At 38.5% G+C, this 144,179-nt stretch overlaps 4 protein-coding genes across 10 annotated transcripts; all 4 read left to right on the top strand.

Moving 5' to 3' along the window:
- Window positions 1–4,739: 4,739 nt before the first annotated feature.
- On the top strand, window positions 4,740–22,756 carry lingo4b (leucine rich repeat and Ig domain containing 4b). Of its 4 annotated transcripts, XM_076890192.1 has the most exons (4): window positions 4,740–5,092; window positions 6,264–6,297; window positions 19,302–19,407; window positions 19,561–22,756. In XM_076890192.1, exon 4 carries the CDS (start codon window positions 19,573–19,575, stop codon window positions 21,385–21,387), a length of 1,815 nt encoding a protein of 604 aa, XP_076746307.1. In that variant the 5' UTR covers window positions 4,740–5,092; window positions 6,264–6,297; window positions 19,302–19,407; window positions 19,561–19,572; the 3' UTR covers window positions 21,388–22,756. The 4 variants fall into 4 exon arrangements, with proteins under 4 accessions (XP_076746307.1, XP_004560201.3, XP_004560203.3 ...); XM_004560144.5 differs by lacking the exon at window positions 6,264–6,297; XM_004560146.5 differs by lacking the exons at window positions 4,740–5,092; window positions 6,264–6,297 and adding an exon at window positions 18,033–18,135.
- Window positions 22,757–28,249: 5,493 nt separating this feature from the next.
- si:ch211-113g11.6 (semaphorin-7A) lies at window positions 28,250–70,188 on the top strand. The gene is made up of 14 exons (XM_004560142.4): window positions 28,250–28,665; window positions 38,682–38,821; window positions 41,465–41,527; window positions 44,881–44,976; window positions 45,321–45,426; window positions 49,356–49,463; window positions 49,721–49,860; window positions 50,609–50,787; window positions 54,227–54,335; window positions 54,517–54,727; window positions 61,808–61,923; window positions 63,607–63,779; window positions 64,211–64,266; window positions 65,633–70,188. Exons 1-14 carry the CDS (start codon window positions 28,587–28,589, stop codon window positions 65,977–65,979), a joined length of 1,923 nt encoding a protein of 640 aa, XP_004560199.1. The 5' UTR covers window positions 28,250–28,586; the 3' UTR covers window positions 65,980–70,188.
- A 5,155-nt stretch (window positions 70,189–75,343) lies between these two features.
- On the top strand, window positions 75,344–98,531 carry tlr18 (toll-like receptor 18). Of its 4 annotated transcripts, none has more exons than XM_076890190.1 (5): window positions 75,344–75,743; window positions 84,258–84,336; window positions 92,717–93,712; window positions 94,750–95,932; window positions 96,412–98,531. In XM_076890190.1, exons 2-5 carry the CDS (start codon window positions 84,278–84,280, stop codon window positions 96,856–96,858), a joined length of 2,685 nt encoding a protein of 894 aa, XP_076746305.1. In that variant the 5' UTR covers window positions 75,344–75,743; window positions 84,258–84,277; the 3' UTR covers window positions 96,859–98,531. The 4 variants fall into 4 exon arrangements, with proteins under 4 accessions (XP_076746305.1, XP_076746306.1, XP_076746304.1 ...); XM_076890189.1 differs by lacking the exon at window positions 75,344–75,743 and adding an exon at window positions 78,190–78,312; XM_076890191.1 differs by lacking the exon at window positions 84,258–84,336.
- An 846-nt stretch (window positions 98,532–99,377) lies between these two features.
- Window positions 99,378–101,629, top strand: LOC101484270 (protein S100-A1). Its single transcript, XM_014409469.4, has 3 exons — window positions 99,378–99,535; window positions 100,817–100,966; window positions 101,309–101,629. The coding sequence occupies exons 2-3, from the start codon at window positions 100,826–100,828 to the stop codon at window positions 101,453–101,455; spliced, it is 288 nt and encodes a 95-aa protein (XP_014264955.1). The 5' UTR covers window positions 99,378–99,535; window positions 100,817–100,825; the 3' UTR covers window positions 101,456–101,629.
- Window positions 101,630–144,179: the final 42,550 nt, after the last annotated feature.

Genomic DNA, 144,179 nt, shown 5'->3' with positions numbered 1-144,179 from the left:
AAAACTTTGATACAGCTGTTCTATTGCTAATAATCTGCTACATAAATTGGTCAGATTATTTCTTGATATGTCTTAATCAGTATGATAAAGTGTCTACACAATGACACCAAGTATACCTTAAAAGTTAAAGGCATCTGTTTCTGTATTTTTGTTTTTTTATGCTTACATAAAAGCAACGTTTATGGCACTAAATTAAAAGCCCAAAGACTATTAAATCAAACTTCAGCTGTTTGTCTTGTGTTCTTTACTGTCAACAAATGAAAGTCTACTGTTATAAATAAGAAAAAGTGTAAAATGTACAGTTTATAGTGGCCTTTAAATGACTTTATAATGAAAAATCAAATAAAAGTTATATTGAGTTCATAAAGTATATGAGCTAACTGTATTTTTTTATTTAGGTACACACACACACACACACACACACACACACACAGACACACACACACACACACACACACACACACACACACACACACACACACACACACACACACACACACACAAGAGTGATTAGTTGCAGAATTACTACATTTACTACATTTCACACAAAAGTTTAACTGCCCAGATGACCTTATGGTTGCATATCATATCAGTGAAAATTAGCTCCCCACTCCCAGTTTCATTCCTGGTCAGTCTTCTCCTGGCAATGTTTACTTTAGAAAAATCGAGTGTTTCAAAGCGAAACTTTTTAAAAATGAAATCTTTTATAAATTCTGTCCATTTCTGAAGACAGTCTCAGCTCTATTGGTCTCTCTTGGATTCCATTTGCTTTTAGTGGGTTTCCTCGTCTGTTTCTATTGCTCCCGAAGGGAGCTCTGACAGGCACACATGGTAAAATCCAGAGGGAAGGTCTCTTTGGATGGGTGACTTTCCATTTCAGCCTGGGATGCATTAACTGTGAAAAATTTTCTGCACCTGTTTGCAACAGCTGAATGCTTGAATAGTTTAGCAACGGCCTTTGAGAAATGTTTGCTCCCATTTGATGGGTGCTTTGAGACTGAAAACCACTGCAGCTGCGACAAACACCCAAAGAATCAGTCATGTTTGAAAACACAGTGTACCAAATGAAAATGAAACATTTAAACAGTTTTATTGAAAATTGATTTAAATGTTCAATTATTATCTTCTTCTTTTTTTTCTTTTTTTTGCAAGAGGGCAAACACATGTGTATCTATTCTGTAGAAACCACTTCAGTCTGTCAAAGTTTATGTCACACTTACAAAATCACTGAAATGTTTCCATATTTGAGCTTGACTTGGAGTTGGTACTTTAGCATTATGAAAGAATAAAGAATAAAAAGAATTTAAAAAAATGCCTTCTGGCTATGGTTGAGCCAAAAAAATTCTCAAACACAGCATTAGATCTTTCATGTCTATCATCTGACAATGCTGTTATTTGAATAGTAAACTACACGGAGACTATGATGGACTGTAGTCATAGACTAAGAAGTTGAAATAGCCACTGCAATATCACCCACTGCTTTTTATCTCCTTTTTGAAGCCTCAGTGTTAACATTTTGTTTTCTTTCCTTTTTTTTGGAACCAGAGGAGACCGCATCTGTTGACCTGGTCTCATGGCAGTTTGTGATACAGTCATGATCTGAGTTCATGAACTGCCATGAGTCTGGCTTAGAGTTTAGTGTGCACCTGGCACAATTACACAGTGGAATAAAGCACTATGTGAGGGTGAGGATGTAGCATTAAAGGCCAAAACAGCTTCATGTCACAAACAAAAACTCAGGCGTAAGGCTGTTAAACAGAATCTGCAATCCAGTGATGTTCAAGTGCTGTTCACCTGCTATATGATTTTTTTAGGAACTCTTAAAACTGTGCGAAAGGATGCTACAGCTTGAAACCATCAGCCCCTGACTAGGTGCTCATGGTCAGTCTGCAACACAGCGGAGAGGTTGTTCCATGAAATACACATTTAGAATGAATGAATTTTTCATTAAATCTTAAAGAAGTTTAATTAGCTTTTCACTGTTCATTGGTAACTCGATAGTTAAACCCAGATCTGTCCTTTTATCTTTAGCATTTCATGTGCTATTCTTCCGTTCATCAGTTCTGATCCTGGTAACATCTGGTCACATCTTTATTTAATGCTTTCTTGTTCCTGTTGTATATAGATCCTTGCAAATAAATCCATTTAGAAGAAGCTCTCAGTCCTGCATGTTCCTTTTATGCAAAGTATCACAGATACTGAAGTGACCAAAACCGTACCCCTGAGTACTCACTATAAGGGGGTGGCATATTAAGTTATCATCTAAGATTAGCAAGCTTGATTATAAAGATGTATCCATGAATTGTAGAGATATATGTGCACTGCACTGTTGCAGATACCTGCTTATGAGTACTGAGTAACATCAAAGTAAAAAATTTGAATTTCGCTGCACATTTTATCGTGGCAGTCTTTGGAACTGGTTTGTATTTGAAGGTTGGCCACTTGAGAAAATTCTCGTCTTCATTTTTCAGCACCAAATTTCTTAATAATTATTAGGTAATTTATAGACGAAACTTAATTGAAGATGTATTTTGATAAGATTTCCAACCTACCGCGTTATTATTGTGTGTTTCTCTATATCTTACAATTGAAAAAATAATTCTTGGCTTTTAATTTGACGTCTGTTTCCCAGTGGGAAATTTGTTACACATGGGAAATATGTGTGTATGTGTATGCATATGTGTGCATTTGTGGGGAGTGGGGAATCCATTAACTTTATTTTGTACAGTCCTTTTATGTTGTATCTCTTTATGACAGAAGGCTTCCATTAAGAACAGCTATAAATACTTGCTCCTTGAATTGGTTGCATACCACCAGGTCTCACAGTAAGTATAAGTGTGTGTGAGTGCATGATGTGTGTGTATGTGTTTAGAATGTGAGGTCCATATTAAACAGGTTTTTAGCCTGCGGTATGGAGCATCTCTGTTCTGAACGGAGAGGGAAGGTCAGTCTGCCTCATGCTAATAAACAAGAACTGCACACAGTCAGTCCACTGACTTCTCTGTGTGAGCTTGAAAAATACATCTGTATAATTATGATAATCTAGGTTTTGAAAGATTATGACCTCACAGGAAAACTGAACCGAGGTGAACTGAAGTGAGAAGTTAAAAGGATGTCATTAAGGCCATTAAAACCTTTTTTTTTCTCAGATTACACTTGAAAACATCATTAATAAGTGTTTATGGTGGCTGTCATGTATACTGGTGTTTGTGGGAGAGACAGTAGGGGCTTTCCTTGTCTTTAATATCCAGCTGTTTCTTTAATCTGAAGATTTAGCTGTCCCATACATATCTGCACATTTCTCCCTACAAGCTTTGATAGTAATGTACTGTCCTGGAAGCGTGCCAGGCCTCACTCAGAGTAGAGGATAAAAAAAAGGAAAAAAAAATCACAAATCCCCTCAGAGCTGACAGCTTGGGGATTTTTCCACCCATATTATTATTATTTGCACATCTCTATCACGCTGGATGTGTTCTAACAGTTACTTTTGTGACAGAAAGCTAGTTTTATTCACATCAACCTGTTGTGAGTACAGCTGTGGTCTTAGTAAAGCACTGTATTGTTTTTTTCTTTTTTTAATTTCAATGAAAGTAAGAAGTCTTAAATTGTATTTCCATGTATTTTAACTGGTTAAAAGCAGAAACACCAAATAAATGAATAACTAATACTGTTGAGCTGTCAAGGTCCCAGGTTCTGATGCAAAGAGAGTCAGGCAGGTATTTTAATAGGCTCCACTCCCCACTTGAAACCCTACAGAGGATAAAGTAGGTATAACTAATTGTATGGTGCATAAAAACTTAATACATTGCAACACTGTTAGTGAAGAGCCTGACAGGACTGGAGACAAGAACTGTCAGATGATCAAATAGACCATAAAACTTTCCTTGACCACTTTTTCAAATAACTGAACCTAAACAAATCTCCTTGAAATGAAAAGTGTTTACATTAGCCAAAATTCCAAATCCAATTTGTCCTCCAAGCCAACAATAAATACAGATATAGGTTAAACTGTACAGAGAGAGGTATATGCTTATATAGGTAATGTGCATCAATATCCATGTACCATGGTAGCACTGAAATATAGATATCAGCTTTGCATTGTGTTACACCCAAATTATTTAATTAAGAAAACACTTTGAAGTAGTTCAGTATGCATGCATAGTAACTTCACTCTGCCAGGTCCTCGGGGATATTTTGTTGATTTGTCTGTAATGTAGAGACTAAAAAGGGTCTAAGTATAACCCAGCAGAACACCCTAACTTAATAAAAACATTCTGATAATCAGTTTTAACCCATGACACTCTCAGAAGGCTAAAATTTCTCTATTACAGAAATGTGACTGCATTTTCGGTTTTCCTATCTTGTTTTTTATGTTCTTTTTAGCACTTCAGACTCATGACAAAACTTTGACCATGTAGATATGAGCAGGTACAAGTTTAGGGTAAATGTAGTACTCTTGGTTTCAAGACTTAACTTATTTCGTCATTACATTGAGTTTCAATCTGAATCAGATGACCTCATATACAAAATATATCATTATAGTGATATATTAATTTCTATTTATAGATGTATTTTTGAGTCGTTGTTATAGACAGGGAGCAGTAGCGCACGTAAAGGTTGAGGACCAATAGACTCATTCTTCGTTACGTGCGGATTTGCAGCTCCGACGCATGGCACCGCTCCAGCCTTAAATCTGTGTGACTTTTGCTCCGTGAGCTGAGCAGAGGGATGGAGATGCGGAGAGCGCAGCATCAGTAGCACCGCGGTTTGAGCGCAGGAGCTTCTCCACAGAATCAACCACTCACAACAACACAGACAGAGACACAGCCGACCTAAATTACTTTAGTAGCGCAATTATTGGAAAACTCCCGGAGGTATTCGGCAGTTGGAAAAGGAAATTAATGAAGAAGGAGGGCGAAGTAAATTGCGCGACTCTAGCGTGACAGATGTTGGAAAAGTCTGGCTGAATGTAGACCAACCGAAAAGGGAGAGGAGGGAGAGGGAAACCGTCCTTAACAGAGATGAGTACGCCTTTCTGTGGGAGATGGGCAGTGAGAGTTTAAGCGCTGAAGGCTTTAATGCGATGATTCAGGTGAGTTTCTTTACTTTCCTACAAACTACTTTGTAGGGTTCCATGAACCAGTCATAACAGAAATAGGCCACACTATATTTATTTAAAGCACGAGTTGAGCTTAGGTTTGGTCTTCATCTTAGGGTAGGTGACTCTAAAACGAGCCAGTGTTTACTTTATATTTTATTTTTATGTGGAATCGCTAAAGTTCGCATTCTTACCACTAGTCGCAGTTCTGTGAGAACTTAAACAAAATTGAAAAAAAAAAAATGAACCAAACATTTATATTATTTATGTATTTGTAGCCTACACCGTGTTTCTATAACATTTAGTCCAAACCAAGTTTGTAGAATTGCAAAACAGATAGTAAAAATATCATAACAGTTATAATGTGAAGAACTTTTGTGCCATTTATTGTGAGTTGTCTGGAGATTGCCAGGGCTGAGTTTAAACACTGACCTATATTTTATTACTTGAAACCACAAAGATAAACATACCTTTAATGTCACTTTAATGTTCAGCCAAGTTTTTTCTAGAGGTCTGCTTGTTTCTTGTTGTTGTTGTTTGTGTTGTGGAGTTAGAGTGTCCATGGGAACAGTAATCCTCAGGATAGTTTGTTCCATAAACCTAAAAAAGGGCCACAGCAGACTTTGTTTTAACAGCGTTTAGGCAGGATTACTGACAGCTGTAACTGCAGCCTCATTTCCCCTGGGGCAGTGCAAGTCCCTCCGTTTGTCTTTATACTCTATACTACTTTGTAGTATACGCCACAGTATTTTCAGTACTGTCGCTGAAAGATATGTTTGTCAGTTTGCTATTATTAAAGATATGATCATCACCTCACCTGTAGTCAGGATCCACATTTCAGTGAAGGTACAGATATGAACTCAGACCAGCAGCCAACTCTTTGTCCCCCCCTCCTGTCATAATGAGGACACACATCATATCGGTTGTGGCTCAGGAGGAGCAGATCACCATCAAGGGAGAACCAAGGATTTGACACTTGGGATTCTGCCAAATGGCAATTTAATCAGAGGGCATTTTATGCACAGGAAGTATGTCAGTCTCCTTGTTAGAAACTGATTTATCTGGACTGTTATATTGGGCAGCCACTCCAGACCTCAGTTGATTGGAGCCTTAGGCAAAGAAGTACAAGACAAGTTTTTAATTGTTTTTCACTTTTATTGCACAGCTTCAGTGGCAGATATATGCAGCTGGGTCTTGAGGTATGTTGGTTAGACAGTGACTTTGCATGCTAATGTTGTGGTGAGTTTATACATTTATCTGTATTATTGCTTGCATGATATCATAAAGAATGAAATTTTTCTCCTTTGTTTTAATGTTAAAAAAACTTTGATGATGAATATTAAGGGCTTTTTTGTACTGCGGGAAACTCAGAACCTTTGAATTTAAATTTCAGATCCCACTTTAGGTCAAAGTAGGTAAAATTAAGTGGAGTATAATCAGCTTTGGTCTGCTTTCTATATGCTCCCAGGTAGAATCCAGACATTCATTTTATACCTGCCAAAGAAATGATCTTGAAGAGCTTGGCCAGATAAATAGTGTAGTTGGCTCTTTGGTGGAAAGAAATATCATCACCCCTTCAGTTATATATATATATATATATATGTGACTCACATGAAGACTGAAATTATTATAAATTTAAATTAAAACATACTTTCTCTTCAACTGTCAACACTGTCAACCATCCCACTTGTTTTCTGAGGTAGAGATTTTAGACAACGTTTTGCTTAATTAGAGTGTGCTGTCTACACGATTAAAAAAACATGTTTAGCTGTTATTTGGCAGCTTGAACCTAAAACATTTGTGGAAATAAATATTCTGTAGAAAGAGAAAAAATCTTTACAAAGAAAAAGCAAGCTGTTGTATAATATTAGGTTTGTATTAATCCTAACACACTGTTTGGGTCAAATTTGACACATTTTGACATAGTCAAAAAATAGTCTAATTGTTTACTGTTGTATTGCTCTTATACATTTTTTCTACATTTTCCTTGTTTTTGAGCAGATTTGACCCATATCTTTTTAGATGGATTTTAGATCTATCAGTGTGGGTCAAATCGAATAAATGATGGTTTTAGGGGATCTTTGAAACTGTAACACTGTATATTGTTATGCGACATTGGTGACAGAGGACAAGAGAGACCTTTACACTGTAACAAGAGCATCACATCACCTATAGCCCTTTATTATTTCCTCACATATCGCACAGAGACAGGCACTGACTGATCATGGGGTAATCTGAAAAACAGTGAAACAGTAAAACAACATATATAGGAACAGAAATCATACAGAGGTCAGAGGGTGATTTGAGACATGGTGCCTTGACATGAGATCTGGAATAGATAGACAGACAGACAGACTATTTACACATTAAAACTAATCTGTAGCTCAAAAACTCTTTTACGCACGTATTATGAGGGAATCCTTGGCTTTACATACTGTAAAGGCACAGATTAAATTGGGCACTTTTATAAATTTTGATTTAATTTATTATATAGCACAACTTTTGCTCATGTATTTATGGAACTTGTGTTTTCCTAACTTGTATGGTTAATTACAAGCAAACTTTTTTGTTCAGCATCCGTGAAGACAGCTTAAAAAGAATACTTTACAATACTTCAAAATGACACACATTTCCATATAAACCCATCACATGAGGAAAAAAAGAGACATGTAGGTGGGAGATTACTTCACTGCAGCTTTGACTTCTTTCCAACAGCAGCTTCTTAATACCAGGCTCCGCCAAAGAGCTGTCTGGGAGAAGGTATATTTTAGCCTGGAACAATGCATCCTCATTTCCCCAGCCGCAGTTTCAATCTTAACAGCTATGAGATTAACATCACAGTTCCATTTAGTACTTCTGCCCCCCCCCCCCCCCCCCCCCCCCTTTCCTTTTTGTGCAAAAGCTAAATCATAAGGCCATGTGCGGTTTGCCTTTTCATCAGTCTTAACTTATCCTGGTTTTGGAGGGATTGCACATGAAAACGACTCGTGTACTGTATCCAGGGCAGAATCTGCACAGCACATTTGAACTCACAGTACACAACACTCACTATTCAGGCCACATAGTCATTTGAAGTCCTTTTGTAGATGAACAGAAACATCAGATGTTTACTGCCACTGGAGGAATGTAGTCAGGGCTTGAGTAAAGACTTGAAAGCCACTGGCCCATTGCTTGTGTTAGCAGCAGTCTTGTGTTGTTTGGCCATGAAAAAGAAAAAAATATGTAATAGAGGATTTCTTTCATGCTACATGTTTTTCTAGGTTGTGTTTCCATTTTCATGATGCATGCGTCCTTTCCGGTTTATTCTATTATTTTATTCATCTGTAAGCCATTAACCCATTTCACATGCGAAGACTAACCCAACGTCCAACAAAGAGTAAAGCATAGGCACTTCCTAAGCTTTTCTATGGTAAGCGTCCCGGATTGTTTCCTTCAGGGTAAGATATTGTGAGGGCAAGGAAAGAGAAAATCAAAAGGGGCATGTTACAGTATGTTACTCTTATTCTGTTTGTGTATTTTTATGACTCTGATGTTTTTTTGATCTACTTAATTCTACTGGTTGTCAGTCAGTGAGTGTGCTTAATTTTATCATCAAGTAGTTGTTGAGTCATACACTGGGGCCATTCAAAGCACCTCACTTCAGAAAAAATAATGTATAGTGTGGTGGTAACACAGTTGCTAGTTTAATTCCAGACAAGGACATAAATCCCCTTTGGGTGTTGCAGCAGGAAGGTCATCCAACCTAAAACTCGGCCAAATCAAACATGCAGAGCTGAAAGTTAGCATGCTTCAAACCATTGTTGTGGTTACTGGAAGCTCGATATGTCATATACAGACACATAACCACAGTAGGTCTCAAGCTTCTCGATCAAGCTGTTTTGTTGTCATTCACACAACTACTTTCATCAGTTTTTGTATGTATAACTGCGTGCAATTTCATGAATGTCTACAAGGACATGCTGTTCAAAAGCACTTCCTCATTTGTATTATTCATTGAATCAAGTCTACAAAGGCACACAGAAAACAGTCTGTGAAGAGATAAAGAGAATCCAGTTTGATGCAGTTAGTATAAATAAGGCTGTGACCTCAGGGCTTTTGCTCCCCCTTTTAGTGCAGACATTGTGAACACGTATAAAGGGTTTAGGCTTTAGAATTTGGGCTACATTAAACATGAACTAGTTTTTCTGAAGCAAACTCAACTTCTTAGTAACCTACCCTATCTTTATTCGCTTTATCCGCTATTGAAAATATCACTTCCTGTCCGCTAGGAAGATTTAAAAAAGCAAACGTCTTCAGGCCATTAACCGGGTCCTTTTTCTGACCCCATTTAGCCATAGTCATAAAGGCTGGACAATATTTGCTCTAGGTCAAAAAATAAACAAATAGAGAACTAGATGGAGTGGCCAATCAGAAATTTTCAAAGAAATAATTAAAAGTAATTAATACAGTATTGTGAACTGGAGTAGTCAAAAGCTTATGTCCTTCTTGTCACATTCATGGCTACTGCTGGGCCTCACATTGTAGTATTTCTTTCCATCTACATGGTGTAATTGATTGCTTCTCAATGTAAAAATACAAAACTATGTATATTAGACCTAAAATTTCCCTCTTTCAGAAAAAGAAAAAGCCGTATTGTTTAATGCTGTTACTCCATCAAGACGTCTTCACTGTGTTTTGGTGGAAGATCTAATGACAGAGCGTGTTGTACGCTGTTCAAATCACCAAGCTCTTTAAAAGAATACTGTCTCGAATTTAGCAGTGCAGTTCTTATCAGAACTTTATCAGACAATTTGGGTCATTCCATCTCAAATCTATGCGGGTCTTCTACTCGACCATCTCCAATTTGCATAAAAATGTTATGGTCCAAAGTTTTTTCTTCTCAGTCAATTTGTATTTTTTCTTACTTTTGTTCTCTTTGGACAGATTTAGGACAAAAATTATGCAGAAGTTGGATGGCAAAATTCTACCATGTTCATAAATATTCATTATGTCCAATTCGTCATTGACGATGACGAAGAGTCCCACTCAAGGCACTGACAATAAACCCCCATTTTATGAAATTAATAAGAAAGGGGACTTGACCAAGTTTTTTTTTCTTTCCCTTTTTTCTGGTGAGATGGGACTAAGTCACTTTCTGAAGAGCATTGATTTGTTTCCGTTTGCTTTTGTGTTGCTAAGACTGTCTAGGCAGGCTTGTGGTAGTAGCCTTGGCTGCTATCAGATTAGCATTAGCATTAGGTCTTCTAAAAAAGAAAAGCTCAACCTGCATAAAAGGGAAGATTATGGAGTTGGTGGATTTCTGTGAAGTAAAAGTTCATTCTGTCTTTGGTGTTTGTAGTGATTTTATAATTTGGCTTATTTTAGATAAAAAAAAAATATATATATCAGGAAATGTGATCAGAAATGTCTTTTTAAGACATTTTTTAAGGACTTTTAAATTTCATTTGTTTTCTAGTTTTCAGTTCTCAATTTTCTCAATTTAGGCCTTTTAGCTATTTTACCTCTTAATTGTTTTCCTTTCCCAGATTCCTCCAGATCATTCTTTTCTCCTACTGTTACTTATTTCTACTATTTTCTCTTCCCTTTGGTTCTTTTCACCGTACTTTTCAGTATTTCTTTATTTCATACTTTATATTTCTTCTTTTTACCTCACACATTAGTTTTCTCTTTAATGTTTAATGTGTTAAAGTGTATTTTTTTTTATAATTTTCTTTGCACGTTACTTTTGCTGGTAATCTTTAATTCATTGGAATTGTGTAGGATCCAGGTAGTTCTCCTGTCTTTTGTCTTTCATCGCTATAGAAACATAATTTATCAATAAGCAGTTTAAGACCCATTCTGCTGTTCTGATTGCAGCTATATTCTGCACTCGGTATGTAAGTTGTCCTGAATTATTGAGTTTTTCATCTATGATCTGTTGCAGGTTAAGAGCCCTCAGCTCCCTATTAATGTGTGACCTCCCATTATCTCTTTGTTGTATAATGATGGATCCAGTGCATCATATCAGTTAGCTGAGATGACCTCATTTGTCACATCACATAGGGTGCTGCGCTGAATCTAATTCCCTTCCCTCATTTATTTGTGCTATTATTAATATTGCAGACGGTGCACTTTGCATGACGTTGCACAGAGTCTTAACTCTCTCCTTGTCGGAATGAGGAATTACAGCAAAGTGCTTTACCCAACACACAGTCTGGAACAAGGCTGATGTGAGTGAATCTGTCACTGTGACCCAGTTCCACCACACATTAAATTGGTAATCACACCAATATTCAATCACACCATACTTAATGTGTCTGTTCTTTGTTCCGTCTTTTTTTCTCTTGGCAAAATCAATGATAGTGACATGCATACACCAAGAGATAATAGAAACAGAAAAAATACACAACTCTTGAAGACAGAGGCACAGAGACACACGCTAATTATTTATAACCAAGAGCTTTTAAAATTTGGACACTGTTATGATGGGCGATAATGGAGTTTGTTCTTGAGAAAAATCTTTACCATGTTAAAATTAGCTTCATAAATCAATCAGTGATCTTTGGCAAACAATTTATACAGTCCTATTTGTCCCAAGCAAAAGCTTATAACCATACTGAGATATTTTCTTCTTTGTCTCAGTTGGATGTGTCAATTTCAAACATGCAACCAGGCAAGAACAATCCTCCTTTGCTATACTCATATATTCACAGGTCTTTGCTTTCCTCCCAGCATTTTAGAAGGTGATCAAATTAGAAATGTCTTGCATGTGCTCCACACAGTTTGTAAAATGTTGGCAATGAATGCAGAGATTGCGTAATGTAGACATGAATTATGTGAAGATTAGATTCTACCATCACAAACTGGATTACGTAACAACACCTGGCACCTGATATGTAACTGCCTATTATTGTTTCATTCATTAAAATTTGCATAACATATCTTAAGTCCCGCAAATTATATATATATATAGATATATATATAGATATAGATATAGATATATAGATAGATAGTAGCTACATGATTGTAGTATTAATCGTAATTTTAAACCTAAAGAACTATGAGAAAATATGAACCATATTTCATTTTGCATCTGTTATGTATATCTTTAACATTTCCGTTGGAGCTGTTTATAAACCCACGTGTTGCTCTTCGACTCTCCGATAGGCTGCTAACTGCAGCCAATAAATAATCGTGTAAGGTTTCTCCTATTTGGACAGTATTCATAAACCAGTTGTGCGGCCAACAGCAACTTTAGTTTCTTTAGAAGATACACAATGCTGTTGAGTTTATATACAATTTACAAAGCTACTGAGCCAAGCTTGCTAATGTTTAGCTGATGTAAAATACATCCATTGGCATATATTTTATGGCCATTATAAGCTTGTTTACGAGCATCATTATAAATACACAAAGACATTAAACAGAATTTTTTTATGGAGCACCAAATTTAAGTCTTTTAATATCAAACATTTTTTAAGCCTTTTTATAACTTTTTGTTTTTAAGACCAAGGAGAAAAAAGTAATAAAATGAAACATGTATGTACTTGAATAATACCGTACAAATTCATAGTATAGCGTGGCCTAGATGCAAGAACTCAGAGCGTTATGCTGGGTTAACATTATGCAATTTTGTGATGTACTCGATGAATGATGACAATGTAAAAGAATAGTGTCAATATTGTGTTTGTGGCTCTGTTATACTGTAAGAAAGTTCAGTATTGGATGGCATAACTGTGTTGTACAGTACACAGTGCTTTACTTTAAATTCAGAACAGTAAGGCATGCTAATCTGTTTGCCCTATTTTAAAATGCATTGTGTTTTCATGTAACCTTTAGATAAAACACAAAGTTAGTGTACCTCAGGTTGTTTCGCAAAATGTTTCACAACATGAAAAAACATAACTTCACATTATATCAGATCCAATATCAATTTTAAAAAATTAGGGCATTACATGTAAGTCCTTTGCTAAGTATAACTGCTCTTCTTTCTCCCCATCTTGCCTTTCTTACATTTTTCTCAACGACGTTATCCTGTACTCTTTTCTGTCCTTGGAAAATGCATTAGTGTGCCTTCAGATAGCAGACACATTGTGTGACAAACTGCACACTGCACAAACAGTTAGTGACATTTTTTGAGCTTATAAAAATATTGCATTTGAAATTGCTTGCCACTTAAAAAATGTTTCTGCCTTTGTGCTAGCTTCTCTTCTGTAGGTGCTGAAGTATTACAACCACAACTTATAAATATCCAAAAAAAAAAAAATCCAAAACCACAGTTCCAGATCATCCCTCTGCATTTTAACCCCTGAGTACAGCACTATAAATGATGCATAAATTATGGTTTTGCTTCTTTCATCTCTTTGTATACAAGTGATCAATTCACCTTGTCTTTTGCCTTTTATGTGTTATATATTTATGTGTTAAAAAATTCTCAGAGATTTCATTGGAGAAGAAAACTGAGTTAAATTTATACAGCACATTTAAAAGTAGAGTGTTTTGTATGCTCCAGTCGTGGGACAGTATACAAACAAATAATGGAGGAACTATATTGTGGGCTGCAATTCATTTCTTATCATCCAACAGTTTGTGTGCACTAAGCTTGATGTCTGGGAGTAGTGTATGACGTCTCACAGTGTCCATTTAATTTATAGGATTGCTAAAATCTCAGAGTGTAGGCGTATTTAGAATACTAAAGAATCCTGTCACCCAGCTAAAAACCTTTTTAATTTCCTCCTTCTCACTAAGAAGCATTAAGAAAAGAACATCCATGTTCCAGAATAGCATCCTGAAACTTTACATCACTGTGAGACACTAAACTCAGTACAGCAGGCTAATCAGCAGGTTTAAACAACTGCACAATAAGGCACACAAAGGACTTCAACAAATGTTAATGCTTTTAAACTAGGCCTTTTTACCAAATTGCCTTTCGTTATATTTTGCAGGATAGATTTTGCAAGTTTATTATTTAAAATTAGCTCAGTTCAGAAGTTTAAAAAAAATATATCTTGAGTTTTTTCACACTTGGGGCCAGTTTTTCCATCAAGTGTGCAACGTGTTTCGGCTACAAGATTCTGCATTTTCTACATCTGAACACCAGATCGATAGATCTCTGCAATATTTTTAGTCCATCATACTCTTTGGCAACCTTGGGATCAAGATTTTTTATAAATTCTAATTATTTTGAATCTTTGTTTTTGTTGGTTTCAACAAGATTTCACTTATTAGCATAAGTTAGTGACCAAATGTGTGACCCTGCTCTCAATGGGGTAAAACTATAGTCGGTACTTTTGCAACTGTAGCTCCTTTTGTGATTCAGTTTTTCTCTGAGCTTTTACACTTGTATTTCAGATATTTTCTTTATAGATGTGCCTCCTGACATGAGCTTGTTTACAAAGACTTCCTCAGATACACCCAAAGGGGAAAGACCAGGAGACTTGTGTTTTCTTTCTATGCACTGAACAGCTGTTCTGCCAGTAAACCCTTTAATATTTGCTGCTTGCATGCAGGTCTCAGGGGCCGTCACATTGTAGCAGGTGCCAGAAACCCTTAAAAAAAAATGGAAACGCACAGCTCCACCATCTCCCCCATCAAACGTGCTTTTAACAACTTGAGTGCACACACCCACACAGAGAAGACACAAATTCATGCTCTGTGATCCCTGCACTGTTGTTCTGTTCCAGTCTTTTTAATTGGGGATTTGAGCCAGGCTCTTGTCTTTCTCACTGTGACAAGCTAAAAATAGCCCTTTGACAAGTGTCAGAAAACTCAACCGGGCTCAGACTGTGCATTCTGTGTCAGATGGGGCTGCTTGGCGCAGGGATTCAAGCTTGGGGCATCCAAATTCAGTGGAGTGGATACTGCCAAACTGTCATCCTGTGGCCCATGTGAGCTCATGTTCCTGTTCCATGCACCTGTTGCTAAAAGAACTTTTCTTTTCATCTCAGTAATTGGATTCTGTCTGTCACAATTCTTCACATTTTGCTTGAAGTCCTTTGGTGACAAAGCGATCGAACATTAAAGAACTCAGCTAAGGTGGAACTTTAAAGGGCTGAGTTTCAGAAAGACGTCCCTCAAAGCTAATGAAACCACAGTGCAGGCTACAAGAGAAGTTCAGGTTAATTGAGAGTCATTGCCTCTTTCTTCCTCGTGGCAGTGTTTTAGCAAAGTAATGATGCAAATTGCTTTTCAGTGAGTAAATACATGGATCATGTTAGGTTTGATGAATAAGAGGAACAGCAAAAATGTCTCATTTAAGCTGTGTTTCACATTTCTGGCATCAGCATAAACAAACAACATCCATACTCATGAAGCCATCTCAGTGACTTTAGTAGTCACAGCAATCATTAATGGTATGCTACTTTTAATTTAAATCATTATAATCTTAATTCCTGTGGAAGAACACAGCAACTTCGGACAGTGAAGAAATGACTGAACCTGCAGCAACACTAGGGCAAAGAAGAAAGTCCAAATGTTAACATGGGTTGGAAACTAACCACAGACTGATGTAAGGTGATAAGAGCCCGAGCTGAGAGGCTTGATGAGTTATGTCTGATGAAAGAACAGAGAAAGGGAAAACTGAACAGAGTATGGAAGGTGAATTATGTCGAACAATTATGCGACAGTTGGAGCCCATCCAAAATACTCTGCCAAAGAATTGTCTGATGAGATGTTACATCACTGATATTGTTTGCATTTTGGCAATGTGAGGGGTTATTAGGTAAGAGCTGGCATCTTCTTGGCTTTAGGCGAGTGGATATTTTTGACTCATGCATAAAAAGGTTTTTGCAGGGTCATCAAATGGCAGCTTCATATTGGTCAATCAGAGTCTGCAGTATCTTGCCAGACTCTGGCAACATAAGCAAATCCCAGGAACTGGATGGAACAAGTTCTCACAGTGATCAAACAGCATTCTTACTAAACAGAATTAAACTGAAATGAACCTGAAGTGACTTCTTAGAAATGACTGCAGGGTATTTCTAAGAAAAATATATAATAAAGAAATACAAATATACATATATAATTGAATTAACCAGAAATAATAAAACACTTAGAAAGACTGAAAAGAAATACAGGAAACGTTTTATTATTAACAACTCATTGTGATTCAAAAATGAAACAAAATATAATAAAAATAAGTTATTTGCAGAGTGTGATTTTCAATAAATGATTTTTTAAATCTATTAATTTAAATTGGTAGCTTGTTTTGGAAAAAAATGTATCCATGAAAATAACTGCAACTATAGTAGGCAAGACTATTAAACCTGTTTTTGTATTCCCAAAGGTAACCACAGATTTGTATTTATTTATTTTATTAAATGGATTAATTTAACCCATAGTCTCCTCATCTTCAGTCTTCTTTTCTAATTCCCCCTGTAGGAGGTCTTCTGCAGTGTGTTGACCCTCGTTTGCCTGCATAACTGCAAACAGTACTGTAGTAAAATATGATGATCTGCTAAACTCTTTTCATCTTCATCTCATTCAGTTAGCTGTGTAGCTTTTGGACTGTAATGACCTATTGTTTCTTAGTGGCATATTGTAAAGCCACACATGGATCAAGGTAGATTTGGAACACAACCAGAATATCCCCCCATGCATGCAGCAGCAGCTGTACTGTCAAAGAAGCCCAGTCACTGACAGGGAAAGTCATTTGCACAAAAAACAAAATTGAAAGTTGCAGCACTAAGAAATGCTGAGGTAATATTTAAAAAAATAGATACCTCTGTATATATTCAAATTTTTAAAAACAGTAAAGCTTTTAGTATTTTTATTTTTGTGTATTTGTGTTTATCTTGACAGCTTAGCGTCTTAAACCAATAAAAACCATGCTGTAGTCAATTACTGTGCATGTGTGAGCAACTACAGAGTAACACATATTTAAATGCAGGGAGTTCTCCTGGAAATACAGATATAATGTCTGATTTATTTTCATTTGTGAAGGTTACAAAATTTAAGGGGGTACTCAGTTTTCCATTTGTGCCAGTCTTTGACAAATGCACTGACAGTGCACTTTTTGTGTATGTTTTTCATTCTAATGAGAAATTGTATTATTAATAGAAACAACAAGTGTTTCAGTATGATAGAAAATAGTTAAAACAATTAACACTGTAACATGACACTCATGTGACCACAATCCACACAGGGTGAGAAATAACAAATTCATTTATTTCCCACTTTCTAATTTGATGGATGGGTCAGTCCTGGGTATAACTCTGGAGTCGTGACCTTTGGCTGGACTGTATCTTTATGGTGTGCAGATAGACACAGGGGAGGTGTGAAACCAATTGCTGATTGGCTGGAAGGTCTCGGCAACTGACAGGGTACAGGCCTGGGATATCTCCCAGCTGTCAGTCTCTGTCTCTCACAACTTAGCTCAGGGGGGGGTATCAGCATATTTAACTTGTGAACCCCATCAATGGACAAAGTAAACCAATGCAGTTTTGTAAAATACTATATTTGCTACTCATGGTCCATTTCTTTAGGTTTTTATTTTTTTATTTTTTTATTTTTTTTACAGTTTTTAAAGAATATAAATTTAATACCATGTTATGTATTTTTTGCCATTTTTAATAGTTGAAGAACTTGAGCTTGAGATCACATATACTACATAAAATTAGCATAACAATTAACCTGCAGAAACAAAATAATAATAATAGTAATAATAACAATAATAATAATAATAGTTCACAAACACCAGTAATAAAACGTAGCATTTTACAGCCGATTTGACTTTAGCTGTGGTCAGTAAAAACTGGGAAATCACCAACTATGCCTGGCTGACGTCCAACATTTATTGGTATCTTTCTTGTGTGACTGCACTCTAATATATTGGTCTAAAAGGAGCCCTGTGAGTCTAAGAGCACAAGTGTTGGGTTTGTGAGTCAGCGCTCCCAGCCTGCCAGTATAAGAGCTGTTTGCATGAAGAACAAGGATGAGACAAAGACTGTAGAGCTCTGGGACTGTTGGCAACTCAGGCACTCAGAGGAGAGGCTGCAGCGAGGGTGGGTCCACACTCTGGAAACTGTTTGATGGTGAAGAGTAAGCTGCAGCTGCTGCAGGTCAGACACAGTTTGGCTTTAGTATTTTGAGGATTATTTTTGTATTGTATCTTTTTTTTTATATGAAAGGAAATATCCTGTGTGAGAGCAGTTCAACTTCTGGACTTGGAGGTTTTCATGCAGCTGTGGAAAAGTGTTAAGAATTAAGATTTGTTTCTTTTAACGTCTGTTAGGTAAGATTTGTTCTTCATATTTTAGCAGGTCTTAGTGGTAGTTGTTGGAGAAGGGATGCATAATTTATATTAGATTCTACATTCATCATTTTCTTAAATTCAACTGGCAAGCCAGACAGCAGCATTATGTAATTTACTGATATTTCACTTTGCAGCATTTTACAGACAGCAGGGCTCTTTTTTGACTCTGTTCCCTAAAGTTTGGAGGTTGCTTTTACTTATCACTCAGTTTCTTCACTGATTATTTTAGAATATGTTCATACAAGATTTATGCTGTTATATTTTCCTACTTAATTTGTACCAACAATGGAGGCTGCTTTGTGTTATCATGTCTTCTAAACATCTATATGAAAATATGTTTATCATTATAGTGCTTTACTCTAAAGCAACACCGTAGAGCAAATTAAGGTACAATTTAAACAAAAGATATTTGTGCACAAGTCTTGATGGATTCAATAGCTCTAACACTGACTGCATTAATATTCTGTTCATAGTTGTGAGTAATTAGAACAGATTGGCTATAAAAATAGGCACTTTCTGTTGTTCACTTCCTTATGTAAAAATGCTGTTGCAATGCACCTACTGACAAGCAGAATTAATTATGCAATATACTGATTGCAGGACTCAAAATTCACACAATCTTGAATTCTTGATTTCTTTCACTTTGGCAGTGATTGGTTTAACACACTGGTCAAATGGTTGTCTTCCCCTCATGTGAGGTGCACACTGGTGCCTCAGACACTATTCTGTGTGTTGCCAGATGCTACAAAATGAATCATTTAACTCACAGGACTGGGTTGCCTTCTGAGAAAGCTGTGTTTGTGGTGGTTTTTAATCCATTTGGTTTGTCCTGCTAGGAACACTAAGCTGATTAAATAGATGGGGTTAATAGATCTTACAACTAATAAATGTTGAAACTTACTCAGCCTGTTGTGGAGTTGCCATTTTTTCACTTAGTTAACCTTGGTTTTTCTGATTTTCTTTTATCCTCAGGTGACACAAAAGGGCATGTTGTTGACAGAAAATCATCAGTGGACTTAAGCTTGACTCCAACTTGACTGCCACTGGTTATGAAAATCTGCACTTCAAAACTAAAACGGTATGTTTTGATTAAAATGTAAGCTTGTGAGGGCAGTGAATTCAATACAAATACATTTTGCTTACACTCTGTCTTAGAAACATTAAGCTCCTATAGAGAAAAACATCTTTATAAATGTTTTTAAAAAAGGTAATTATGTGCATCTCTTTTCAGGCCGGGCGTAAGATGTTTGTGGAGTCAGTCGTCCGATGGGGCTTGTGGAGCATCCTGCTCCAGTTTGGACTGGGCGTATCTGCAGGAGGCTGTACTCCAGGCTGTCTGTGTCGACCTGAGCCCAAAGAAGTGATCTGCTCTGGAAAACACTTAAATTCAGTGCCAGGGGCCTTGCCCAGTGATGCCAGACGTTTGGATTTATCCCGCAACAGGATTAAGACTGTGGGACGCCGTCAATTTTCTGGCCTTGTGAAACTTCAAGAGTTGGACCTCAGTGATAATATAATCTCCATGATTGAGGTAGAGGCTTTCCTGGGCCTACAGAATCTCAGGACACTTCGGCTTAAGAATAACCGCCTCAAGATCATCCCAGTTGGGGTGTTTTCTGGCCTGTCCAGTCTAAAATTTCTGGATTTGAGCCAAAATGAGATTTTGGTCTTTCTGGACTATACCTTTAAAGAAATGGTAAATCTGCAGACACTGGAAGCTAGTGAAAATGACTTGGTCTTCATCTCCCAGCGTGCTTTCTTTGGTCTGCAGAATCTACAGGAGCTCAACTTAGACCGTAGCAACCTGACCTCAATTCCCACTGAGGCATTGTCCCAGCTCCAGAGCCTGACACGTCTACGAATGCTACGCCTCACCATTTCTACACTTCCCAACAATGCTTTCCGTAAACTGCAACACCTGCGCAGCCTCCTGATCACAAACTGGCCAGCACTGGACACTATAGCTGGCAACAGCCTAATTGGTCTAAATTTGACCTCGCTTGTTATCAGTAGCTGTAACCTAAGTGCAGTTCCTTATTCTGCACTTCGTCACCTGGTGTATCTGCGCTTCCTGGACCTGTCCTATAACCCCATCACTGTTATCCAAGGTAACCTGCTTGGGGATCTCTTGAGACTTCAGGAGTTACACTTAGCAGGTGGCAGCCTACTACGAATAGAGCCGGGAGCCTTCAGGGGACTAGCCTATTTTCGCATGCTTAATGTGACATCCAATCAGCTCACTACTTTGGAAGAGAGCGCCTTCCATTCTGTTGGGAACCTTCAGGTGCTGCGGTTAGATGGGAATCCCCTAGCATGTGACTGCCGGCTTCTCTGGGTGTTTCGTCGCAGAGTGCGCTTGAACTTCGATGGACATCAGCCCACTTGCTCCTCTCCTGATACAGTAAGACAGCGTGAATTCAAAGACTTCTTAGAGAAGGAACTTCCAAGGGTTTTTACCTGCCGCCCTGCTCGCATCATGCACCGTAGGCCGCAAGAGGAAAGAGTAGAGGAGGGCACTACTGTTCTCTTTTCCTGCAAGGCTGATGGGGATCCATCACCATCTATCACCTGGATCTCATCCCATAAAAATGTGATTTCTCCAACAGGAAGAATCAGAGTTTTACCAAATGGAACTTTAGAAGTGCGTTTTGCCCAAGTTCAGGATAGTGGCACGTATCAGTGCCTGGCAAGTAATGCAGCTGGCAATGACAGTCTGACTGTCAGCTTGTATGTGAAGGGGCTCCCACGCAACCGAAACATGTCTTTCGTCACAGAGGAGGGCTTGGTAGAACCTTCAAATACCCAAGCTGCAAACTCCTCAGCTCAAATGGCTAAGCCATACCCATTCGATGCAAAGACCTTGATCATTGCAACCACCATGGGCTTCCTGTCGTTCCTTAGCTCAGTTGCCATCTGTTTTGTCTTCATGTTTTTCTGGAGCCAGAGCAAAGGTCAAATTAAACACACTGCAACTATTGACTTTGTTCCTCGGTCTTCCATGGGTGGAGGGGGAGGGGATGGAGGTGATGGTGGCAGATTTACCATGAAACTCATTTAAAGCTGAGTTAGAATTAAAAGGAGCGTTTATATAGAATTTGAGTCCTTCTGTATCACTGGTGATTTCCACTGAGACACTCAAAAACCAACACTACTATTTAAACACCCCCTAAGAAGGCAAATCGGAGCCAGTGTGATGCACTTGTGCCAGTCCTCTTCTAATTTTAGAGTTGAAAGTTCCATCTCAGCACCAACATGGCTGTGTTATCTAACTAATGAATATCTTATGATCCAGGGATGGGATAATGTTAGCAGATTGTAGGTGGAGCTGTCTGCTGGTTGCTGTGCATTTATTTTCAAAGACTTGTACATGGAAAAAGCAATTCCTTTTTTTCTTTTTTGAAGCATGTATTTGCTAAACAGTTATAAATCTCATAGGTTTATGTAGTGACTGAGACCACAGTTAGAATTTCACAACTATCATATTTAAAAAGTACCAGGTGCTTGTTTAATCATCTTTATTGTACTAATGTGCTAACTTTTGTTTTCTTTTGCCAACACAATATAAGCCAAGCTAATTCTGGTTAATTCTGCTTAACAATTGAGGTAAAAGACTGTCAATTCAGCATTGGTTGTAAGACTTTAACATGTACATATATAGCCATAAAGCTTTTGATACATGCAATAAATTATTGGAGTAGAGTAGCCAAATAATTTCTTATTCTTAATTCAATTGTTACATTTTGGACATTAGAACTTTTTAGAACGTTTCAAGGTTGCTGCTTTGGAATTGATAGCTAACCCTAATGTACATAGGACTGTATCCTTTCCCTTTTCAAACAACACATTTTTCAGGTCTGTCAGTCTTTTTACAGATGTAGTTAGCATGTGATTGCATTTGATGAATCTTTGTTCAATCAAAAATTGCATTGATTTTGCTTTTTATATAAATATATACAGCAGGAAAAAATTTAGCTTTTTATATATATATATATATATATATATATATATATATATATATATATATATATATATATATATATTTCTTTTGTAGCCATCCCACCCCACCCTCACCCCTTAAAGACACACACACACACAAGCTAAAAAAACATGTGCCTCAGTAACATTCTCACCATTGACAGAGAGAATGCTCACCTGATCATTTTCATCTTGTAAATATTTAGGTCAAGGGCGTTTGTGTGTGCACTGTTCATTCTGTCATTTTATCTAGTTCTGCGGATTAGTGTCACTCAAATAATGCACTCTTTTTGTGTGTAAACTGAACTGTGTAGATGCACTACGCACAAAGCTTTATTATGCCATGAGAGAAGGATGTAGGTCTAAGGATGCAGCATCCACATGTTTGTCTATTATTTGATATCTTGTAAAAATGACTTTTCAGTGATATGTCATTAAAAGCCTACATTTAATTCTGGTGTGTATCCATGTACGATGATTTATTTGCAATGTTATTGAATTAGAGTGTTTAAAAAGCATCTTATCTCTGCCAGCAGATCTTTACCTGAAATTATTCTATTGTTGAAAAAATTGGCAGCTTTTAGCTTTTTTTACATAACGAAAGCGATAAGTCTATTGTGAGAAATGGGTGTTTCAGTTTGATACAAAACGTAGCCTTGTTGCCTCACTGTAAGACCGCAAAGCTACAGCTGGCACTCAGCCACACAGATGTACATTTGTGTTTTTCTTTTCTGTGAAGTTGAATGATTATGTGTACAGAAGAATGCTGGTATGACTGCCTTTTATTTATTTATTTATTTTACATTTTTTTCCAGAGCCACGTGTACCACATACAAAATTACAAATAATCTATTTAGTTAGACATTTACTGTCTTTTTCCTTCCTCCTTACCTGCATACATAATTTTTAATGCTGACTCTCTGTTCACAACACAATATTGTCCCTGAGTGTGAGATAAATGTTAAATAATGAACCCTCGTTTCACCTTAGCACTCTTCAGAGACTTGCAGTAAATTCACTGGACAGAAAATAATTTTGTTTGTCTAATGCAGTTGCCCAGAATAACCCAGAAAAATGGAGGACAAAAAATGATAATCACGTGTATGAGCAGAGATTTAAACCCTTTTGGATTACCTCTGCATGTCTCAATCTGTTATATAGGTCTGTCTGGTGGGTGCTATCCTCCAGCCCAGCTTGGCCCGTCATATTATCTATTTTAATACAACTATGTGCTCCCATTGGACAGAAAGCCAAAAAGGCAGATTAAAGTGGTGTTTATAAGTCACTCCCCTCATGACTGGCATGCTCACACCACTGAGAACACCGTGGTCTTTGCTCTTAGTTCGTTTCAGACTCCTCTATTTTTAATGTAACTATGGAAACATTTCTTTACAACATAAGGTGCATTTTAAATTTATGACGTTGGTATTTATTTGACACTACCCTTAGTGACACGGGAACAGGCTTAACACCCAGACCATCTAAACTACAACCAACTAACAAAAGTCTCAAAGCAGAGTACTGGTTTTTTATTATTATTGTTCTTTATTTTTATCTTCAAAGAGTGAAAAGTCAAGCTCCATTAATTTAGAAAACACTTTTATCATGATGTTTTGTTGGGGCTGATATTCTTAACTATTTCAGTTTTGATTTAAAATTGGCTTTGTACCCTTAACTGCTGTAATTTTCTCGTTTTATCAGGTGTGACTCAGTTTCAATTGTCCTAGTGTGGACATAAACGGTCTCTGCAGCCCTTTAGATAAAAGACCCTCAGAAAAGAAAAGAAAGAGAAAGAAAGAAAAGACCTCGCTGGCAGTATTACTCTAACTAAATTGAACATGATGCTACATTTTCAAACAGAAAAAGGTGGCTTAAGGCAGATAGCAGGCTTTTTTGATATGAATGAATTTCTAATATGATTACTCCTTATGATGATTGCATACTAGAAAAAATAGTAAAACTACATTGTATAACAAAATGCTGTTATCACAACCAGATATTTTACTGCAAGATTTGCTATTTCATTAGAAAATGAACAACAAAGCTTTATATGTAATACTGACATGCTCAATATGAATATTTTTTCAGGCTTTCTACACACGTTTCTTTAAAGAACTGTTAAAACATTGAGTGAGTAGCAGTCAAAACGCAGGCATCAGCTCTGTTTATTGATGTTTTGTCCATGTAACTCATAGCTTTTTTATGCTGCTGAAGTAAATTACTGTGCTGACTGTTTAGTCACAATTACTAACTCTGTTTGATCACTAAACTCTTAGATGTTCTTTTATTTTATGTTCTATCCTGGTCTTATCCCAGCGCAACACAGTTGAAAAATGTTGGTGGCACTATGAAAATAAAGTCAAGTGAGGGAATCACCAAAGCTTTCAGGCCTAATCCTCTTTAGGGCATCAAGACTTGTACCAAATCTCATCACAATCCATTCAATATTTTAGATTTCTCGCCACACTGGACTGACTGACATTACTGTGCTGTGGTGTGCAGGATTTTTATTTCACCTGCTCAAAGAACTAATGAGCAATGCTATCAGTAATAATACATTACAGAATTTTATGTCACTTTATGACTGTGATATGAAATAACCAAACAAGACTGAAAGTATTCAGTATTGCCTGTTTCCACTGTTATTCTGCAGTTACTCCTACTGCAGAATAGAATAACAAGCATACTGTTATTTACATCACTAATCTTTAAGTGTTTCGTAACACTCTCTAAATAACCATTTTGCATCATTTAGCTTGAGAACCTTTGAACTAAAAGGGAAGAATTAAATTAATTACAAAGAAGACATAGGCACATGCACATACTCACACAAGGTATTTGCTAATTTAATACTAATTTACATGAAACTTTAAGTTTTTCAAATCAAGTTTTAATATGCTTACTTTTAAAGCCCGATCATTATACCTATGTAAACAAGTGCTTAACTAGATTCATTTTAGTTGGTGAGTTTTATTTAATGGAAATAAAATATCTTTCAATAATTTTCATTTTATTTTAATTAAAAAAGATTTTAAATAATTAATAAGTTATTAAAATGTCACAGTCAGAAATCATTGTTTTTTACCACGACTACAAACTGTGTTGTTAACTGGTTGCTTCACACATTAATGGACTGGGACCCTTTGATGCAGATGACAGTGTTTGAAATATCTATGTGACAGTTTTAGGCTTGTTGTCTGTCCAACTATGGAGAAAACAAAATGAGCAAGCAAATTAATCATACTATCTGTTAAAGGTTAATTCATTATCATTAAATATCAGATTTATCTTGCTTCTGTAAATTGTGTTAACTGTAAACTGCAATTTGACAGAAAGACGGTCTTAAAACTGACAGGACAGCCTTGTTGTAATCCTTAGTTTTAAGTAATTCCCAAAAGGTTGATTCTGTTCAGCGTTTTCAATGAGAGAAACGTTTCCTCACTCTTCCAAGTGACTTCTTCAGTATTAGTTTGAATTAATGAAACCAAGACTAAAAACCCTGCTTTTGGCGCCATCTGGAGGTTGAACATTATACACCCAAATAAACGAGTACATGCATTATTTCATTGTTAAGCGAGGAGATTTGTTTAACAAACACATAAGGGTTTATTGTGTTAAATTGCTATTTGATCAGTAAGGAGTGAAAGCATAAAGAGTGGGAAACCAGTTAGCTAACTGTAATCTAGATACAGTGCATTACTGATACCAAAGCGGAACGCATGCCTCAAACAGACATTTTTTTCCCCTCCATGTCATACATGAATTGAGCCTCTGGATTTGCAAATATGTCTAGATTTGAATTGGTTTGTGGCATTTTCATGCAAAGCAAGATGATGTTGCCTAATTTGTATTATCTAGTTAAAGACTTCTTCCATGAATCCAGATCAAGACTGAGATCTGGATCAATTCCATAAAGTAATCACTTTGAGCTTGGGCCAAGCCCTACCTTTAGTAAATATTTCATGCAAATTTAACCTTAACTATTAACCTTAATCTTACAAAAATTGCTGGTGGATCCATTAAGGATAATAATAAGTAAACATACAGACCAAACACAGTACCGTACAATGCAAAATATGTTGCCATTTGATGGTAAGCTGTTGTGGCCTGAGTGTCCTAAGTTACGTATGTTGTGTACAGTCTATCTGAAATCTCCATATGCTTTTAATAACCATAAACATAAAAATAATAAATAAGTAACTAATCCACATATGGATCAGAATATATCCCCCATGTGCCCCTGTGTGAATTCAATAAAAAAGCCAATTATGAATGAGTGTGTAGTTGATCTTCCATTAACAAGTGAGGGTGACTCTCTGACTAAGCTCAAAGGCCTTGATTATAAGGGGTTACACAAGGAGACAGTAAAGGCCTTTGAAAGAAGTTAAAAATGGTAAATTGCCCCCCTAGTGGGCGGGATTTCAGAGGCTTGTTTCTTCCAGGATCCACCTGTGTGCCTCATAACGTGCTTTCTCAGTGAGGGAAACACAGGAATGCCTCTAATTTGTTTCTCAATGTGCTATCCTGCTGATTTCCCTCCAAGGAGCTCACTGCTCATAGAAATTTCTCACAGAAGCCCAGATGAAGGTTTAGATAGTGCCTACAGAGAACGATTTTATGAAAATGGAAGCATCTGTTTAGTTGCCTACACTAAGAGGCATTCACCATTAAGAGTGGTTCAGTTTTTCAAATTTGAGTCAATTAGCTTCCGTAATGCAAGCGCAGCAGAGTAAACCTGCTGATTCATTCTTATTCAGGCACTCAGGCAATTTATGGGGACATATTGATTAGATATTACAGTGAGGAAGTTGCTGAAATATCATCATTGGTTGATGGTAAAACTTGATATTTTTTCTGTTAAACTTCCAATCCCAGACATTTGGGGTCTCTCTGATGGTTGCTATGGGTTTCTGGGTATCTTGGGTAAAATATATCAATAGTGTCAAGGTTCGAGTTTTTGAGGAGGAGACAAACGACTGCATGGTCCTCAGTAGATGTCAAAATAGTGGTTTTTATTATACACATCTACATGTGGGGAAGATGAGCATCATAAACCTTTCAAAGCTGATCTCCCCCGAACAACCATGTCACAAGGCTTTTATTGCAATGATGACGTCAAATCACATGATAAGTATCAGTCAGTTGTCAGAACTCAAGAAGTTCTTCTTATATGGCCTCCAGATGTTTCCACTCAGTCCAGCACTCAGAGAAAACCAGTGTGTGCGGTGTGTATATCTATTCGTTTCGATTGTGAGTGTGTGTATGTCAAACAGGGAGCATGTCCTGAGACGCCCTCACAGTTCTCCATAAGTGTGTGCGTATCCTACATGACTATGTAGGTGCGTGTAGTGTGGACTTAAATGTGTGTACTCTGTGTAAGTGTATTCAATTGTTGTCCAAAACCAAATATGAGGTTGTCTTTAGTCGGCCTCAGTTTTGACAGCATTACATTGGAATGTGTGGGGAGTGTGTAGTGCATGTATCTGCAGACCTCTTATTATTGCTCAGTTTAACATAGATATAAATCAAAGATTATTCTGTCAACTGATTCGACAATGCTAAATGATTGATTAATGATAGTTCTGACTATAAACTGTCACCATAAGAATACAAAATAAAATATCTCTTGTCCACACTAGGCTTTTAAAGAAAACTCATTAAGTGAAAATGCTGACTCTTTTGCAGAATTATCAACCTCAAGGAAATCCTCTGCAGACATGTAATGATCATGTTACAATGCCTATAGGTGCATAATAGACTGGAATTAAAATTAGGTTGCTTATGATTAAGGACGTTTGAATAATTTAGTTTGCCATATATTTAATTGGCATTAGAACATTTTCAAGGCTGTACGATGACACAAATGTGCATTATACCTTTAAGAGATACCGTGTACGATTCAAAATATCTATGAAAATCATTTTTATCAGCAACAGGTATAATGTGTAATGCCTACACGCGCCAGCTGTAAAGCAAAAGCGACGTGTTTGCGCTCGTTTTTGCACTCCGAGTTTTCATTCCAGCGCCCCTGCTGAAAGGCTGCGCTCCCCCCTGTGCCTTTTGTTTCTGAGGTGGAGCCTGATACCCCGACTTTACCAAACTGAATTGCCGGCGAAACAGACGGACAAGACAGGACCGGAACCAGCAGTCGTTCTCACGGCTCTGGGACGTGGCATATCTGGGGGGTCAGGCGGCTGCAAGGAAGAAGAAGGGTTTGGGGGAGCGCTTCGTACGGTTTAGTTAATTTCACAATCGACTTCACGCTACAGAGTGACGGGAAAGATGAATTATTTCGTACTGCTGTCGCTTTTCGCCACGGTTATCGTCGGAAAGTCACCTCGGCTGAAATTTGTTCTGCGTGGTAAGTAACTGCTGTAACCTTCATATATTGTGATGTTCTAATACATGCAGCAAATTATTTTTAGGAGTCAAGAATGTTTTGTGTTCTTATTTTGTGTACGGAATGAATGAGTGAATACTTGCACTGCTGGAGAGATGGACGGATGAGTGGATGGAGGGATGAGCAGATGTGAGTTATGTCATGGGGTAATGCACCCGTTTTTCAGTACTTCCTATTATCTTTTGTTTTCCTTTAATTGAAAAAAAAACCCTGCACACATAAAGCCAATAAAAACAGGGCTACCTCTGGATTAATCTCTGAAAACACCCCCTCCCCCCCGATGTCCAAGTAGTAAATTACGCGCTCCGCCGTTCAGGCCCTGCACACATGTCCCCGGGCTATAATAAGACGAGCACCAAGAAGAAAGCGATTTTTTTTCCTGTATAAATCTCAGTTTTAACAACTGTTAATCTAATGTAGGCCTACTGAAATCAGTTTCTTTGTGTTACCATTTTATCAGGTTTCTCCGTGAGCACGGTCTGTCCAATCTGTATAAATTGGATATAATTTGTGCAACTCGTGCCTTTCTATCCGTCTTTTTGCCAACTTGTGTGTTCCGTTTATCTCAGAGCATTACAAGTTAGCGGTGTGTTCGTGTCTAGTTTGCATAGACTCTTATTGTAGTGGCTGTCCCTCCATATCTTCACATCTTCCGGACGCACAGAGCGGAATAAAACCACAAGTGCTTAAAAGCAATATTTCCTCTGCCAAGAGGGGGAACATGGCGCCTTTCCCCCCCTAACGCACGTCAAGGCTGTACCCTTTAAACACCCGTCTGCCGCCGCCGAAAAACATCATTACTGTGAAATATGACTCTTTGGAGGTTGGCACAGTCACTGTGCCTCCCGCGTCCTTGCGGAGCTGCAATGCGGGACACGGCAGCTGCTTCACACTGCAGAGGAAGGGTCCTATTCAGTGAAAAAGAGAACTGCTTTAGTGTAGCAGACAAAATAAATAAATATATCCTATATGTGTACACATGTACAGAAAAGCCAAGATGAGGACAGGGAGTGTGGAGCAACGAATGGAAAATTCCAACCCGCCTCCTTGTTATCTATTCCACTCACGCCTTTTTACACCTCACACAGTCCTCTAATATATTCAACAATCAATAGAGATGGGTGCTGTGTGTCAAGGTATTGGTATCTCTAACCCTCCCCGCGGATGTACAAAACGCACAAGATGACGGCCTGGACGTGCGTGTCATATCAATCAAATTCATTGTTACGCAATTTCAGGGTTAGCAATGAACGCCTATCCTTAGGACACACAAATCTAGAGACACACACAATTACACATGGAACACTGTCAGAGGAAATCCATCAAAGGCGCAGTCTGAAGCTTCAGCACCTCGGACAGCTCCGAGGTGCTCTAATGGTGAAAATATTCTCATTTTGTAGGCGTTTGCCAAATGAGGACATTAAACAGGGTTTCATACCTTCACAGAGTTGTTTGAAGGTTATAATCTTTCTTTTTCTTCTTTTTTTTATAGATTAAAATAGTAGTGGTTAAGATAGGAGCTGGTGCTTTTGATTACGATATTATAGAAGCAAGGGTTGGAATTACTTTGCATTCATTTGGTATAGACTACACCTTTGTCCAAGTCCATTACAATAAGTGCATTCAAGCTAAGCACAGCAAGCTTTCATCCAAACTGTAAATATCTTCCCCCCCCCCAAATGACAAAGAGGATGCAGGTACAATACATTTGAATTTTATGGTGGTCATAATTTTAAGTTGTGGTTTTTAGAGTCTTGACCCTAATTAATTTAATTTGGCTACACATTTTCGATATCCATATCTCAGTATGAATCAAAGCAATGCTACTGCCCAATAAAATACAGCACCCAGAAGGATCTTTAGGCCGAAGAATGGTAAATAAATGGTAAATGGCCTGCATTTGAATAGCGCTTTTCTAGTCCCTAAGGACCCCAAAGCGCTTCACACTACATTCAGTCATTCACCCATTCACACACACATCCACACACTCTTAAGTAAAGTTAAGAAACACCTCTTTAGAACAGTCACTAAAATCAGTCAGTCGATATGTTCTCCATTGTTCTCTTTCTCTTTTTTGTGTGGATGTGTGGACTACCAAGGATGATACAGAGAATTAAACGACTAATAAATCATCATATCCAGTGCAATTATAGTATAACTTACATGTTTTTTTGCAGAGTGCTGTAAGATGTTAATATGCCAACTGTGTGAAAAATAATTGGATTGCTTTTTTACTTAAGAGTGGTCTTTCTGACTAGCTGATGATTCTAAATTGAGGAGTCACTCTATGTTTTCCTCTGTTTTTAACAACAACTACTAACAAGTTAAAATGATCAAATTAAAGGCCAATTTAACCAAAGCAGCTGGCTGAAATATGCCAAAAAACAAAGCAGAGGGAAATTGCAGAGTAGCATGATAATGCTTTGTGAGCTGTACATAAAAACTACAGTTTATTAGGTAGACCTTGCTCGTACAGGGTTGGACACTGTTTTCTCTAAGCATAGATTCAACAAGGTGTTGGAAACATTCCTGGACATGCAAAGGAACAATAGGAAGGCTGTTGCCTTTAAATGATTCTAAATAGATTGTAAGGGGTCCAAGGTGCACCAAGAACATATGCTCAAGAAAGTGACACCACCATCAGCAGCCTCAAATGTTAATATTAGACAGGATGATGGTGGTTGTGGTGTAATGGTACTTTTAAGGTTTCATGTTGTTTATGCCAAATTCTGACCCTGTCATGGTCCTGCATCATTGCCTATTATTTTGAACTAATTTACTGTGTCATTTCTGTTTATTGATAAATATGTTCTGTTTCATTCTTAGTTTGCTTATTGTTGAAGTTTCCATCTTGTGTATTTCTTTGTTCTTTTGAGCCTCAAACCATTATTTCCAAATTATATTAGAGTTTATTTTTTGTCCTCAGTATTTCTTGTAACATCTTGTCATCTCCCCTAGGTTTGGTTATGGTTCTCACTTTCTGTTTTATTTTGGTTGTTCCTTGTTTCTAGTGTCTTTTGTTGGGTTAATTCCCCTCATGTCTCATTGTCTTTCATTATTAACACCTGCGTCTCATAACCCAGCTGTGTTCACTTTCCTTAACTGCTCTCTTTTTGCTCATTTTTTGTCTGCACTTAACCTGCACTTGTGTGCTCCCTGTAAACTCTGGATTCTATTTTCCCTTGCAGATTTTGTATTTTTTTTGGACTTTTTCAACTACCTTATCAAATGTCACTATTTGGGTCCTAATTCCACACTTCATGATAGCTGTTAGTTTAACTTCCTGTTACCTTCCTGCATTCTGACCATCCTCCTCTGACATTAAAAAGGAATCTTTGTCCAGAGAACTGCAGCTCACTGGATATTTTCTTCTTTTTTGGACCTTTCTCTATAAACCCTAGAGATGGTTGTGTGGGAAAGTCCCAGTAGATCAGAATTTTCTTAGATATTTAGACCAGCGCATCTGGGATAAACAAAAATGCCATGTTCTTCCCAATTATGATGCTCAGCTTCAGCAGGCATCGTGGCCATGTGCATTGAGTCACTGCCATGTGATTGGCTGATTGGATTATGAGCAGTGAACAGGTGTACCCACTCATTAGTGTGTAATGCACTAGTGAGTGTACAGCACATTACACATAGAGATTTAAGCCAGATATTTATGTAGAATAGTCATAACAGCAGCTTTAATATCATATCAGTAAAGCAGAAACCATCAATATTCACCCACTGTTTTGTTTGCACTTTTTTGTTTAATTGGGGAAAAACTGTTCTGTTCTCCTCACTTCCTTAAGGGACTGAAACATAATAAGGATTTGGAATAAGGTTAACAATAGTTGTTGTTTTTTTTTAAAGCAAGCTTAAGCCATGCTTTCCTTTATATTGTGTGTACATACCTAATGAGTGACAGTCACATTTGGCAATTACATAAAATGCATATATTGGCAAAGTAGGACAAACAGAGAAATCAAGAGAGAGGAAGACAGCCAGCAGCAAAAGAGAGTGAACACAGAAAGATAATTTTAAAGAAACACCCTGAGAGAGAGGAACAGCTCCTCCTCTCAAATATAATTTGACATGTACAGCATTTTAAATATCAGACAATTTCCCAGAAGTTCAGCGATCTTTTGTGTTGACCTTTCTCTTGGAGACTTAAACACATCAATACAAAATACTCTTGAACTATGAGTCTTATGGATATTCTCTTGTCATGTTAATAATGTGAGACGTTGAGATCCACCTTTTAAAAAAAACTGAATTAAAAGCTTTTATGCAAGTAAAAACAAACAAACAAACAAACAAAAAGCAGCAAACAGAAAAGCTTCAAAAGATCCCTTACCTTGACTCTGCTGCTATCTGTCTTGCTAATTTTAAGACGCTGTTAAATAAACAACTGTGTTCTACTCTTCTTTAATGTGCACATTTTAGTGCAAATAGAACTTAGCTTCTTTAAAAGTGACTCACTAATATGAAAAAAAAGTATTACATGCTCCTCCAAGAAGTTAAGTCTTCAGCCACTGAGTTTAATGAAGCTTTTTTTAAGCAACCAGCTAAAAAGGTTGTTTTTCTTAGTTCCTGGAAAGCTGACCTTTTGAAAATTCACGACTTCCAACCAGTAGTAATGATTAAGTGTCTGAGTAAAGAAAAAGGAAAGATACACACTGACACAGAACAGCAGAGAACATTTAGGAGCTCAGATTACACCCAGATGTGTCTGGCTCTTTGAAAAATTCTGTGGAGACATGGAAAAAGATGCTGTTAATATGAATGCACAATATGTTCCTACGCTCTGCTTTTGCTCTCGAGGCAGGCCACAGACACTCATATTCAAAAATGTTTTCTAATAAAGGATAGGTGGGGGAGGAGACTACCTGTAGTATAATTATGTTAACCCCTTAATGTCTAGTGTATCGTGTTTAATACATTCGTTTTGGTGGGCTTTTGAGACGTCTGCATCATTAGTGTAATTAAAAAAATTGTACAATACAATTTTATTCAATAAACAGAAAAAAAGAAGCTAAGTGTAGTGAATATGGTGCAAATTCATGTTCTCAATTATTATATACTTTGTATATTTGCCTTCCAAAGAACTTTTTGTGTGACAATATCTCCATCAAATGTTATAACACAACCAACGAATAAGGTGCAAGTACCCTGTACTTACATGCATTTTCCAGGCAAAAACTCAGGTTTTTGCAGGAAACAGTGAAACAATTACACTGTAAAACCTACAATAAAGGCGCAAATACCCTACTTGCATGCAATTTGCGAGCAACAAGGTGCAAGTAACCTGTACTTATGTGCGATTTGCAGGCCACAAATCAGGTTTTTGCAAGACACAATGAAACAAGTACACTGTAAGTACCCTGTTCTTTCTGGGGTGTGGGACGTGTTCGAGAGCGACTAAGGTGCATGAAATTTGCAGGCAACAAGGCGCTAGTACAACGTACTTATGTGTAATTTGCAGGCAACAATTGAGGTTTTTGCAGGATACAATTACGCTGTAAGTAACATGCATTTTCTGGGGTTCAGGCCTTACTACGGAGTCACTTAATCTTGTCTAATTTCCAGGTATTTTACAGGGAAAGAGTGTGAGGTTGAGCATTTTTATAAATCTTACTTTATGTGCATTTTTTGTGATTTTGCCTGCAGCTTGGTTGGCAGTGATGAAGCCCAAATTGGGCAGGCCGCTGTTACCGTTGCTCTTAGTTTAATTCTGCAAGTACACAGTTAGATTTCACACCTACATCTCTGAGGGCCATGCATCTTTAGACTGTCTAGATTAGGAGAAAAAAAAAGATGAAGGTCAGATTGAGTGCAGAGATGTAGACACGTAACCAGGGTAAAAGTCATTATACAGAAATAGGAGAGGGATGTTAGTATCCCAGATGCGACCTCGTCTGACCATGGGAAGTGGAATGACAAGAGGTTGTGACCAGCCCGTCCACCAACAAGGGAAGGCCAAGTCTTAACCACGGCCTCTCCCCAAAGTTTTTACCAATTAGATGAACCCACAATTCAATATATAATCCTGTGTAATGATAAGTTAGGTTTTCACTTTCAGGAAGTCGGCTACAGCTAACTGCTTGTAGACTGTGGTTTTCTGCCAGAGGGGGAATCCATGTACATGTTTAAGTATTTATCTGCTTGAGGCAAATAAATACTTAAAGACTGAATTGAGACTACCTCCCACTTTTATCTCAGAAAAAAAAAGAATCCTCAACAAGAGATGCAAATTGTACTTTAAATTATTTTAAATATCATAGCAGCCTAAGTAACTACTGCTTAAGTAATTTTCTGCATAATTTCACTATTCAACTGACTTCATATATTACCTATAAAACAGTAATAATCACTTTTCTCCATTTACTATTGGAAATTATACTTTGTTACGTACAGTCAAACTTTGGAGAGCATAGGCATCATCTGAGCATATAAACAATACTTACACTCAGAACAACCATGGAATTCACAAGTATTTTTCTTTTCAACTTGGAAAATGTCTTTTACTTTGTGACTAAATGTCCAAATCTTTCCTCTGACTGTCAGCATATTTTTGCAGAATCTCCCCAATTAGTAGAAAAGCAGACCAAAACTTTCTCAAGTGATTCCCAACTGTACGGACAAAAACTTAAGATTAAAAATAAATCTTTTTCATTATCATTTGGAGACCCAAAAAGTACAATGTGCAAGGCTAAATCATATATTTTATTTTGGCTTTTACAAACAAGCCATTACTACTACACTTACTGGCCACTTCATTAGGTTTACCTTGCTAGTACCTTGCTGGGCCCCCTTTTTCCTTCAGAACTGCCTTAATGATTCGTAGTATAGTTTTAACATGGAAACATTCCTCAGATATTTGTTCACCATATTGACATGATGGTATTACACAATTGCTGCAGACTTGTCATCTCCACATCCATGATGCAAATATCCAATTCCACTACATCCAAAAGGTGCTTTATTGGATTGGACTTGGTGGATGTCATTTAAATTCAATTCAATTCAATTTTATTTATACAACACAAATCACAACAACAGTCACCTCAAGGCGCTTTATATTGAAAGATTTAAATATAACACCATAATTCTTAGCGCTTCACATAATATGAACCCAATAAGATAGTGTGGATAGTATGTGGTTTAAACTGGGACTTAAGCCTTGTTATTAGATGGAACATAACATGTAATAATAAATATTGCATATTCTTATGATAATATTTAAAATTTTTGTACATCAATCCAATACAGCAAAGAGAAGATTAACACATTCAGATCTGTGAGGGTCACTGGATTTGTGACTGGTTAAATCCATAAAACAGATCCAGCCGGTGTAAATATTATTTGTCATATGGTATTAAAAAAAACACTTCAAAAACCTTAGAAACACTGCTCTGATGTATTGTAATGCATGATTATATATAAGGTCCAATTACTTATTTATTTTTTTAATCAAGCAAAGACATGCCCACAGTTTTAGCACTGTACTCTCAGGGGAAACATTTTAGACCATTAGCTAAGGAAAACCACACTTAACTGAAAACTGATAAAGCTACTGTTCTGTTTTATGGTATATTCAGATTATGCCACGTAATAATCAGGAGGAAAACAACTCTGAGAGATTAATTATTGTTTTAGATCTTCTACACTCTTTATTCTTGTGGGGTGCAAAGTGACCTTCAACAACAACGGCTACGCTGCTAATAGGAAATGACATCATCTGACTGGTGGCTTTCATAAAAAACAAAATAAAATAATAAAATTGTTGTGCTGAGTAGAGAAAGCTGGGTTTACTGAAACAGTGTCTCAGATGTGGACCAAAGGTTCCTAATTTTACATTTTTGGAAGTCCCCATATTAGAGAAGAGGATTAGGGCCACTGCATGTGGTAAAGCTGTATTTGGGTGAACACCTTTCAATTTTATTCTGATTTTTTTTTTTTAAATGTTTGCTGTTGTCCAATCCAAGAAGCTTAACTGTTTTTTCCTCTTTCGAAAAAAGAGTGAAGTAACATAGCCTTAGGAACCCGTTTTGCTTCTGTTAACTGCTAAAGCAAATATTCATACAAATCTATTGTGTTTATTCAAATCTGCACGCTCTTATGTCTGCCTTAAGACTATCACTGTGAAACTATACTCTAGTTTCTCTATAGCCCACTTCTTTGTATGTTTCTCACTTCCTTGTGAAGTACCAGGCTCATCAAGTAGATTACTGCCAATAAAAGCGGCCGCTGTTTCCATAGAAACTTGCCAGCAACCTGTATTGCTACCACTCACCACTACTGCATCCTGGTTCCTGCTATCAAACTCGATGTCTTTTTCACTTCAGGGATAAAAAGAACATCTAGTCTCTCAGAAGCATTTATGGGGGCATGATAGTTTTTGATGTAAAGCTTTCAGAGGTTTTTCTGAAGTATCTTTTAAGCAAATAAAATGTTGAAATATCTCCTGGAGCAAAGACTAATCAAAATGAAAAAGGATGGCTGCATGAGATGTTTTATACTCTAATATTTTGGTTCCATAGCATTCACTATCAGACACAGCTTTTAAGAACTCCGGAAAATCATTTGGTGCCATTCTTTATTTAAATTTGTCTTTTAACTAGTGGGTGTGGTTTTAATCTATTTCTAAACACAGGCACAGTTGCAGTGTAGGTAAGTGTGAGTCTGATTGGATCTGTGATTCAGAGATGCCCAAATGTACTTTTGATTCAACCAACAATCTGTGATAGGATTTGCCCACATGATTATTCTGGAGATTTCTGTGCTCCCACCAGATGCCCTTTTCCTCTGACACATAAGCAGGGTTGACTCACTGTTTAATGTAAAACCACAAAGGGCAGTACTACTGGATCAAGTGCCTTGATAAATCAAAGCATTCTTAGACAGTACTTTCTAAACTACTTTCTTGAGCTTTTGTTGCTGTTTTTGACCTTACAATAATACATTTTTCTATTGATTTCTTATGAATTGGAAACAGCTTTTAAAGTATGATTTGAAAAATCTACATCTCCTTACTTCTCTTTTTTATTCTTAATTATTTTGTAGTAGCTGTGGTATTTTAATAGTTCACAGGTAAAAAGACACACATAAGGAGGAAGGTCCAGAATTAAAAGTTGAATGTTTTCACACAAAAATCCAAGAAAAACATGAAATCAACCTTATAAGAGTTCTGCAAAGAAAACAGAAAGGGGAAGAAACTTTGAATGTGGCGTGGGTGTTTGTGCCAGATGGGTTGGTTTGACTTTTTCAGAAACTGCTGATACAGTTGAACCTTATTTCTCTAGGGGTTTACAGAGAATGGTGTGAGGGAGAAAATACCCAGTGAGCAGCAGTTTTATGGTGTTGTCTTGCTGTTGTCAGAGGAGAATGGTTAGACTGCTCAAAGCTGAAAGGAAGGTAACATTAACTCAAGTAACCACTCGTTACAGCCAAGGTATACAGACGAACATAGTTAAATACACAATAAAGCAGAGTGACACTGGGTTCCCTGTTCTCAGCTAAACCCAAAAACTGAGGCAACAAATTTGACAGGCTCAGTAGAATTAGATGTTATTTCAAATTTGCCTATTACCCGACTATTGTCTATCCCTTTATGACCACAGTGTGCCCATATACGCTATGATGAATTAAGGCCTTCCTTTGAAGGTAAAAGGAAATACAACGGGTAAACAAGAGGTGCACAAAACTGTACTACTGAATAATAACCAAGCATTAACCAAGCAAGAAAGGAGAGGAAATGATGGACAGCAGTAATAAGAATTCAAAAGCTTGACAAATATGTTTATAGCAGTAGGAACGGATTTTATTAAAAACTGAAATGTTTGCTGCTGTCATTGTTTGTTTGTTTTTTTAATCTTTTACCACAGGGAGCATTTTAATTGTACATGTTAAAACATAAATTTTCATAACAAAAACAACAATGTACTCTGACAAAGCTCTCATTTGTTGGCTCATCCCTTTTATTTGTCCCTCAGAGCCCTCCAGGTTCCATTTCAACAGACCAGAGAACTATATCAGCATGTACCACCAGGAAGGGAGTGACACCCTTTATGTAGGCGGCAAGGCAATGCTCTACATGTTGACGTTCACATACAGAGGGGTTCGCGACCTGCAGGTACTGTTTGCTTTTAGCTGATTTTTCTGACTTATACCCAGGTGATTAAATAAAGTGGTTCTTTTAGGATGGTGTATTATTATGTATATTTTATTTATCTATTTTATTTTAGATATGGAACTGTAAAGTAAATATAAATGATAAGACAAACTGCCACATAAATACTTCCAAACCTTGACCCTGTCCACCACCTTCATAAGCAACTTCAGCAACTGAGTTTGGATGTGATGTCATTAAAAGTTGTATGACTCACAGCAGAATATTGATCTAAGTAGAGATTTAATTAGGGAGACTGATTCTAAATACCTCTATCCAGACCTTTAAGCCAAATGAAGAATCATTTTTTTTCCACAGCCAAAAATTAGAGACATTCTGCACCAGTTAGTGGGCAGCCTCCAGGTGTGAACAGGGAAGTCAATGTTAGCACAGACCTGCCAGTCTACTCTGGATAGAATAGGAGTGAGCTATTAAAATTTGTTTAGTCACTTTGGAACATTTTCTTTACACATCTACTCTAGCAGATAGTGAGCTTAACTTTGCATAAAGACTCAAGAAGTGGAAAACAGGGGTGTCTGACCTTTTTTATGATAAATTCTTAATGGACAACTGTGTATTTATTCTTAAAATCCCTGGTTTCAATTTTTTGGAATGAATGAAGATCTAATTAATGAACTGCTTTACCAAAGTTGTCAGGAGGTGGACATTATTGCATGGTATTATTTTATAAGGTAGCATATGAGATTTGTTGAAGAAATCTGTTTGTGGTACTAGTAAGCATTACATGATGTGTTTATTGTGTTTCTTGGAAAATGAACTGTATTTGGCACTGGGAATTAAATGTAACCAGAATTCCTATACCTGCTGAAAATAGACACCCTGTAAATGCATTTTAATTCACAAAAGTCTCTTGCTTTTGAAAGTATGGCTAACCCTCTTACTGTTTGATATGAGCTGTGGGATGAAAACAAATATAGCTGCTATCCTGCTGTGAGGACGACACAGAGAGCCAAAGAGGGCAGAGAGAGAGAGAGATCACTAGTCTGCTGCTGGCCCATTAAAGCAAATCTAGTCAAGACCAAGGCAGTTAGGTCAGGCATACATTCATTTCTTTCTATGAGGATAGAAAACATAATTCACTGAGCTAATAAGGTGAGGATACTGTAGGCACGAGATTACACTGTGTGCACTACAGCATAAACACTGACTAGCCAAGCAAATTGAAATTGACTGTAAACTCAAATAGTTTGCTAAAAATAAATATGTCCTACTTTTTGGAATGATCGAAGGCTTATTTGGTGGTTGTGACTCAGAGAGAGGTGATGTATTTGGCAATTAGGAGATGCTTTCAAGTGAAATGGTGTGTTTCTACGTTTATTTTCACAGTAAGTGACAGTTTGACAGGATGAGTTACATGCAGTGCAGCTTAGAGGAGTTGTCATGTCAGTGTGTGGAGAGAGAGAAGAGAGGACCCAAATGCAGGCTGGTGAAGGATGCGGACGGTGTTTATTACAAACACGAGAAAAACAGAACATAAGACACTGAGTGAGTGAGTGAGTGAGTGGTGAGTGAGTGAGTGAGTGAGATGAGCTGACCTGGAAGCACGCAAGAGATTGACGATGACAAGACAATGAACAGAGGGAAACTGAGGGCTTAAATACACTGATGATAAAAAACAGGTGAGAACACAGCTGAACTAAGTCTGACTAATAACACAGGAAGCAGAAATGAACATAATGCACACAGACAAAAACCTAACACAATAAAACAGGAAACAGGGATGGAAAACTAAATGGTGACAAAGAGTATAGACAGAAGAAAATAAATGCCTAAGAGCATTATACATCAAATCTTAATATCACTGACACAGAATGAAACAGTGAGGGATTGTTTATTGAGATTCAACACTTGTAGAGTCAGACATTTGTGGTAAAAGGTCAAAAAACCCAGTTATTTACTTTGCAATGAAGAACCAAAGCTTGTTTGACAGATACAATGCACAAGCATTTTTTTCAAAAGGATAATTTTGCTATGCAACTTAACACTGCTCATTCGTGGAAGGACTGTCCCAGGTAAGAGTGGAGGAATTACACTACACAGTCGACCTCCGCACTATTCCTGGATTCTTCTGTAGAGCGTAACTCCAAATTAGTCAGGGAATATTCAACAATCACCATGCATACCGGGAGTTGACTGTTGGTCATTTGTCCAATAAGGTTAGTATGACTTACAATGTACAGTAAGTGTAGCGATTGTAAATTGTTTAAATTAATGCATATAAAATATGCACTGGTATCGTTTTAGATGGTCCACAACTTGCCAATTCAAAGCAGAGAATTGAGCTAAAACATTTTCATTGTTGTAAAACAGTGTACTTTACCCTGAGAATGTTCCTTTCAAATTCATGGCCATTTCTGTAGGGCTGTTGAAGGATATTCTGTGAAAATGTGGAAGCAAGGTAAGGAAGACGAGGACTCCAAAGTGAAGCTGTCAAGTAATAAAGTGACTCTTGAAGGCACTGAAAAGCCGTAGTGTCATATAATATTGTGTGTATTGTATTTTAGAAGCTCCAGCCAGCTCAGTGCATGCTGAAACAGAGAATATTGAAGTAAGTTGGCACAAACTAAACAATCACTCCTCCCACAGATCCCAGCGGTATCGGATCAGACTGCAATTGATACCTGCAAGGCAAAGGCTGCACCACTCGAGGTAGAAAGTCCTCTTCACCGTCAGCACCTCCATCACTTCAGCAACACCCCTCATCCATAATTGATATCATCCTCTTTCTTATACCATCATCATTATTATCATCCGCAGCAAGGTTTGTGTCCAATGTCAGAATGTTCACGTCTGACTTTTCAATTCAATTATTCACATAAAGCTTATGTTAAATCTTAAGAACTTAAGACACCAAATAATTCAAATGAGCATTGTAAAAACATGCACTAACAAACAACAGCATAGAAAATGATAATCCATGCAGATGAGATAAAATTACACAGGAGACACTGTCACCTCGATAAACAAACACTGTGCAGCTGAGTGAGCAGTGGATAATTACATTGAATAATTTGTGACTCCACAGAGAAAATGAGAGAAAAGCAGTATTAAAACAAAAAAGTGGCAAGATAAATCTTCAATTGAGAGTTTAAATACTCTGAGAATAAGACACAATACGTTCCATTAAATACTGAGGGTCAAAATCTGCATTTGTTAAGTAAAGGAAATAAGGGGATTATAAACCTTAAGTTGAATACTTACACCACCTACACCTACCAGCTTTCATTATGCAGGCAATGTAAAGGTCAACGTATAGTTTTGGGACTATGATGCCACAAGAGTCCATGTGCTGTACAAAGAAATAATTCAATTCCTGCTGCATGGAAGCACTATAATACCAGAGCAGACAGAGGAAGTCTCTCAATTCAATATTTTATGGAACAATAATTAAATAAGTTGTGAATTCAGTTCAATGCAGTTGTGTTTATGAAGTATACATTCACAACACCACTTATGAGCAACCACTTGTGAGTGGTGAGAAGTAAGCTGCCATGCAGTGGTGGTGTGCAAATGTTAAGATGCTGAAAAGGAGGAATAGAAAAGAAATGCTCAGTATTCACTGGAAGTCACCAGAAGCCTGAGCCTACAGTAGCACAACTAAGGCCCCGGTCAAAGAGGTCTAGAGAGAGGCACCCACCAGCTCGGTGAAAACCCATTGCAACTGGTTGCAGGAGGTAACTGGCAGTCTCTGTGAAATCAACTGCTAAAGCCCCATTCACACAGGCCTATAAACCAATCAGTGACCCACTTTAAGCAATCACTAGGGAAAAGCGTGTATTACATAGGTGGTTGGTGATTGGTTGGTAGGGGTTGCTGGCAGTTGCTAGTTTAAAACTTGTCACAACGAGATATAAATTGTTGCACCAAAAATGTCCTTGCACTAGCTTTGTGCAGTAGCAGATTGCTGCAGATGCCCTTACTATAGATGGGAGAAGTTTACATGTCTGCAAACACTGCCAAATTACTCACCAGGTTCCAGTGAAACTGTGAAAAGTGTGACTCAAGCTAGAGATCTACTGGCTTCAAAAAGTTTTTGAAATGTGTTGGTTGCAGTGGCAAGGCACACTGTTAAGTTTGAAGGCAAATGTGCTCCACTTCTGATTTCTGTAGTGAAGCTGTAAGTGAAACTTAAAGAAGCTTCACTATAGCCCAGAAAATAAATGGCCAATATTTACAGACGAGTCAGTGTTTTCCATGCAAACCATTTGTGACCCCAGCAATCTGCTAACAACCAAAGAAATCACAACAAGCGCTTTGGTTCAGCACCTCTTACATTCTTTCCCTAGATGAGATAAATAGAAGGTAAATTACACATTCTATAGTGATTACTCTGTGCAAAAATGCACTTCTGAATGTATCTGATGGTAACATTTAGTCAGCCTAGAATTCTACTAAAGCAAAAAATTACCCTTCATATCACAAGGCAAAAACCGATAACAAAAAGATGTAGCTGAAGTTATGGCACAGAAGAAAGGGCAACCAGAGCTAAAGCTTACAGAAAGTCTGATAATGACAGATGGTGGAGAATGAAATACCCTGAGTCATGCAGCAAAACCTTGTCCCATGAAGGACAAGAGGCCAAATTTTCAGTAATTCACAACCACTGAGTGTGTGAAAAACAAGTGAGATGAAGGTTGAAAGTTATCCGTAGGTAGCAGACTGAGTGTAATTTCACAGACTGATCGCATATCCGAGAAGGTTTTAAAGAGTCTGTCCACTTCAACATCAGTCATCAGCACAGTCATTTTACAAAAGCTATGCACAATAAATACACACAACAACAGAAACAAACCATATTGAACACAACAAGAAGAAACTAAAACTCTTTTTTGACACTGTTCTGAATGGGACAGCTACAAAGAAATTTTCTGCATGTTGAAATGTTCTGATTTTAAACTTGAATCTACCAAACCCAAGGACAGCCACTCATTCCATAAAGTAGTTTAATGATGTGGTTTGTGCCTCTGGAGGAGCTTTGTTAGTTCTGAAGAAATGACTCACTTCCCATCAGTTAGTATAGCATGGCTTGGGGACTCTGATATGTGAAGAATGGTTGGTAGTTTACTCAAAAGTACCTCTTGCTTGCTTCTTGAGGAACAAAAACTTGCTTGTTCCTCCGCCAGATAGCTTATAGCATTTCAGGCATGTAACTTGACATTTAAACTCACTTACTTTGACTTCACTCCTGCATTTTAGCCTGAACAACTGAAAATCACTGCCGAAAGTAGAACAGAAGAATAGAAACTTGCATACGCTCAGTGAAAACCAAACATAAATAAATAAATAAATGTCAGCCCACACTATTGCCTACCCAACCACCTACATATCCACCTACTCACACTCACACAAGCTCTGGCCCCAGTCTTTGGATTTTGCGATGCACCTTCACTGTCTCCAGAGACCCATTTGGATTTGTGATAGATTGCTTACGAAAAAAATACACATCTCATTTTTTATTAAACGCACATTCCAACAAACATCTATTAATTGTGAGGATACTAGGAATATATTTTCATCTTCCATCTAGCAGTGGATTTGGGATAGGAGTCTGTTTTTTGTGCTTAGTAAATAAGTCATGCATATGGAATATTGCAGTGATGTACTGCAGGTTTAAGCCTCCTGAGTGCTGTCTGCCAAAAATGTTTGGCGCATGAATGGCTTCCAATTTTTCTTAAATCTCTTTTGGTAATCCACTCTTTCTCTCATAATCTGCTGTGTGTTGTGCTCTTGCTTTGTCTCTCAAGCCCTCTATTCCACATTGGGCTCTTTCCCTGTTTGCTTTTTCAGTCCCTTGGTGTGTTTTTTTGTTGTCTTTCTCCCTTTGTGCTGTACCTTTCTCTCTAATCTCTTTTTCACATACTCTCCTCTGTTTTCCCTTTCTCATTTTAATCTGTAATCCCTCTACCTATCTGCACTTCTTCCCATTTTCATCTTGCTTCTGAATCATTTTCTGCCTTTGTCTATGTCTGTTTATCTCACTCATGTGCCTTTTTCTCTAACAGCTGGAGTGTGATAATTTCATCACAGTCATTCAGAAAGTAAATGACACATTCATAGTATGTGGGACAAATGCTGGAAACCCCAGGTGCTGGATGCTGGTAAGAGATTTCTTTAAGTACGTGTGCTTCCCTTTGTAGTGATGTGAGTGCTTCACTTAGAGTCTAAGTAATCCATGGATCAATTGTAATTAGAATTTATTTATCTTCTTTCTTATTTCCTTAGTTGGTTAGATAAGGGCTGGGAGTTTTTCTTTCCACAGAGGGCATTTTCACTTCGTGATGAATATGTTACCCCATGGCTAAGTTGAAATGTTCTAAACTCTGTGTTGTAGTAGAAAGATAAGTGGGTGCTGGGTGTAATACATTTAGACACAAAATGAAATGAATAGAGTTTAAAAGCTACACCTCCACTGGGCTTGATTGTCTTTGCCTTCTTTCTGCAGGTTAATGACACAGTGCTGACTGATGTACAGGGTGCTGGGCAGATATCTTCAGCCTCTCACATATCACCGCAATTCCCTTCCCATAGGGCCATCAGCTTGCCTGCAGGTAACACAAAAAAGACCTGCAGTAGTGTAAGTTCATGTGTATATGATAGAAAAGAATACTGTTTTGATACTAGCAAATGAAGGCACTGCAATAAAATATGCCTGACAAAGCAGACTCAGTAGACCCAACAGATCTCAGCTATAGGCAACATACAGCATACTGGCGTCCAATGTGGCTTAAGTGTTCAAACCAAAGGAGAGTTTGTGGTAGTTTTTGATGGTTTGATCTGAAGAGAATGACCCTCATCCACACCAGCAACAAAAAGAATATAATTTACAACTATAAGAATATTAGTACAGTGGTGGTAGCTATTAACTACACTAACAACTAAATCCACAATCCAAACTTAGCCCTCAATTAGGATTTGTTGCTTCATTTCGTTCTGTCTTTTATTTAGTTAAATCACAGTAAAGTCTTGGGATTCACTTAACACAGTTTACTATGATGAGCTTGGTTCAACTGCATCAACATAGAGAATATAGGCAAAGGCTACAGGAAGCACAGGTGTTATATACTCCATGTGTCTTACTATGATACTACAATCCCACCTATATTTTAAAGAGCAAAACTACATGTGACATTTGTGAATTACTGAGCCCATAAGAGCATGTGACTTGAGAATGGTGCAAAGGTAACGAAAATAATTTATATAGCTGTAAAATAAAATACATCTTCAAATTTTGAAGGCAGTCAATCAAATATACTGGCGTTTAGTTTAGTTATGTAAAAAAATCTATCCTGTTCAATTCATTTTACTGTCAGTATTGATGTTAGAACTGGACATCAAACTAGCATCTTATGAAAGCAATCAAAGCTCAAAATTAATTGTGCTACAGCGAAGCCTGTAATCAGAATGAGACTGAATGATGATTACAGGTGTGATGGTTACCAACAGTGAAATACAGAAAAACTCATCTGCAAGCAGCAATAAGAGGGCAGGGGGTTCAACAGGGTTCAGTCACCATGGCAACTCATGTGATCTTGTTAAACGTGTGTCTGCAAGCACGTGATAAGAAAGAAAATGCATTTTTGTGTTCATTGCAGCGCTTCCCAAGAAATCTCGAATGTCAGGGAACAGTGCTGCATCTGTGGACCAAGTTTGGTACCAACAAACAGTTGCTGAAATTTGATCTCACTTTCTGTCTGGTAGTTTTGCTGCCAAATTTCATTGGCAGTAGGAAACAAATGGCTTTGAAAATCTTGAATCCATCTTATAATTTCACTGAGGGTTGGCCTAAAGATAATACAATCCAATTTTAATAAAGATCTGAAGAATAAATGTGACCTGTTAATAATTATTGACATCTGGCAGCTATTCATGAAAATTCGATATAGCTTACATCACAAGTTGACCTTGGGATTAATCATTTGGCCTTTGGGCATCTTGAGGCTTCTGGTTTTGAGAATAGAATAGAATAGAATAGCCCTTTATTGTCATTGTACATGTACAACGAGATTGTGGGTTGTTTTGGGTTTGGTTTTGTTTTTTAAAAGTAGAATAGCCTGGCTGTGGCTGTGGCTGACAACTGATTTTAGAAATGCCTTTAAAACAACCACGACCACTAAGTGCTGTACAGAAGAATAAATGAAAGATGTATTTAAAAAACAAAAAAACAATGACATACCAGCTCACATGAGGTATAAATTCAACTAACAAAATGAATAAAAGGCATAAAACATGAGCAGAACAGCAAAAACCATAATAAAAGGTTAAAACAACTATGGGTGCGCAACTTCACTGCTTATCCCCAGTGATCATTCTTTTGGGATAATAAAAGAAGAAACTGGTAGTAATGATGAATTAATGTTATTGTTTTTTGTTTTTTTTCTCAAATCTCACTCGGTTCATTTTTGTACGAGGGACTCTTACTTTCTATGGCAAAGTGACAGCTTTGCCAAAGATCTTATTTTAGAACAAAGCCACCTTCAAATCTTTATATTAACTTTGCTCATTTGCGACAGGAGCAGCAGTGTGACACTTGTGTGCCTCTGACTCCCAGGAGCCATCTGTCTCTTATTATCAACCTCTATTCATGTAATGCAAATGAGTGAATGCTTTTATCTGAAGTACCTCACAGTGTTTTAAAGAGTCAGTGCTTTACAGGACTGATGTGTTTGCAGATTTTAAAAGCCAATGTGTTACTTTTCTAGAGCACATGGTGTCTGGATTAAATCTGAGTCTTCTGTTCAGTTTGCGCCATCAAAATGACGTAAATGCAAATAGGTTTGAAACTATTATTGTACTTTAAGAATGAATAATTACCATCTGGGCTAATTCCTTATTGTTCAGATTTTAAATAGTTTCTTCAGCATAACACTTTTGAACAAAAATAAATCATGACTCATTTCTAATGACTCCAATCTAACAAGTACAGACCCACTTGTGCAACCACATAATGTATTATATAAAGCTTACTGTGCAATTTATCACTGTCACCATGTGCCAGTCATTAATAAAATGCTATATGTGGACAGGAGCCATAGGCCAGTATATTGGTTTTGAGGTTATAAAAGTAAAACTAATTAGCCAGCCTTAGAATATATGTCATCCATTAATTAAAGAATTAATGATAAATCAATAAAGGAAGTAATGAAAGTAATGATTTATTAATTTAATGCCTCCAGCACTTAAAGCTGTTAAATGTTTTTTGTATGTTTTTATCCATCACAGTTGAGCAACATAAGTCATTTCAATCAATTTTATATAGTTAAAAGTAACGCTTAGTGGAAGGCAGTTGAATGAACATGGCATTCACCACATCAATCACTTAATGAGTTTACTTACACAATAATACCTATAGCATTTAGGTGCACGTAAAAGAGGACACAAACACTAAAGCATTGATGTAAAGTGCTGCATCTGACACCCTGAAAAGCTCATGTCTTCTTGCTACCACCAACTATGCTCAAAAGGTTTCAAAATTGTTTGAAAATGGAGAGTTTAATGTGTATTCCTGTGCCTTAATAGATCATGCACATAATTAAACATCCACAGACCAGTGAGTGTCTGTTATGTGAGTGAATTTATTTATTTATTGTTTTTCTCCAATTATCTCATCTCTGTTCATAGCAGCGATGATGGATTTCTACATACCCTCTTGAGTGGCAATCCCAGTTCATATTTGGTGAAAATGCAGATCTGCTAATGAACTGTAATGCTCTTAATTTGTATTTCTCCTAAATCAAAGGCAAATTTCGGTGATATAATTCACCCGTTTCATGAGACTGATTTACAAGACCTAAATGCCCCGCTTCATTCCCCAACAAATAGAGCTCCTGGTTGTGCGGTTATTTGGGATCACATTAACATAATAGAGATGTTTCTAATTAAACTAACATTTTATTGGTCATACTGCCTGATGAGAGACACTATTTGTTAAACCGCACTCTTCAGAGGGGTTGTTTGAAGAAACACTCAAATCAGTGAGAGGTCGCACTGCAGGATGCTCTTTCAGATTGGGATCGATTGTGGAAGCAACGAGCCGGCCCTTTGCTTGAGCTGAGCAGCATTCAAATAAAGATCAATCCTAATTAAGATGTTAGTGCCATGATTTCAAATGCTCCCCTCTGCATTGCTATGGAGACGGAGCTCTAACTGGGGTTTGGTGATTGGTAGCTGCTCATCAGTGCAGTGAGCTATTCTGGCTTGATGTCTTCTTTGCTCTGGCTTTTCTTTCTCTCCCCTGGTTTTTTTTAAAATTCCGTCTTTGTCCCCTGATCCTCTTTTTTTTCTCGACTCCCCTGCTTTCTGTTTAATGTTCTCTTCTCTGTATCTTTCTCAGTCACTCTTTTTCTTGTGTCACTCCAATCTCTCTTCCTCTCCCCTTGAGCCTTGTACAAATCCATCAAGCTCGCAGTATGCCTTCTATTTTTTTTACCCACTGTTCACCCTCTATTTTCTTGTCCATTTTTCTTCCTCGCCATCTCAGATGGGAGTCTGTATTCTGCTATGTCGTCGGTAGAAGGTCATTCCGGCTCGATACGGCGTACGTTTGGCTCCCAGAAACTCCTGAAGACAGAGAACGTTTGGCTGTTAAGTGAGTAGGAGGAGGGAAGTCACGCAGAAACCGTACAGGTTTAGACTAATGCATATGGAGATGGTGGGTGGTTCTGTCTGTAAATCATCTACTATTATTCCCTTGGGAAAAAACATGTAGGTGTATTCACTCTCAGAAATCTAACTACTGTGATTAACCGTTTACACAGCTACTGATTCTCCCAATTCTTTTTTTTCACTAATAAAATATGTTATTATGTAAAATAATCAAGTGTTGCTTATCTGCCTAATTATCAGATCCACAGTTTGCTGGAGCATCTATAATCCCCTCCTCAGAAAAATACAAGGAGGAAATCTACTTTTTCTTCAGTGAATTCAACAAGACAGCCAGAGTGGACGAGGAGCCATACAGGGCTCGCATAGGCCGAATATGCATGGTAAACATCCTGCTCGTTTTTGGAAATTTTCTGCTCTCCTATGTGATTCCTGACTGACTCACTCAATTGATTGTTAAATGAATTTCAAAATAAATAATCCTTAATGAAATTATTGATGGTTAAAGAAAAACATTGAGGCTTTCATTGATTACCGTTGCAATTAGGAGTTAGGAAAGTGTGTCAAACTAGAACATCATAATAAGTCCTGACCAGTCTCTCTTTACTGAGCAGAAACTTTAACTCAAAGGCTCAAAGACTCCTGCCAAGTGCTTAGTAATTCATAATTAAGTCATATCCTTCCACAGACAGCTTTAGAATATTGTGGAGGTGACTTTTAGGAGAGCTAGTCCACCCTTCTCCATCAGTTGGTGTGCATGTTCAGTTACAATAAACAGCATTAATGTGTTTGCTGACTGCTTGTTCAGTGGCTCTGTCTTGTGTCCCACTTTGCCGAATGCACATAATTCAGTTAAAAGAAATCTGTTAGAGGGCAAGTTTTAAAAAGCTAGATTTGATGTGCCCACCTGTGTACTGTGTACTATAGGTTACAGGACCATCCTGTATATTCAAGCAAAATTACTCTTTCCCAAACTGACAGAGAGAAGAGAAAAGGATTGCTGGTGGCCTGGATTAGAGGACAATATCTTTGCAGAGGACACTTTAATTTTGTTCTGGTTTCAGACCAAAATTCAAAGGAAAAAAATCACCTTCAGGACATTGTTATGACCGTCTTTATTTATATTTCAAGGTTGATGAAGGGGGTGTCAAAAATCTGATGGCAGACTCTTGGACCACCTTCTTGAAGGCACGGGTGATGTGCGGTGCAGGAAACACTCAGCAACAGTACAACAACTTGAAGCAGGCAGTAGTACTGACTGCTCAGGATAAAAGGGCTGGGGTTCTGTATGGCCTCTTTTCCAATGCATGGTAAGTATGAATTACCCGATCCTGCTTTTTTCTGATTCCAGATCTGGCATATCCCTCACTGTGAGGAAGAGATGGGAATTTATCTTTCAAGTGCAAAGAAATATTAAGCTCAATTTTCCCATCTTATAAAATAAAATGTAACAATTGAATCCACTGTAGAATAACATCAAAGGAGATAGCAGAAGTGAAATAGTTACATAACGTGGTGTTGATAAGAACCCTATGTTAGCATATGTAACTTAAAATCTTAACTAACAAGTGTTATATCAAACCAACATCCTTCTAGCTTCTTATATAAGCTCGCTGATTGAACATAGAGTGAAAATGAAAGAGCTCTTGAGAGACAGCACTGGATCTTTTTTATTCTTGCCAGCTCACTTTGACCACAGTTTACAGTTAAGTAATAAATAAATAAATAAATAAACATACAAATAGAAGCTGCTGGTGTAGCAGCATGAAGTAATCCAAACTGCTGTCGCTCTGATGTTAGCTTATGGATCAGCTTATTGTCACCGATATTTGATCCAGCTTTTTTGGTCAGTATCGGACCAGTCATAATCATCATCAGCATCATCATCTCCTTCATCTTTGTGATTGTCTTCATCATCTTCTCCTCCTCCTCTGCCTCCTTCTCCTCACTGCTTTCTTTAGGGTTTGCCACAGCAGATCATCTGCCTCCATCTCACCCATCCCTAGCATCCTCTGTCACACCACTCCTTTGCATGTCCTCCTTTATTACATCCATACATCCATGAAAAGAGGAAGATCGTGTGATCACGTACTGATCAAGCTTTTAGGAAAATAAAAATGAAAATAAAATAAAAATGAAGGGAAAATAAAATGAAGCAGATGTATAACATAACAAAGTAACCTACATTTCTCCACCCACACAGTACACACCACATACCACACATTTGCAAGAAATGTTCTTGCCAGAGAACATTTTCTTTCCTTTTAACTTCAACAGAAAATTTGTGTTGGATTCCAAGTCCGTTAAATAGTTTTCGGTAAATGCATATTCCATTCCAGAGATATCAGTTGCCATACACAAAACAATATCATAAACCGCTGGAGGCATACATTAATTGTTGCTCATATTAAATTTAGTGCAAAGGAAATTCCAAAATAATACACACAAGTTTGCAAACTGTAACGTATATGGATCCATATATCAGCTAAACATGAACAATATATAGTGACTGCCCTTATTTACAGTATTATAGACATTTTACAACCTTAATTATAAAAAGTGTAGTTGTATAGGCTTGCTCAGTGTAAATGTGATAAGCATTTAATCAAATCGTTAATTGACAAATGCCCTGTATTAGATTAAACACTCTAATGAAATACAAAGCTCTTTGTGAGGATTGGGCTATAATACTGAACAACCGATCTATACAGGGAGTGCAGAATTATTAGGCAAATGAGTATTTTGTCCACATCATCCTCTTCATGCATGTTGTCTTACTCCAAGCTGTATAGGCTCGAAAGCCTACTACCAATTAAGCATATTAGGTGATGTGTATCTCTGTAATGAGAAGGGGTGTGGTCTAATGACATCAACACCCTATATTAGGTGTGCATAATTATTAGGCAACTTCCTTTCCTTTGGCAAAATGGGTCAAAAGAAGGACTTGGCAGGCTCAGAAAAGTCAAAAATAGTGAGATAACTTGCAGAGGGATGCAGCAGTCTCAAAATTGCAAATCTTCTGAAGCGTGATCATCGAACAATCAAGCGTTTCATTCAAAATAGTCAACAGGGTCGCAAGAAGCGTGTGGAAAAACCAAGGCGCAAAATAACTGCCCATGAACTGAGAAAAGTCAAGCGTGCAGCTGCCAAGATGCCACTTGCCACCAGTTTGGCCATATTTCAGAGCTGCAACATCACTGGAGTGCCCAAAAGCACAAGGTGTGCAATACTCAGAGACATGGCCAAGGTAAGAAAGGCTGAAAGACGACCACCACTGAACAAGACACACAAGCTGAAATGTCAAGACTGGGCCAAGAAATATCTCAGGACTGGTTTTTCTAAGGTTTTATGGACTGATGAAATGAGAGTGAGTCTTGATGGGCCAGATGGATGGGCCCGTGGCTGGATTGGTAAAGGGCAGAGAGCTCCAGTCCGACTCAGACGCCAGCAAGGTGGAGGTGGAGTACTGGTTTGGGCTGGTATCATCAAAGATGAGCTTGTGGGGCCTTTTCAGGTTGAGGATGGAGTCAAGCTCAACTCCCAGTCCTACTGCCAGTTTCTGGAAGACACCTTCTTCAAGCAGTGGTACAGGAAGAAGTCTGCATCCTTCAAGAAAAACACGATTTCCATGCAGGACAATGCTCCATCACACGCGTCCAAGTACTCCACAGCGTGGCTGGCAAGAAAGGGTATAAAAGAAGAAAAACTAATGACATGGCCACCTTGTTCACCTGATCTGAACCCCATTGAGAACCTGTGGTCCATCATCAAATGTGAGATTTACAAGGAGGGAAAACAGTACACCTCTCTGAACAGTGTCTGGGAGGCTGTGGTTGCTGCTGCACGCAATGTTGATGGTGAACAGATCAAAACACTGACAGAATCCATGGATGGCAGGCTTTTGAGTGTCCTTGCAAAGAAAGGTGGCTATGTTGGTCGCTGATTTGTTTTTGTTTTGTTTTTGAATGTCAGAAATGTATATTTGTGAATGTGGAGATGTTATATTGGTTTCACTGGTAAAAATAAATAATTGAAATGGGTATATATTTGTTTTTTGTTAAGTTGCCTAATAATTATGCACAGTAATAGTCACCTGCACACACAGATATCCCCCTAAAATAGCTAAAACTAAAAACAAACTAAAAACTACTTCCAAAAACATTCAGCTTTGATATTAATGAGTTTTTTGGGTTCATTGTGAACATGGTTGTTGTTCAATAATAAAATTATTCCTCAAAAATACAACTTGCCTAATAATTCTGCACTCCCTGTACAGCCATGAGCTAGGTGCAAACACAAATACCCTCTTTTGTTCCAGGTTTAATTACAACATCAACACAATAATTTGGTAACAAACACAAACTTAAGTTTAAGCTCAACCCAAGTCTGCGCTGAATGTGTGTATATTTGTATAGCCGTGATTAAAGCTCACTTACAGCAATATTTAAAACAAAAGAGTTAGAGTTGGAAGGTATTATAGGGGAGCAGTTACTGACTATGTGGTAGTGACAAATATTATCAAATTCAGTGAATGTGGATTCACTGAAGACAAAGGAGACAAAGGAGAAAAGTCGGAAAACATAAACTGTAGCAATTTTAAGTCTTTGTACAATTAATATAATTACTTGAAATGTTGTATCTATAATACATTGACCTCAGACACAGACTCAAACTTCTTGTCTTCTACTTAAAAGCCATTTTCCATGCCTTTATTGTGGTTGTAATTACTCCTTCCTTGCTTTTGTTCAGGGGCAGAACAGTGATCTGTGCCTACTCCATTGAAGATACTGAACAGGCCTTCTCCACATCTAAGCTGAAGGGCTACAGCGGTCAACTCACTGGCACACGCCCTGGGACTGTAAGTAAAACCTAACAACCATCAATCCTGCTATTTTTTTAATTAAAGCCCAGTGCAAAAAATGTAATGAGTTAATTCATATTTTTAAATATAATTCAGGTGTTATTTATAAAGGAATGACTCAATACAAAATAAATTATTTGGAGTCCATCGGAATAGAGTTCGTCACTTTTTCCCTTAGTGTCTCCGCAAAACCCCCGGAGCAGCGGAGAATCAAAACAATGTGAAAACTCTTGGGGTGATGAGATACCACCCAGAAATTGAGGATGTGATCCGGCCTGTTGGTGTGGCTCCACTTGACCTGCCCTCAGATGACCAAATCACACATACAGTGGCGGACATCGTACGGGCAGTTAACGATGAACACTACAGCGTTCTTTACCTTGGAACAGGTGTGTGTCTGAGTGTGTGTTTATGTACAAGCACATGTGCTTGTGTGTTGTTATGTGTGTTGTTAGCTTACAATGTCTCTTGTCATGCTAAAGGGTTTTGTTAGCTATCTGAAAGCAACTAATGAGTAGCTATTTTCTGTTCTTTAGCTGCACTGTCCCCACATCAGTAGTATTTACATTTACCTCTGCAGTCCTTTCCTTAAGAATTGTTTTTCTTTACAATATAATATTCTGCGCTTCACTTCAAATACTGCTTCTGATGAGCAGCATTTGCATATTAGCCACTCTCTACTGTCCCGGTTCAACATGCAACACTAGATTAGAAACGAAAAACAAACACAGACTAAAATATGATTTAAAAAAAATTACCGCTAAGATATTCTTAAATTCTCAATACAAGCTGTGAATATTAAATGTGAAAAACTGACAAACTGTCAAAATATTTTCTTCTCAAAATCTAGTCAAACAATCCATAGCCTTCACAAGACTATTTCTATTTGATCAAAGCAGCAATTCTGAGCTGCTGCTTCCCATAGCAGTTACTGGAAAAATTGTGTTGTGCCTAAGGGAGATCACTATGGCAACCATCACAAGTCATATGCTCGTGTGTCCATGAGTGTCTCACCACTCAAGTTCACCAAAGATGAGTGAGTGTCATCTTTCAAAGTGCAAATTGTGACTGCTGCAGTGTATATGTGCTTGTCATTCATAAAGCTTTTCTGGTGGTATTAAAAAAGGCAGATTGATTTCCTCTCACTATGAGCTCTACAAACTGTGCCAGTAATAGGAGGGAAAGGATGGTGAGCTATGAGCAGCAATGGGTCTCTATGGTGGCCTAAAAAGAAAGTAGAGCAGTTTGAGTCACACTGGTATCTGAGGCTGTGGGAACACATTGTACTGCTGTTTCCTACTGACAAAATATTTCCTGTTTCTTGTTTTTACTTTCAGGGACAGTAATTGGCATGCAGAACAGAGCTTGTGTTATCCATTACAACACAGGTTATATGTTACAGTTCAGCTTTTACAATTTTCAGATTCCCTTTGTGATCACTTCTGAATTGTCGTTTAAGAGCGTTCATTTTCCCTTCTGTTTAATATTGCATCACCTCCACCTCAGAGTGCTGGATAAATATTCATTCTGTGTATCCCGTCAAGCTCATCAGTCTGCATAAATTATTTCATACATGCTCTTGTATCTGTGTAAATGATGGTGAGAAGCTGCCTTCTTAAAATAATTCAGTCTTTAGTGAGTGAAGAAGACAGGCAGCTCATGCATAGTTGGGTAGTTGCATTGTTACAGTCTTAATTTAATAAAAGGGGTACAAGTGATGAGCGCATGTCCACCTCGAAACCACAGACAATGGAATCATAGAGAGGCATTTTCTTCAGACATTAGTCTTTCTTGGTAAAAACCCTGGTAAGACTTATTTAACTTATTCTGCCTCATTTACCTTGCTTTAATTTAATTATGTGCAAAGTTCTTCTTAAATGAAAAAATCATTTAAATTAAAAATATCTTACAAAGCTGAGCTTAAAAAACAAAAAGAAAAGCAAAGCAATAATTAGTAGGCAGGACAAAAAACACCACGAGTGCTGCAATGTTCAATATAATTACTCTCAGTAAGGAGTGAGCGGAAGACCAGCTGAAGCTGGCATTTACACTTTGTTGTACACTTTGTTAGTTTGCTTTAAATCTGTTATGTTGTATTTGCTATTGTTTGGACAAATTCATTTAGTTTGATAAGAATGCTGCAATTCAAAGTCCAAAGCAGACCAAACAACCACTTTGATTCAATCTAAAATGACATGACTGAGAACACAGACATATGCTAAAGTATTTAGAAAAAGGATCGTCTGATGAAAAGTTTTTGTTTTTTGTTTTTTTTAATTATACAAAGAGAAATTGTACAGAAGCAATCAAAAGAAAACATTGCAACAACAGCAACAAAATAACAACCAGTTAGGTTGTTGGCAATAGGTCAGAAACAAAAATTAGGGTTTAAAAGACCATGGGAATTAAAGTGAAGAGAGGGAGGGATTTAGCACTCCCACTCACACTTAAAGGCTCAAGTAGAACGACAAGACTCTTGTTGCTGTTATGCAAAACACCAATTTGATGGCAGTTTCTATGGAAGTGGAAAACATCACTTACTCAACTTCCTCTCATCTAATTTCTGCACCAACCTCTTGTTTATTCTAGTCACAGCTCTTTGCCAAAGTGATGTATTTGAAGGCTAATTGAACTCCCTTTAACATGTTGACCTAGAACAAGCTGACAGGGTGGTGCCCAACTCCTAATTAGCTAAATAGTGCACTGTATATTTTGCTTTTTAAACCCATGTAACTAGTCTCAGTGGGACTACACTATAAGATATAAACTGACAAAACACAACAGTTTTTGACAGAGTGAGTTTCTTAGTCTTTTGATCTCTAGCCAACAAATATTTCAACAAAATTTATGCATATAATAACTGGCTACTTCAATAACTGTAACAGGATATTTTCTGCAAGCTGCTGCAAATCTGCTTTCATACAGCAGAGTTATTGTAGTGCTAGAGTGGTATAGATAATGTACCCAAATCTCAGCCAGGGGTTGAGTTTGATAATGTACAGTAGGTGCTGGGTTTTCACAAGGACGAAAATTACTTGGAATAGACAAAATGTTGTCTCTAGCTCCTGTGTGTGGATTTGGATGCCGTTTTAGTAGTAACCTAATTGATGGAATTTAAAAAATGTATCCCACAGTCTTAGCTACATGTAGAGAAGAAACCAAGAGCCAGGGCTGCATTTAAGATAAAAGTCAAAGTCTTGGCCAAGGGCAGCTGCAGCCTGATCCCAATCTGAATGAAACAAAGCTAAGGTGGCGGGAAACTGACTCTTTGAAAGTTGCTGAGGCATCAGGCGTAAAAGGAGAGATCAAATAACCCCTTCAGCAGAAAAACTGTCTCAACATAGCTGTGTGGAGAGTAAAACAGTAGACCCAGAATGCAGAATGTGGAGGAGTCAAGCAAAAGCTGTTTACTAAACCAAAAATTGTAACTTAATCTAAGACACAGAAGAACAAAATACTCAGTCAATATGAAAATAGACACGAAGTCAGACAGAGAAATGTAGGAAGCGGAACTAAAACAAAACATGATAGAAAACTAACACTCTGAACCGAAAACAAGGCAAAAGAAACTAATAAAGGCACGAACACTAACACCTTAGAAGGAAACACATTAAGGCCAGAGTTTAAATGTGAAAACTGACACAAAGAAATTCTGTCGAATCCACTGTAAGATTCAATAGCACCGTTTTAAGACACACTGGGACAGTTATCACTGTCACCTCACAGCAGGAAAGTTCACAGTTCAAACTAAGCTGCCAGCTGGGACCTTTCTGTGCAGAGTTCGATGTTCTCCCTGTGCCTTTCTGGGTTCTCTCTAGGTACTCCAGCTTCCTCCCATAATCCACAGACATGCATGTAAGGTTAATTGGTGATAATAATAATAATAATGGATACTTTATTGATCCCCATGGGGAAATTACTTGTTTTTCTCTGCATTTGACCCATTCACTCAGTGAAGCAGTGGGCAGCCCACTAAGCAGGCGCCCGGGGAGCAGTGTGTAGGGACGGTACCTTGCTCAGGGGTACCTCAGGGTAGCCGTTAAGTGGATTCGAACCGCCGACCTTCCGATCATGGGGCGACCACTTTACCTACTGAGCTATCCCTGCCCAATAGTGATTCTAAATTAGCTGAAGGTGTGAATGTGAGAATGAATGGTTGTCTCTCTCTCTCTCTGTGATGGACACTTCCACTTCTCCAATTCAGGGTGGAAAAGAGGGCTGAAAACTATTCCAGCTCCAATAGGGCGAGAGGTAGGATACATCCTAAACAGGTTGCCAGTCTGTCACAGGGCTAACACAGAGAGATAGATCATTCCCGATCATTCACACTCATATTCACACCTATTGGGAATTTAGAATCACCAATTAATCCAAAAACACGTGGAGAGTTGGTGGTTTTGAACCCAGGACGTTCTTGCTGTGAGGCAACAACTACTGTTCCACCATGATGCCCGAATTGCATAATTGATTCAGAAAAATGATGAATGAACACGGGTTTCACTCTCCAAGCCCAGTGTTTTAAAGTATTCTCTCTGTACCTTTTCTGCTCATGTAAGCAGACAATAAAAGTTAGCAGTTTTGGATGAGTTTTAAATGAGGGAATTCAAAGATGTTAATGTTTAAGAAAGACTGTAGTTATGGCAAGGGAAGCTTATGATGGATGTGATTACTACCCCAAGAATCATTTGTTCACAAAGAACTCTCTTTGTTTTATCCTGCCTAAAAACCGTAGAAGTTTCTTCAATATGAAAAACATTCCTGAGATATTCTGATATCTATAAAGACATATAGACTCAGTGTTATTCATGTATACAAAGGGGAGAGAAGGAAAAGTGAGCTGCAATTGGCCCCTGAAGTTCAATAGCCCAAAAAAGCAACAAAGGAAAAATAGATCGCAACCTTTGAGAGGCAGTGGAAAAAGTGGAGCATTTAGCCTTTGTTACAGGGGACTACTTGAAATGGAGCAAAGCTAAAGGACAGTAGTGAAAGATTTGTTTTCCTGCTTTACCTCAGTGACATAGTGAACACTACAAGATGCAGAACTGCCTGGACCATTTCAGTCATCGAGGTGATATAGCAGAAATCTCCCTTGAGGGATGGAAGAAATGTCATCTGTTTCAAGATGACTTTATGTTATTTTCTGTTAAGACAGTGGCACACGATGTGTCAGTAACTTAAAGGTAAGACACAGACCAATGAGCTATCTGACTAGAAAAACAATCTGGGGAAGTGAATGTACTGAATGTATTGTAACTTAGAGAGAAGAGAGTTCAATCTTGTTACCAAAAACAGGCCCATTTTAATTATCGTTATCATACCTGGAAAGCTTTTATATAATAGGTGCACATAACTGCAAAGTTTTAAAAGGGTACTGGGATAAGAATTTACAGTAAATGAGTATGATGTGTCAGCAAACCTCATCTGAAAAAGCTAAATATAACAAGAAAAAAACTGATTTACTCAGCAGATGCCACTGAGTTCAGCACTGTCACCCTTTTCCCCCTCAGAATATCTTGCGGCTGTCTTTGTGCTGATATACACTGTTTAGATAAAGGAGCTGAAAATAGCATTTGACGGGATTAAAGAACCACATAAGAATAAATTAGATAAAATATGAAATGTTATCTTTGACAACAGGGGATAAAAGATTTGAAGTTTATGAAAAAGAGACGAGGCAGTTTGAGGACAAAGGAAGTCCAAGCGGCAGCAAGAACCTGCCTGTCTAATTATAAATGAGAAAGAGCCTCACAGAAGGAGCATTCAGGAAATGAGGATGTGAGAAAAAAAATAAGGTATCACAGTAATCACATTTTCACAGTAGGGAGAAAAAACATTGAGAGAGGAAAAAAAGATGCAACAAAAGAATAAAACAAGTTTGAACTGTTTTGTTTTCTGGCATCAACAAAGGCCCATCGAAGTGCATGTACTGCACTGAGGGTAGAACATTTACATTTCAATTTTTATGAAACAGTTTGCAGCAAAAAAAGAACTAAAAACAAGGAAAATATGCAGAAGAGATTATGAAAAACTTGGCTGTTTAGTAGTGTAACCTGATTGTACAAATCAAAGTGGCTCAAAGCTAGAATAGTGACTTGTCAGTTTTCAAACTCAAGCTGAATGCAAAGCAACATTATTAACCAACATAAATTAGCAAAGCTAAAGAATGGTGTACTAAATCCTCCAAATAGGGCTTACTTCCTTCGCTCTAAGTGACAGTTGGATCAAGTATTTACATGGACGATGTGCTGTGAACATGACTTTGCTCATTTGTGCAGCAATAAAAATCCCCTTTCCATGTTGGAAACACAAATGCAGACAATCCAAAAGAAGAGAGAGCAGCTAACAGTTAGTAGCAAGGATACAGTTAATGAAATACAAAAAACACATTCAGTGCATTTTCACTCGAGCTCTGTGTTATTGTACGCAGCAGTAATGAGAAAAACAGATGTTTAGTAGAAGTAAGTTGTTTTGCAGCAAATTCGGTGGCTCATAGTAATAGAACAATAATAAATCGAGGCTTGCAGAAGCATTTTCACACTAAAAGCTCAAATTTGAAAGTTGCTTAAAAGTATGACTTCTTGTCTCATTCTTGAACTCATTAAACTTGCAGTAATTATTATTATATATTGGAGGATTAATCTTCCGACAGCCACTGGCTGTTTTTAATCCATGTTCTTTTTGATGTTGGAATACTATCTGGCATGAGGATTGCTGAGTGGTAGTTTCATAGAGGATGAGATATGCATGATGAGATATGTAAGAATAAAGTTGAAATAATGCAAGTCTTCAAACAAAATGTTGACATGTGGCCCTTTTAAGACCTTATTAATGCCAAATGGCATTGTGTTCTACTGATGCATGTTGATGTAATGTGTTTAATTAATAAGGACAGACCATTTGGAACCTGATTTGTGCAAACCCGGGGCAATGAATTGAGATTTACCATAAGTCTGTGTTATGGCCAAAATGTTTCAGCTCAGTTTGCAAGAAATGTACTTTTAATGCGAAACTGCATCCTTTGCTTTTGAACATTTAGTATCCAGAGGGGATACTAAATGTTCTCGGTTACTAAAAGCTGTGACATTTTTATGAAGAACAAAACAAAGTGCCTAAGTTATGAAACCGATCCAAAATTCATTCAGAATCCAAACCTCTGGGTTGATTTCCCCTGCTGCCCATAGAACTCAGACATTTAAGGTTACATCACCATTGGTAACATGACTTCCTGTATTACGTTATTTTTCCAGGTAATCATTTTGCACAGTTCAACTAAAGAAAAGCTATTTTTGAGCTGAAATTCTTATCTGCCATTTTGTATTTGGACCACCTATCTGTCATAAAACCTCAACAGAAGCATAACAGGGGCTGGAACTCAGTTTTAACAAAGAAATTGAAAAAGAAAATACCACAAAGAATGTGTGGCTTTTTCATATGTAATCGTTTCCTCTTTTCTCCTTTGTCTTATACAGAACAAGGCAAAATTCTCAAAGTTCTTCATACCAGTGAGGATGTCTTCATCATATCTCAATACTCTCTGTTTCACAATGAAGGCCCTGTTCTAAACATGGCTATTGATACCCAAAAGGTATGAGTAATTATGTTGATTTGTGTGGTAGAATGTGATTTTAGCTACATTTGTCATTATAAATATGCATTAGGGCTTGGGCTATGCTAGGAACGGCCACAGCCTGTGAAACATTCAAAGAAAATTAATTGTACTAGAGCTGGTTATCCTTGCCACAGCACACAAGCTACTTCATTAGGTACACCTCTCTAGTAGTAATTTAGAAATTACATGATTTACAGTCCCCAGTATGTTAAGATGGATCTAGTTTCTCTTTGAAATTGCATTTAAGGGTTTTTGTTTGTTTGTTTGTTTGTTTGTTTGTTTTTTCAGAGAATCATGGTAAATGTGAATACTTTACACATTATGAGTAGTGGGCGGGGCATCCTGTTTGCCTTCAGAACTAACTTGATCAACAAGTAACTGAAAATATTCTTCAAAGATTTTGGTCCATATTGACATGATCACACAGCTGCTGCAGATTTGTCAGCTGCAAATGTCCTGTACTGAATTGAGATCTGGTGACTTTGGAGTCCATTTGAATACAGTGAACTCATGGTCATGTTCAATAAACCACTTTTTTAACTTTTTAAAATTGTGCATTATCCTTCTGGATATGGCCATCGGACGATGGGTACGCTATGATCATACAGGGATGAACATAGTTAGCAACAATAAACATGTAGCCTGTGGCATTCAAACAATGCAGTTAGTACTAAGGTACTCAACGTGTGCAAAGGAAATATCCAACACACCATTAAACCCCAACCAGCAGGGACCATTTTTACAAGCCAGGGTGGAAACATGCTTTCATAAAGTTTATGCCAAATTATGAGCCTGCTTTTTAAATGTTGCAGAAGAAAGTGAGACTCGTCAGACTAGGTAATTTTTTTCCAATCTTCTATTGACCAATTCTGGCGAGTCCATGTGAAATGTACCCTCAGTTTTCTATTCTAAGCTGGCAGGAGTGGCACCATTGTGATTGGCTAATTAGATATTTGAATTAAGAATCTGTTGAATAGATGTATCTACTGAAGTGGTCAATGAGTGTATTACACTGAGAGATTTGGGATATTATATTATTATATAAGCTTTGTGCAGCTCACAATCCTTTTTTTTATTATGTATACATAATAAAATATGTATGTAATGTAGCTTGAACAATATATATAATACAATACATGTTGAACAAATTAATCATCCTTTTCTCCAAGATGATTAAAGACGCACTGGAATACATTTATATATATGTGCCACCTCATCAGCTATGCAGTGCAGAAAACTTCTAGAGATAGCAAGGACATCTTCCCACCATCAGCATTTTTATTTCCATGGGGGATTTTTTTGGGTGGATATTATGCAACAAGAGCTATAATAATAACAATGAGGAATAGTTCATTTAAAATTGTTCCCTGAATAAGTTTCCCACATGTCAATTGCCTTTTTTTTCATTTTCTAAGCATAATTAATCTACAAATACATTCTCTATTTGCTATCTTATTGTAATTTGATATAATTGAGGCTTAAATTGTTAATATTAAATAGTCATTTGTCCTTAGTTTGTCCCATGAAATTATGTTAATTTGGGTATTAGTTTCATTGTCAATCAAGATGACTACTTGCAGTGGTTTAAGTATAAAGATAGCTCTGTCTGCTATTTATGGCTTTAATATTGATGCTACTATATTGCATCATCCTCCAAAGGGACACCTGTATGTTGCTACAGCGATGGAGGTCCAGCGACTGCCTCTGGCTGACTGCAGTCGCTATGGTGACACCTGCAGAGAGTGCATCCTTTCCCGGGATCCATACTGTGGCTGGGACAAGTCCAGGAGGAAGTGCGTCGCCATCCCACCCGCGTACAATTCCTCAACTGGGTATGATTAGATGTGATGTTACTGCTATTGTTGGTTTTTATTTGAGCAGACAACAGGCTTTCATTAGCAATCTTAACAACACAGCATCAATTCCAGCAGAAAAATTACATTTCATATATTTTGATTGACAGTAAAAATGGCTGCAAATACAAAGTAGCTTCAGTTTCGGGGGGGCATGACATGCTACTGCTACTTCCACTGTTTGACATGATTAATAAGTTTTCACTTGGTTTAATACATGTTGTTTATTTTCAGTTAGAAAACAAATTACAAGTTAATTGTATAGAGTTTTAAACCTTTAACTCCTTTGTCCTTCCTCTGCCACATTTTGGAGTCATTTGTCTGCATGTTTTAATTTTTAACAATGCAGTGGCTCATAAACCATTTGTGGCACTAATAAGAAATTTGTCCTCTGTCTTATTTTCCAACAGGGGAATCATTCAGAATTTGGACGATTCAAACTCCTCAGTTTGCGAGGAAGCTGCTGGTGAGCCTTTATCAACTTTCTCCCACTTTCTCTCCATCTTAATTAAACCAAAATAGGAACCTTTCTGAGCAGCTACAGTAAAAAAGATGATTATCATATAATTGAGCAGATTCCAAAAACCCAAAGGGACAGATTTTTTTTAGCATATTATAGCTTGCCCTGTTTCAGAGTTCAAATCCAGTTATGACCTCATAAAATGATTGCAGTTTGTAGTCTCTCAAGAGAAAGCGATCTACTCAAGTGATCTGACCTTAGCATTGCATTTATTCCAAGTTGTGCCACTGGTGTCAAATGACCTTCCTATAAACACAGTAAGAGGTTGATCTATTTTCTTGAAAAACAGTATACAAAGATTATGAGAAGCAAACGCCTTTAAACTCATGTCAGGATTAATCTAAGAAACAGCAGTAATGCAAACCAGTGCCAAATCTCATAGCACGCTACTGCCTGCCAGGCTTTCTCGCCTCAAAGGGCATGCTGTTTACAGTGATAATATTCAAAATGCAGATCTAGTTTCTGGTCTTAAGACAAAGCAGCCTTGCTTCCTTCATCTTTATGAGTAGGTTGAAAAATTCAGATGAGGGGGTTTGTTATCATTTTCAGTGACTTCTTGGACAGTTGGTTACATTATAATTGTTTTAACTGTGAATTGTGTAGTGGAAAACAGTAAGAAATATTGAATATGGAATTATACAAGTCAACAAGAAAAAATTAGAAAATAGTGAATATTGAAATCTGATAACCACCAGAAGCTGGATGATGTTATGTGAGTAATGTGAGTTCTATATTTGGTATTTTCCAGTACTTATTGGTCTTGAATATGATGTGTATTTCAAGATCTTTTGGTTTTTACTTCTGTTGAACCAGTCGCATTTTATTCTGCTTACTGTAACTGAACTTTTGCAAAGTTATTATTAGATGAACTCACCAGAGGCCTCAGCCCAAAAATGATCTGTGGGTCCATTTTGAATACTTGAAGAGACAGGAAATAATATAGAATTAGCCTTGGGCTCCAAAATTATAATAATATTGTGCTGTGTAAAAGTTCCCAATCTAATTTGCACTTGATTTTAAATAATTATAAACAAACAGGAGGCATAATGAATATGCAGACTTCAGATTTTTGGGTGCCTGAACATTTGACAATTGTCAGATTTTTTTTTACTGTTGTTGCTTTTTTATTCTGCCTCAGCAACAATTTATAAAACAATGCTAAAGGTTCAGAGCTGGAAATATGAAAGATGAAAAAGCGTTACGTGGGTTCGGTTACCAGGTGTCCACGGAGAGATCTTCACTCAGCATTTACAGCTGTAATGTTAAATTGTGAATTTCAGGTATAAAATTCCTTATCTCTCTTCCTTGACAGCTCTGAAGCTGCGTCGAACTTCCCCTAGAGAAGTATTCGTGCAGTCTAACACATCAGTCTTTCTCCCTTGCCCTGTGCACTCCTTCCATGCCACTTATCGCTGGGAAAAGGACAACTGCATTAAGAACTACCCCTGCATTTTTTCTGGAGACTTCTGTGTCCTGGGGCCAGTTGTTGACACACCCCTAAAGGAAGGTGTCTTTCGCTGCATGGCTACCGAAGACGGATTCAAGGTGGAGGTCATTTCCTTCAGGCTGGTAAACGATGGGAGGCTTCTGGCTGCCTCCCTTGCCTTCACCTTGGGGCCATCACTCCTGCTCGCCATGGCTACCCTGTGGCTTCATTAACTGCAGCTAAAACTAATGCTAACTCCTCATCCTTACTGGCTCCCAATGACAGGAAAGACAAGGAGCCATTGCTCAGAGATGAGGTTCGCAGAGCATTAAAGTGCACAGTTGCGTTGTACAGCGGCAATTTGCCGTTTTCTATTTCGGTTTTTAGAGAGGGTCCAGAAAATATCAGTGAATACGGGGTTTATTCTATATTTTTTAGAATAAAACAAAATAGCCGCAGCTTTAGCTGTCTTAATCAGATCAAAAATAGAAGACGGATACAATGCCATTTAAAATAAAGTGATTAGGAGTTAGTGTCCATGAACTCACATGTTTTGCAAGTTTAAACGTAATTCAACCATAAAGTGCTTTGCGAACCTTTCCTCTCTGACAAATAAAGATAAACATATCTTATAAGTTTGGCAAAAAACACCAATACCAGGCCACTTCTTTCTACCATTTATCTACTTATTTTGAAATTGATTGATTGTGCTTATTTGTGAATGTGTAAACCTTTAATACTGCTCTTGCATCTAATCATTCATCTTGTTATACTTGTAATGAGCTATACATTGGTATAGCTCATTAGTACTTAGAAAAATGTCTGGTATTGAGATTTCAAAAGCCTTAACACTTCTGGGACATAACTCCTAAGCACAATTTTGCAGTTGAGGCAGAATACTGCAGACTCAGTTGGACTTGGCGCTATAATTAGTGCAGCTGAGTCTAACAGCATTGCTGGGAGGAAGTGTCAGCTTTTTGACAGGAAGTAGGCGGGTGAGCACGAGCTCACCCTCGAACATCACTGTGTCTCTGCACCTCCTCTTCTGACAAAGCAGTTCTTGCATCTTTTAAGAAGATTTTATCAGACATTATTACGCCTTGTTCACAGCTTTGTCCATTTTTTGGTTTGTTTTCTTTTGATGCCCTAAACATCAGAATGTGAGAAGTATCACAACATTGTTTCTAGCATACAAGGGTTACTTTGTGAGAACTGCAAAGCAAACTGCAATTTACAAGCTTTTAACCGAAAAATCTTAAATCTTAAATATAAGTATTCAGTAAAGACATTAATCTCTGCAAAGCTGCATAAATAACTAAAAGCTGTGTGAAAGTTATGTTAACAATCATCATTGAGCTGGTTTTGGGTATGCTGTCTGGAGGTCATTAGTCTCCTGTGTCCATTAGGTTTTTGGAAACAGAGCTATTTCTTCTAAAGTCAAGCTAATGTGCTGCACATTAAATACAACATCTTCCAGCCTGGCAATGTGTAAAGATGTGAACAAGGTGTTACAGTATTGCAACTTTAAGAATGACATACTTACATTATCATAGGGGCAGATGAAGCTAAAAGGAAAGCATAACAGAGTTGCATTCAGTTGTTTTTCAGCAGAAATAAAGGCTTGTACTTAGATGTGAGATATATGTTCTATATTTTATTGTTCTGCAAATGCTGATTTCTACCATTGCTGCCTACATATGTGATAATTTGTCTTGATGGTTTGGGTTTTTATACCATAGTTAGAATGTGAAATGTGACCATTGATTGCTTTACCTCTTTCCAAGGGACATCAGAGCAAACAGACAAGACAACTGTTATTTTTCCACACTTGTATGCTGTGAAACAAAAGGCTTATTGGACATATTCAAAAAGTATTCTTTACTAATGTACAGCAGCAACCACTACCAGGGGTGAGAACAATGGGCTTAGAACAAAACGTCTCACTTGAAATGCACCTAGTGCATCGTCTTTTAATTTTTTCTGATAACATTGGGGTGGAATTATAAGGAAAACAAATTAAAGCCAAATGCAAAATGAATGATTTGTCAATGTAGCTGCAGTTGAGCGGTACTGAAGTGCCCAAAACTATGCCCAACCTTATGAATACTGATCAGCTGACTAAAGAAGTAGACTTGTGTGGTAATGAATTATGCAGTGGATTAGCATGTCCTCCAGAGCTCTGAGAATTATCATTCACTAATGGTACATAAATCTAGCCATGCCGAGCTTTCCACAGTGGCAGAAATGTCATTAATAGCTAATTAGACAATAGAGCTGGCTTGTCATGTCCTGTATTAAAGAACTCATTTTATATCATGAGGGATAGGGCCAGCAGACATGTTCCCAAATGTGAAAATTGTGAGACAGACTTACATTTCTCACTTTTCTTGGTTGTGTGTTGCTGCTCAGGGATCTGCTTATTTTATGCCTTGCACTGATGCAGCCTATTGACTGTGCTAAAAAGGAAAAAAAACAATTGAAAAAAAACAAAGCTGTGTTGAGCCTCATCCGCCTGGCACTTACCGCTTCCTCTTATGCTTATTTGTGAAGTCCCGTGCTCCATACCATGCATAATGTTTCCTGTCAGACAAACCCTGAGCACATGTACAACATCGGTCTTCCTCTCAGCCAAACAACATACACAGATATACTGCAGGTCTAACATGCATATTAGTTGTGTCTCTGTGTTAACACCAGGTTTGGAATATAACACCAGCCACCAGCCTGGTAAACTGTTAGTAGAGGCTGTTAACAACTTTTATCCTGCCAGAGAATTTTGGCATCAAACTAACTCGGCATACAAAGATGTGTTAAAATAATTTCCTCGATAACCTTATCTATATTTCGACTAATAAGTACTGTATGGGTCGATGTAATTTCATCCAGATAGTTGTTTTGCAGGACACTTTAAGAAGAATTGCCTATTCTGTCCAGTTCTAACAAGCCAAATGATCCTGATATCTTAAGCTTCATCACTGCGCCCCTTGTCCATACAATCTACTTACTGAAAGCAACAGATAAAGAAAAGCTTTAGTCATTTGTTCTGATGCTTAAGAATCAGTTTATATTCTCAAATTTACCTTACCTTATGGATAATTGCTTTCCTTTACAAGTAGCATAGACTGACGTAGCATTACATTGCTACTAGAGCATGGCATATGGTTCATGTTACTGTGAGAGCGAAGAAGTGGTTAATTTTAAGATGAATGTGAAGATCTAAGGTGGCAGATATCATTTTCAGAGGAAGTTGTGGATGAAAAGTGTCAAATTAAACTTCTGAAAAATCGTTATGAGAATGAAAATTTTTTAATCTTCTTAGTGAAGACTGGTTTATGTGTAACTGCTAGCTCTTTTACTGTTAAAATCTACTTTGTTAAATGTATTCTTCTTTTATTCGTATTGTTGTAGTCAGGTGCAAACCTTGTATACAAGCTTTTGATCCTGCAGTGATATTTTTCCTCATAGTTTGCTAGGTAAATTGTAACAACAGTTTCTAAACGAGCATAATAACTCAAAAATAAATACAGTACTGCAGTAGATGCATTCACAATAGTTACTTACCTAACCAATGACTTCTTCTGATAGACTGGTGACTACAATTGTGACTACATAGGAATTCAGTATATATAATCATTGCATCTGAGAATAGGATAAAAAGAAAAAAGTCAAGAGATTGTTGACCACACTTTTATGTTCAAGTCTGAGAGGTTGTTAAGTCTCTCATTCTCAGCCTTTAGTTTTTCTAGAGTATACTAGACTGCTCACAACTTTGCTTTTGTATGGATTTGGGACACAGGGTTCACTTACCTAGCAGGAGTGATTACCTTGTTACGCTGTGTTAAATATGGTTAGTGATTTGTTGTTCAATGGAGCTGATTCCCCTCTTCAGGCTTCCTTTATTCAAATATCCACAATGAAGGTAGTACAGCATTTAAACCCAAATAGCATCTTGAGACGACATCTGCAGTTTATTTTAGGTCTTGCTTTAATATGGATGCTCATACAAATGCTGAAATTAGGTTATTTCACACTCATAACTGTCATTGGAGCCAGTTTGATCAAGGCTAATATCCTTCAAATCAAGCACTTGATTTGCGTCAGGAAACCATTTTTGGTTAGATCATGCTGTTTGCTGTAAATGAGCGAGGCGGGTCGCTGTTTTGTCTGCTCTGGGGTTTTGAGTACACTGTACTGTACATGATGTGTGCCCATGATTCTGTGTCTTAATATATCTAATTTTAAAAGTAACATGCCAAACTCTATTATATAAAAAAGAGATTTATATTGGTGCCATGCCAGTCTACATAACGTCATCTCATAACATGTATTTTTAAATAAATGATATCTATAGTACAATAGATATTCATGTAACAAATCCATATTTGACATGTGTTTCCCTGAACATGTGTGGTGAACATTAATAAAATATAAGTATAAATAAATGATGTATTGTTTTTATTCGAAAGCAACAAGTATAAATATAAATAATTGATGTAGGAAGCATAATAATTATTTTTACATATATTTTATACATTTCTTTTACAAAGGTCTTAATTGTTTTATGCTACCATTACTACTTATTTGATAGATGTTTGCATTTTGTTCAAGTTCATTCAAAATCTACTTGTTGTTTACACCACATTTTACAGTTCACAAGAGGTTGCCACTCATTTGGATTTGCCTGTCAAGACAAGCAGGTTTTGTCATCTGTTGCCCAATATTTGGCATATTGACAAGAGTATTACAAAGGCTTTACAGCCCTAAAGGATTCATAAAACCATCCATCCATCCATCCATCTTCATCCGCTTATCCGAGGTCGGGTCGCGGGGGTAGCAGCCTAAGCAAAGAGGTCCAGACCTCCCTCTCCCCAGCCACCTCCTCCAGCTTGTCCGGGGGAATACCAAGGCGTTCCCAGGCCAGCCGAGAGATATAATCTCTCCAGCGTGTCCTGGGTCTGCCCCGGGGCCTCCTCCCGGTGGGACATGCCCTAAAGGATTCATAAAACCAGTCTATAGTATTTATTTCCTTCTTTGTTTTTTGTTTCCATGCCGTTTAATTTTATTAGGTTGCTTCCATGTACCTTCAAAGCATTCAGCTAAAATCCTTAAATCAACAAAACAATAATCTGCAGGTCAAACAGTAGTAATCAGCAATGAAACAGGTCATTTCTCCCATAAAAACCTCAAGTGCTTCATTGTTTGTGTGGGCTGGTATTTAGGTGAGTCAGGAAGTAAAGTATTTGCCGGAAAAGAGCACAGAGGCTTTGTTTTGATTTCTCATAACTTCATTTCCTCATCACAGTGGGCCATTATGTAAACAAACAATGAACAGTGAGGCGATGTTGCGCTGCATTAACACCTTGGCATGTGCATGATAGGCACACATAAATAATGACGTTTCATTGTTAATTTTCAAGACCTCTGAGTCTGACTTATGAAAAATAAATGTACATGTAATTATATATAACTTTTACATTACTATACAGCTTTAAACTCCATATTTGAACTACTACAAATATTTGAGGGGAAAGGGGATAAAAAAATAAATGTCTAGTGCTGAAAGATGAAAATAAAATGTTCACCGAAGGTTTCTCACTGAAGGCCACCGATGAATTGTCTCCAACACTGCATTCTCTAATAGACTGCAATCATTAAGGAACAGTAAGTCTAACTAAAGCATGTACATAAAGGCAAAAATTAAGGTTTTTATAAGCAGTAAACTCCCTCCCATGGCCAAAACTAACTATAAAACAAAAATTAGGTCAGTAGAGAAGCTGAGCTTTCCATTACAAACAAATCCAGATTACTTTTGGAATGTGCATCATCACAGACTTCAAACCATTAAACTCACAAAAGGCTCAGAAAACCTGTGACTAAGCACAGCCTCAGTGAGCTGAACAGGCAGACAGTACTACAGTTGGTAGTGTATGATGAGAGCAAAAGCAGGGCTGAATCAGTCTCACTGAAACCTCTGGAAAATGTCTGCAATGTCTGAGTCATACCATAAAACAGAAGGTATTACAATGAAAGCAAATGAGTCAGCATACAGCAGTGACCTTGTAAAAGGAGAGGAAGCACAGTAAATGAACAAAGCTATTAAAAAAGCATAATAAATGGCATCTACTGGAAATACCTTTAAAGTAGCTTTAATACCAAACACAATACTGTCAAACCAGCTGTGCCACATTAAGTCACACCTGCAGCAGAATGGCTCAAGAAGGACTCATCATCAATCAGCTGATCAATCAGCTCATTATTGTAATCCAGAGAGAAATAATGTTGGATGGACTGCAATAAAATTGTGTACAGACATTTATCTTCCACGGAGGAATTATGGTGTTGACTTTGATTATCTAACTTTCCACTGTGGCATTTCCTTTGTGAATCTCAGCAATTACTGGATGGATTGCCATCAAATTTTGTAGGAATTCCCTGGTGAATTCTTTGTAATAATGTCTATGCCTATGCTGGAGTAAAGCTTTGCAGAACCCCCTTTGACCTGAAGTTATTTTTCTTGCTTAGCTATGTGAAATAATAAAAGATAATGGGCCTAAGTGTGCAGTAAAATGAGCATATGTCTCCTCAACCGAAGACCCTTTAAGGCAGCCTTAAGGGCACACCTTTGATTTTAGCAATAATTTGGCTCATGCTTCGGTCTTCTTTTTAAAATGAATATAAACCACTTGAGATCTTCCACAGCTAAAAGGGGACTTTCTTTTTCCCACAGGTCAATTAGTTTTTAGACTTTCCACTTGAGAACAAAGAGACACTATCATCAAGAATCTTGAATATGAATTGCTGTCTTATTCCAGAAACTCGCTATGCAAATCTTTCTCCATCGACAACCTATTTTCATAAAAAGCTCTAATTTCATAAAACAAGGAAAACCAATAGTCATTAATAGCCACAAATAGCCATTAAATAAAACATAAGTCTGTCATGGTCTGCAGTCCTTCTGAGGTCCACCTTTTTCTCTCTTTTCCTTCTCTATTCTTCCTGTTCTTTCCACTGATTTTTAGTAAGCAGGTTCTTACCACCTTCCTAGATCCCTGGAAGGTGTGGCTGCATACCAGTCTCAACAAGGTTTCTAACAGGTGCACCTGCTACCCAGCTCACTAGTTTGCAGCGTATTTAAGGATTTGTCATAGCATCCATTTTTCACCACTGCTGCCATATTTGTGGTAAAAATCTTCCATGCTTAGTGATTGAGTTAGCACTTGTTTTATTATTACTCATTGTGTTAGTCAGTCGGTCTCTGCCCAGCTATCTCTTACCATCTCTGGATCGTTTACCACTGGAAAAGAAAATAACAACCCCACTCTTCCTCCTCTCAGGTGACATTGCCAGCCTGCTCACTTGCTCAATCCTCACTGTTCCTTCTTCACTGCCTGGATTCCTCCTTTAACTGACAGCGTGCTCAGTGAATACCTCAGGCAGCAGAAACCCAAGAAAGTGGAGGAAGGCAAGGAACCATCATGGAAGGACAGGCCCCTGCACGGTATGTACCACCGGCAGATAGAGGAGGTGGCTAGGGTTGCCAACTCCCTGAAAAATAAATAAGGGACACCTCGTGGCCAGGGCCGGGCGACCCAGTTGTCTTCACCCTTCCCAGTGTGGTGAATTTTCTAGCTCTTTTTTTGTGTGTGAAATTATTTTTTTAACCATTTGACTTGAATTTGATTTAAGTAGATGTGTATTCTTTGTGATATGAACACATGTGAAACAAATGATCATTTAGCCATTTATTTTTAGCTCAAAATGACAACATTAACACAATAAAACAGGTCTCCTTCTTAAACAGAAGCCTGTCATGCTTAACTTTTGAGAATATAAGTAAATCTTTCTTTAAAAGAACTCTGTCCTGCTTAACTTAAAATAATAGAAAACAATAGAAAGAAAAACATTCTTGTAACAGTGCACATTTAGTGCATTTAGTACAATTGGCTTCAGTTGAGGTATTATTTCAGCTTTTCTAATGCTAATCAGCTGCTCCTGTTTGTAAACCCGCTTGTTCCCATGATTACGCATCTTAACTCATCATCATTATTCATCTATGTATTACTTTTATGTATTAGTCATCTATTTGTAATCATCTATCCTTGCAGTTGTTTATTACACAAAATAAATTATATTATCACACTTCTGGCCACATAGCGCTGATATTCACTGCACATGCCCATATTAACTTTTTCCAGCCAGGTGTTTTCCTTTTCCCATTCTTCCCTTTCTCTGAGGGGAACAAACATTGCTGCTCTAATACTGAGCTCACACTGTGCGGTTTTAGGCCCATTTTGAGCCGATTTTTGAGTGATCTTCATCGTGCATCGTGTAGTATACGTGGGGTAACGAGAAGCGATTAACACCTCACGACCAGCTCCCGATCATCAATCGCTCGTGAGGGTCTCATCACAGCCGCTCACACTGCTCGCGCGCAAACACGTAAACGTTGGTGTAAAAGATGGAGCAGCACGGCTGTGCAGCGTGTGATCTGGACACAAGCGATGGAGGCACAACTTGTAGAACTTTTCAAAGCTCAGCCGAGCCTTTTCGATGTGGCATCACAAAATTATCACGACCACAACAACCGTGAAAATAGTGGGATTTACATTGCTGCTCAATCACAGCTGCCTGATCAATGTTTTTCATTAGCAATTTAGCAAAGTTGATGGTGGTGGTGTGTCTGTGTGAGTGTAATGCTGGGCTTACACTGTGCGATTTTTGGCCCATTTTGAACCGATTTTTGAGTCGTGCGACCGATTTGGCGATCGGCCCGATTTTGGCCTTCATCGTGCGTCGTGTAGTATACGTGGGGTAACGAGACGCGATTAACACCTCACGACCAGCTCCCGATCATCAATCGCTTGGTCGTGAGGGTGTCACCGCAGTTTGTCACACTGCGCACGCGCAAACACAAATGTCAGCGAAAAAGACGGAGCAGCACGGCTGTGCAGCGTGTGATCTGGACACAAGCGATGGAGGCACAACTTGTAGAACTTTGGAAAGCTCATCCGAGCCTTTTCGATGTGGCCTCACAAAATTATCACGACCACAACAACCATAAAAATAGTTGGATTTACATTGCTGCTTAATCACAGCTGCCTGATCATGTTTTTCATTAGCAATTTAGCAAAGTTGATGGTGGTGGTGGTGTGTCTGTGTGAGTGAAAGACAGAGGGAGAGCGCGACAGATTTTCTGTTATAACCTTCATTTTATGGAGGCACAGTGTGAGTACTCAGGTCGCATCAGAGCATCGGGCGGTATAGTGTGAGACCTGCATCGTGACCTACCAACTTTTAACCCCTGCGAGTCAATCGTGCAGTTTGAGCAGGAGCTGAATAACGCGACTGAAAAAATCGCACAGTGTCTGCCCAGCTTTAGGTGTACTGTCGTCCGAGACTTGCACCGCAGTGTCGGCGTTTGTTCCCCTGTTGGCCATGCTTCTTGTTGTGGTCATCTGTTGTCTTCCGGTATTTTCTCCGTAAGCGACCTTTCCTCGACCAATGAGATGAGCGGTAATCTGAATTGTCATACTCGAATTGTCATAAGTGTGCTGTCAGCTCATTGGTCACAAATCAGGAGAGGGGCTGGGAATAGTTGGGTTGCGGTCACGTGGTTCTGATGACGTGCGGAGGCAGCGCGATTTTTGAGTGGAGGGCGGAAGTAAACATGGAGGACACTGTGGAGAGTCAGGAGAGCAGCTATTGTGCAACTTTAGACCCCGTTTCTCGGGAGAGATATAAACAGATAGTTAAAAAATATATCGGACGTGATCCGTATTCTTTGAAAATGTCCGAATACACCACAGAAGTAAAGGATTTGCCTACTATCGAGGCTGTGGATATCACCAACTACTTGGTCCTCCAGACTTCTTACTACACTAGGCAGCAAATGAAAGCTTTCAAGAGTCTGGAGGCGTACAATTTTTTTGTCAGCGGGTGGGTCCACAACCTTGGAACAAAACGTCTCCGTGATGGATACAGTTTGGTGTTTGCAAGGGTGAGTGTTTGTTCTTATATTGCTTTATCTTAAACACGCTAACAGTTAGCGGTAGCGGCTTTAACGTCAACAAACATGCCACATCCTTAGGACTTCGTTAGAGTGACAGTTGTTTGTTTCAAGGTAAACCATTCTCAGCGGTCTAACGAGACACCTCTGAAGACTTGGGTAATTGCAAAGGAGGATGGAGAAGTGATTGCAGCTCATTGCAATTGTATGGCAGGGTTAGTAGCCTGTTCTCCACTGTCACTAGGCTCAAATCCGGGCTCTCAGCCGTCTGTTGCATATCCAAAATCGCCTCTGCACATCGATGCTGTTCTGCCTTAAGCTTCATTCTTTTCTCTCGTTTGAGAACTGATTCCGATCTGGGTTTTCGTTCGTAGCCGAGATTGACCGTCGGAGCCCAGTCCTCCGACTCTTCGTCATCCAAAGCACTTGGGCAGCCTATAGTCCCAATCAAGTCAATATTAGACTACTAACTTAAAAGCACTAAGTAAACGAGAATTTAACGACAACCTAATGCTAATAAGTTCGTTTGCAAACATAACATTACCTCTGACGAAGTGGTCGCTGCAGACACGGGCATTGGCAGACTCTGCTCCTCCCGACTGTAAACGTAAATTTAAAATCCATTTTTTCCTACGTTTTTCGGTTAGAATTTTCCATTTTTCTCCTCTTCGTTGGGCTATTTTTGGTACCCTAAAATACCGTTTATCAGTTTCTCTGGTCGACCTACTGGAGCATCCGTAAACACAACAGGACATAGGCATTTTGCGTACTGTCTGTCTGTGATTTTGCGCTTATCTTTTTCACTTCCGACCGCCAGTCAAATTTCGCGCTTTACGTCGACGTCACGTCTACGTCAAATGAAACCTAGCTATTATGTTTTCAAACAAAGCGTTAATTCCATTAAAAGTTATAGACTACTTTTGATTCTCACTGTATTACGGGACAAAGTGCGTCCCTTATTAGCTCAATACGGGACGTGTACTTTTGTTTCGAAATACGGGACGATTCCGTTTTTTAAGGGACGGTTGGCAACCCTAGAGGTGGCTGATATCCAGAAATCCTACCAGTGGCTGGACAAAGCTGGACTGAAAGACAGCACAGAGGCACTAATCATGGCAGCACAAGAACAAGCTCTGAGTACAAGATCCATAGAGGCTGGGGTCTATCACACCAGGCAAGACCCCAGGTGCAGGCTGTGTAAAGATGCCCCAGAGACAATCCAGCACATAACAGCAGGGTGCAAGATGCTAGCAGGCAGGGCATACGTGGAACGCCATAACCAAGTGGCCAGCATGGTATTCAGAAACATCTGTGCCGAATATGGCCTGGAAGTGCCGAGGTCAAAATGGGAGACGCCCCCAAGGGTGGTGGAGAATGACCGAGCTAAGATCCTGTGGGACTTCCAGATACAGACGGACAAAATGGTGGTGGCTAACCAACCGGACATAGTGGTGGTAGACAAACATGAGAAGACAGATGTAGTGATCGATGTAGCAGTTCCGAATGACAGCAACATCAGGAAGAAGGAACACGAGAAGCTCGAGAAATACCAAGGGCTCAGAGAAGAGCTCGAAAAGATGTGGAGGGTGAAGGTGACGGTGGTCCCTGTGGTAATCAGAGCACTAGGTGCGGTGACTTCCATTCTGGAACAAGGCTTTAACATGATGTGGAATAAGTGATGTGCTGTGAATACTTTCTGGACACGCTCTAATTTCCTATATTTCTCAGTTTGTTGATGTATTTAGAGACAAAACCTCACTCATAGTTTTATAGGGATGTAAACCCACAGAGGAAATGACATAATAACTAATAAAATATACAAATGAATAAGACAACCAAACTGTGAAAATGGCCCGAGGGCAGAGATGAACTGAAATTCCTCCACCCAACAGATTATCTTCATGGGCCTGTCTAATTACACAGGCAGTTTTTGGCAGAGGTGTTCACTGAAACTTGGAACAGCGTGGACATGCTTCTTCTTTTTTCAGCAGTTGTTATTTTTAACTTTTTTGTTTTTGCTATCAAAATAGTCTTAGCACATACTCAACCTTTATTTTTAAGTGGGTTTTATTGGGTTAGATTTAAAAAAACAAAAAAAACAAAACAAAACAATATCTCAAGGTTTTAACAAAATAAAATCAAATGTATCTGCATGACCAGAGTAATGGCTATGATGAAACTGATATTTCCCAACAGTTCTGGCTCTAATGTTTGTGTTACAGAATAGCAAACATGATTAAAAATATGTGGAGCCTCTGAGGCAAAAAAAAAAACTACTTTCCACATTCCTGAGCGACACACACACACACACACACACACACACACACACACACACACACACACGTGCTCATGCACAAAGACTGAAGAGTGAGTGAGAGAGAAAAAGAATCAGACAGAGAGGGAGGGCCAAAAACACATACAGACTAGCAGAGCTAACAGAGTGCCCATAAGCTTACAGATCCAGTGGTGAGTCACTTCTCACTAAGCACTGACAACAGAACAGGTTAGAATGTGTTATGAAAAGTCCAGCTAAGGAAGACCTGAGCCTGTCCAACATGAGGTGAGTGTAAACATATTGTTTTCATGTCTATTTCAAGCTTGTTTTGTCTCTTAACATTTAAAACAATCTACCTGGATCACTTGTAGTTCCAATCTTTCAGCACATTCTAAATGTTGAATAATAATTCTAATTGCTATATTTGAATTAGAATATATTAGAATGGTAGCATGGCTCAAGATCCTAAAGAGATGTACCGTATTTCCCGGACTACAGAGCGCACCTGAATATTAGCCGCACAAGCTAAAAGCAGGGGAAAATCCTGTTTTGTACATACATTAGCCGCACCTGACTAAAAGCCGCAGGTGTTTCAATGTTGACTTATCATATGTAAGAGAATATGTACAAATCGAATTGTCAGGAAAGAGATGGCTGTTTGGAGACACACCACTTTTATTAATATTTTGAAAAACAAGTTATGGGTACATATTTGCATAACCTTTTAGGGTATGTGTACAAGTAGTGGTAATTACAAGTACAAAACATGTACTGTGCTTCATAAATGAGTAACAAATGTAGTACATAACAATAACCTACAGCACACCAGAAAAATAGATTCAGACTACCTTTTAGGCTCAGGTGCAGTGACACGGCTTTAACAAGAAGAAAAGTCAGTCATTCACCACCATCTTTCTCTTCTTCCTGCGCACTAAAACCACCAAAGTCCTCTCCTCCAGTGTCGGAAACGAACAGGCTCAGGGTGGCTTCATCATCCACTCTCAGCTCCTTTCTTTCGTTGTCACTTTCAAAACCAAAGAAATCCTCATTGTCAGTGTCAGAGTCGAACACCTTCTGAAGAGCCTCCTCTCCATCAGGCAGCAGTCCAGCCCTTCGAAATCCGTTGGTGATCGTGGATGTTTTCACACTTTCCCACGCTGTCAGAATCCAGTGGTGGAGTTGGGCATAACTTGCTTTTTGCAAGTTTATCGCCGCTCATCATCCACGCCTCCAGCTGAACGCGTAGTGCTACTTTGAAGTTTGTTTTTCGCGCTACTTCGTACGGCACTACGTTGCCTGGCGGATGGACATGTGACTAACATACCACTCTTGAACTCCGATCCTTCCGCCAGGCAACGTAGTGCCGTACAACAGCGGAACAAACAAAACAAATCCGCTCATGGACAATTCATAGAAAAGCCGCACCTGACTAAAAGCCGCAGGGTTCAAAGCTTGTGCAAAAAGTAGCGGCTTATAGCCCGACAATTACGGTAGTTTATTGTGGAGGCACATAAAATTCACTAGTTGATCTAAGGGGTGGAAAATGTTAACTTGATGGACTTCCTCTACTTGATAGTAATTCTAATTCAATACAGTGTTCCAGACAAAATAGCGTCCCATACTTATCATTTAACAGTACACCAGTTAGACAGGAAGTGGGAAAAGTGGCAGGTTTCAATGCCCAGTAGTAACATTTTGTAGGTCGTTTGACATATTGACTCTATCTTGGCTTAAATATTTGAGCCCAGACACAGCTGTAGTTGTCCACTAGTTCAGGGATAGTTCAGTAGGTAGAGTAGTGGCCCCATGATCGGAAGGTCGGGGGTTCGACTCCACTGAACGGCTACCCTGAGGTACCCCTGAGCAAGGTACCGTCCCTACACACTGCTCCCCGGGTGCTGCATTGGTGGCTGCCCACTGCTTCACTGGGTGAATGGGTTAAATGCAGAGGAACTATTTCCCCATGGGGACTAACACGCACACTTTTTACTTTACTACAAAAAATAAATAAATAAATCAAACAAAAATAACTAACTAACAAAAACAATCTCTTCCAGTGGTCATGCAGTAGCTTCCCTGGATAAATGGGGGTTAAAGAGGAAATGAAACTCAAACTGACATAGATGTAACACTGTCTGTGAATTTTTTAAACACGTTTAAACAAGTTTTTAAACATGTTTAGTGCCATCTTCTGTCAGTATGTTTATGTTTGCTAGCTAGTGACAGAATGGATAACTCTGAGGAAAATCAGGACACTAAAACCAAAAACCAGTCTAAAGGGATCACTTTTGGGCTGCCCCTGGCTGCAACAATAAGTTTTATGTCAAGCAATAATTGGCTCTAATGTTTGATGGCTAGCTGCATTCAAACAGGAAAATCCATGTGTTTGCTGTAATGTTCATTGTTTTAAACCACATTATGAATAAGATAAGTGTGGAAGAGCCTGTTTAAGTCATGTGACAGGTTGTTCACCCAGACCGACATGCTGGAGTTGGAAACTGAGTTTTCTTTCCTTTTTAAAGGTTGCATTGCTTAAGGTTTCCTTAGTATAGGAAAGCAGGAAGGTGTGCATTTTTCACTTCCTCTATTGTTTTTATGTACAGCCTCACACAGCTGGTAGCATGGCTAAAGATCCTAAAGAGATGTATTTATCCAGTTATTCACTGAGCATAGAAAAACACTGAAAATCCCTCTTTCCAATACCTCAGCTGTGTTAGAAAGGAATGAAAAGGGTATTTCAGTGCTATGAAAGGTGTATAAGCTCTTGTGTTAGGAAGGAAGTGATATAACACAGAGCATCTTGTTTTGTAACAAATAGGATATTTAAATCACAAAATAGCATTAAAATATGACTTTCTTGGGTGGAACAATTGTTCATCACAATGAAAATTAAGTTTTTGAGACATCTGGAGTATGTTGGCCTGGAGGCATTCACTATTTCAGCTTTCACTACACAGGCTACAGGTAAGATGGCTTGGAGTATCTCTGCTTATATCCGTTTTTCATCTTTTAATGAGTTGTGTTGATAATTATAAAAAGATAAAGATTTCAGGTTTACTGTATGCTTAGAGACACTCCTAAGGCAAGCAGCCTCCTTAATTGCTGGCACCTGTGAAGCCCCTGTGGTAAATAAGCTAACATTGGGGAGATTTGAACAGCTGCTGGTGTCTATGTTGCCTGCCTGATGGTGTATGTAAAGTCTTCTCTAAAGATCTGAGCGGCTTAGTCATTTTGAGATTACAGGTTTTAAGGTATATTTAGAGAAAGTAGAAGGAGTGTCCAGGATGTGGTGATTATTCAGGGATTTGTTTGTATACTGAACTCACTGGATGTCTCCTGCTGCTCTGCCCTCTTAAATGTTTTTCAAACAGTTTTACTTTTCTCTGTGTGATTTATTTTAGTTCTTTAATGCTTCAACTTATGTTGAACCTTCGGTTATTATTTAACTGTAATGCTGAATGCTCAGAAGCCAACCCAGTTAATCTTCTTATCTTTTAACTGAGAAGATGTCCAGAGAAGCTCATCCTGAGCAGATATAATAGTTGATGCAGTAGTGGACCTGTGCCCACTGATACTGCAGCAGCTTAGAGACGATGAATGCAGTACATGTGAGTGCTGCAGCTCTGCCCTACTGCAGCTGCCTCCCTTTTCCCACTGTATCTAATTAGTTTTTCATTGTAATCAGATTTTATCTCTATGGGGGAAAGTAAAATTATCACATAGCTACTATTTTATCTTTATAATTAATGTCAATTTTCATGGCAATATCTAAAATGTTATTGCATATTTTATGACTTATATAAAGATATGATCAAGATGTTTGACAAGAACACAATTATCATGTTTCTCAACAGGGAACATTTACTACAAAGCAGCCTTCTGTGCTTGTGTGTTGTTGTCACACACATACATATACACACATTTATGGCTTTAGAAAGCAACAATGGAGGCTGCTCAATGAACTAAAGTGAACCCCTGAATCCCCAGAGTGCTGGATCACTCTAGGGCTACTTCAGTTAAAAGGAAGCTTCTTTAGTAAATAATAAGATTTTCATCAGTCCTTTGCTAGTTAGTGACATTACTTTGATATTTTTTTCATATGTTTCATGTCATATTCAGTGCCTGGTTTTAGTCAGTCACTGAATATGACCATTCATTGATTACTCATTCTCTGGCAGCATTAATAGGACACAAAACAAGGGCTTATAGGTGGAGTCAAGTGCCACTGAGACAGCACACATTTCTCTTTGCTGAGTAGTTTTTCCTTTTGGGTTTTGCAATAAGACAGAATTCATTTTAAATCCCTCTTGCTCTTTGTTTGTAAACTCCTCCTTAAAATGCCTGAAACCAAAGCACTTAAACAAAACACAAATCTACCCACACTATCCTGTTTAATAGAGCTTTTACGTGGTGGATGCTTTATTTGTTGGGTGTGACTAATAACATCTGCAATTGTTATGTTCCACTTGAATGTAGTATTTTACCACAACATTGAGCGAGCATGTGCAACTGGAGAGCACTAGCAGTGAAACACGGAAGCAGAATTTAAAGTTCGTATTGTTTTCTTTAATGCTTTCCTGACCAGAGTATTGATTTGAAAAGAGCAGACTGTAATGATTTAGTAATTATTCAAGACTCTCCAGAATACTTTTGTTCTGTTTTGCTCTAACGCCCCAATATAGTATCACACTCTTTCTTTTCTTTACTTGTCGTGTGGTAATAGAAAGAATTTGTCTCATCAAGCACAGGTGTTACTTCTATCAAATTGTGACTATCAAATATTTAACATTTACTAGAATGCTTTTTCTGTTCTTCTAAATCTAAATGTCTGTTGTAACAAAGCTGTATTAAGTTTGAATAATTGTTGTTATTACTTTTCTTTTCCTAGTTTGAGGGATGCTGATGGGAATATACAAAGGCTTTGTGATTTAACTTGACATTTCCCTTCAGAAAGAGTCATTCCTGCCATTTTTATACCCAGTCATCTGTTAATGGATTGGATGTTTTTCACTGTTTGTATAATTTGTGATTTAGTTCTTCAGCTCACCCTTCTTTGGCATTTCTCCCTCTAGAAGTGTCTAGTTAGTAAGCTGTTTTTGCTGGTATTTGTTCAAGTTTTCCTATCTGTCTCCCTTATGGTAGAAGGCTTTTATTGGAAATTCTTACAGGAAAGTCGTGATTCTTGAAAACAACTTTCACAGTAAGCGGTTTCTTTAAAAAAGTAACTGTCAGAGTCAAAGCGAGAAGACGATAAGCAAGTGCTTTTGATGATAGTTTAGATAACAGCAACTTAATTTCATTTACTGTATTTATCTTACTGCTCTTTGTCTATACAGCAACAGTGCTGGTAAAGAACATTTGATATATGATAGAAAAACAACCTGTGCGCATAAACATGTGTAGCATCTGTCCCTGCGGAGGATGAACATGATAACTTAAACAGAATCATCAACCAAGTGCAGCTGTGTTTGTGCATAGCATGTAAACAGCCTCATTAAACCAGAGTAAAGAACACTCATTAGTGAAAAAAGTCTGCTGCCAGATACATTTGTCATATCAGGGCAGTGGGCCCAGCACTGCCAACACATGTCAATGAAAGAACTGTTTGCCACCAACTATTGACTGCTGGGTAAATATCAGATGCAGTAATAGATCTTTACACTTACTGGATGACGCTTTCCATGCATATCAGAGAGATATCGCGACTTAATGAATGATAGAACTGTTTGCTGTGTCTTTCACAACCTGGTTACTAATTTAGTGCATAGCTACCCTTGTCAAAAACTTACATTGTATTGTAGAAATTATATATTACCAGGAGAAGACTGACTTGTTGATATTCATATATATATACATATATATATATACACATATACATATATATACATATATATACATATACATATATATTAGGGGTGCAACGATACACAAAATTCACGGTTCGGTTCGGTTCGATACTTTTGTGTCACGGTTCGATATTTTTTCGATACAAAAAAATGTTCATGCATTTTTAATTTGTCATTTATTAAAATTAGTAATATATATTTTAACTCAAAAGTACAGTTTTTAAATTTAACCCTAACCCTTGTGCGTGTTTTTTATTTTGACAGCGAATGCACACCTGCGGACCACTTATGTGCAGCCCTGGTTATATAGCTCATCATATTGCAGCCACAGAAATTCTTTTGTCCATATAAACCATAAAGCTGCACTTTCTTTTTGCCTTATAGTGGAGTAACCAGTGGAGTGGATGCTATCTGCCCAGAATATGTCACCATGGTTGATTTGTCATAACTTCTCCGTTTTGTGGTAAGCTTTTCTTTGGCTGTCACTTCTTCACCCCGACCTGTCTTATTTGGCTCAGCAGAACTGAAATGCTTTTACACATGCACTCACATAAGCTCAGCGATTCTCTGTGCGATCAACCTCTCACATGGTTAAGCTGCGGGAGATTTCACTTGTCATGTTTGCATAGTAAGCTAACGATTAATAAGACGATGTCAGAGGAATTGGTGCGCAAATTATCATCACTCACAGATCAGTGCTGTCGCTCTCTATACACAGTTCGCATGATTGCAAAGTGAAAGCAAAAAAACAAGCGCAAATTCAAACGCGACTTCAATATGTCACATATTGACAGTGGCTCACCGATGCCAATGATATAATTACCCAGCTACATTTCTGAAAGAATGCAAAAGCATTGACATATATTTTTCCTACAATAGCCCGACGGGCAGGGAAGAGAGATTTTGGTAGCCCGACTGAAAAAATCGCTAGCTCCGGGACGTCGGGCTAGCGATATTGCGAGCCCTGTATCTGATTGAGGAATCACTCATCTTTGGAAAAGAGAGTTTATTACAGAGAAATGGCTCTTTCCAAAATAAAAGCTATACTATCCGCTTCTTCTGGGCTATATTCTCAGCAGCATATTAAACATATAAGGAGAATCATGTGCTAACAGCTGTCTAAATGACTCGGCTAAAGTTAGTAGCATGCTTGCTTTTTTTTGTCTGCTTCCACTTGTCTTTGCACTAGGATGATGTCGGCGTAAATGTGCAGTCATATTCGTTGTGTTCCCACTAGTGCTTTCAGGTTAATCTCGTTGAAATGACCTTAACGCCACAACACGGCAAATCTCCGTTAACGAGCTACCGCCGATCGCTCCGTGCATGGGGCTAGACGGCCAACACGTTAACGAGCTAACTGCGCTAACACACTAGTTCACACCAATGTAATTGAGCATTGCATGGCACATCCAACATACTGTTTTAGTTTAGTCCATGACTCGCTTACCTTCAGGGTCATACGTCACATGAAAACCAAAATAATTCCAAACGCCAGATCTGAATGAGGTTCAATTTGCCTGTTGCAAGGAGAGCTTAACTTCTGTCTCGCTAGCTTGCCCTGCGCTCTTCCTTCTGACTATGCTGTCTGTGTTGAGCGCTCAGTGGATCTGCGCTCGACAGTGCAGCCTAGGCGGAGTAGTCGAACACAGATTCACTGAGCGCTCAACACAGACAGCATCGTCAGAAGGAAAATTGATAAAATAAATTACAAATGTTGTATTGTTCGATACATATGCGTACCGAACCGAAAGCACTGTATCGAACGGTTCAATATCGATACGAATATCGTTGCACCCCTAATATATATATATATATATATATATATATATGTATATATATATATATATATATATATATATATATGTATATGTATGTATATGTATATGTATGTATATGTATATATATGTATATGTATATATATGTATGTGTATATATATATGTATGTATGTATATATGTATGTATGTATATATATATATATATATATATATATATATATATATATATACACATACATATATATACATATACATATATATACATATACATACATATACATATACATACATATACATATATATATATATATATATATATATATATATATATATCATATCTGATCTGCTTCTCAACCTTAATAATCAGAAATTTATTTACCCCACTGAAGCAACCATCTGATGTGAGGCCCTCTATATCATCAATCAAGTCCTAAATAGAGTTGTTTGGCGTGTTGTGAGCACATCTTTGTGTATTTTCTGTTGGTTTTATTCTTCCAGGAGTTTTATACTAACCTCATTTCTCCTTTCAATTACTGTACACAATTGGATCCTAGTCTTTAAAGTATTTCCAAAAGATCTTTTAAAAAGTAGACCATTCAAATTTTGCTCTTCTTGTAACAACAAATGGAAACCTTGTCCTTGTTATGCTCTTATCTGTTGTTACCTGTTTTAGATACCGGATGAGCCAGTGCAGCTACATGGTGTCCTCTATCAGCAATTATGGAGCAAAAGCAAAGAAAAAAAAAGAAAAAAGCATTCACTCATCTTATTTCTTATTTGGTTATCCATGATCATTTGAGCACTTCCACTTGGTCATAGTTAGAATGCAAACAGTGTCATAGTTGTAAAATTTAAACGTGACACAAACGGTGATAACAAATTATCTTTCTTTTTGTTTCTCACATGCTTGGGGAGATTCCAGCTTGTCTTATATGAATTTGGCAGTGAGCCAGCCTGGGGAGAATAATTAACTCTGAAAAGATTTTGTATAGTATACTGTGTACACAAAAGAGATTATGTGTAGGTGTTTTGACTGCACTACGTACAACTCTATTTTGACACACCACATGACTTTGTTAAACAAATGAAAATAATACTAAAAATTTGAACAGAGAAGTCTGCAGCTTTGCCAACATGTTTGTGCAGATTCCTTTAACCGATAAGACTGTACACCGCAGAACAGAAAACATTTCTCTTGTGGGAATTGTACATTCATGAGAACCACAAAAAATTCAGCAAGAGGTCACAGAGAACAAAAGTACGGTTCATAAGAGGAGTTAAACACAGAAGCTCATAACCTGCTGGTTAATATAAAATCTGATAGACATAACTTAAAAGCTCTCAGTGTTTGCAGGAATGTGGCAATTTGGCTTACCTCTGTTGGAAACATTAATGAGGAATTTGCCTGAGGTAAAAGGTTTTAGTTTTCTGTGGTGGCCCTGAGAGATCAAATGCAGTGGAACTTGAGGAAACACTGACAAAAAGAAAAATGCTGCAAAGGCACACAAAATGTAATAGATGTTGAATAAAAAGCAAAGGAAGCTGAATAAAACACAACAGCAGTAGAAAAAAAATAAAACTTTACAAAGCAGAAGTGTTCTGTAGGAGACAGCAGAATAGCTACGGAAGTGACAGAAACCAAAAGAAAATGCTTAAAGAAGCAGTGAATTTATCAGGTTTGTGAGGGAGAAAATGATGCAAAGCAATGTGTGAAGATCACAGTACAACAGGTCACACAGATCAAAAAGTCTTGACCTTTAAGTTTTTCTAATTAAAAAAAAAACTTGATTAAACCATCCTATTGACTGCAAAATGACCTGTTGTTGTTTAGATTTATGCCTAACAACCACAAGATAAAGCTATCTGAGACTACACTGTGGGAGTTGCTGACTACTCTAATGTTTTTGCAAACTTATCCCCTTTTACAACTGGTGCACTGATCTGTATCCGGATGAGTAATCTGAGGAAGGGCAATTCTTAACCTAATGCTTGGCACACAGTCACACCAGCCAGATTATATTTGGTAACAATCAGACTTAAATTGCTGCTATGTGTAAATGAAATTTTTGCCACCAACAAAACATCAGTCCCACAACTTGAAAGGTCAACTTACAATAAGCAATAGAAATGATTCATCAGATCTAGGGCTGCCACGATTTGTCGACTAGTCACGATTACGTCGACTATCAAAATCGTCGACGACTGATTTAATAGTCGACGCGTCGTTTGAAGCTTTGTAAGATCCCAAAAGACGCAGGAATAAGTAGCAGGATTTAAGAGTGTAATAACAGACTGAAACAGAAGATGGCAGCACTGCATGTACAAGGATGCCAGCTGCCGTTAAACCCCGAAGAAGAAGAAGAAGAAGAAGAAGAAGAAGAAGAAGCAGCTGTGTCCCAGAATTCATAGCGCGGCCCAGCTCAGTTTCCAACAATGGCGGCAGCTAGTTAGTTTTAATATTACTCTTATTATTCTTTCTGGGTCACAAAATAAACGTTTAACATATTTTCAGCCGAGAATGTAGCTGTGTAAACCTCAAATATCAGCTCAGTTTATCAGGACACCACATATTTTCAAAAGCGCTCCGACGTTTTCGGAGACGTCTGTTACCCACTAGCTCGATAGCTAGCCGGGGGCTAGGTCACTAGCGCGGTGAGAACACCGGACTCCCGGCAAATTGTTTTCAAACCCACCGCCGTCTTTCGCTACTCAGGTTAAATATATATGAGTCACTTAGATAAATTAAAAATGTTGTTGTTTGGCTTTTTTTTTTATTTTTTTTTTTAGTATTTTATTTGTTCCTGAGTAAATCGGTTTGTCTGAGATTAAAGTTATAGTTTTTACACAGCTGAATAAACGTCAAGCAGACAGCTGATTATCAGAAGTGTGAGATGCTGGAGAATATACTCCGTTGTCCTGTTATATTTTAGATAGCAAGGAGTTTATTAAACTTCACCGAAACAATCTGCAAATTTCATTAAAAATTAATAAACTACCATCTTGTCTTTATTTTTAGTTAGCACCTTAAAAGCTTAAAGCTGTAAGCTAATGATAGTTATATAAGAGCAGATGCTGCTGGTGCAATAAGCTGTAGTTTTACGTCCAGTGGATGATGATCTGATTAGTCGACTAATCGCATAAATAATCGGTGACTAGTCGACTATCAAAATAATCGTTTGTGGCAGCCCTAATCAGATCTACTCATGACTTCTGCTGCTGTGTTCTATATCTGCATCTAGGCAATCAATATAAAGTATGGCCAGTGTAACTAAACTAAACTAAATTGCATGTACAGTCAAAATTTGTTTTTGCTCCATTATATACAAGAGCAGCTGGTGAATGACATGAGTTTATGTTTTGTCTGGATTAGCATTGTTTTCACATTTTAGCATTACTATTCACCACTTATGTATCACACAGGCAGGCCTACAAACCAAAATATAAATGTAAAGAGAAAAAGCAAGAGGAATGCAGATAGGTGCTTCTGAACCCTGATGGAGTTATCACAAGACAACACATGGGATCAAAGAAAGATCTTGCATGGTCCGTGTGGTGTGGCGTGGTCTGTGGTGCCGTGCAGGGTTAAACAGTTACCTATTAATAGTCCTGCAACAGGCAGGTCTTTCATGTTCACATACCATGAATGGGTATTCATTAACCATGTCCACTTAAAGTAAAAATTGTATTTCACAATTTAACACTATTAAGATCAAAATTGAAATGAAAATGTTAACACTATCAATATTTTTTAGTGATATCTGGCAAATGATCTGAAAGACTTGGTGCCAACTTGGGGTTAAACTTGAACTTGGCACTAAAATGACCAAAATAAATGGAAAATGAAAACATTGTCTCGTGGCTTGAAATATAATTGCATTTCAAATCATTTAAGACAAAATTAGCATTGTTATAATTAGAGATGGCACGATACCACTTTTTTATGTCCGATACCGATACCGATATCATAAATTTGGATATCTGCCGATACCGATATGAATCCGATATAGTGTTTTTTAATCAACAAAACTGTTTTTTTTTTTTTAAATATCTTGCTGCATTTTGTATATGTTCATACTCAAGTTTAAAACAACAACTACACTAAAGCTATTCTGTTATACCTATATGCAAAAAAAATTTCATAGTTCAGCAATACTGATCAATCTAATAAACTTAAACCTACACCATCCTCCCTATTCTGGTATTTTAAAGAGTACTTAGCGTAAATATTAAGCAACCTAACTAACAGGGTTCCAACTCCCAGCAACAACAAAAATAAATAAATAAAAAATAGGGAACCACCCCTCACGCGCCACCTCATGATGCTTAATCGACGTAATCAACCTTAATTTGATGCAGTGTGAAAAAAATGCACAGAAATCAATTATTTTTCAAGAAATATTAAATAGATTCAACATCTTTCTTCAACAAAATTGCAGACTGCACAGATGGTACCTTCCCAAAGGAAAAAATACTATAGCTTACTAGGGTATATATATTAGACTTAATAGTCACTATATACAATAATGGACTTCTATACATTTTACATCAGATTAAAACTTTGGGTGTAAGATTCGGATAAATATTAAATAATTAAAAGCTAGACATTTTAAATGAGAATAAGAAAGAAAAGTATGTCTTTGTGCCCCCTTTTCCCTGTTAATGCCCTATCGGCCCCCCTGGCTAAACTTTGCTAGATGCGCCCCTGCACAGTTACCAGCCGTCAGCTACGTAGAAAAAGATCCTCGAGTAGAAAGTAATATTAAATACATTCTAACAACAGCTGATCAAGCTTAAACGTGCTGCTGTTGTTCAGCCGCTGGTTTCCTCTGTCTGGTGCAAAGTGGGCCAAAAGCAAACAAGAGACACGGACTCGCGACAGAAAAGCCGATCAGCTGATCATTAAGCAGTTTCATGATTGAAGTAGCAGCCGGAGAGCGAGAGGCAGTCGTTTGTTAAGCTTAACGCAGGAATGCTTTACAAACATTCAGAGATGGACTTACACACTTGCTTTACTTCTCTCGGGGATAACTTTGTCGGAGATGAAGTGCCGGGTTGCTAGCAAAACTCCACATGCTATCTAGACCACCGACAGGTCCCGCATGCCACAGCCGCTCTATCACGTGATGCATACTGCTCCAACGTGCTAACGTTCTGAGGTGAGTTACGGCGTGTTGCAAGTTTTGTGAGGTGCTTTCCTGATATTTAATGGATCGGATTACATTTTTTATTTTTCTCTGATATCCGATCCAGTAATTTAGGTCAGTATCGGACCGATACCGATACGTAATATCGGATCGGTCCATCTCTAGTTATAATATTAGTATAATATTGATAATGCAAAGTACCACAGCTGCTTTACATGGAAAACATTACTTTACAACAGTGCCTTTATGTGACGTGTCTTACTAAGTAAATGTTATTGATGTTTTTCTAATCTACTGTCAATTTCCAGGAACAGCTGTCCACTGAGGCCCAAGTCATATAGCTAAACAGTATTACTGTTGTGTTACTTCCCATACAATGTTTAACTGACAAATAAGGAAGAAGATTGCCAAAGTAACAAACACAGATATTGATTCAAAGAACTCATCTGTCATGTGACACTTTTTCCCCTAGAACAATACGTTAATTCACTCATTCACATGAATAATTAGAAATGATGAGTAACTGACTCAAATGTCAGTGGAATGTTATGAGAAATTACATTTCCCCAATGAATATATTTGTGGATAAATTATATATTTGTATTTTTTATCTATTTATGTATTTTTTATTTATGTTTCTGAATTATAATTCAGAAATTAACACATCAGTTTATCATGTACCATCAATCTGTTAGATGTAGCTGAGTCAATGAATTAAACAAAAATTATGTTTGACAGGATGATGATATATATATATTTTTCCTATCCAGACTGTCACAAATGAACAGACAGTGCTCTAATACAGTATAATGACCTACAATTATCTAAAATAAACAGGGCAACAATGTTTTTCTACTCTAGCCATATCCATGCAGAATTGTTTATTCGACTCACATCAATTCTGGAATAGATAAAACAACATTGTTTTATGAGCGTTATAAAGCTTTCACGTAAGGGTACAAACAATGTGTAACCTTGAGCTACTACTATAAAAGGGGAGGAGAATTTGAAAGTGTCTGCATTACCAGCCCTTAGCAGAAAGGTAGACTTCACAGGGTAAGTGCTGTGTAATGACAAAGTTGCCGTTGTTGATGTTTACTGAGGGACCAGTGGAAATGTATATTGTAAATGGATGAAACTAATGTCTTTTTAAATGCAGGTTTGCTGCCTGAGTGCATTCAATAAATGCGGTGATGTGTGCGGTTTCTAGGTCAACTTAACCTGAAAAGAAGCTAGAAATCAGTGACTACCAGACACACTTATAACCCAACAGGAAATTATGAAATTAAATATATCAGAAAAAAGTGTTGCATTCATGCATCTTACAGGAATTAAACATTGGTTTTGTTTACTGTTTTGTAGAAGTGGTGTACTGTTACGTGTCACAATTTTGCCCAACATTGATAATGCAATTTCAAAAGTACACATTTTTCTCTGATTTATATACTTGCATGTGTGTGTGTAAATGTTTAGACGTCTTTGTGAGGACAGAAAAATTGGCATGCCACTGTACTTGTCGGGACCAACAGTCACTTATGGGGAGAAACGGTTGTCCCCACGAGTTTGATGGCATTTTTGTTATGCTTACTACTCAATCACATCTAAAATTTTTGGATTCAGTTTACTTTGATTTTTTATGCCCTCAATTCAGTTAAGTGAACACAAGGAAAATTGCAAAGAGATCTGAAGCCATGAAATAGATTTTTTTTTAAAGTACAGAAGAAGTCTAAGAAATACAGGAAAGGGGATTGAGGGAAAGCAGGGAGCCTAAAAGAGCACTCAAACACAGAATAAAATCTGAATGAGCATTAATGTTAATGTTTAATGAAATGTTAATCAAACTATTACGTGTATCTGGCATTTACTGTCTACGAAAATCAATAAAATGTTTTGATAATCTTGCCTGATCTTGTTCATTTCCAGGTCTAAAACAATGATTTGGAAGTTGATCCATTTCAGTGGTGTCTTTCTTGGAGCTCTCACACTCCCAACTCCATCTTCACTCCCCACTACCAACACTGAGGAAAGACCCTGTCAGATCTACAACTCTGACCGATCTGCAGATTGTCTGGGAAGACAGCTTGACAGTATCCCATGGAGACAATTTCCACCCACACTTGAAGAAATAGACCTCTCCTATAATAAACTTCAAGCTGTTTATGCTGATGACCTTTTCCACCTCCCTAAGCTTCGTATCCTCAAGCTTCAGTACAATAACATTTCATACATTGACAATGATGCCTTCAGAAACAACACACTCTTGGAGTATCTTGACATCTTCAATAACTCCCTGCAGGAAATTCCTGCCAGAGCTCTGACACCTCTCGTTAATCTAAAAGAGCTCTACATGTCTAATAACCTTTATATAAATGCAACTTTGGCTGACTGCTTCTCCAAACTTTCCAGACTCCAGGTTCTCTCCATGGGCGGCCCTTTGGTGATGGGCCTAAAAAAAAAAGATTTCCAACCCCTGAAGAACCTTAAGCTCCAAGGATTTGCTATTAAATGTTCCTCCCACCTCCATTACTATGAGCCTGGAAGTTTAGAAGTCATTCAGACAAGTCAGATGGGCTTTGACATGGCTATAGACCAACACCCAAATGCTCTTGTTCATATGCTACAGGACCTAGCTAACAAAACATTCACAGTCATTCAATTTCGTAACCTCTTTGAATTCACATACTACATGGGACAGGAGGACATTTTTCAGGGTTTAAAACACATTAAAGCCAAGCAACTCATCTTTCACAGAGGAAAATTCAATGAGAACCTTATAAGGATGGCTTTAATCAATTTACAAGCAACCAGCATCAAAAGATTAAGACTTCAGTACATTGACTTTGCCCGTTCGCCAACATTTGTTGATAGTGGTGCAAGTTCCAGCATCACAGATCTTGTACTGGATAAACTGGATCTTTGGTGAGTATTTTGGTGTCCTACAAGATTGCTCTAACAGTAGTTTACACATCTCACTGATCTAAACTGCACTACTGAATAATTCTGTACAATAATAACTATAGTTCTACAACTGTTAACAACTGTTTATAACTTGTATAGTTCATATTTCTGTATAGTTTCATATTTATATCCTGTTCGTAGCCTGTACATAGCTTGTACACTCACTAATCAGAATCAGAATCAGAAACTTTATTGTCATTGTCATGAGAACAACGAAATTAAGAATGGTCCCCGATCATTGCATCATCCCTAGCAATATCAACATATAAATAAAACAATAAAATTCAATAAATAAAATAGATAGAATACTTAAAATACTAATAAGATATAACAGTAAAACATTCACATACATTCCCACACACATGCTTCAGACCGTGCATAGATTAACACAAGAGTGGCGTGATGGACATTTTTTTGTAGTATTCAGATGTGTTATTGCAGTTGGATAACAGCTGTGTTTGAGTCTACAGCCTGTACATACTTATAGTTATAGCATATTCATAACATACCTTCATACCGTGTACATTGCAACATACCCATAATAGACCCATTTTTGTAATATATGTATTTTATTACTAAGCACTTTCTGGATGAATGCAAACTGCATTTCGTTGCCTTGTACGTGTGACATGTGCAATGACAATAAAGTTGAATTCTATTCTATTCTAATGGACCGTAAAATGTGATTTTGTGATTTTCATCTTGTAAATTATGGTTATACTTAAACAAGCAATTTTAGTCACAAGGTTGTGCAGCGCAACATAGGGCATGACTATAAAGGAACATACCAGGGCTTTAAATTAATGATCCAAAAACAGCAGCTGCACTAAATACGGTAGAGCTGCACAAGAAGATGATGCTATGAAATAGTGGGTTTGACAAGTATTTTGTTATAGTTATAATTCAATACCTTGTTACAAAGTGAAATTACATGAATGTGAAGCTCACTACTAAGGTCATATAAAAATACGCAAACTAAATATCTCTGTTTCTTGTAGGTACATCAGCAATCCTGATGTGCTACGATTTGATTGGCGTTTCACCTGGTTCAAGAAAGTTAAGCAACTGTCTATTCAACATGTGTATTTCAACTCTGCACCCTGTGATTCATGGGTTGAGATGAACGGTGTGGAATTACTAGATGTCTCCAATAATCGACTAAAAAATGAGTTTGTATTCAACCAGCGATGCGATTACAAGAACACCATGCCGAATCTTCATACATTCAACACAAGCAACAATGAGTTGACCAGCTTAAAAGACTTATCATCCCTCACAAAAGAATTCCAGGAGCTAAAGGTTTTGGATTTCAGCTACAACAAATTAGGATCTGCTAAAGATAGCCAAAATTGTGTCTGGAAACAAAATATCACCAAGTTTATTGCTCACCATAATAACTTTGTAGGTGAAGCTCTCAGTTGTCTACCAACCACAGTACAGTACTTGGATCTGTCCTACTGTGATCTGGACCAGCTGGACATGAACTACTTTGAGAAAACCACCAACCTCAAAACCCTTCTACTGAGTGGGAATAAAATTAAATTCATCCCATCTAAATGGGAAAGTGCATCACTGCAATCGCTAGCTTTGGATGGGAATTCATTTGGCCTAATTAGCAAAAAATCCTTTGAAGATATGCCTCAGTTGTCTCAACTTCAGGCAGGGAACAATCCTTATCATTGCACATGTGAGCTTCATGCTTTCATCCAGGACACAATTTCAAAAGGAAAGGTAAACCTCACAAACTGGCCTGAGAACTACAAGTGTTACCACCCAGAGGCTTTGCTCAACACAGTCATAGCCAAATACTTTCCGGGTCATGTAGCATGTGACATCAGACTGGTTATCATTATCTGTGTTGCAACCACCACAGCAGTGATCTTAATACTTATGCTGATTTGCTATATTTTTGACCTCCCATGGTACACTAAAGCAACATACCAGATCATCAGGGCTAAATACAGAGCTCACAAGGAGAAAGCAGCTGGTGATCTGGAAACTTTTACCTACCATGCCTTCATATCCTACAGTCACTCAGATGCTGACTGGGTGAGGCACCAGCTCTTACCCTGTTTGGAGAACAACACGAACCCCTATCGTCTATGCATTCATGAGAGGGACTTCATGCCTGGAAAGTGGATCATTGATAACATCATTGAGAATATTGAAAGCAGTCGTAAGGTACTAAAATGTATTATGTAGTAAAAGCACCCCACTATACACCAGCACATTAAAAGTTACAGTAAATTTTTTTTAGGAGCTACAGTTTTAGTCAGTTGATCTATAGCAACGTCACTCAGTGGAAGTGTGTGTCATTTTCACATAATTTTGTTCATTCAAAGGCAAAACAAAATAGCTTATAGTCACCTGGTTCAGTAGATGCCACTTCTTCTTGGCACTTCTCATTTTTTAAACTACATTGCAATTATAAATGATGAAAACATCATCTCAAAACTTGCCTGACAATTTGTTGACTGTTGGAATACCGAGTCTTAAAAGTCTAAAAAAGTAAGTAATGGTGATATGAGTTATGCTAAATGGTTGATGAATATAGTTGCCCTGTTATTCAGCATCTCATCATTGTTGTTTGGAAATTGGTAGGAAAGCATAAGGTAGAGACCCTATAATAATTTCCTTTCTGTTGTTTTCTTTATTCCTAGGTAATGTTTATTCTCTCACGGCACTTCGTTAACAGTGAGTGGTGCAACTATGAGCTGTACTTTGCTCAGCAGAGAGCAATGGGAAAAACCTTCAGTGATGTCATCTTAGTGGTTAAGGAGCCTATTGATCCAAACTCCTTACCCAGCAAGTATTGCAAGCTCAAGAAGATGCTGAGTACAAAGACATACCTGGAGTGGCCCCAGCAGGTTAACCAGCAGGCATTTTTCTGGGCACAGCTGAGGAGTGTCCTGGGAAAGCCAACAACCCAAGAGCGGGCAAACAGTGTTAAGAGAAGAACCCTATCTGCGGGAAGAATATCTGTGATTGGTCCCCCTATTGAGGAAAGGGTGCCAGAAGAAGATAAGATGACTGTGGAAAAAGAAGCAGAACCCACAAACGAAGCAAATGAAGAGCCATTAAATCAGATACCACTGGTGGCATTTTAGCCATTAAATTAAAAAGAACTATTAAACAAATGCCTTTCTCAGTATTTTCTCAGTAAAGACCTCCCCTCAAGTAACCTTTTTGTTTAGGCTATGCCAACAAGGGAGCAAAATACAGCATCTCATTGTGATAACAAAGAAAAACAAACAACCCCTGCCCAACAATCTGTCTGCCCAAGGCAGTCTGTCATGTCATCCCTGACAGCTGAGCTGATGGCCTCTGCTTCACTTTCCCTCAGTGTCTCAGGCCAGGTGCCCTGCTGACAGGCGCTGAAAGGCCGGCTCACATGAGATCTCCCATGTTGCACTCTGGATAACAAGCAAGGTCCCAGCAAACCATGGTGACAGGTGCCACACTGTGAAAGGACTGTGCACTGTTACATTCTTGGCCCTCAGAGGTATGAGATCATGAATGTTCAAACTCAGATCAAGCCGAGTCAAATGAAACCATATAGTAACAATACAAGCGATATCAAGTTGTAGAGCAAAAGCTTAGAAACTGGAGAATGGTAATGCTCCATCAATCAGTGTTTGTATCAGCACTAGTCATTTTGAAGTTTTCGGTGCAATATTCAATGTGTTTCAAGCTGAATACTATTCCTATTTTAGTGAATACTGCACACAGGTAGTCACCAATTTAAGTTACTGCCAAATGTCAGTCTGAACTTGTGTGCTTGCTGTTTGTTTATTCCTAAAGCCATCCCTCATGAGTTACTATTAGCTTTGCTGTTGGCATACATTGCAAAAGCACACTCACAGAGATTGCTCACTTGACACATGTCATACTTTCACTGGGTCCTCTATGAATCACTGTTTCATATAATAGTTAATGTTTATCAAATATTTGTTCAGTTTTCAGTGTTATCATTGTCACCAGGTATAATATAACTAAGGGAATTAGAATGAGTTATACAGACAGATAGCAGATACATGTCCAGTGCCTGAATGAAGTTAGATTTAGTTGTCTTTACACATGCTTTAAATAAAATAAAAGCTGTTGTATGATTAAGAAAAATGGTTTTGCCAGTTGATAAATGTGAATGTACGTTTGTTACATATTGAGTCATTATGTCTACCTTACTACTATTTTTAATCATTTGGATTCAGTAATGTAATACTTTGATAAAAAAAAAAAAAGCAGCGTTATTTCTTTTTGCTGTGCTCTGACTTGATTCATGTTGGGCCATTTTAAATTTAACTTTTTTAAAACTGTTTTTTTTAATTAATTTAACTTTTATTTAAAAAATGACTTAACTGATATGGGTTTTGCTATTAATGGTAAGTGTGCAGCCTTGCTTACTTACATATGTGGGCAATAACAAAGTTTGAAAATGGCCAGTAGATGACACCCTTGAACTTAGGCAGAAATGTGACACCACACAGCTAAGGTGTGATGTGCACCCATTTACCAGTTTTTGGTAGTAAGGGGAGTAAGCTCATATATTTTACTTCCCTCTGCATATGTGTATAAGTAATGTTAACATGCAGTCTATAGACTTCAAGTGTTTTTGTATTAAACCGCAAATGAAGGACATGTTTGTTTTTCATGAAGAGTCATATTATACATTCTCTAAAATAATGCAGTGCCTTATTTTATTGTCTTGTATAATGCTGGTCATTCATAATTCATACTGTGCAGATGTTGAAATGAATGAATAAAAACATATTTAGTTTCATTTGGCAAAAGAGTGATCACCATAGGCACATTGTTTAGAACAGCTTTTATGAGTAATCGACAATGGATGGTTTTATTCCCCCACACGAAACACAGAGTGTTTAATCTCCAAGTATGTTCCCCACACCAAAAATAAAAGGCCAGTCTGGTCTCACCTGCTGTCTCAGACCAGAGAGGACATTTTTTTAAAAAACTGTTGCTGTAGATACCAAATGCAAGTCGGTTTGGTAAATTTTTAACTAGCATGCAAAAAGCATTGGCATTACACAGGCTACCAGGAGATACTGATGCAAATCAACTCTTAACAACCTGACCCGCATTTAATTTGTATTTCTGCAAAAGTCGAGCTGTCATTCAAATACAATCAATATCTGACTTGCAAATGATATTTAAAAAAGCATTAGTCATGCTTGATAAGCTTACACAAGACCTCGGAGAGGAAAAGAGGAGGAATACTTCAGCCAATTTGCTTTATTCTTTATGTTGCTGATTTTAATTTTGGTTGTTTCAGATTAACAAATTTTCAGCTTTTAGGCTGAAATCAGGGATATTTGTAGGCACTTTAAAATGGAAATTGAAAAACCTTTTCTATAGATTTTTCAAGTTGCACTCGAGTAATATTTGTGCTTCTAATGCAACATTAATACATAACTGGTATATATAATGTAGCATACCCTGAATTACATATAAACACATGTACCCTCACTAACCATCTGAGTATCTACTTAATTTGTAACTAATCCCTGTTGCAACATAACTATATAAGGTTAGGAAAAAGAGTGAGTGGTGTTTGTCCTGCAAAGTTCTAAGAGCTGAGGTTGTTGCCTTTAATGGCAATCCAGTTCAATGGTGAAAGCGCTGATGATGCCGTTCAGAGGGAGGTGCCTATCTGATTAAGGTTCATTTGCACACAGGTGAGAGTCGCTATAAGTAATGAGGTGAGAGCTGTGGTGAGAGCTCAATTTGATCTACTTTCAACAGAACCGGTTAGGTGTCACTGTCCAGGTGAGTTACCGATCTTTTGCTTTTCTTTTTCCCTCCATTGTTTTGATGTGCAGTGGTAGTGTGAAGGATTTTTTTTTTTTTTTTTTTTTTTTTTTTGTAGAACTACTTGTGCTGTAGTTGGAGTCACAGTTAATTAACACCAGCTTCTCATTTGACATTCAAAGACTTAATTAGCTCCCTGATCACGCTGGGAATAAATGATTAACAGCAATCATTGAGAATAATTAGGGGAATCTGATGCCACATCATTTGGAGAAGTGATTTTGCAAACTGTAGATATTCACACAATCTCTCACATACACTATAGATCATTAGATACATGTTGCTCTTCATATAGGCTAAACTATCATCTAATAGCTTTGATGGAAATAAGACCATACTCTAAAATTAATCTGAGGTTAAAGGCTATTTATATAATGTAATGCAACAAAGAGCAAAATCTATACTTATCTTACTGTATGTGCGACCTGTCCTGGAGGGGGTCTGGCTTTTGTCTTCTACTGGTTTGTGAGGAGGGGTGTGTGAAATGAAACTGCTCTCTTGTATAGGCTTCTCAGGTGTCTGATAGTGAAAGGCTGGTATAAGGTTAGACACTAGACCTGTCTGGTTACCATGCTGCATTCTCCTCTATGTATTCTGTTTGGCACCATTATTAGCAGGCTTCAGCAATTGAAATCTATTTGTTTCATGAGACAACATGCTTCCCCGGCAGTGCCATATTATATAGAATCAACACGCCTAACCAAGAAGTGGTCCCTCATCGCGTGTGTTTTACCTTGTTTTGTTTTTAATTATTATTTAAATGTCTTGAGAAAAGTGAGCAAAAGTGAGTACTTGCCCTTTAATCTACAAAATGTAATCTGATTCTGGCTATAGTCCACTGTACAAATAACCGTAAGCCATGCTCTGCCAAAAACTGTCCATACCACCATCAGCGCCAATCTTTCTGTCATTGAGAAATAAAAATGCAGGGAGGGAAGTGAGACACTGTCATGTAACCTGAGTTTTTCTATGATTACATGGTAAGTGTGTGAAACAGTTTTGCATCCTCATTCCTTTTCTAATTTGGTTTTGCTAGACTCATCCCAATCTGTGTGCCAGTGTATTAAAACAATTGTAATGAAAGGTTTCTCTTAAGCTTTTATAGAAACTGAATGACTTTTAGTCCCTCTTTGTATCTGTATATCAAATGATGCTGGTCACCCTGATCTAAATGGTATATTCCATGTTTGGAATAAATCTCTTTTGTGGTTAATTTATCCTTTCCTTTCTGATTTTTAGAATTGCAAAATGAGTGCCAATCTGAAAGGAGCAATGGTGGACCTCATTGATGTGTTCCACAAGTATTCTGGAAAAGAAGGTGACAAGTACACGCTCACTAAATTGGAGCTGAAGAATTTGTTGAAGAATGAACTTGGAGAGTTTCTGGAAGTAAGTATCTGTTGCTTAATCAATTTTTTTTTTCTCCTTCTGAAGCTGACCTGAATAATGTATAATTTTAATGTATTTTAAGTTTTAACAAAGGTAAATCACCATGGTAATTTCCAAAAGAACCTGATGGCTTCTCAGTTTCAGCTATATTTTGAGGAAAAAGTATTTTATTTGCTTTTTTTAACTCTATAATGTTGGCCAACAAGTTGATACCTGGGCAAATGAGGAGAACATGCCTCTGTCTAAAGTAGAAGTTATTTCCAGACTATGCAAATTAAAGACGACCAGCTCCATCATTAAGATTTGCACTTGGGGAAACTAAACTTGTTGCTCCCCTTTTAGGGCCCCAATGATGCTTGCGTGGTGGAGAAGATTATGCGTGAACTGGATGACAATAAGGATGGTGTGGTGGATTTCCAGGAGTTTGTTGGTCTGGTCGCTGCGCTGACTGTCGCCTGCAATGAATTCTTTAAAAGTGATTCCTCTTAAAAAGGGGGGAAATAAATGCTTATTACTAAATAACTTTTACGGCAGAGTTGGTCAGGGGTTCGGAGGGTTCAATCATTTTGGACACTAGAATGTTGCAGAAGATCCACTACTGCTAATAAATGTTTTTGTTCTGTCCTTGGAAATGCTTCCATCCAATAAAAGTAATTAAATGTGTGTGTGTGTGTGTGTGTGTGTGTGTGTGTGTGTGTGTGTTGTCCTTGGGAAGCATTTGTAATGGCTCAATAAGTTTACCCACATAATTTAAGTATAATAAAACCTTTCAACAGGTTTAATTGGCTTCATGAGCTTTCTAGCAACTTCAAGCACCACCTAATGGCTAAATCTTGGCTAGGAAAAGCATTGGTCCTAGAAAGTAATTTTAAAGTTGGCTTTTGTATCTCTCCCATATTTAAAAATAAAAAAAATAGCCTGGAAAGAAATTATGACACGGTTTAAAAACTTATAATGGCTGTGCCACAATGGGCTTTATCATCTTTTAAATTGGAGTGTTGGGCGGGGTCTATCCTCCACTCTCTGATATCTGGAATCCATCTCAGTAGGGTAAGCATTTCATGTGCGTCTCATCCTAAAATAAATCTGCACTATCGAGGATGCACAGAAGTATTTCTACCTTCAATACAAAGAAACCTACGAACTGTGAGGGAAGGGGGGCTCCTTAACAGCATGTCCTTCTCATTCACATCTTTCATTTAGATTATCAATCTTCTGCCCTTTGATTTGGACTTCATAGATCCCCCCCCCCCCCCCCCCCCAGCGGGGAAATTTGTGCGTAACCTCAGCTCAGGTTTCTGTGAATAAAGAGATGCTGTATCATGTTGTGACTGTAAAGTGGCCTTATAAAACACACCAAGAGCATTGTTACACCTGAGCCAAAAGTGGACTATAAAGACACTACTTGGAATGAAGTGGTGTTACATGTCATACTGAACTGTTATAGCTTCTAAATGACAGGTTATCTTGGTTCGTACTTTAATACTCTCATGTCTCTTCTTCGCTTCATCATCATAGGAGCAACAAACACGCGAGATGGGGAGTTGAGGTTGTGCAGTTTAGTAAAGGGGGGGGGCAGGTCGTGATAGCTGCCATGACTTACTTGTACTTAAACCAATAGGAATGCGGCTCTAGTTACCAATGATAATTTAGCGTAAAACAACACTGCTGTTTTTAGCCTCAACACTGACTCTAGTTTATTTAATCCGTTTTGTGTTTAGTGCCCTTAACTATGGGCTTACAAGCGCTGGTCTCTTTTTGTTCTGAAAGGATTATCCGATCAGGGATAGTAAATGGCATTATTCCAGGGGGCTTTTCATTACATGGCTGCATGCCTTTTCAAATGAGGAAGATTGTGAAACTGATAAACATTCATCTAGGCAAAAGTCAAGGTGTGCTATCCATGAATGCATGTGTGTCCCTGAACAGGTGCAAGGTTAATGGGTGTTTGACTCCTAAAATTTGACTTTGTCCTCACTTCTGCAGCTGAAGCACTAAACATGTAGAAAAAAAATTCACACAGAAAAAAGTGTTTGAATTAGCATAATACCCTTTGATAGAAAAACAATCACTGCTTCACTTTGGCTCAGCACAGCAGTGTTCCACTAGAAATTTCTTTTCAAGCATGAATCAAGAAATTGCTTTCAAGATTGCTTCATTTTTATGTTATTCAATTTAAATAAATTGAGTGATTTGTTTAGCCTGACACGTAGCCAAAAATGTATACAGATCAATAGACCTACGTTTTTAGGTAAATCTGAACAATTAAATCTGATTTTCCTCAAAAAAGAAGCTTTGCTTTGCCCTGCCTATCCTAGCAAAGCTAGCTTTGCCTCCTTTGTTCACACTGACACAAGTAGGTCAGACAACCATTTAAGGTTAAACACAATGAAACTGCACACAATGAAGTCTAAAGAAACTCAATACAGCTCCTTATAAAGCTGTAAAGCTTCATTTATATTGTAAGAGCAGGTTGGTTAACTGACATTCTCCTCGGAAGCACAAGCTCGAGTTTCATGACACTGCTGCTAGCAGACAAGGCAGGTTTGTCTATACTGTCAAGGTCCACCCTGCTGCCACGTGGTGGCAGTAGATTAAGCTACAAATGCAGCTTCATAACTGATGAAGCTAAACAAATTTTTTGGAAAATGTCAAGATATAATTTCACACAATCTACCCACCCTTTCTATACAGTGTTCTGAAACAGTGAATGCAGCAGAATTCCCAAACTGTAATTTCAGTTTCCGCTTTATATAAATAAAATAATAATAATAATAATAACTATATGTATATATATATATATATATATATATATATAAAACACCCAGCACACCCCTGCGGGCGGTTTATCCTTCAAGCTCGGGTCCTCTACCAGAGGCCTGGGAGCTTGAGGGTCCTGCGCAGTATCTTAGCTGTTCCCATGACTGCGCTCTTCTGGACAGAGATCTCCGATGTTATTCCCGGGATCTGCTGGAGCCACTCGCCTAGCTTGGGAGTCACCGCACCTAGTGCTCCGATTACCACGGGGACCACCATTACCTTCACCCTCCACATCCTCTCGAGCTCTTCTCTGAGCCCTTGGTATTTCTCCAGCTACTCGTGTTCCTTCTTCCTGATATTGCTGTCATTTGGAACCGCTACATCGATCACTACGGCCGTCTTCTTCTGTTTGTCTACCACCACTATGTCCGGTTGGTTAGCCACCACCATTTTATCCGTCTGTATCTGGAAGTCCCACAGGATCTTAGCTCGGTCATTCTCCACCACCCTTGGGGGCATCTCCCATTTTGACCTCGGGACTTCCAGGTTATACTCGGCACAGATGTTCCTGTACACTATGCCGGCCACTTGGTTATGGCGTTCCATGTATGCCTTGCCTGCTAGCATCTTGCACCCTGCTGTTATGTGCTGGATTGTCTCTGGGGCATCTTTACACAGCCTGCACCTGGGGTCTTGCCTGGTGTGATAGACCCCAGCCTCTATGGATCTTGTGCTCAGAGCTTGTTCTTGTGCTGCCATGATTAGTGCCTCTGTGCTGTCTTTCAGTCCAGCTTTGTCCAGCCACTGGTAGGATTTCTGGATATCAGCCACCTCCTCTATCTGCCGGTGGTACATACCGTGCAGGGGCCTGTCCTTCCATGATGGTTCCTCGTTTCCCTCCTCTTTCTTGGGTTTCTGCTGCCTGAGGTATTCACTGAGCACTCGGTCAGTTGGGGCCATCCAATGTATTCTTGGATGTTCCTTGTCTCATCCTGGACTGTGGTGCTGACACTCACCAGTCCCCGGCCACCTTCCTTCCGCTTAGCGTACAGCCTCAGGGTGCTGGACTTGGGGTGAAACCCTCCATGCATGGTAAGGAGCTTTCTTGTCTTTATGTCAGTGGCTTCTATCTCCTCCTTTGGCCAGCCTATTACCCCAGCAGGGTACCTGATCACGGGCAGGGCGTACGTGTTGATGGCCCGGATCTTGTTCTTACCATTCAGCTGACTCCTCAGGACTTGCCTGACCCTCTGCAGGTACTTGGTGGTTGCAGCCTTTCTAGCGGCCTCTTCATGGTTCCCATTTGCCTGCGGGATCCCCAGGTACTTGTAACTGTCCTCTATGTCTGCAATGTTGCCTTCTGGTAGTTCAATCCCCTCAGTTCTGACTACCTTCCCTCTCTTTGATACCATCCGACTACACTTCTCCAGTCCGAACAACATTCCAATGTCATTGCTGTATAGCCTGGTAGTGTGGATCAGTGAATCGATGTCTCGTTCACTCTTGGCATACAGCTTGATGTCATCCATGTACAGGAGGTGGCTGACAACTGCTCTGTTCCGTAGTCGGTATCCGTAGCCAGTCTTGTTAATGATCTCACTGAGGGGGTTCAGGCCTATGCAGAACAGCAGTGGGGACAGAGCATCTCCTTGGTAGATCCCGCACTTGATGGTGACTTGTGCTATGGGCTTGGAGTTGGCCTCTAGTGTTGTACGCCACATCCCCATTGAGTTCCTGATGAAGGCTCTTAGGGTCCCATTGATCTTGTACAATTCTAGGCATTCCAGTATCCAGCTGTGGGGCATTGAGTCATAGGCCTTCTTGTAATCAATCCAGGCAGTGCACAGGTTGGTCAGTCTGGTCTTGCAGTCTCGGCTGATTGTTCTGTCTACCAGTAGCTGGTGTTTTGCGCCTCTGGTATTCTTGCCAATTCCTTTCTGTGTCCCGCTCATGTATTGACCCATGTGCCTGTTCATCTTAGCCGATATGATGCCTGACAGGAGCTTCCATGTAGTACTGAGGCAGGTTATTGGTCGGTAGTTGGAGGGGACCGGTCCCTTCTTGGGGTCCTTGGGGATCAGGACCGTCCGGCCTTCAGTTAGCCATTCCAGGTGTCTCTCGTTAACTAGCAGCTGGTTCATTTGTGCTGCCAGACGCTCGTGGAGTGCAGTCAGCTTCTTCAGCCAGTAGGCGTGAACCATGTCGGGCCCTGGTGCTGTCCAACTCTTCATACTGGAGACCCTTTCTTGGATATCTGCCACTGTGATGGTTACTGGACCCTGTTCAGGGAGGTCGCTGTGGTCTGCCCTCAGATCCTCTAGCCACTGAGCATTGCCGTTATGGGTTGCATCCTTCTCCCATATGCTCTTCCAGTATTGCTCCGTCTCCAGCCTTGGTGGTGCTGTTCTCTTATTGTTCCCTTGCCACTGAGAGTACACCTTTGCTGGTTCTGTGGAGAACAGCTGGTTTATTCTCCTGCCTTCTATCTCTCTGGTGTACCTCCTCAAGCGGCTGGCCAAGGCTGTGAGTCTTTGCTTGGCAGTTTCCAAGGCCTCAGGTATGGACAGCTTGCTGTATTTCTTAGGCACCTTATTTGTCGCACCTTTCTGCAACTCCGTTAGTTGGCTAACCTCCCTCCGTGCTACTTTGATCTTGCCCTCTAGCCTCCTTCTCCATGGAGGGTACTGCCCCTTGTCGCTGTTCAACTTGTAGCCAAGCATCTCACTGATCACTGCTGCCGTATTGTAGATCAGCTTGTTAGTGTCGGTAATCGTGGTTGTAGGTATTGCCCGTAGTGCTGCATTAACATCATCTAGCAGACCTTCTGAGGGTACTTCACGTAATCTTGGTAACCGGCTACGGGGGATACAGGTTTCAAGCTTGGCCATGATCCTATTTTTCAGGTCAGTTCCTCTCGCACTCAACGATCCTTCTCCTATCGCACTTGGGGCTATGTACCCAATCTCGGGTGGGGGTGATGATATCGCCCCCCTGACCTGGCGTCCTGACTCCTCCTTGCCGTAGCATTTGTGTTGTACCTCGTCAATCTCTAGCTGTGAGAGCAGTCCCTTCTTTCGAATGTTGGAACAGTGAGCTACTAGTTGTTTCGCCGTCATTGTGGATGTTGGGTATCGAAGAATCCATAGGTCCCTCATCCTATTCATGTAGCCCCTTCCGCCGGGGTTACTTGCGTAGTAGCATTCCAACAACGCCCTGTTTTCGTCTCTTGCCCACCGATGCCTTCTTGTTCCAGTAGCCCACTTTTCGTCAGGGTGCCCTGGTTCCTCAACACCTGACGCGGACCTTGTTGATCCGGGCGACGTCCGAGCCGGCATGCCTTCATATTTATTTGTCTCGCTCATGTCTGCGGTAGGCTCGCTTAGCATAGGGGGTCTAGCCTTAGGACCCTTACTTGATACAGACGCCCCAGGCAGGAATCGAACTTGCGATCCTCTGTTCCAAAGGCGTGTAGTCTAACCAGGGACGCCTATCCAGCTGCATTGGCGTCCCTGGGTAGATATATATATATATATATATATATATATATATATATATATATATATATATATATATATATATATATATATATATAACACCCAGCACGCCCCTGCGGGCGGTTTATCCTTCAAGCTCGGGTCCTCTACCAGAGGCCTGGGAGCTTGAGGGTCCTGCGCAGTATCTTAGCTGTTCCCATGACTGCGCTCTTCTGGACAGAGATCTCCGATGTTGTTCCCGGGATCTGCTGGAGCCACTCGCCTAGCTTGGGAGTCACCGCACCTAGTGCTCCGATTACCACGGGGACCACCGTTACCTTCACCCTCCACATCCTCTCGAGCTCTTCTCTGAGCCCTTGGTATTTCTCCAGCTTCTCGTGTTCCTTCTTCCTGATATTGCTGTCATTCGGAACCGCTACATCGATCACTACGGCCGTCTTCTTCTGTTTGTCTACCACCACTATGTCCGGTTGGTTAGCTACCACCATTTTGTCCGTCTGTATCTGGAAGTCCCACAGGATCTTAGCTCGGTCATTCTCCACCACCCTTGGGGGCATCTCCCATTTTGACCTCGGGACTTCCAGGTTATACTCGGCACAGATGTTCCTGTACACTATGCCGGCCACTTGGTTATGGCGTTCCATGTATGCCTTGCCTGCTAGCATCTTGCACCCTGCTGTTATGTGCTGGATTGTCTCTGGGGCATCTTTACACAGCCTGCACCTGGGGTCTTGCCTGGTGTGATAGACCCCAGACTCTATGGATCTTGTGCTCAGAGCTTGTTCTTGTGCTGCCATGATTAGTGCTTCTGTGCTGTCTTTCAGTCCAGCTTTGTCCAGCCACTGGTAGGATTTCTGGATATCAGCCACCTCCTCTATCTGCCGGTGGTACATACCGTGCAGGGGCCTGTCCTTCCATGATGGTTCCTCGTCTCCCTCCTCTTTCTTGGGTTTCTGCTGCCTGAGGTATTCACTGAGCACTCGGTCAGTTGGGGCCATCTTCCCAATGTATTCTTGGATGTTCGTTGTCTCATCCTGGACTGTGGTGCTGACACTCACCAGTCCCCGGCCCCCTTCCTTCCGCTTAGCGTACAGCCTCAGGGTGCTGGATTTGGGGTGAAACCCTCCATGCATGGTAAGGAGCTTTCTTGTCTTTATGTCAGTGGCTTCTATCTCCTCCTTTGGCCAGCCTATTACCCCAGCAGGGTACCTGATCACGGGCAGGGCGTACGTGTTGATGGCCCGGATCTTGTTCTTACCATTCAGCTGACTCCTCAGGACTTGCCTGACCCTCTGCAGGTACTTGGTGGTTGCAGCTTTTCTAGCGGCCTCTTCATGGTTCCCATTCGCCTGCGGGATCCCCAAGTACTTGTAACTGTCCTCTATGTCTGCAATGTTGCCTTCTGGTAGTTCAATCCCCTCAGTTCTGACTACCTTCCCTCTCTTTGTTACCATCCGACTACACTTCTCCAGTCCGAACGACATTCCAATGTCATTGCTGTATAGCCTGGTAGTGTGGATCAGTGAATCGATGTCTCGTTCACTCTTGGCATACAGCTTGATGTCATCCATGTACAGGAGGTGGCTGACAACTGCTCCGTTCCGTAGTCGGTATCCGTAGCCAGTCTTGTTAATGATCTCACTGAGGGGGTTCAGGCCTATGCAGAACAGCAGTGGGGACAGAGCATCTCCTTGGTAGATCCCGCACTTGATGGTGACTTGTGCTATGGGCTTGGAGTTGGCCTCTAGTGTTGTACGCCACATCCCCATTGAGTTCCTGATGAAGGCTCTTAGGGTCCCATTGATCTTGTACAATTCTAGGCATTCCAGTATCCAGCTGTGGGGCATTGAGTCATAGGCCTTCTTGTAATCAATCCAGGCAGTGCACAGGTTGGTCAGTCTGGTCTTGCAGTCTCGGCTGATTGTTCTGTCTACCAGTAGCTGGTGTTTTGCGCCTCTGGTATTCTTGCCAATTCCTTTCTGTGTCCCGCTCATGTATTGACCCATGTGCCTGTTCATCTTAGCCGATATGATGCCTGACAGGAGCTTCCATGTAGTACTGAGGCAGGTTATTGGTCGGTAGTTGGAGGGGACCGGTCCCTTCTTGGGGTCCTTGGGGATCAGGACCGTCCGGCCTTCAGTTAGCCATTCCGGGTGTCTCTCGTTAACTAGCAGCTGGTTCATTTGTGCTGCCAGACGCTCGTGGAGTGCAGTTAGCTTCTTCAGCCAGTAGGCGTGAACCATGTCGGGCCCTGGTGCTGTCCAACTCTTCATACTGGAGACCCTTTCTTGGATATCTGCCACTGTGATGGTTACTGGACCCTGTTCAGGGAGGTCGCTGTGGTCTGCCCTCAGATCCTCTAGCCACTGAGCATTGCCGTTATGGGTTGCATCCTTCTCCCATATGCTCTTCCAGTATTGCTCCGTCTCCAGCCTTGGTGGTGCTGTTCTCTTATTGTTCCCTTGCCACTGAGAGTACACCTTTGCTGGTTCTGTGGAGAACAGCTGGTTTATTCTCCTGCCTTCTATCTCTCTGGTGTACCTCCTCAAGCGGCTGGCCAAGGCTATGAGTCTTTGCTTGGCAGTTTCCAAGGCCTCAGGTATGGACAGCTTGCTGTATTTCTTAGGCACCTTATTCGTCGCACCTTTCTGCAACTCCGTTAGTTGGCTAACCTCCCTCCGTGCTACTTTGATCTTGCCCTCTAGCCTCCTTCTCCATGGAGGGTACTGCCCCTTGTGGCTGTTCAACTTGTAGCCAAGCATCTCACTGATCACTGCTGCCGTATTGTAGATGAGCTTGTTATATATATATATATATATATATATATATATATACACACATACACATACACACACACACACACACACACACACACACACACGAAGGCTCAGAGAAGAGCTCGAGAAAATGTGGAGGGTGAAGGTAACAGTGGTCCCAGTGGTAATCGGAGCACTAGGTGCGGTGACTTCCAAACTAGGCGAGTGGTTCCAGCAGATCCCAGGAACAACATCGGAGCTCTCCGATGTTGTTCCTGAGTAGACCTCTGGTAGAGGATTACTCATTCTCATTACTTTATTATTATAGTACGAGGAATAAGTAATAAGGGAAGGACTCTGGATCAGCACCACAGTATATACAGTATTCTGGAGAAGGTATACAATGTCACTGTATGTGCATGTGTGTGCCAGACATGCCTGTGAGGCCAGAATTTTAAAATTTTGATAGAACAGTAGCAGTATAATGTCCTCGTAAGTGGATATCAGGCCCTTGTAGAGCAAAATTGAGTATTTTGGTCTAAATAACCCAAAATGTGATGTCCACATATATGGACGCCAGGTCCTAGGGGGTTGATGCAATAGCAAATTGTGCCTTGTTCTCAGTTGGACAGCAAGTGGAGAGTAATAGATGAGATGAGGAGATGAAAGGAGGAAGAGAGGCAAAGAGTGAGTCAGTTTATTTGATCGCTTGACTTGTGATTACAAGCGCTGCTACCAATCTTTGCATTTTATTATTATCTCATAATACTTGCTTAATCAGCTACTATCTCTCCTATGAACTTTTTAATGTCTACAGTCTCAGATCAACACAGCCCTGCCCTCCAGCACTAACAGCAGCAGGAGCAGCAGCAACCCCTCAACAGCAACATTGCACCCCATCAGTAAAACATAGGCTCCATTTGCTTTGCATTGTCCTCACCCTATAACAACGATATAGCATGATGCGATTACATATTAGATTCTTGATAAATATGGGTTGTTGTTATTCAGCCTGGTTCTAAGTGCCCCTTAACTTTGAGCACCTGCCCCTTCAACTATCTCTGCATGGCCCTGCTTGTAACTGGCTAATAGGCTGACTAAAAGGTAGGGCCATTATTTCTAGGGGAAATAAGTTATTGTCTCAAAGCGATCCTCTTTCTAAAGCTGTTCTCTAACATTTTATGGCCCAAAGATACTGGTATATGTAATAAATGTAATGGTTCATTTGACAAAAGTCTTTAAAAAATAATTTGATAATATTAGTAATGTTTCAAACAAAAAACGTCCCTGCAAGATAGTCATGAGCACCACCTAGTGACTGTTGGAGGACATTTTTTACATGTGACATAATCATTTATAGCATTGTTCTGTTCAGCAGTTCTGGTTCATCTGTTACCATATAGCTTAGTTTTTTCTGATTAGGTCTACTCACGACTTGTAGCAAGTAGTCTGATTACTGTTGCATTTTTATAAAGGCCAACTGGGACCTTTAAGCAGCAGCAAAGATTATGGTCAGTAATAGTACCCAGAATATGGGTAGCCTGGTGGACTGAAGTTTTTGCGTGTGTATGTGTGTGTGTGTGTGTGTGTGTGTGTGTGTGTGTGTGTGCCATGTTTACATATCTTTGTGGGGACCAAAAATTGGAATTTCACTACACCTGTGGGAACGAAGAGTCCTTATGTGGACAAAATGCCTGTCCATGAATTTGAAGGCATTTTTGAAACTCAAAATGTGGTTTTAGTGTCGGGGTTACAATTATGGTTAGGCTTAGCCATTCATTTTTGATTGTTAGGGTTAAGGCAAGCAGCTAGGGAAAGCATTGTGTCAATTAGATGTCCCCACAAAGATATGAAACCAAAGGTTAGGTCAGAAGTTTATACTTATCATGGGCATTAATGTCATGGTCATTTAGGGCTTTTACCTTTTTTTTTCTATGAATGACTGCACAGTCTTTAATGACTGAAAGAAGAAGAAACAAGCATTGGGTGCAGAAGTTTAATGTATTTACCATGTTTTCAAATCCACATAGGGTCAGAAAGATGCAGGCGCAAATATATACATACATCCTCACTAATATTTGGTTAAATGTCTCTTGGGAAGTTGCACATTGACCAGACACTTTTGGCAAAATTCTGCCTGGATATTAAACCACTGTTCTTGGCAAAAATTAGAAGTTTTCATTTAAATCGGTTTCCTGTTTTGTGGTTACTTGTACCTGGCCTTTAGCTGTAGCACGCACATTTTCAGTAGAGATGAGGTCAGGGCTTTGGGAAGGCTATTCCAACCTTTCATTAGTCTGCTTTAGCTAAACCAAAACCAGTTTTAGAGGGTGTTATGTTGTCCTTTGAAACACCCACTTGTATCAACCATCTAACCTCTGGACCATTGGTACCTGTCAGTATATAGTTGTGTATTGTTGTTGAATGAGCAGAAAATGTATAGGTGGACAATTCATTAATATTATTAATATTGTTTTTATTATATTTACTTTAATTTACTTATATTTTAATACAATTTGTTTGTTTTGTGGGTACTTTTTAAACTGAGTGGGGAAAACCAAAAAGCCTGCAGATGGACCAGCAGATGGAGACAAAGACTTCATGATGATCTGCTCTGCTCACAGGGCTGTTACCAAATTGTCACTGATTGAAAGTTCGCAGAATACAGTTTTGCTGTGTAATTGGTCCGACGCATTCTAATTTTACAAAATCCAAGAGATATTACAATAACACACAGTAAGAGCATTTAGGTAAATCGTCTATTTTTATTCACTTCCAGTTTGTTTCAAGTGCCATTAAATTATACACAACTAGCAGGTTTACAACTGAAAAAGACAGGAAATGTGCTGCGTTATTAACAGAAAGAGTCAATGAAAATTCAATATCCTGACTGCATATGTGGAGCAATGGTTGTTAGAAAGTGTTTGCACATGCATATATGAATGCTAGCTCTCTGACATCAGGTTGCAATAAAACATATTTAAGGAGCTGTATATGTGCAGCAGCAGTGTAGACACATAAATACAAAGTTCCATAAAACTAATGGATTTCTATGTATATGTGAGCAAACAAGGGTTTTATAACTTAAATAAACATTCATTAAAATCAAGGTATGCACTGTTAGAATATCTTGGAATAGAACAACATGAATATGCACCCATGTCAAATATGCAGCAATTGCATGAAGCTTTCATGTCAATATGGACCAAACTCTATGAGGATTGTTTCTAGCACCTTGTTGAATCTATGCCACAAGATTTAAGACTGTGCTGAATGCAAAAGGTGGTCCAACCTAATACTACTAAAGTGAACCTAATGAAATATTTAGATTGAACACAATTCTCTGAAAAAAAAAATCAACTAAGGTGAGATTTCAGAGAAACACTAAATTCATCCTAACATATTGGTTGTAAATCATGTAATTGGAAAATTACATTGTGGCTGTTTTACTCTTTGGGTGATAAAATTGTGTACAAATGTATTTTTATGTGCACATTCATTTATTTGCTTACAAGTTTGCATTGGGCTCATGAAGAAGGGCAGAGTGTGTACTGATCCAGTTACCTATTAACAGACACACTGGGTCATCTTGTATTACCTTCCTTCTTTTGTTTGAAGTAAACCCCTGGTTTTACTGCTCAACCTCTCATTTTAGTTTGCATGTGCTCTCTGCTTGCTGCTTACCTTTTACTGCACACTGGAGCAGCTCTAACCTGGAAGACTTTATAATTACACTGGAAGCCCTCTTTTTTAATGAGTCATAATAATCAGTCATAATAATATATAGATGCTATAGTAACAGTAATGAGCTCTTTAATATATAGCATAGCCATATCTCTATTATTTTCCTGTGTCAGGGAAAGGGGCGGTTATTATTCAAATTATTCAAACAACCACAACTTACTTTAGTGCCTTTTAGTTAAGGAGAAACATTCACTTTATTTCAGCTTATTAGTCGATCTATATGTTACAATCCCTATCAGTATACCACAGCACTTGCCTTGAGTGGATTGGGGAAGCCTTCTAGATGGGTTAAATTAGCTGCTGACCCTGTTTCCTTCAGTGGGACATGCCCTCTGATACCAACCTCTTTCAGCAGCCTTACAGCTGGCTAAAAAGCCCCTGCAGACCATTTCCACTGAACAGACTTTTACTTTTCTTTGCCTGTCTTTTTCGCCTGTCTTCTTACTTCACCTCTTATAATTGCAGTATTCATCCTTTCGTATGCCTCCTCCAGCAGGAAATGAACCAGAGCACCAGATGTGGGTGGAGGTTGGTAACTATGATTTCAGGTGAAAAGGTAAGGTTTTTATTGAGATCACCCCTCATTTCCCAATCTCTGGCTGACTGCAGTAGGCCTCTTTCAGATGGAGTTTGGCATGCTCTTTCTCCATTTCCAAGGTGAGCCAGGGTCCATTTTTTTTCTGTTAGAATCATTTTGCTACCTACCATAAACGGTTTGGAGTTGCACATAAATAACACACAGCCCTGATAAAGGAACTCATAATCAAAGTGCCTCCTTTCCTTCTCACTTGCCCCTGCAACCATGTCAGGCTTGAGAAACTGTTGTGGCACATCTTGATGCCTCGTCCAATCAACACACCAGATGGTCTAGTTCACTTGGTGTGGCCCTTTGCTAGGTGGTACTGTTGTTCCCTGCCAAAATCCTCTGCTGGCATGTTGGACTTGCGATGTCTGAAGGAACATTGCTTCCACTACTGTTAAAGCTGAAACCCTTTTCCTCCAGGTTACCAGGGCTGGTGCAAAATCTCTTCTGAAGAGATCTATGGATCCTTTGAGTGTCACCTCCAGTGCTTATGTACAGTTAAATGCCTCCACAGGACTTGATATTGAAAAGGAGGAGGATCCATTCCCATACATTTGTATTCTGCTCAGGTATCTTGGCAGCCCAAGCCATTTACTCACCTGTGCATTCATAAATGGAAACATGAAGAGCACCAGCAGAAACACTTTATCTGAACAAAACTTTTTTTGATTGAATGCCTAATAATAAAACACACAAAAAGGTAGGTTCTGGGGGTCTAGTTCTCATAATCAGACCATACTTAAAGTTTACTATTTGGAGTGAAAGAGAATTATCAATGCATCCTTGCTGTTTGCATAGTTTCTCTAGTAAAAGATGGACTTGGACAAGCAGTGATATGACTCAGGTCAATGTTTACCTCTCACCTTTCTTATCAGGCTGGAAGTTTGCACTCCACCCAGGCTTAAAGCTCCTTGACTCTACCCTCAGCCTTTCCTCTCTTCTCTTCGTTGCATGTCCAACTATTGAGCAACAGTGTGATTAGAACACTAACACAGTGAGACATATGAGAACCAAAACCACAAAAACAGGAGATATCAGTGATTTTATGTTTAACTACGGCAGGTGGAAAACAGACTAAAGGGCACAGTGGAAGAATGTGTATTATGAACTTGAAAGATTGCGCATTGTGTTGTCAACTATTAACCTTTTTCTGGGAGTTTAACCTTAATCCATAACATTTACTTCTTATCTTTTTTAGTACAAAAGAGAAATCCATACATATATTGAGAAAACCAAAAGAAAAGAAAACAGCTAAAAGAAAACAGGTTGTTCTAAAATGACAGGACTTCATAAATTATTTTAGATTAGATTTATTGTAATTGGATAACTGCTTGATCTCAAAGCCCACCAGCATCCAGTTATTACCACTCATATTTGCCACTGCTCAGAAAATGATCCAAATTTGGGATTACTGGAGTTAGATATTTTTTATTAGCTGCTGGGGGTAATAGCCAGGATGCGGTGATGAGTGTGTTGCAGTCATGAGGTGGCCAGAAACATGTATTACTCTAATGTAAACTATGTTCTGTGATGTTCATATGAACCATATGAACATGAATATTAGACTTCCCAATCAACCATGTGGAGTGACCTGCCATTTTGACCCCCTATGACAAGGAGGAGCTGAAAGTAGCTATTAACTATGACTGGTAATTTATTAGTGTTTGCTTCTTTTAGTGTTTGCAAAGTCTTTGCTCTGTGTTCTTACAATGAACAATAGCATAGATGGTATTCTTTCTAACTGTGTGTGTGTGTGTGTGTGTGTGTGTGTGTGTGTGTGTGTGTGTGTGTGTGTGTGTGTGTGTGTGTGTGAGAGAGAGAGAGAGAGAGAGAGAGAGAGATGGTAAAATGTGATCCTTCTGTGGTTGCAGGAATAACTACAAAGGCAGCCATTCTTTGGTAGAGCTTTAGTAGATCTTTTTATGGCTACCTGGCTTTATTTTCCCTATGGATAGATATTGTCACCACACCGGTATCACAACTATGCGAGATACAGTCATAAAACTCTACAGATCCATTGCTAAGATCGAAATTAAGGCCAAGTTTAAAGGTGTGTTTCATAAAACCCTTTAGTTATGAGTACTCAGATAATCATATACCTGTGACTACTGAGTACTCATAGGTTGCAACGTCACCATGTCGACAGACACGCCAAATGGCAATATATTTTTTACGTCAGTCATGACTCTGTGTGTATGGATCCGTGTGTGTGCGTGACAAACCTTGGCCTTCGCCAATGCAGCAGTCAGGACAAAGGCATGCCATCCCACAGCAGACAGAGAGTCTGCAGCTAGAGAGAACACAGAGATAAATTATGTCGACTAATGGCTCATCAAACTGTCACGCTGAGCCAAGACAATGCACGCAGCACTGTCCAACTCCAGAATAATAATAAGATAACACAGAAGCAAAAGGAAGACTATACTTAAATTGGCGGATGTGTGTCACTCAGAATTGCTCAAAGAGAAAGCATGTACAGGCTTCCCTCACTCAGTGATTAACATGTAAGACTGTATGTGTCAATGTATAGACTGCACAAAACAAAAACAGAGGAAGCTCTTTGCAGTAGAGATATTAGCCTCGTTTGGGTTTGCAGAAAGTTTACATACATAAATACTTTAATTTCCTCTAATTGAATAACGATGGTGCACCTGAATCCAATGTATTTACAGTGACTATCAAGTAGAGGAGGTCCATCGAGGTGACATTTTCCACCCCTTAGATCAACTAGTGAACTTTATACATTATTATTTTAGTAGGTGTTTATTAAGTTTAAGTAAATTCTTTGAGAATTGCCTCCAGCTTTGAAATGAAACCCTGAATAAGAATAGCTTCTGTACTTGTAATAGTCTTTCAGCCATTTATGACTGTCGCACCTCCTTGGCCACAACCCTTTAGGTCATGGCCGGCTTTGCGTTAGCAAGATATCTTTTAGCATTTACAATTATGTTAAACTATTTTCGTTTTAGAAATGTCCTCAGTAATGTGCTGCTCTGAAATGTTTTGACTGGTTAACTTATACTTTGTAATTTAAGCTCTACTAGCACTACAGAATGTATATTTTTTGTCTCCTGATATCTGACTGCAGGACATGAAGGTTGTCATTTGATGGTATTCAAAACAGCTAAGGTCAACAGTGTGAACTTTCTCTTCTTTATTCGGCTTATAAACAGACTGCAACAATATACTAGTATCTTGGCTGGGGGCTCACATCATGTAAAGAAGTAGTTTACGACAAATTAGTTAGAAGATTTTAGTAAAACTGTTAAATAATCAGGTAAGAAAATGCAAAAAAAATTTCTAGGTTAACAATGCAGCAGTTCCTCCTCTACTGAGTCCTTATAAAACCTTTTACACTAGTATTATGCATGATAATTCATGGAAATTGTACCCACAGAGGTTGTGTGTAGGATTTCCATAGAACTGGAAGCTCTGTAGAACTTGAATCACTACCTGGGCCAGTTTTCATAATTGCAAACACATTTGTGTAGAAAGAACAGAATGAATTTACATGCAGAAGTTGATCAGTTTGTTTGGATATAAATCTGTTTACACTTTTATATTGTGAGAACCAATGGACCAAATTAATGTTTCCGTAATACAAATCATTTAACTTTCATGTGCAAACATCACACTTACTGTATATATCCATCATAATAAAGGCAATATTCCCTAGATGATGGAGACAAACCAGGGTTTGTGTAGTCTTATTTAAGATTCATTTAAGCCAGACTCGCCTTCTGCATTACAAATCTGTGTTAGGATGTAGCCCAGCTGGAGACATTTCTCGAGAAACATATTCTTGAGATATGTCACTAAAGCCTGCTTTTCTCAAACTCCCCCAGTTGGAAAGACTGAAAATTTTCAGCTATATAGTGAGTGTGTTCTTCCAGCCTGACTATCAGACCTTCCCAGACCATCCAAGAGTCATCAGTCACTGGAAGGGCATCATTCATTATTTATTTGTATTTATTTATGTATGGAGTTAGTTAGTTAGTTAGTTAGTTAGTTAGTTAGTTAGTTAGTTAGTTAGTTAGTTAGTTAGTTAGTTTCATGTGCAAATACTGGCAGTCCCTTATGAATGTACACTATTAGCTCCTTTACATTAGTACCTACTGTGTACTGTATGGTATGGTTGATTATAATACATCTGCAAATAACTGAAAACTCGATTATAAACAAGGAAGATCTTTTTTATGGGTTCAGGAGATTTTTTTTGTCATTTTCCTTTGGTTTGGAAAGTATAGGTGATAGGAAATTGCTCATTTATAGAGTTTACAGAAAATGTTAAACATGCTGAACATGCACCACAGTACTGTAAAGATAGGACAAATCAGTGCAACCAATCAAAGGAAAATAAAGTTCTTAAACAAAACAAACAAGCAAACAAACAAACAAACAAAAAGGCAGAGACCAGAAGAAGAAAAGAGAAGAAATGAAAAGTTGCTTTTGTTTGACAAATATCAAATCTAATCTTTAGTGTCCTCCTTTGTGTGGATAATAATTACAGATAAATAAATACATTGCCATGACTTTACTGAGTTCCAGTTTGTCCAGTACCAAGAGTCACCAGTGGGTGCTAAATCAGTAACTACAGCAACACATTACCAAACAGTAAAAACTTTTCTAATGTAATGAAAAAAGTGATTTTGTAAACATACAATACCTGACTTTTGTTTAATAAGCAAAGACTCACTGTGGACAAACACTGAACTTGTTTCCAGCAGCACCACCCTGTTTCAAAGTATGCTTCTGTCACCCTTTGGCTATTAATTTGAAATGCTGTGAGTCCAATCTAACTGTGGCAACAAATTAACTGAATGTGAATTTTGGTTAACTAAAGGACTCAATTTTAATTTATTGTGTGTATTTAAGGTGAAGAACATTACCAAACAGCTGTTAAGCTTAAAATTGTTCTGCAGTTTGAAGCAGCAGCACCAAGCCAAAGGACCATTACGTTTTCTGTCATCGTTGTGACCGGTCAGTACAACTCTTGGTCAGGGCAAAGTGAGGACACTAATACCCCTCAGGGAGAAGTCCGTGTGTGTGTGTGTGTGTGTGTGTGTGTGTGTGTGTGTGTGTGTGTGTGTGTGTGTGTGTGTGTGTGTGTGTGTGTGTGTGTGTGTGTGTGTTAAAGAGTTGGTTTTGCAGAGTTGTTTAAAGACTGATGGTGGCTGTCACCCCTTGCTACCCTCACCACCCCTGGCAGAGTCCACTGCTGGTTATAACTATCACACAAGCTGTGTCTGTCTCTCTCTCCTCTCTCTCTCTCCATATATATATATGTATACCACAAAAGAATATTTTTTATTATTATTATATATAATATATATATATATATATATATATATATATATATATATATATGTGTGTGTGTGTGTGTGTGTGTGTGTGTGTGTGTGTGTGTGTGTGTGTGTGTGTGTGTGTGTGTGTGTGTATTATCAGAAATGGAGGGCATCCTAATGAATGGCCTTTGACCACCAGAAAGGGGAACCGGACAGAGGAAGTTCAGGGGAGAGGTGAAGAGGGGAGATGGAGGCTAAGGGGGCGCCAGGCGCCACATTATACCTCCTGTCAGTCAAACAGACACCCATTGCTGCCCCACTCATGAGGGATCATCCACTGAAAGTGAGAACCACCAACCTTAGAAAAGATGCTTTAAAAAAAAATACACTGGAGTTTAAAGGTCACTGTCCCGAAATGTTTTTTTCAGGTCACGTAGAAACTAATTGTAAAATAAAATAAAAATGAAAAAAAGCATTTCCACAAAGGCATTTCTTACATTGTAAATTTGATTAGATCATAGATGCATTCATGTTAAAAGCAAGTGGCAGTTTCTTGAGCTGACGAGTTAAGCATTAAGAATAAGTGGAGATATATTTACAGATGGGTACAAAATGCACTTTTGTCCTATGTGGATAGCTTCCTTCTTCATAACAACTCTGCATTGGACCAATTTTGTTTGTACCTTATTCCCTATGTAACTGATTTAGGGATGTGGCTGCACTAATTCACAGGTTGTCCTAACATTTAGGCAACTAGGCTTCATCCAATACTTCAAGCAAAACTTAACTGGACTTCCTCACCATTACATGGCTAATATTAAGACTTGCTGTGTGTGATAGACCATCCAATTAGTTTTTGCTTCAGTTTTGCTATTTTAATAGTCAGTTATTTAGCACTAATTAGCCTATTTGCATGTGTGTGTGTTTCCCCCATGCAGCTAACGTAGCCAGGCAGCGTTAGACGATAAAAGGGCATTGCATCATTCATATAAAGTCATGTATAGATAAAACACTAACACTGAAGCTTCAACATGTCCAAAACCGATGAGTGAAGTCATGGTGGCTACATCCATCTTTTTATACCAGCTTAGTTTAGAAGTTGAACATTTAGTTGACTGTCTAGACAGAATATATCATCAGGAGTATATTTTGCAACTTGTCAACACACAAACCGTTCAGCACATTCAGCACACAGTTATTTAGTTATTTATCTAGCCAATATTTTCTCAAAGAAATCTGAACCTTTAAAGGAATAATAGGCAAAGGCCAGTTTAAAATATTTGCAGTATTTTTGTACAGTGTTTGTGCAGCAGGTTTTTCAACAGACATTTTCCTTGTTAGTAAAGAACAGGATTTAAATGTGACTTGAGCAGTTCCCAGCCAAACTTTCCATCAAAGGTTATCATGAACTGAACGCAGAGCATTTTAAAAGTCTTAGAATTGAACTACCCACAATTCAAGCAGAACTGTGGCAGTGAAAGTGAAAGAATAAATGCTTCCTGGGAAGGTTTTCCTGTCACTGAATGAATGTACTCAGTGTGCTTCAGCAGGCTGTCCTGTAATTTTTGGTAACTGCAAATACTTGAATATCTAAGCCAGATGAAATGCAAGATTTGGCTGCCAAACTTCAACAGCGCTAGAAGACATGTATAGACACAAAGTCACATAGACATGCACAGAAAAACTTGGAAAGTACTGGATGTCTTTCCAGATCATATGCGATTGGCTGATGCATGGTCTGACGATCCCATGACCTGACCTCTAAGTCTGGGATTTTAATGCAGCTTCAGCAGGGTCAAGGCTGGGACACCACACAGAAACCTAATGACTTCCTCCAAATAAAGACGTGATGTATGAGTTCTGTGATCAGCCCCTGACCAGCAGTTAACCCATGAGATCAGGTGAAATACACGAAGAAAATAACCCCGCTTAAGTTAAAATTGTATTATATATATGCAGGCAATATGAAAGCAAACTGAAATTTAAATGAACAAAACAAGCTGAAAAAATTCACTTGATGGAATAATAGTGTCCATTTTAATTTATATTTATTATTGAAACTTGCACCAAGGGAGTGGCACTCCAATTTCGTTGTACTCTGTACAATGACAATAAAGGCTATTCTATTCTATTCTACTCTAATTTGACTGCACTACATCCACTGACAAACATTCACTAGGGTTTGTTTGATGCATGCAGCATTTTTGTGTTTGTGCAGTGGAAAAAACTAGTTGGAAAAAGAAGGGAAGGAGGCAGGAAGAACAGGAAGAAAATTAATTAAGGTAGAGGAAAGTTAAAGAAGGTACCAACAGAGAAGCATCCCATCAGAATATCCCACAGAGTATGGTCACCACTAGATGATAATTCACCACAGCCATGAGCCACAGGCTACTTCCTCTCACTGCTGTGGTGCTTAAGAAGAGGGCATGACTGTGTGTGCTTTTGAGAGAAGGGGAGGGGTTCATTTGAGCAGGATGCTTGGAAACTCTGATTCATTCAGATTGAAGTTACAGCAGTTACAGTGGACTGGTTTTACTGGAAGGGTAACATGGCATCATAAAACCAGAAGACACCCCCCACATCTCACAACACTGTGTTCTATGTTCACTTCAGGCAACTTGTGTCTGTAAACAAAGGTTGTATGACCTCAGCGTAGCTCAGTAGAGAGCCTGACCTGTGTGCCTATAAAAATAAGAAAGTTGAGTTTATTCAAATAAACAAATTTTTGAACAGATGTGGAAAAAAAGGTTGAGCTGGATCTTTATTATTAATGATGTTGTCTTAAAGGCAAAAGTAGAGAAACTGTATGTGTATGTATCCACTCTCTAAAAGAGAGAAACAAGAGATTAATGTTTTACATATTTGCGTGCATGAATAAACTAACTCAAGCATATTAGTAGTTTCTAAAATTTTAAAAAAGTAATATCTTATTTTACACTAATTAAAACTGAATTGTGTAAGCATGCTATTCATATCATATTCTTTTTGCATGCTCAACCAAGTGATATCACGAGATTTGCCAGAAATGTGTATAAATATAAAAGTGTGTTCATTTAGATGACAAGATCAGCACATAGATAGAGAAAAGGAGGGCCAGGAAAGAATCTTCTTAAACTATGTTCACTTTTGGTTACACTATTGCACTGCAATAAAGTCATCAAGAACAACTGCATTCATTAATCTCTTTCTTTTTTTTATCATTGCACAGTCCTGATATGACAGATATTGGCTCACAAGCATGGTTTGTTGGAAAGATACTGCTTTGATGGTATGTTATAAATAATCCAAAATTTCTGAAAGGGAAAATTCATATTTTGAACAGAGCAGACACAGAATGAACACTAGGTGGTGACACACAGTTATAAACACAAAACCTCTCATTGTCTCCCTACTTCACACATACACAAATACTCACTCAAACACACACAAAGACTCATATACAAAATCATAAAGTATTTTAAATTTACTTTATTTGTTTTATTGGTTCATTTTCAGTACATTTATTTAATGCTATAGATTTATAGCACTGAATTAAATCTCAATTTTTAGCGTGAAAAGTGTAAATGACCAAACAGATCAGAAAAATTGGGGAAAAGTGCTAAAAGGAGAAATGGATGAGGAAAGGAAAGAGTTAGAGGAAGGGAAAGAGGAGGAAAAGAGGAAAAACAAGACGCAGTATAGAAGAAATGGAGGAAAGGAGTGAAAGGAGTGTGAGACAACATATAATAAAAATGGGGAAAAATATGTAGGGATTTTGAAATGGAGAGAGAATAAATAATGGCTAGGAAAAAAGTAACAAAAACGGACGATAGAAAAAGTGAGGAAGAGAGATTAAAAGAGGAGGAAGAGAAAAGGGAGAAAGAAGGAAGAGAGGGGGACAGCATCTGTTTCCTGTCTGGGGTCCAGCTGGAGGTGGAACAAACGACAAAAGAAGAAGAAGAGGTGGAGGAGGAGGAGAAGGAGGAAGTACCGGCCAGCCTGAGAACCTGTCTCATACACACATGCAGGCTTCCTCAGGGAAAAATTGAATCCTACTTCCTCCTGTGTGTGCATGTGTGTGTGTGAATGTGTGTGTGTTTGGATTAAGCTTAGTTGCATACACAATTTTTAAAAATATCAGGCTAGTGTTACAGATACAGATGGGGCGATCGTGGCTCAAGAGTTGGGAGTTCGCCTTGTAATTGGAAGGTTGCCGGTTCAAGCCCCGGCTTGGACAGGCTCGGTCGTTGTGTCCTTGGGCAAGACACTTCACCCGTTGCCTACTGGCCCGGTGGTGCCAGTGTCCGGCGGCCTCACCTCTGTCAGTGCGCCCCAGGGTGGCTGTGGCTACATGTAGCTTACCATCACCAGTGTGTGACTGAGTGGATGACTGGATGTGTAAAGTGCTTTGGGGTCCTTAGGGACTAGTAAAGCGCTATACAAATACAGGCCATTTTACAGATATGTGTTTTTCCAAATTTATTTACATATTAAACAACTACGAGGCTAAATCAGGCTGGCGCACTTAATAACACACACACTCACTGTAGTAACTGATGTCAGAACTCACCAGTTATTTTAAATGCCAGAACAAACATGAACCTGAAATTTTGGGTTTAAATTCACATGCCATTCCACTGCAACTTTCTTTTGATTTGTTATGCAAATATGCTTTGTCTTGATCATTCTAAAAAACACAGATGTTGGACAAAGGGAAAGTCCCCCAAAATCTCCAACTGACCTTGAGAAATCCAAAGATCTCAAGCACTAAATTCCATGAACTTGTCTTGGACTTTTTCATGTTTCACTATGTTTCATTCATGGTCCAGGTATTACCCGTTTTGTGGAGATCCAATCTGGTGACAGTTGTCGTACATGTACAAATGTTCATCACAAAAACCTTTCCATTCTACATTATTAGGTTATTAGATATTACTTTATGTAATAAACTAATAACTGTTTGTGTGTGTGTGTGTGTGTGTGTGTGTGTGTGTGTGTGTGTGTGTGTGTGTGTGTGTGTGTGTGTGTGTGTGTGTGCAGCATAGATGGGGGGTGGGGAGTAGGGTATCCAGATTTGTTTGTTCCTCTCACACACTTTTCTTCCTGGTCCAGGCTAGATTTAGACTTCCTGCTTGGAGCTATTCTCAGAGCACACACACTCTCTCTCGCCCCCTCACACACACACACATTAAATGCACATCCCTACATATAAATACATTCCTCTTTGTAGCTCATGTGTGTCTGTGTTCGCAAATATCAAACTATCAAAACATAAACTACATCTTAATAACTTACAGCAGCAGGTGCTTAATTGCAACAATACCAGCACAGACACGTAAAGCTCGAAGCTCTAAAGCCAGCTTTTCTCACAAGCCCTTAACAATCAAAGGAATTCATTTTTTCTTTCATTGTGTGCGAGTGCATGTGTGTTTCCTGTTTACCTATATAAACAAAGAACCCCCTCTTTCTCAGGTCATTGTATCCCATCGACACTCTCTCCTACGTTAAGATCAGTCATCCCCTTCCAGGCTGATGTGATGATGTGTTAGCAGACCGATATGATTTGGTGAAAGCGGCAGTTGGTGTGTTTAATGTGCTCCCTGTGTGGTCTCAAATTTTAGGTTGCACGTGTACACCTGCATGAATTTCTGTCCCTCATACCTCTGCGGACTAACACAGCTTTGGCCTTGTTCCTTCAGATTATCAAAATATGAAACTGTTTAAGCTGAAGAAGCTTGAAGAAGTTTAAGTTCTCACCATAACAGTATATGCTATTGTGTTAGATTTACTTTTTTTACATTAATGTTTCTGAAATTGATAGTAAAGATTTTTGTGAATTAGTGATAAGTATAATCATCTTGAGCATGTCCAGTTCTCCTGGGAAAGTTAGATTAAGATAACATGTCAAGAAAAACTTGCATGCGTTGCGTGTAATTTAACTGATGGATACCAAAATTAACTTTACAAGTATTAACTAACTTCGAGGATTTTTTTTAAGTTGACATTCATGTAAACTCTGACAGATAGTAGACCCACCTGCGGCAGGCAACGTTAGAAATTTTTTCATCCACTCTTAGGCCTGCGATTTGCACAAGTGTGTGTGTGTGTGTGTGTGTGTGTGTGTGTGTAGGGGGGGGGGGGGGGGGGGGGGGGGGGTTTCATCAGTCAACATTGTCCATGGAGTCAGTAATTACTTTTGGGGATGTTTGTGTGTCTGCAGGATCCTCCAGCGACAAAACATGAAACCACAACAGAAATGTAGTGTGTCTCATCTTCTCATGTTATTTATAGGCCTTTGTATTAGAGACACACACGCAGATTTTGTTGTGTGTCTGAGTGTGCTTTCTACAGTGTGATGGATGAATTTTGTGCATGTGTGGATGTACATGTGTGAGCGTGTGTGCTTGTGTCTTTTGATCGTCCTGATGAATGACTATGTTCACAACATCTGCATGTTTGTGTTTGTGTGTGTTGGTGCAGCAGAGAAGTGGGATGATTTTGCTGAAACTTCAAAGCAAAAAGGAAAAAGGAAAATTCAGACATCCTGCACCCCCACACAGACGCACACACACATACACTTGGCAGCGCATTTGTACCTCTGCAGTTGTGGAGACTCTCATTGACAAAACACATCATAGCCCTTAACCTTAAACCTAAATCTAAACCGTAACCCTATAACCAAGTCTTCTCAACCAAACCTCAAACAGCCCTTTGAAAAAGTTAGGACTGGACGAAATGTCATCACTTTCTAAAAATGTCATCACTCAAAAGATCTGAAGTTCTAACGGGTTCTCTGAAAGACAGGCAAGGGCGCATGCACACACACACACACACACACACACACACACACACACACACACACACACACAGTGAGTCTGAGTCAAAGCTCTCAATAGAGGAGGATGGCTGGACAGAGCGGATACCGTCAACCAAATGCTATATCATTACCACAGATCTGCTGTGTGTGTGTGCATGTGTGTGTTTATATCCTTCAATGCATCGGTTTGTATTCTTGTTTGATCTATTCTTAGTTAATTCTTTCTCCAAGTTTTTACATTTCGATTTAAGAAGCAATCTTACAATTGTAATGCTTTTGTCATTCAAATAAATTGTTCCAAATCGTTGAAAAAATGAGTGATCCCAAAAAAGTTACACAGTCATCACATATATTCAGTCATTAATCATCATCAACTTATTTTGATTGAATTCATTCATTCGTTTTGGTTAAATTCTTTTCAGTTTTATTAATATAGTGTCAAATCAAACAACAATATCGAGCACCTCAAGATCCCAACAATCAAATGACCCCCTGTGACAATGGGAAGGAAAAACTCCCTTTTAACAGGAAGAGACCTCTGGCAGAACCAAGCTCAGAAAGCGGCAGCCATCTGTGTCAACCCAGTGGAACTAATGACTGAATGCAAAGTGGTGTATAAGCACAAGGAAAGTGAGAAGATGTGGGTAAAGAAGAAACAATTCATTCATCATGGGAAGCCCCCAGCGCGCCTACTGCAGCATAACTAAGGGAGAGTTCAGGATCATTCGATCTAGCTATAAATATATGCTTTATCAAAAAGGAAAGTGCAAATTTAATTTAAAAAAAAAATGGGTGGCTGTTTCCCAAATTGCAACTGGGAGCTGGTTCCACAGAAGAGGGGCATGAAGAGGATGAAGTCTCTGCCTCCCATTCTTGTTTTAAATATCGTAAGACCCCCAAAGTAAGGCAGCAGTCAGAGATTAAAGAGCTCTATTGGGGTGATAAGGTACTATAAGGTATTAAAGATAAGATGAGGCCTGATTATTCAAGAGCTTGCATTTGAAGAGAAGGATTTTAAATTTGATTCAGCGATTTTAACAGGCAGCCAATGAAGAGAAGCCAGTATGGGCGAAATTTGCTGTCTTTGTAGTCCCAGTCATTTCTCTCAATACAACATTTTTAATAAAAAATGAAGGCTTTTCGGGGAGCTTTTAGGAAATCCTGATAATGGCTAATTACAGTAGTCTAGCCTAGAAGTGATAAATGCATGAACTAGTTTTGCAGCATTACTCTGAGACAGCAAGTTTCTAATTTTAGAAATATTGCAAAATTGTTAGAAAGCAGTCCAATATATTTGTTTAATATGCATTTTGAAGAACATATCCTGGTCAAAATTGACTCCAAGATTCCTCACATCGTTACTGAAGGCGCAAGGTAATGCCATCCAGAGTATGTATCTGGTTAGACATCGTGTTTCTAAGGTGCCTAAGGGATAAAACCATATATAGAGCACAGAACCCTTTGGAGCTCCATAATTACCCTTAGCATGTGAAGAAGAAGCCCCAACTACAACACGCTCTAATCTTAGCTCTAATCTTATTGTGGTCTACAGTATTGATCACTGCACATGGTAATATGGTGGTCCTACGCACAGCCTACTGACTGCTTTGCACACTGTGATCTACATGTTGTAGCTGTTCATGTTAACCAGAGGGCAGCCTCACAAATAACATCTCTGTAGACTACTGTTGCTTGTTGATGAAGAGTGAAATTATAACTTACAAAGAACTGAAGTGATGCTAAATGTTAAAAACAATGAAAAGTGTCCACTTTGTGATTCTCACGCTGTATTTTTTCATGTCTTTTGGGTCCTTTGGCTGTCTTTCTGGTCATAGCAAACTCCACTGCCACTCGCTTCCCTGTTTCAGCCCACTTTCCAAAAGGTCAGCATTTGCTTGGTGTTATCCACACAGAGCTGTGTGCTGCTCTATATAGGCAAATACCTATGCAAACAAGTATTGACTGTGACTCTGATTTCTAAATTCTTTTAGATTTTTGAAAAATCTAAAAATTTGCATTCTATCATTAGCAGCATTTAACACGACTATTACCTGACTACTATGAAAACATAAGCTTAATAAGAAATCTATTGCATATCTATAAATCTAGTATATATCTATATAAATGTATTTAATATATAATATTTATCTCTTTTTTAAAAAATTTGGGGGCTTTTTTTAATCATTTTATTGCATGGTTGAGGTTGAGTGGAGAGATTGAGGGGGGGGACACACAGCAAAGGGACATTGGTCAGGCTCAAACCTGTGCATACAGTCACTCACTCCACTGACTGAGCTAAACCAGCACCCAGTGTCATTTAGAATCATCAGAATTAGAATATTTTATTAATCCCTGAGGAAATTATGTGTCCACAGTGGCTCCAAGACAATAAAAACAGTAACTAAATTAAAAAATAAAATTACAAATTTTGATATTTTACAAAACATACCACAATTGCTCTAATAGATACAAAAAGCTCTAAGTATAAATATCCCACAATTTCTAAATATAGAAATTCTGAATAAAAAATGACAACAGTAAATATTTTTAAGTGCGGCAACTCATGTGTGATTCAAAAGTACTGCTCCTGTAATTATCCAAGAGTTCTTTCATTTTTGTGTGTATGAGTTTGTGTTAGTCAGTGAATGTGTTTGTGTTTGACACAGCTCATCAGTCACTTAAGAAGAAATGACACCATAGCTCTCAACCTAGGGACAACAAAACCCAAGTTAGCTAATTCCGAGCATTGCTTTCAATGCAGTCTGACCGCACATCAGTCAGCCTTCACATTAGCAAGTTGAAACTATTCAAAAAAACAATCCTTGTGGATCAAAATGAAAAGGGGGCAAATACACTAATACTTCTCCAAACCAATGTTTCATCATACAGTAATCCTTAAGGGTATTGTTGACTCAGAATAGCTTAAGCTAGTGCCTGTGGCTGCGGGACTGGTTATCCTAGAGGCCAAGGCCACTGAGCCAGGGGCTAGAGCGTTGGTTGGTACTGGGCAAGGTGACTCAGGCTAGGGTTAAAGGGTGGCTGATGTGGTCATGAGTGTCCATAGGGTGTGGAGAAAGGGAGTTGGAATTATTAGGATCAGGAAAACAGTCTGATTGGGACATATTTGAGTCATATCTAAAGAAAGGAAGGGCAAGAATGAATATACTTGGTGATATTAGGTAACTGTTACAATTTTGTTTGTCTGAGTCAGTCACAGCCTCTCTGTGGCTCAATGTGGAGTCATTTTCAAAATGTTTCAGCGCTGAAGTCCAGCTGTTTACCTGTAAGCCTTTCAGAGGGCTTGCTACAATATAAATATGTCTTTCTTCAGTAGGTTGGGGTGTGGATGAACAGAGCATTGTGAGGGTTTTAGGACCAGCAATAGGGGATGTTATCAGAACTAGGTCCACTGAGATGGGAGGGAATGTGTACTTTACATATTTTGTGCTCTAGAATGAGAAAATGGCACAAGTACAGTAAAAAAAATTAGATTTAACCCTCTGGTGTTAAGGATACAACCTGTAGGCCATAACTGAAACACCAAAGGATCCAATCTCGCTTTCGGATGGCTTTGAAAATTTTGGAAATTGCAGTGAAGTCAGTATATTTTAGTAGTTTATTTTTACAATATACTTTTTCACACCATAGATAGGTTTATTACCTAAATGTATTTCTGGACACCTGGTGGAAAACCGCTGACTAACAGTTAAAAACAAAACTGCAACAAAGATTGGTTAGTGAATGAGAGTGAAAACTGCTGTGGCCTGGGATTTGTCTCCTTCCAAAAAAAAAACTATGTGCAGTGTGGAAATAAAGAGAGTCATTGTTTCCCAACATTGTGAACTTGAGCGTCAAGTCCACATTAAAATGAAAAGTGTGAGAAATGTGTGGTGGATGTGGCATTGCGACGACACAATGCGTCCATTCTTTTCTGCGCTGAAGTGCAACATCCTTCCTTTTGTTTTTCTCCCCCAGCCTGTTTTTATGAATGAAGGTCTGACCTGAATAATGCACCTGCAGCAGCAGCAGTACAGATGGGAATGAACAAGTGAATGAATGAACGGGAGCACACACATGTCCATACAACTGTTTGTGCATGAACACACAGGAAGTGGAAAGAACAATTAACTTTAATGTCACCTCCACATGCATGACAACAACTACAGTAGGAACAGCCTATTCTAACACTTAAGATAAGTCCCATTACTTCCAGTGTTATGAGCACCAGAGAGGCTATCAGCTCACTAGAGAGGCTATTGGGGGCAGGGATAGCTCAGTAGGTAAAGTGGTCGTCCCATGATCGGAAGGTCGGCGGTTCGAATCCACTTAACGGCTACCCTGAGGTACCCTGAGCAAGGTACCGTCCCTACACACTGCTCCCCGGGCGCCTGCTTAGTGGGCTGCCCACTGCTTCACTGAGTGAATGGGTCAAATGCAGAGAAAAAACAAGTAATTTCCCCATGGGGATCAATAAAGTATCCATTATTATTATTATTATCAGCTACTGTGTTATGTATGTTACAGTTTTTCTCAGTCGCTTTGGTGCGTTTCTCAGATCAGAATTGAAATTCTCATAACTATTAGTTCAACCTCCACAACACTCAGTCATTTGTGCACATCATAGTAGCAATTTCTCCTCTCTCTGAACAAACTGCAAATGATTTTGGACATGAATCAGTTGCTTCCATACATTTCCCTGCTGCTTTCTGACATTTCCATTTGCTTATGTCATGTCAGTCAAAAGTAATCATACCTATGGATGCTGAACAGTCATTCCCAATAAAACTAATAGTCATACATCCATTGCTTAAGTCATCACACACAAAATTGTTGAACTAGTTATCACATGCCAAATATTGGCCATCTGTCAAGCAAATCCTATACCTTTCTGTATCATTTTTCCTGGAAATGTCTCCGAAATTGAACAATTGATCTCAGGTGAATTACAGCTGTCACTCATGAGGAGGCTCTACCAAATTGGTGATTTTATGTTTACATGTATTCTACAGTGAACAAGTGACTGTAGCATATTTTTCTTTTGCACAATTCTGTAGGATTACAAACACTTCTACACAATGGAAATGTGAGACGTACGTATTCAGTGTCTCAGTTACTCCCAAGACTCCCATAACATCTACAGTGACTTTACTGCACATTTCAGATGGCTGTACAGGTAGGCCATAGTGCTGTCGTCAGCATTTTCAGGTGTCACCAATTGTTTTTGCAATGGGAAACACTGAAATTATAAACTGTCATAGTGGAAACATGACAATGCCATTTGACTATCTTGTTCATAAAGATGGTGTCAAGACTTTTCATTTTGATGGCACTGACAGTTTCATTGACATGGATACTTGCTTTTGAGGTATGGATAATCAATTCTGTGCATGTGACGTGCTTTAGCAGGCTATCCACTAGGTTTTGCAGTTTGCACTAATTGTTTTGGGAAATGCACTAACTGCTGTGCAAATGTTAATGGTGTTCTGAGAAACGCACCAAAGCGACTGAGAAAAACTGTAATGTCACCTCACTTAAAATAGTATGTATATATATGTATATACAATAATACTTTCTTTCTGTGTGCTAGTGTTAGTTTTATTGTATTTTTTTTACCAACTTGTGGCTCACTTATAAATACTGTTTGTAAAATGATGTAAATGTAATAAATGCCATTTATTGGAGTTACATGCTGCAGATTTACATTCACAGAAATGTGAAGGCCAGTCCACATGTACAATGTAAGTTGACTACTCTTTCATCTTTTTACCTCTACTTTTGTGTTTATTTGGTACAGTTGGAGTCAGCTGCTGCACCGCAAGCATTTAATGTAAGAAATATGTAGTTTTATGTTGTCCAAAATATTGAGATGGATCATTATTATCATATCAAGTCCAATTTTAATATATTTCAGTGAAGCCTTTGGGGAAATTGACACATTTTACTTCATGTTTAAGGCAAATTACATAATTTCTTTCTCTTTTTTTTGTACAGGATCATGATATGAGTACTGCCTCCGAAACTATATAATGTGCTTATTATGACCATGAAACTTCCTAGGAAGCTGTTAAGGAAGTTGTCAAAGACATGATTGCTTGTTTTTGTGAACCAGACTTAATTTCTCAACTGTCTTTTAGAAACTTACTCACTGATCCCAGCTACAAAAGAATGCATTAGGGTGGTGTCAAAGTGTGCGATGATGCTCAAAAGCATCCAAGAGTAAATAAAGTGTAAACAGCAACTGGTTTCAGTCTTGTTCATGCAGCCAGAGCCACAACATGTTCTCTTGCTTTCTGAAGGGATTTGAACCAGCAATCACTGCTGTTTACATTCCTCAGTCTGTGTCTATCGCTCACAGACGCTGAGTCACCTACACACGGGAATGTCCTCAATTTGTGTGTGTGTATGTGTATGTGTGGTCCAGGTACTACTTGGGTTGTGCAGACCTAAATTCATTTACACAGTCACATTATGGTAATGTGTATTCTAGGTTAAATTTGGACAAGTAAGGCTGAGAGTCAAGTAGGTCTTTAGGAAATTAGCATAAGTCAGTAAGGTGTGTGTGTACACAAAAGTGTGCATGTGCATGTGTTCATGCATATTAGAGTGTTTGTTTGTGTGTTTGTCTGTCCTTCACCATACCGCAGTTAGCAAATTTCCCGGTGCGTGGGTGCCGCTATGTGTATACTGAATGTGAGTCATTAATAACCAGACATGCATCGAGTGAGTGAGTCAGTCAGTCTGACAGCTGATATCGAGAACCACAGGTTAGTGGCATGAACAGGGCTTTCCCTGATAGCCACACCTGGAAACTAATGGAGTAAAGATATAAACAGGCCACCAACAGGAGAACTGAGAGTCGAGAAAACAAGAAAGTAGAAAGCCGAAAATCTTTTTCTGTATCGGAAATGTAGATCTATTGGATGTTCCACTAGCTAAAAATCAGGACTGAGTTTTATTTCATAGCTGTTAGTCTGAAATTATTTGATATTTGATATGTATTTGTTTAGCAAACAAATAAATAAATATGTTGAATGCTACTTGGTCCACTACTCTGGTCCAGATATCTCTGTACTGTACAGAAAATCATGTATGGTTAATTTACCTTGTTATTTTGAATATCCTTATTTTACCACTGTACTCAGTCAGTTGTTTATAAACAAAATATATACGCATGCAACAGTGACACATACATTTATATTTATTCATTGTGCTTGGAAGCTAATTCAAAAGAGCCATTTAAGGGACATGGTACAGGTATTGTTTTCTTTAGTCAAGAATATGAGATTCCTACTGGAATACAAATTATACCCTAATGGTTTCACATCTTGGCCATTGATCTAAATTTACCCAAAGGATTGGAACACAGGTACCCAACAAAATATCTGGTTCAAGGCATTGAAGCTTGACAACTTGGATCCAAATGCAACTTTTGGTGTGGTTTGATCTAAGTTTAATATAAATGTTCTCCTTTTCATAGGAAATATGGAACATTTCAGCCAGTGGAAAATGCTGCAGATACAACAGCACTGCTTTCACTTGATCAGGTTGTGTGATCCATTTGCATGCACAAAGAAATAAAAGCAATACATTTTGGCAAATACTGACACATAGGAATGAAATAACATGTCCTGTCACATGTTAAATGATTAAGGTTTTGTGGCTTTTGAAAACAATATTTCATACCGTGTGCGTGTGTGTGTGTGTGTGTGTGTGTGTGTGTGTGTGTGTGTGTGTGTGTGTGTGTGTGTGTGTGTGTGTGTGTGTGTGCCAGTGAGCAGCTATTATTTATTTTATGGGTGTAATCAGTCTTCCACTTTTTTCTCAACAACTTGATCCTTTTCATTTGCTGAGCTCCTGTCATAGTTACACAATCCCTCTTTTTTATTTACTCTTTTCTCCCTTTTCTCTTTCTCAATCCTCCTTTCACCTTTTCTTTCTGCCTTCTTGCCTTAGGATGTCAGTGTTCTCTTCTCATCCCTCTCTCCTTTAATTTTCTCCTTCCATCTTTTCTTACTCTCACTGATTTGTCCTTTTTTATCCTGATTTTTCCATCCACCTCCCAACGGTTTTATTCTCCTCATTTATCCATCTCCTTCACTGTTCTGTCAGTGCCTAATCAGACACTGATAAAGAGAGATGGATAGAGAGAGTGGGTTTTCATCTAATCTGCCATCCCAGATTTTTCCGTGACCCCAGGGCCAAAAGTGTGGGGTGATTTAAAGGTTGCCAGCCCTGATCAGGTTTGGGCTGAAAACCCCCCTTTTTCTCACAACTCATCTACCTTCAAGGACACACACTGACATACAACACAGTACAGGCAGGCGTAATTCATTGCTGTGACATTATGAACACACTCACAGTTAAAGCATACACACCTGCCAACGTAAATCCTTCATACACTGAGTGCGTTGAGAAAAAGTGACACTATTTTCAGACGTGAATTTTTTTGAGTAACGTATATAAACATTGAAAACATTCTGATTTTGTGAAAAAATGCACTACCAACCAACTGACTAAAACTGGGATTTTTTTCTGCCAATTCTTAAGGTAAGGCAGAAGCAGGGAGGATTTCGCATCTGTACATCTTCAGGATGTCAGAGGGGAGGTCTGAGTTTTTATTGGCAGAAGGAGCATTATGAGGTATGAACACACTTGTTGCTAAATTCAGTAGTCTGATTGGTGAGATCTTTATTTGCATGAGAAAAATTGAGCTTGATCTGAAAAATAATGAAGGAAACTTGCCCTGCAAAGCAAGTTTAACGTAAATATTTTTAATGCACAAAATATTTGGATTAATTTCACATATGTAGTGTGTTGTGTTGGCCTTTAAAGAGACAACAGTCACTCTCTGTTAATACTGTTTTTTAAAGGGGTTTTCACCATGTATGTTTATATATATATATATATATATATATATATATATATATATATATATATATATATATATATATATATATATATATATATATATATATATATATATGATTGGTCACTTGCAATGTTGATCCTGGAACAACATTTAGTACGATGATCTGGGAACAACACCAACACAACGATATCAGATCGTGCATATATATATATATATGTATATATATATATATATATAGATAGATAGATAGATAGATAGATAGATAGATAGATAGATAGATAGATAGATAGATAGATAGATAGATAGATAGATAGATAGATAGATAGATAGATAGATAGATAGATAGATAGATAGATAGATAGATAGATAGATACATACCCTCCTTAACAGGTGGGCCAGTCTGAAGAAACATTCTACATATATCATCACATATGCAGCATTTATTAATATCTCTATGTTTTTTAAAGATTTATTATAAATCCCATTTTTTGTGTTATATTCATTTTATCATCTCACTCCACAAGTAATGTTACATTCTCCGTTTGTTTTTTCCATATGTCACGATCAGTGTCTGCAACTTTTGTTAAATCACCACTATAAATACAGAATGCAGACTTAGAAATGAAGTTTTTAGATATCACAGACATGTAGCTTGATTCATTATGGTAAAGCATCAGGACTGTATGAACCTTAGAGCAATTTATAAATAATTCTCTGACCAAAAGTTCAAAAGAAAGAGCTGTACTCTGAGCACAGCAGCCCACCTACAACATCTGACTGTGATTTCTATCCACCACCTAGTTTAGAGTACTCCTCAAAATTGTTTGGTTATTTTGAAGGAATGATTTTTAAAAAGTCAAAATATATACAGTACCGATGATGTACCTCAGTATGTAAGTACCTCACTAAGTAAAACCAAAATAGAAAAAAGAGAAATCTAAATTCTGCTATCATAAGAGGATCTAAAAATAGAACAGACTGGAATCAGATTATGATGACTATGATGACTTTTCAATCAGCACGGTGAAACCACTAAATAGATACTTTATGTTGTCATATGACTCACAAGTGAACTGTTTGTCATCACAGGCACGCATAGCAGTCCATGTAATTTCCAGGTGCAATAGGACAGTCCCTTCTCATCAGCAAATACACACACACACATACAAACACCCACACACGTGTGCACACACAGAGGATATGAGTTCCTGTTCTGATTGTCATTGTGGATGTCAGAGGTTTTATTTATTTATTTATCGTCCTACAGTGTGAGGAAACACATTTCTGTACAGTTACCTATTTGACTGGAGATGGTCACAAACAATGCATGTGCATGTGTCTCACTTAAATAGCATGAATATGGTAAGTAATATGATCTTGTTATGTACCACATATGCATACACAATAATCCTTTTTGCTTACTGTGTTTAAAATTGTTCCAGGTTTTGATTATTTGCTTTGAAACAGGTAAAAAATTGGTGATATTTTGGAGCCGATAGAAATGTGTTTTATATGATTAATTGATTAATGATTTAGTTTTTCACATGTGGGTTTGCCTTTGATGTAAATAAATATCCTGATAATGGTTAAAAACATGTTATTCTGATGCATTACAAAGTCTGATTACTCTCCTAATGTGAATAACGATGGCTGAACTTATATCATGGTGAGCTGGCATCTAAAGTGATAGTACAATAATACAAAATTCAGAACATTGAAACTGTGAAGACAGTGAAAATCATTAAGTAAATTATTTAAAGCATGAGAAACAGCCACCCTTTAGGTGCCCTTAGTTTTGACTCTGGAAGCTTTTTCAAACAGAAGGGTCAAAATAGGGTTTCTTGGGGTTTCTGAAGGTTTTATGAAAAGAACAGGCTCTTTCATTGTCTGCACCTATAACTGCAACAACTGATGACTACAGAATATCTGGAACTTCTGGAAAATGTGGGTGTGTGGCACATCCATCCTCAAAGCCATGAGTCATTACTGATATTTGCAACATTTCCTGTGACAAGAAAAAAAAATAACCTGCTTTGTGAACACCTACAGCTTTGTTTTGTTATTTCATTTTTCTTTTTAAATATCTAATTACATCTCTGCCAGTGTTGAAGTAAGAATTTATGTTACCGGCAGTTATTAGAAACACTCCTAGCCCTCAATGTTTCTGGATGAGTTGAACATTAAAGTGTTGCTTAACGGGGGAAAAAAGGAAAATAGCGTGATTAAACATGATAATCAGCAGCTTGAGAAAGTCACATACAGTAAATGGGCACATGCATATGTATTTAAAGTGAATTATACTGTATCACTGAAACCAGTAGTTTTCCCTTTGCTTATGTGCATTCATAGGAGATGTGTGTTGTGTGTCCCGAGGGCCTCACCTGTCATCGCTCTGTGATTGGGTGTGATTTCTGGAAACAACCGGTGGCTAACTGTTTTTAATGTGTTTCTAATTTCAAGAGAGAAGCGAGAGATTTGATGGTGTGTGGGTGTGCATGAAACCCTTGAAGCATTTATGTCTGGGTCATGAAGGTGCGTGTGTATCATTTGTGTATCAGTACATTATGTACGTCTAAGTTTGCCTTATCTTTGTGCTTGATTGACCTGCACTCTGATTGGTTGGTGGAACATTAGCATGTTGACAAAATAAAAGGCATTCATCCAGTCATTTCCTACAGGCTTGTCTGCTTTCAATTTGTGTGTGTGTGTGTGTGTGTGTGTGTGTGTGTGTGTGTGTGTGTGTGTGTGTGTGTGTGTGTGTGTGTGTGTGTGTGTGTGTGTGTGTGAGCGAGCGAGTGAAACCACGCAGCAGACACAAACATCTCATGTCAGGAGCAACTGTCTCATGACACCATTGGAAATTCACACTGACATTTGAACTAAAATCTGAACATGTGACTTGCAAAATTTATACTTAATACTTGCCTTTCAGCTTAGGTAACAGTGTCTCCTACCCATGTGAGAAATCTTTGTCTCCCTTTGACTGCCTATGTTTATTTCATCATTATTTCACAACTATGTATATGATTTTGTAATCAAATTTAGACAGAAATCCCTTAGTAGATTATGGGATATAGTGAAACAGGCCAGCACTGTAGAACTGAGTCCCTAATCTCGATGAGCCGCATCATCTGATAGCTCTTTGTTAGTTTACTGACCAGTGATGAAAACCAGTCGGGCCCAAATTACTCATTACTCATTTATTGAACAATAACATAATTATTAACATGATATGGCTAATATTGTTTAATATTTGAGTTCATCTCAGACTTTTTTGTTTCTATTTGTTCAGAAAAAAGGTAACTTCTGAGACAATTATGTTTGAGACTTATGAAATGCAGAAAAAACAAGTGTGATTGCATCAGGTCAAGACTTAATTTTGTGTTCAATAACTAAAGATATACAAAGGAACATGATCAGGTAATGCATTGTTATTTGTATGTGTATTATTGGTGCATGCACATTGTTCAAATTGGAGAGAAAGAGATGGGGTGAGGCATAACTTGTGAAATATGTCATGAGTTAGATTTGAGCTTATGATACTGTGGTGAAACCCTGTGAGAGGCTTTCTGGTGATTGCTGTCACTTGAGCTTGCACCTGCTGCATTCGTTTTATTTGCTCTGTGGGATTGATAGCGTGAGATCATTTTACTGTTTGTGATACTAACTTGACCAGTCTGCTTCACCTTTCACTCATTTGCCGTACTTTATTTATTTACAGTTTTTGAATCACAGTGTCTTGCCTTCATATTCAGGAGGATCCTTGTCACGTGTCAGGAGGATCCTTGTCACGTGACCTTATGTTGACACATTTGAAGCCTGTTACACAAAAGAGAACTGACACAGTAGACGCAGGATGAGCTGTGACAGGATATCTCCTACACATTGGGATCTGACAGGAGTTTATTGTATGACAGAAGGCATAAACACAAATACGTAATAGTTACAGACAGCCTATCCTGTTCCTGTGTGACAGAAGCACAACTCCTTTCATCAGATGTTCTTAATAAGATATATAATACTAATAAGTGTGTATTGCAAATATTAGAAATCTATTTATTACAAGTATGACATGAGTCATATTACTGGAGCGCAAATCAGTAATCTGAGGGCTTAAGGTTCTGCAATTCAAGTTTGACTTTAATACAGCAGACTGTTGTCATCAACTCTTTCTCTTTATTCCTCTATGGCAGGTGAATCTGTCTTTACAGCACATTATTTAAAACAGTGCAAAAGAGCGCACTGTATTAAATTAGTAGACATTTTAATTTCATGGAAAAAAAATATGGATTTATAATATAGCAATCTATACATAATAATGCCTAAAATATAATAAAACATAATAATGGAGCACTTTAATGATTGGAAATAAATTACATTTTCCTTAAAAACAAGATTATAAGGTAATTAAAGATGGGGTTTTTTTTTCAAGCAATAATCACAGTTAGTACCGCACTGTCTGAGACACTACCTGAGGTACCGTGTTTCCAGAGTGTAGGCTAATCTGCTTTTTGTTAAACAGACTCCTCCTCATTTTCACTCTAGCAGGAACATTTTTTAAAAAAGTATCATTAGAATGAAGTACAACAGCCAGCCAGTTAAGTTAGAAAACTATGTAATGAAACACTATGTAATGTGTCAGTGTAACTTTCTTGCCTATATTTTATTCAAGCTGAGCTTCTCCTTTTTAATCTGTGCTCACTCTCTATCTCTTTGGCTTCCCTATTGTCTGTCATCATGTCAGCACAGGCAGAAGAAGCCAGGATGTTTTATGTCCCTATTTGACATTACCTAAATAAATTATGTTAAGAATAGTTATAGAAAATATTTACATTTATATTTAAATATGAATATGGATTCAGCTTTAACTACAGTGTGTCTAAATCCTTTTATAGTAAACCTGTTAGAGTCTAGTGAATTAGAAATCAATTGTTTAAAAAAAGATTTTATGTTTTCCTTTCTTAGTTTTGATTAGAACTTTGGCGTATTTTACACAGTGTATTTTATTCATTTATTGTTATTTTAAATCCATAGAATATTAAATCTCACTTTTATTATTTAATATAATACTGTAGTCATAAGTGTGTTTCTGTAATCAGGTTGAATAACTACCTTACAAGTGAAAGATCACCAAAGCACAGACACTGCAAACACATGTAAGATGAGCACTATCAGGGTAGACATGCTATAATGGTAATGGTGACACACATATAGTGGTCTCTCAACCAGACACAAGAACTGGACACCTGGCACTGAAACGTATATAGGTGTAGGGTGACACAGAGACAAGTATAAACAGACACGCGCACATACTGAAACACAAACACAAGATGCACTCATTTCTAATAGCTTGGAGGAGCTATTTAGTTGAAAAACACAATGTCATCAAGTTTTCTGTGTACAGTCTGCGTGTATGTGTGTGCACACATGTGTTTCCGGTGGTGTGTAAGTGGAGAGGAAGCTGATCCGTCAGTGGAGCTGAAGGTAAACGGTATTTAGTCTTTCCAAGCCCTGTAGTCATGGGACTTTGATGTGAGGATGGAAATGTGTGTGTGAATGTGAGAGAGAGTGTCTGTGAGAAAACGAGTAGGGGACTGCGTGTGCATTAGTGTTTGTGTGTGTGCGTGCATGTGTGTGCGCGTGTGTGTACACTTTTGCCACCAGAGGACAACACCACCAATTTGGCCTCCAGGTGTGCCCACTGTTTTTGGGACAGACGCCAACTTCAAAAGGGAACTTCATCGTCCTCCTCTTCTCTGTCCTCTGAAGGATAAAAGGACAAACCAGGAAGACATAACACAGACGGAGAGGGAGAAGAAAGGGGGTCAGGAGTTGGGTGTGGGGTGGAAGAGTAGCAGAATTAAAGGAAACAAGAAAGGAAGGAAAGGGAAGTAAAACGTCTATAAAAGATCTAATTAAAAAAAATTGAGGATGGAAATAAAGTATTGCTCTGTAAATCCGTTCAGTTCTTGTGCTTTTCAAAATCCGATGTTTGTTCCTTAATTTCTAGTGTTTCCAGTTTACTTTCTTATTAACGTCTCTTAAAACGGCCACACTATACTTTGGAAGAGAAAAATTATTGCTTGTCTAGCACAGCTAGTATTATCACTGCACTTAATGAAATAAGCTTAACAAAAAACAAGTGGTGGTGCTTGAGAAACGATGAGCTTACTGAGCTCTGGATTTAGCCTGTAACTCTACTTAAAAGCAATTAAGTTTCATTCCTAAAAGTACCTCAACTAAAATGCAAGTAGAGCTGAGATATGTACTTATCAAATCTATGTTGCTCTAGTTTTACAGTGTTGGGTATCGAAGGTGTATCAAGGTCAAGTTAATCTTTCTGATGCACAACCTGTGCTGTGGGTTTTCTTCAGAAGTTCAGCTCAGGTAAATTTCCCCTTTGTTAACAACCCGATTGAATCCCAGTTGTTGCTATAAGATACCAAACAGCATCAACCCGAGAACGTAAACAAGCCTGTTTGCAACTCATGCATCACTGCTCATCTTCATCCCTGAGTTTTTACTTCAGTGCCTGTAATCCTTCTTCAGAAAAACAGACGGTTAACCCCTTGTACTATCAATTCCAGATAATGCTTTGTTTTGACATAAGTCAGAATAAAGGGGAAAATCCCACAAAAAAAAACAGACTGCAAAACAAGAGGTTTTGTTCGTTAACTGATTTTTCTGCTTGCCCACTTCTACTAAAGTCTGAACACCTGTGTCCAGTTTGCGCTCATCTAAACCCAATTAGAGCTTTCCACAGTTTGGTCTACTTATAATATTGTTCAGAGGTGACCATCAAATCATAAATAATGACTGGGTCAGTAAAAAGTTCATTTGTGGTGCTGGAACCAAGATCAACAGACGAAAATGGTAAAGCAGAGAAGAAAAATATTGGCATTTGGACTCTGGTTCTCATTTTATGGAAATCTTGTGTTTGCACTGTCACAAATTTAAATAGAAAACAAATTGGACAACACAATAAACCTTTTCATAGCTGCACAAAATAAAAAATGGGCTTCCCAACATTCTGTTAACCTGAGTCCAGAAGTTAAAAATGAAGACATGTCTATTTTTATAGATGAATACCAATAATACAGTATATAGCGTTTTGGGGTTGTTGTTCATTATCATTATTATTATTATTATTATTATTATTATTATTATTATTATTATTATTATTATTATTATTATTATTATTATAAAAAAAGACTCAGTATGAAGTATTTTGTAGGTTTTTATTGTAGGAGCTAAGTGTACATGGAAAATAATCAAAATAGTGTGTTTATGCCACACCGTACGACAGCGATGTTCATTGATGTGTTTGTGGGCACACACGTGTCAGAAGGATCAGCCGCATGCTCCGAAACCTGCAATGAAAGTATTGTTAAGATTTCTTGAAATTATCTCTCTAATAATCCTAAAAAGGTTTGTGAACGTAGTTTTTAATGCTTATTTTCAGCCAGGTTTACTTTAAAGAGGACTGAGGCTCTGAGGACCTTATCATACTTTTTCTGTCAAATAAGTACCACCACAAGATGGATGATGCATTTAATAAATCCTGAAAGACTTAATAGATGTTAAACTGTAGTATTATTATTAGGTTATTATTTGGTGTCACCTGTTGTGTGTGTATCAACAACACCCATTGTCTTTCTGGCAACAGAGCAAGTCTAGCCTTATTGAGAAACGCTAAAATGCAAGTCAGACGGGGTTGAAAATCACATTTTTTGTGACTTCAGCACCACAGTAGACTGTCTGGCTGACTGCCTCTCCTTTCCCTATCAAAACCACTGTCTGTTACCAAAGCAGAGCAACAATGAAAACTAATCACATTTAATGCTGTGGTGATTAACCAGGTAAAGTGCAGCACGGTGAGTCACAACAAGATAGACACAATCGAAAGCAAGAGGGATTTCAGAACTAATAACCTGATCTTCAGTCTCCACACACACTTATGGTAGACAAAATGAAATGAGCAGAGACTGACAAAGTGCAACACACACATTAACACACCCTGAGTAGGTGTCAGTTGCCGTTACAAACATAGGAGAAAAACAGATAGAGACAGACTGATAGACAAGCAAAGACAGGCTTACACACACACACACACACACTGCCTTGAAAAGCGCTATATAAATCCAATCCATTATTATTATTATTATTGCACTAGAGCAACAAATTCCTAGAAATCTACAAATTATGTTCAGCTGAACTGCAGCAGCAACCACCTTTTGAAGTAAACTTCATTGTGACTTATTTTAATGTCATGAGAAAATATTATTAAACATTTTTGGCAAACCCGAATATCTTGGCAATGAACACAACATAAATCTGGCTTCATGGTGACGCCAACATCATGGTTTATGGCTATTTTTAGGCACTGAAACTATGATTACGGTTAGGAAAGGTCATGAAAGACTGTGACATTTAATCAAAGCCATGATCTTCCTAAACTTAACCACAGATGGGAGTTTCAATTTATTACTTGAAAATTTTAAAGCTCACATGAAAACCAGACCTGTTAACACAAAAAAAAATTCCAATGAGTTTTATTGCACAAATGCAAAACCGAGCTGTGGACAAACGGTAATAGCATCAGGAATGGGGAAGAAATCAAATATCACAGAGATGAGAGGTCATCAGAGTAGGAAGAATAATGAGGACAGAAAAGCCATCTTCATTAAGGAAATTCTGGCGATTGTTTCTACTAACATTATTTAAATTTGTACGTATAATCTAAAGTATTCAAGTATGATTTTTGTCTCTCCTGCTCAGTAAGACACGCACTCTGTCCATCAGGATCGCCGGCATCTTCTTCCCGTTAACACATTGTCTTTAATACCAAAACTGTAGCATAGCATGCAACACACTGAAAAAAACCCAAACTAGAATAAAGACCAAATGTTTTATAAGTTATTGTTGG

This window comes from Maylandia zebra, linkage group LG11, assembly GCF_041146795.1.
Source record: "Maylandia zebra isolate NMK-2024a linkage group LG11, Mzebra_GT3a, whole genome shotgun sequence".
Classification (NCBI taxonomy): domain Eukaryota; kingdom Metazoa; phylum Chordata; class Actinopteri; order Cichliformes; family Cichlidae; genus Maylandia; species Maylandia zebra.
This window is presented reverse-complemented; position numbering and strand designations above follow the sequence as displayed.

Bases quoted from the DNA above. Each gene is read 5' to 3' on its own strand.
- lingo4b (XM_004560144.5), top strand. From the start codon at position 19,573: ATGTTTGTGGAGTCAGTCGTCCGATGGGGCTTGTGGAGCATCCTGCTC.
- si:ch211-113g11.6 (XM_004560142.4), top strand. From the start codon at position 28,587: ATGAATTATTTCGTACTGCTGTCGCTTTTCGCCACGGTTATCGTCGGA. The intron at 44,977-45,320 runs GTAAGAGATTTC...TTCTTTCTGCAG, and splicing joins ACCCCAGGTGCTGGATGCTG to GTTAATGACACAGTGCTGAC. The intron at 64,267-65,632 runs GTGAGCCTTTAT...CTTCCTTGACAG, and splicing joins AGTTTGCGAGGAAGCTGCTG to CTCTGAAGCTGCGTCGAACT.
- tlr18 (XM_076890190.1), top strand. From the start codon at position 84,278: ATGCTATCTGCCCAGAATATGTCACCATGGTTGATTTGTCATAACTTC. The intron at 93,713-94,749 runs GTGAGTATTTTG...TGTTTCTTGTAG, and splicing joins CTGGATAAACTGGATCTTTG to GTACATCAGCAATCCTGATG. The intron at 95,933-96,411 runs GTACTAAAATGT...CTTTATTCCTAG, and splicing joins ATATTGAAAGCAGTCGTAAG to GTAATGTTTATTCTCTCACG.
- LOC101484270 (XM_014409469.4), top strand. From the start codon at position 100,826: ATGAGTGCCAATCTGAAAGGAGCAATGGTGGACCTCATTGATGTGTTC. The intron at 100,967-101,308 runs GTAAGTATCTGT...CTCCCCTTTTAG, and splicing joins AACTTGGAGAGTTTCTGGAA to GGCCCCAATGATGCTTGCGT.